Genomic DNA, 144,179 nt, shown 5'->3' with positions numbered 1-144,179 from the left:
ACATTTTGTGCTACATTTTTTGCATTTGGCCTAAAATGCAGCTCTGGATTTTGACACTTTAAATTATCCTTTCTTGAAATCAAGGCCTTTGGATAATTAAAGTTACTTTTGCATAAAATGAAAATAAACTCTGCAGCTTTTCTAACTAATTTCTAGATGTAACTTTAATTTTTATGGTTTTATTTTATTATTTGGAAATAAATGGTAATAATATTTGTCAAACAATAACATTTAATCTTTATACCTATTTTTTCTCCATGCAAACTTTTGATTAAGTACCTTCAGATAGATTTAATTCTGTAAATTAAGATGCATATGTTTTATGTTTAAATACCTGGAGAAGGATATGAATAAAATATGATAGTAGCTATCCACTTGTCACTTGTGGCTGGGATCATATGGATTTGAAAATGGAGTTGAAACTTCTTGTCATTCAGGTTCTTGGAAAATTATGCCTGGATTGCACTGTAGGATTACTGCAGCTCTCCAGACTTTCCATTTAATATATATATTTTTGATAAAGGAAGATCTTCTGTACAAGAAAGAAGTAAATGTAACTGTATACAGAACATAGTCGTCTTGAGTTTTCAGGCACATCAACAGATAATTCAGACACACGAATAAGATTCCACTAGACTATCTTTTTGCAACTTGCTAAAAATTTCAGTTAATAAGGTTCAAGTACTGATGAACACAATTCCATGAACACCAAAGGAATTTCATTTAACACTGGAGGATGGCTTTTTTTCCCATGTGTAATCCCACCCACGACCAGACTGACAATCACTTGAAATCAATCTGCAACTCCTCCATACATTTCAAACACTTTTGTCAGGTCAGAAATCATGGGTGATCTACTTAAAATCACTTTCCATCCCCCAAAACATCTTCATGTGCTCCTATATGCCCCACTGACATCAAGGATCATTTGTGGAGCTTCCCTCAAGTCCCCCAGATGGCCTCCAAGACTCCAAGCCACAGCTTTGTGTGACCTGAATGAACCTGCAGTCAGTGCCTTGGGAATGCCATGAAAACCCAGACAGGCAATTTCCTGCCAAAATCTCTCTGATCCTTTCTGTCACGTTCCTAGCAGTCTAAACAAATTTGCATCATACCAAAGACAATAAAGAAAAGTAGAAAATTAGTAATTTCCATGTGTAGTAGAAGCAGCCTGAAACTGATGAAAAACAGTCACCATTTTAATTGCCAAATATGCAGATTTCCTGGAGGGAGTCCTGTACCTACTTAACATGAAGAACCAGGACAGGCAGGTGTCTCACTGCCTTTGCAGATCTGGTCCCCTATATGTTTCCTGATTACGTTCCTGACCACGTGAGCTCCAGATCTGATAGGCACTTGTAAGGAATTGAGGGATGGGTCACATTACAAGGTCAGGGTCTGCAACACAAACACTGCAGTGAGTGCTGATATATCCCTCCTGAGAACAACTGACTCCTTGACTTCCTCACTAATGGGCACTTACAGTGCTTTAAAGAGACATAAGAGTTAACATTTCCCCACATAAAGACAATTTTTTTTCTAATGTATTTCCTCTGGCTGCTTGGTCAGCTCTGAGCAGAGGCAGCTGTGTGGAAACACCAGACACCTTTTCTGAAGCTGGAGGCAGAGGGGAATGTGGTACAAACACTACAAACACATTAGTTATGCAAGCTCCTTCCTGTCATCATTTTGACCTAGATTCAGCAGAGGACGGTGGCTTAACTTTAAGCCCGTAAGAAGTCCTACAACATTCAAAATAGGACAAATTTCACAGTTAAAATAGTGATACTTTAGATGCTTTACTGCAGCAGGCAACTGTGAGCATCCTTCCCTGCTGTGTTTTCATTATGGTCAACACTACTCACCATCAGTCCCAGTAGACAAGAACGAGATTTCCTACTTATCATAGACACATTTGTTTACCTGCAGCTTGTAATCTTTCTAAAACTAAATCACCAGACAATTAATTGATTTATCATTGTTATCCAGGAAGAAACTTAATTGCTGGAAAGTGGAGAAGATGTCAATAACATCACCTTGGGTCAGACAGTGGCTTGGCATAGGATGTGAGTGGACACATAAACTAATTCATGCATATACAGGTAAAAAAAATATCTCACAGCGAAACTATAAGGCTAACTAGTAAATTTCTGCAAGGATGGTATACTGCAGGGCATGGAGAAGTCCTGAGTTTATTTCACCACCACTTTCTTCTCACCCCATTTTCCTCTTAAGCAGTTTATTATTTCTTTCAGGCAAATAATCCTTCAGAGAAAATGAAACAGTAAGTTTATTATTAATCATTCTGTCTGTAAAGTGTTTTCTTTTGTTGTCCATCCCTCCACATTAGAAAACTCTTGCAGAGCTCTGGCTACAGCACGACATGACTGGTGACCAGCAGGACCTAGGCGCCCCACTGTACAGCCTGCAGCTCCCTCTTTTAACCTGGAAACCTCAGACTTTTCTTAACTCAACAGTTCCCCCTTCAGCCTTTTCTCCCTTTCTCCCTTCATCTTCGTATTTAAATGCTGTAGTTTTTCCATAATCCCTTGTATTGAGTGCAGGTGCACTGGTGGGGTGGAGCTGCAGGGGTGACTTTTGCGAGGAGAGGCTGCGGCTGCGGCTGCGGCTGCCCCATGCCTGACAGGCAGCTCTAACCAACCCCCCCCAGGGTATAGTTGAGCCCTTCAGCCATGGGGGGGCCTCTGAGAACACTTATGTGTTACTCTCTGATAAAGGGTAAATTATGCTGCGCAGCAGTTGAGAGAGAGGAGTGAGAAAAATGTGTGAGAAACAACCCCTCAGACACCACAGTGAGAGAAGGAGGAGGGAGAGAGATTGCTCCAAGCACTAGAGACTCCTTTGCAACCCCTAGAGAGGAGCATGGTAAAGCAGATACATCCACACTGGGGAGGACCCCACACCAGAGCAGGTAAGGTGCCCCAAAGGAAGCTGCAGCCTCTGGGGAGGACCCACACTGGAGCAGGGGAACAGCATGAGGAGGAAGGACCAGCAGAGAGGAGCTGTTATGGACTGACCACAACCCCCGTTCCTCATCTTCCTGTGCTGCTCAGGGTGAGGAGGTGTGGTGGGGGAAAGGTTGAGGAGTCAGAAGTGAAGCTGGGACTGAGAAGAAGGGAGGGGTGGGAGGAAGGTGTTTTACTTTCTGTCTGCGTTTCCCATTGTCCTATTCTATTCTTAATTGGCAAGAAATTAAACTAGTCTTCCCCAAGGCAAGTCTGTTCTAACTGTGACAGTAATTGGTAAACAATCTCCCTGTCTTTATGTCAACCCATGGCTTATTTCGGGGCTCAGAGAAGCATTGAGGCTGTTTATAAAGGGAGCATTTGCAGAAGTGAGCAGCTGCAGTAGCACAGAGGAAAGGACGGGGAAGATCGTTATCAAATGCTTTGCTCTGTAACTAGGAAACCTCCTGTGCCATCACACTCTCTTAAATTTCACCCGTGCAGAGGGCAGCACATGCAAAGATGACCAAACTCTCTATGTGTATCACAGCTAAAATGCTACACTGGGAGTTCACTGCCTGCTCTGCAAGGAGACAAGCTAACTTATCCGTGTGTCCTCACACCTTGTTACTCACCCGTTTGCCTGCAGGTTTCTTGCCTGTGGAATATCATATGCTTTAAAATAGCTCTTGCAGGCAGTCATTCAAATCGTACACCTGATCCTGTCTCTGCAATTGGGCCCAGAGGCGTGCAATTTGCCACGCTGCCCTTGATTGCGGGGCTGTGCGCTACACACTTTGGCTCACATGGCTTTATGTTCATAAGAATTGTCACCCATAGGATTTTGGTGGTCTGTATAATGCCCAGCACAACCTTCTGAACATGCTCACATAGTAAATAACGTAGCATTTATCTGACAAGATTTCAGAGAACCTGCTTATGAAAGTAATTGGCACCCTCTGGTGGTGTGTGGCTCCTACTGCTTGAGAGCTCTCTCCCCAAATGACATATGCAGTGCCAAAAGTATGGTACCAGTTTCTGACATGATGACAAAATCACTTACAAGCCCTGGGAAAAATGCCAGAGACGCTCAGATCTGAAAGCAGGCTCTACTGCATTAAAATGCTTAGATTTCAACTCACCATGCTCTCCAGAGTCAAAAACAATTAGGAAAATTCCATTCCTCTTCTCAGTACCTAGACATTTGGTAAAAACAAAACAAAAACAAACAAAGAAATAAACAAACCCCCAGCCTAAATTTTTACCTTTTCTTTGTGGTTAAGATACTGAAAGTTTACAAAAGCATCACAGGCAATTAAAATGAAATCAAGCAGGAAGATAACAGAACTATGAAATTTGCAGTTGCTTTCTTACCCATATGTCTCTTTCTACAGAAAATGTTACAGTAGAATTAAGATCTGGTTTTAACTTGTTCGGGGTTTTTTTTTAGGTTTTACAATAGCAAAGTATAATTCCAGTGACAGAGCTAATCTAATTCAAATTTCGGATGGGTTTGATAGGCACGTAGGAACAAGGAAGCTGGCTTTACTGGTGTCTACCCAATCATGCAGAAGATTATGTAAGCTCCCCCAAAGGACCTGTTCATAGAAAGGGCAACACACAGAACCGTGCGCATCACGTGTCATGTTATGAAGGGCAAAAAGGCAAATATTATGAGACCTGGGGCTGTGTGTGCCCTCATTCTTTTCTTTTTGTCAACGGAGTGTTATTGCTGACAATATTGAGAATGTCATGGCCATTACTCTGACAGCACATGAACTAGTGGGGTAGAGATGACTGATTTTGCAAAATCATGTCATTTGCAGACAGCATTTCACATTTGTAAAGTACAGGTGGGAGCTTGCAGTCTATTTAATGCTGCCCCAACAGCTGCCTAGTAATAATTGTGATGATGTATTGAGCACTTTGCTAAAAAAAAAAAAAGAAGTAATTCCCCTATATAATAGGTAGCTTAGAGGCCATGTTCAATGGAAAGAACTGTCTTGATTTCCTTTTCCTCAGGAAAAAAACCATATTTCCCCTAGTACCAACCCAGTCTTGTCACTGTTTTCATGGAAATGCATTAGATCATGCTTTGCCTTTCCTCTTAAGGAAGGGAGAAATTGGGGAGATCCAGTGGCAGGGAGATTCACCATATTTTGGATCCAGTTTTCTTATTTCACAAGTAGACTGGTATTTATGCTCTCTTGAGTATTTCCATCACCACGCTGGATGATCACCAATATGAAGAGATGACTGCTATTTCCTTCTCACAAATAACAAAATTGAAATAAAGATTTACAAGGTGACTTTTGCAATGTCACATAGGCTGCCTGCATCAAGTTTCTACTGCTAGTTTACTGTCATACCAATCCAACCATCTTCCACTAAGTTCTAGAATCTATTTTGGTAACTATAGGACAGAAACACTAAAAGTAGTATTTTCCACTTGGTTTTCTAAAACCCTATATCACAGAAAGTGATATAGGTCAGAAAGTGTCTTTGAAAGTCACATAGTCCGATTTCCTATTTAAGGCAGAGATAACCTTAAAGGTGTTAGGGGCCTCTGGTTGATCAAGGTTCATCCAATGCCGCAATACATTGCAATGTATTTGTAAAAGAAATTTAATGATTCAAAGAAAAACAATTTCCTTCCTCGTCATTAAAACTCTTCCCTTTGGAGAGTATTTTGTGAGACTCATATCTGAAAATAAGCTATATTTAAGCATCATTTACCACTTTTTGGGGCAGGGGGAATTCTTCACTTTCTTCTGCTTGCTCTCTTCCAATGGTGACACCCAATCAGACAAAAAATGGGCTGAAATTGGAAGTTCTAACAAGGGGGCAGCTACAATATTGCACAGAACCATGAGTCTCAGTGATGTCTGATGAGATGACAGCACTACTTCCATATGTATCAAATACATTTGATAAATGCTTCATAAATAATTTTTAAAAGCGGGGAAGAAAGGATATTCTCTTCTTTACTTGATTGTAGGGTGTGAAATCCTCATTTTCACTAAACCCTCTCTGTTACCACCTAAGCTCTCCAAATTTTGTTTACAAAGATTATGTCAGCCTCTTGGTGGTGAGAAGTACAGAATTTAAGGCTGAGAGGTTTAATCTTCAGGACAAGGAGGAACTGGAAAATAGCCTGTTTATTTAGCAAGGTAATAATTGAGCTATTGATTGCAACAGTTTAAGGAAGGTCATACTTTCACCACAATTCTAAGAAACCCTAGTTCTAATTAAAACTAATTCTAAAAATATGATCAGTCTTCATTTAAATATCTAGGATACAACTTCATCTCTGGCAGCATAAAATACTGTTGCAATTTTCATTTTATATTTACAGCAACGGTCTTTAGTCTGGGAAGCTTTCACATGTTCTGCGCTGGTGCTTACTATAGAAGTAGTCTGAAATTTTCTCAGAAAATTAGTTTTCAGGTCTCTTTATGCAGTATGTGGTCTTTAGAGTCAATTAAATTGAGGGGGAGAATTATGGAAATGTCAGTTAAGGCTTTCAATGTAGGTAGGTAATATTGTTTGCTAATGTCTGTCACTTGTCCCCAAGTATTTCTTTTTCCCCGTAATGATTATGCACATTTATTTTGCTTCAGTTGCTGAGGAAAAATTAATATACAGCTCATCATGTTCACTATTCTATTCTATTCCATTAAATTCTATTAAATTCTATTCTATTTCCTGTTTTCTTCATGGATGGATATGCTGTTTATGCTGAATGAAGATCTCAGCTGTAGTTATCATAGTTATTTAGAAATGAAACTCTGGTCCATCATGTCAGCTATTTCCTACTGAATTGAGTTTTGAGCATGCAAAAGTTCAGAACCAAAAATATAACAATCTACACATATGAGTGCAATATCTCTGTGAGAAAACATGAAATCTTCTTTAAATTCATGAAACTTGTAATTCCTTTTTGCAGTTCTATGAATAAAGTAACTTTTTACCTAGCTGACAGATCTAGGACAAAATATTTGCTAATGCAAATATTTGAACATAGGACATGTATGCCATGCATGACACTTGTTCAGTCTCTTTCCAGTGTGGGTGTCTGGACATGGGAATCATTTGCCATGTTTGAGGTTTTCTATGCATGTGCTTTTAAAGAATAGAGATAAAAAAGCCATTTCCTGGAAAATCATAGAATAGAATCATAGAATTATAGAATGGTTAGAGTTGGAAGGGACCTTGAAGATCATCTTGTTCCAACCCACCTGCCATGGGCAGGGACACCTCCCACTAGACCAGGTTGCTCAAAGCCTCATCCCGCCTGGTCTTGAACACTTCCAGGGACAGGGCATCCACAACCTCCCTAAGCAACCTGATCCACTGCCTCACCACCCTCACAGTAAAGCATTTCTTCTTAATATCCAATCTAAATCTGCCCTTTTTCAGTTTGAAACCATTACCCCTCGTCCTATCATTACACTCCCTGATAAAGAGTCTCTCCTCATCTTTCCTATAGGCCCCCTTTAGGTACTGGAAGGCTGCTATAAGGTCTCCTTGGAGCCTTCTCTTCTCCAGGCTGAACAACCCCAACTCTCTCAGCTTGTCTTCATAGGAGAGGTACTCCAGCCCTCTGATCATGTTTGTGGCCCTCCTCTGGACCTGTTTTAACAGGTCCATGTCCTTCTTGTGCTGAGGACTCCAGAGATGCATGCAGTACTCCAGGTGGGGTCTCACCAGAGCAGAGGGGCAGAATCATCTCCCTTGACCTGCTGGCCATGCTTCTTTTGATGCAGCCCAGGATGCGGTTGGCTTTCTGGGCTGCAAGCGTGCATTGCCAGCTCATGTTGAGCTTTTCATCCACCAGCACCCTCAAGTCCTTCTCCTCAGGGCTGCTTTCAATCCATTCTCTGCCTAACCTGTATTTATGCCTGGGATTGCCATGACCCAGGTGCAGGACCTTGCACTTGGCCTGGTTGAACTTCATAAGCTTCACGCAAGCCCACCTCTCAAGCCTGTCCAGGTCCATCTGAATGGCATCCCTTCCCTCCAGCATGTTGGCTGCACCACACAGCTTGGTGTCATTGGCAAACCTGCTGAGGGTGCACTCAATCCCACTGTCCGTGTCACTGACAAAGATATTAAATAGCACCGGTCCCAATACTGACCCCTGAGGAACGCCACTCATCACTGGTTTCCACTTGGACACTGAGACATTGTACCGCAACTCTTTGAGTGCAGCCATCTGGCCAGTTCCTTACCCACCGAGTGGCCCATCCATCAAATCCATGCCTTTCCAATTTAAAGACCAGGATGTCGTGCGGGACAGTGTCAAACGCTTTGCATAAGTCCGGGTAGAGGATGTTGGTTGCTCTCCCCTTATCTACCAATGCTGTGGCAACATCGTAGAAGGCCACCAGATTTGCCAGGCATGATTTGCCTTTGGTGAAGCCATGTTGGCTGTCACCAATTACCTCCTTATTTTCCATGTGCCTTCGCAGAGATTCCAGGAGGATCTGCTCCATTATCTTGCAAGGTACAGAGGTGAGACTGACCGGTCTGTAGTTCCCTGGGTCTTCCTTTTTCCGTTTTTGAAAATGGGGGTTATGTTTCCCCTTTTCTAGTCAGTGGGAACTTCACAAGACTGCCACGACTTTTGAAATATAATGGAAAGTGGCTTAGCAACTTCATCTGCCAGCTTCCTCAGGACCTGTGGATGGATTTCATCAGGTCCCATGGACTTATGCACCTTCAGGTTCCTCAGATCCTCCAAGATTCACAGTCAGTGCACCTATTTTACCTTCCCCTCAAAACCTCTTGTTTTAGCTCCATGACAAGACACAATAAGCCCAGTATGGATGAATTTTTCCCCAAATGTTACACATGGAAAAGAGGTTTTGGAGATTGTCAAGGCTAGATCTTAGACCTGTGTTAAATCTGGGTCTAGGGATAAACGTCAGGTTCAGATGAAACTAGGTTATGGCTAGGCCAGAAAGGGCTGTTTGGCTTTGTTCATTGTGAGACTGGTACTTACCGGGAAAAGCCTAAAATTAGGTCTGTGTTCAGCAGAGATTACAAGAGCAAATTTTGGTTCAGATTACCTAAGGGTATGTTTGCATGCTTTAAAGGTCACCATTATAGTACTAATGCATATATCAGCGGAGATCTGCTTGTTTATCTTGCTCAGAAACCGATAATGACTCCTAGGTGTAATTAATGCTAAGATTCAAGTTGGGGAGCATTGTTAAAGCTAGAAAAGAACTGTAAACTAAATTAAGGGCTGTGTCCAGAGAGATTGACTAATGCAGAATTAGCACTACAACCAACAAGGGTTGGAAAGCCTGGTCCAATAGTTGTAGCTCTTGGGGCTACCAAGGGTGGCCAGCTCTGAATAGACTCCGAGAGTTGTTGCCTTTCTCAATTTGTTCTGATTTTGCCAAGGATGGCTCAGTTGCTTGGACTGTCAGAGCCTGCTGAGCCACAGATTTGGCTGCAGTCTCCAAGAGAAATAAAACAGGCTATTGGGAAAACCTGTTTTTGTTTTGTTTTGTTTTCTGGAATTGGCACTGGGTACAGGAAGACTGTTCCAGAGATCTGATAATTTAGAGCTGTAGCTGTTTGTAGGGTGGGCACTAGTATAAATTTAATGCAAGCATCTGCAGGGCAAACCAGCTTTGTGTTGGTCTGGCAGGGGCTGCATGGCTGTGATTAAAGCTACAGGTGAGGTTAGGATTAAGTCAATAGATACCTCAGGGCTCAGATTACTGAGTCTGAAACCAAGAAATTTTCAGGATTTGTGCAGGCAAGGTTTCCTGTTCAAAATTTTTTTTGAAATATTTGTTGCCTCTTGGCACAAGCATTTCCACATGATGACACCATAGAACTTGATGCCGGTTTATATGAATTAGATTTAAAATTTATCTTGGCAAACTGGAAACTTGAAGCACATTGTAAGGAGAAGGCGCTGTAAGGGTGGGAAAAGCTCCTGGTTATACCAAGCATAGAGCTTTAGACTGGAATAGAATTGTCCATCAATATGTATTTTCTAAGGAGAGAGGTGTAAAAAGCAAAACAACCCACAAGTTTATTTATTGCGTCTCTGTGAATATATTTTTCACTAGTAAATTTTATGATAAAGAAAATTATCTTTAAAGGACTACAACATTTAAAAATGGAAACATATTCTCCATGTTAAGCCTCTCTATTTATAAATACATGTTGAGTGAAGAGCTCACTTTTCTCTATGTTAGACAAAACTCCTTTGTGAGGTTTGTATTTGCTAATACTGAAATTAAAAAGGAGGTAAAAAGGCACTTATATGACACTTATAGAGTGTTTATATGAAAACATAATCCAGGAATTAGTATGGATGAGAAAACCCATGAGAAGGTTAGAAATACCATTTTTGAACAGGAGTTCAATGAGGAAGAAAACCAGTTTTTAATTTCCACATATGTTTTTGATATATTGAGGGAGTGAGACCTTTTTGGTTTTCACTGCTGAGAGAAAGGAAAAGGGAAATGGGATCCTTTATTTTTCCTCAGACTTCCTCCTCTCTCTTTTTATGTGGCTAGGACAAAGTAGGAAAACAGCCAGATAACAGTGAATATTTTTTAAGTAGAAGATTGTCTGTAGACAGGTGATTAAAAAAAAAAAGATTCCAAAACCTTTTGGAATGAAAAATCTTTTAAACACTTCCTCAAATAAGTCACAAAACCTGCTCATTTTTCAAACCAGTCTAGGAGGCATGAAGTCAGTAGTGTACTACAGCAATTAATCTAAAAGCAAAGAAATCAGAAGAGAATTATAGCATAACTATGCAATTTCATGGATGTCTGAATATTTTGTAACTGAGGTTGGCACTTTAACTTCAGGCTGTATCATAACCCTACAGTCACAACCCATACAACCCAACCTTAGTAAAGGAACAGCCGGATATTCCCAGGGGCAAAGAAGTGACCAGAACAAGACTTCCATTTTTCTCTTGCTGCTGGCATGAGTACTTTGCCGTAATCTGTTTGGTAATTTCTGACTCTCTGCTCTTATTGATGCTTGAGCATGGCGGAGGAGACCTCATATATACCCTTGTTCCTTTGTTGATTAATAAGAGAAGCAGCAGCAGCCAACCATGTGGTTTTCTTCCCTTGTGCAACCTAATATCTTAAACACATTGAAGACTGTCCATGTACTTCTTTCCCTTATTATGTGAAAGTTCAGCATGTGTTATGCAAGCCTATAACTCCATGGGATTTTTATAAAGGTTGTAGACTGCTGGTCTTTGCCCATTTCCATTCTCTCTATTGTACACAGGAATCACATTATTTCAACATTTCACCTCCATGTATCACTGCGATTTGGGTGAGCTCTCTGTTGATACCAGCAGAGTAAGAGTAGCTTTCATTTAGCAAGGTGGCTATTCCAAATGCACTGAGTTTCAGGTACTGTCTGTATCTGGTTTATATGTTAATCTGATGTGTTTGTTTGAATTTGTTCTTTGCCTGCTAATGACCAGGTAGAACCTGATTTTCAGTTGACACCTGATTTCCACTTCCACCACAGTTTTAGGAAGAAGATGGAGGAGAGTGTTTGATCCTTTTCAACTGTTTGTTTTTCTTTTTAAGAAAATCCTCAGAACAAGTTCCTTCATACCTACCTAACTGGGTTTGTATCAGAAATCCTATTCAATGAAGCTGAAGTTTGGATAAAGCACTATATTTTGATTGAATGGACTTTTGAAATATGTTTCTCTCTCCACTAACCAAGCAATTATTTTGCAATTATATTTGTACTGAAGATAAGAAAGGAATTTAAAAATTAGAATTAATTATTTGGAGGTGGGAACTTTGACCCAAAGGGGACTGGAACACCTGTCTTACGAAGAAAGGCTGAGGGATTTGGGTCTCTTCAGTCTGTAAAAAAGATGTCTGAGGGGGGATCTTATCAATGCTTATAAATACTTAAAGGATGGGTGCCAGCAAGATGGGGCCAGGCTCTTTTCAGTGGTGCCCAGCAACAGGACAAGAGGTAATGGGCACAAACTTGAACGTAGGAAGTTCCACCTAAACATGAGGAGGAACTTCTTTCCTTTGAGGGTGGCAGAGCACTGGAACAGGCTGCCCAGAGAGGTGGTGGAGTCTCCGTCTCTGGAGACATTCCAAACCCTCCTGGACGTGTTCCTGTGCAGCCTGCTCTAGGTGACCCTGCTGTGGCAGGGGGGTTGGACTAGATGATCTCCAGAGGTCCCTTCCAACCCCTACTATTCTGTGATTCATTCTGTGTGATTCTGTGAAACGATCAGGTAACAACTATCACCAGCTATTGTCCAGATGCATAAATTCGTACCCTTTCTGCATCCATCTAAATTACAACCAAACTATAGTATCAAAAGGAAAATTTCCTTTGAAGCACATCCCATGTTACTTCGAATTTTCCTGAAAGGAATGTTTTCTTCAGGATTAACGTTAAACAAGTTCCTCCTCTTTGCCATTAGATGTCTCCATTACCCTTTGTAAAACACCAAATGCTGCATGTATTTTCAGTGTTTCCTGAACTGTGCTTAGAGGAGTCTCTTTATCCCTCTCTCCTATGCTTTTACTTGGAAGGGGAAACATGTATATTAGTTGATGATAGAATGTATCTCTCCCTATGTCTTTAAAGTTTACGCAGGACAACTAACTAGGAAAGATTTCAGTGTTGCATCCCAAGACAGAGAAAGGAGTTTCTTAATACTGGTTTGTCAGAGTACAAATAAAATCAAAAAGCATATGAAAAATGTTTTTCCAGCAATTTTATACGTCTTCTCTCAGCAAACCTCTTTCTCAAATGGAGCAAACCAGGGAGATAAGGTTTTACAACAATGATGCATCCATTGTCTCTTGAATGTCTATGCCCTCACTGCTTCTATACTGTCATTTAATTATCAACTGGTTTTCTAATCAAAATGCACCAACTTTTTATTTTCTCTATATTATAGCCTTCAAAAGTTTCCAAGTTTTTCCAGAATTCAAACCATTCAGGTAACTTTATGCCAGATGCCTCCATACCACCATGATAATAGAGAAAAAGTTAGGTGTCCTGGTTTGAGGTAAAACAGAACAAACTCTCTGTTCAGTAATTTTACTTCTTAGCTAGGCCTCTTCTAAAGCTCTGAAATTAACAGCATATTGTGCAGAAAGCAGTTCGTTCTCAGAGTGATAAGGCCTATGTTTATAGTTAAAGCCAAGGAATGGTATGCAGCGAGGCTCTTGCTTATACTTATTGCTATAACAACTAAGGTCAGCTAATTTCGTTGTTTGCCCCATTGGAGGGCTGGAAATGAAAAGCGTAGAATACCTGCAGGGAGGAGGGGACAGGACAAATGACCCAAAACTGACCAAGAGGGCTATTCCATCCCATCTACTTTATGCTCAGTATAAAAGATGAGGGATCAAAGGGTCAGCCTCTCTTTCTTCAACGGCCGACGTGCAAGGAGGACCCTGTCTGTTCATCTGCCTTTGAGACCAATCTGTGAGTTCCTGACTCCACATGCAGAATCCAGTTCCCACCCATCGCTGAGTCCAGTCTGGGGCTTCCCCAGTCCCTGCCAGTGATGTCATCCTGGGAGCTTGATATGGTTTTGTAAATATTATATCTATTTCATTACTTTCTTTTTATTTTATTATTAATATTTCATTAAAGGATTTTAGTTTCTTCTAAACTTGTAAATCTCTTTATCTCTCCTTCTCCTCTCCTTGGAGAGAGAGATGAGAGGTTCTGTCATCTCTGTCATTGGCCAATTTGGATGAAACCATGACATTAGGAAAATAAATTAAAAACAGAGAGAGAAAAAGTTAGGAAAATAAAGCAAAACCATGTCTCAGCAACTCCTGTTACTTTACAAGAAGAGACTAAGCAAAGCTGCACAATCAAAACTAAAATCTTAGAAAATAGCCCTGACACAGGTAGCAATGAGAGACCAGAGTTTTTAATAGTAATCTGTACTATCTGGGCTGCAAGGAAGCTACCAGATTAGCCAAAGACACATGATCTGCATGATCTAAAAGTATTAGATTAGATACCTCCTAAGCAAACACCAATAGCCCACGGTACTATCTGAGGGGTGACAGACAGTGTGACAGCAATTCCAGCTGTGGGCTGGTGAGGACTCCATTAAACTGACAGAAATACTTCAAGTGTTTAGCTGGCTGGTCTAAGAGAAGGGTTAGTCATATTCTGTTTTGCATATTTTTATTTTGGTCCTCCTTTTTTGGTAAGACTAGTACAGTTCTGGGGACTGAGCTGGAATATATGCCTGACTATATGACATGAACAAAATTAATACCTAAATCCTCATTGAAAAGCCTTTTTCCTTGGTGGATTCTGGCACCGTTAAAAACAGCTTTATTTTCACAAACCACCCAAGCTTGCAAGCAGTTGTAAGACCCATTTTATAACTTATAAAGAAGACATGATTTCATCCAGGAATCATTGAGAAACAATAAATGTGGAATCCACAAAGTATATTTTATGAAAACCACTTTTCAGAGCAGTAACACATTTTTATGTCAACTGAGTGCGTGCTTTATGTTGAAGAAAAAACAGCTTAGTGTACCATCTGTTACTTTTAATAGCAAATGAACAACATGAGTTGTAGTTAATACTGTTGATGTAAAATATAAGAGGGATGTTATAAAACTGCTCACTGACAGATATAAACATGTTTTGAAATATGAATGAGCTCAAGCAATTCAATATGCAAGTTTTACCAGCCAGCTGTTCTCAAAAGATAAGGCAACACCAGAGTTTTAACAAACCCTGTGCTAGGCAAATGCAAGCTCACTTCACTGGCCCACAAGATGATGGAAGAGGAATTTCCTATCTAAAGCACACATCCAGTGACAGATTAATTCCATTAAAAACCTCCAATCTTAGGGGAAATAATTATGTCTTGTACAGAATTGTCACACTTCTCACTACCTGACAGGTGGTATGAAAATGTCATTGTGAATGTATATATATATATAATATATATCTTTAGAAAAGACTCTTGTGACAAATTAAAGATTTTTTTACAGAATTGTCCAGAAAAATCCAAATAGCACTTCATTTTTTGCTTGATGTATGATGCTGCAATGAGGTTATAACATAGGTCTTGGCTCTGTAAATGCTCATGTACTGGGACATGGTGCATGGATAACAGCCCAGACAATCTATATTACAGCCCCCTTTGACAAGCTCAATATTGAATTATAAGGGAGTGGATCTGTATTACTTCTCCCTCATTTTAAAATTTAAAATTTTACACCCTCTGTATAATATTCATTTTCAAATCTTTGGATGATCAAGACTATGATTTAGGAAGTTTGCTTAGCCTATTGTCATTAATAATCGTCTTGTTTCCCTTCTGCTAGATGGCGTTTCATTGCTTTTATTTTCTTTGAAATGTTCTTTCTCATCAGGCCAGTTATTTTTCAAAGACTCTTCAGATTTCCTTGAAAACATGCAAGTTATGAATGATCACAGGCTTTAATGCAGCGTCCTGTTTTATTTCTTACCCATGATGAATTATATTCTAGTTGACCAGAGTTATACTGACTTCTGGCCCAGTTACTTCTCAGTACCTACACTGAACATTGGTCAATAATACATGTAAACTACGTGTTCCAGTAAATTTAGATCAAAATTACTATAAAACTTGCCAGAAACAAACAGTGAGATAATCTCACAGAATTTAAGTCATCCAGAATGTGTGAAGTCTAACCTGATCCCTTTGATTCCCTTTAAAATTATTTGCCTTAGTTTGCCTGTTGTTTTTTTTAAACTTGTTTGAAAGTGTGGGTGTAAATTAATAAACTAGGTCAATGGTGGTAGTAGTAGACTTACATGTTGCACTTGAATTTACTCATCTGTAAGTAGGGTGTTAGGAGGTTTATGAGAGTCTTAGTGCGCATAAAATTGTCTAATTTTATCTACCTTAGACATCCCCTGCAATTGTCCTGCTGAATCTAAACTGCAAATTTACACATATGAAGATCTATATTTCAAGAGAACTGTACTTGAAACTTCAGTTTTGTCTGTTTCATGTGATAAGTGCTTTGTCCTTCTTTGCCTTATTTTCATAGAGCTCTGAATTCCCTCAGTATTGATCAAATTGACATTTCCTTGAAAGAATTCCAGGGAGCCCTGTAATGTCCTTGGCAGTTCTGCCACTAATAGAATTGTTTCTTTTCAGATGGCAAGGGCTAATTTAAAATCCTCAGTGGAAGGCATAACAAGACAAATAATAAAATGGATTTTAATAACGTAGCTTAGTATTGCATGTTACAGTTTCATATCCATGGACAGGCAGTCATAGGGACAATAGCTTCAAACAATTAACAACGGGGAGGTATATTGATGTACAAATGTCACATCATAAATCCTGACATCTGTAATGACAGTGACCATGCTCTATTAACTCCTCGCAGGTTTTAATTACTGTGGCATGGTACACCATATCAAAAGGAAAACAAATAACTAACCTTACAGGAAACCAACCTGACCAGAATTCTATTAATATTACCTGGATTCTGTGTTTGTTTAAATTAAGGTATGTGGATTCCTTTCAGGAATTGCTGCTTTAGATAAAAAGTTTGTTTATGACGTTTTAGATCTAAGGCCATTTCTTTAGCTGACAACTGTGGATGATTTTTAAATTCCAGTTTTACACAGATAAAATTAATGGAGAGCAAGTGAATTAGGAATAGTAATTTTGGTGTGTTCATTGTTTTCAACAAGCTTTTAAAAATCACACTGAAAGGACTTTCCATAAATTCATAGTTACCACACATGCACAAGATTTTCTCAGTCTTCTTTCCAGGCCAGAGTGCTGTACCTAGATATGTATCTCACTGAAGCAGTAACTATGAAAAAGGCAACAGCAAAGTTCTGTAACTAGGCTAGCTTAAATATGTATGCACAGACATACGTAATAAATTCTGCTGGGAAGTAACTCCTTAAAGCAAGCAAAATCGTCTTTCAGCTTTGAAAGAGGCTTTAAATTTAGTGAACAATGCTATAAAGCAGAAAGATTTATTCTTTTAATTATATAAGACAGTAGCAATTGCTTTTGATGCAAAACAAGTCCAGAAGTAAATGGTACTTGAATGAATAAACGGATTAACCTGTGGTCTGCTTGTTGGTTAATTTACACACCAGCCATACCCTTTTATACTTCATATAAAGATGCAGTTCTTCCTTCATTATAGAAAAAATGTGCTATTGTTCCACTGGTAGCAGAAATTGCCAAAATTTATAAAGGATTGACTGGTGAATAGGAAAAAATGATAATGAAATTAAAAACAGGTTCAGGTAGGCTGACATAATAAAAATGAAATTAATAGATTCAGCTGATAACATGGCTCTACTAGCTTGATTTAAAATAGCAAATACTTCTAGTAAATACATTTTTCTTTTCTTTTTTTTTTTATATGCCAGACTGCTTGAGAGTCAAGGATTAAAGAATGACAGCCATTTTATTAGCAAAGAAATGTAGAAGAATGGCATACCAGGAAAATATCTTTTAAAAAAAATATGTAGTTACTAGAGAGAAGACATGGCAGAAAACTTGCTATTTAGTAAGCTTTTTGCAAATGCTTTGTGGTTCTAGATATTCCAAAGTTCATTGGTTGCTCTCACAATTTATCCCTGCATCTTCCTAGGAAATAAGGTGGCAATGAAGACTATAGAACCGGACCTGAATTTTTCTGCCCTAAATGTGAGAGGCTGAGCATGAAAGGGCCTGAAGAAAAGAGTAGTAAAGGTCCTGTAGATCAAAGCTTGCTGCTCAAAAGGGTATAGGCTAAGACCCAAGAGCTACTGCTGCTGTTTTCAACCCCAGCAGTAAACGCCTAATTCCTGATATTTCTCTCTTCAAAAAGCAGTTGCTTTACTGTTAAGTGTGGAGACCTAGGTGGCAGGATCACAGCCCCAGAAATCTGTTACTTCACTCATGGCTACAATCTTGTACCAAGGACATATTTTTCCCTCCTTGATTGCAATTTACATCATTTGTAGGTCTTCCCTATTTGGGAAACGGCTTTCTCTGTTTATCCTACTTTGCCCAGAGTATTACAAAATTTGTTACTTTTAATTCTTCAAGTGTGCTACTCTTACCCTGCTGGCAGCCAAACTCTCAATTCTTTGTTTTCAAGGTATTTACTGGTTCCTTCTGTGTACACTGACTAAAATGTGAGCCTAGAAAAAATTTTTTTCAAACACCTTAAATTTAGTCCACTTTGAGAATTTTCATAGTGATTGTGCCACTTCTACCATTGTCATATTCAGAGGTACCGAGTGTACTGCATTTCCTTGATTTTATTTAATAACAATGACAAGCAGTGCCAAGGATACATTTTTTTACCATTTTTAAAATGCAAGTCAAACAGCTCTCTACCCAGTTAGTTTATCAGGATTTTTAGATCCTTACATTTTCTGCTGTGGGCCAGAGGCAAAATACTACCAAAAACTGTCTTAGAGATCTATAAATCTGTGCCTGGTACTATCACATTATTTCAAAAACATTTGATATCTCAAAAATGTTTGGTATGTATTGGTTCTGTTTCATCACTAACTACATACATAGTCTGTAATAATTTTTCTATATGAGACAAAAATATATGTAAATGTATCAAAAGTAGACTTTTGTGGACCATAACGAGAAAGATATGAGCCCTAGCTTTCATTTTGTCTGTCATTAATAAAGGTTGTAATTAAAGCTGACATACCTACCATTCTCTTCTATTAATTTGTGATTCTTAACGTCAAAAGACAGAATTATTTTTTATACTCCTGAGCTTAAGCTAATTATTATTAAGCTAATAATTCCGTGGAACTTCTGTTAACATTTATTGCATTGCGGTTCCTGATCAGTTAACTCTCAAAATTCTCCAAAATTTATAAATATTAAACTAATGGCTCAGGTGGTGTGGAATGAACTAATCGTCTGGGGGAAAAAAAAAACACAACCACAAAAAACCCTAACAAAACCAAATAAGCAAACTAACCCGCCAGAAATTCTTGTCTATGCAACTCAGCCTTAAATAGTTCGACTTAGTTTTGGTAAAGATTTTTCAGAAATTTGTTTTGTTTTTTCCAGATATGCTTTACATCTTTGAAGTGTACATGCCTAATTGAAGTGTTGTCATAGCACTCTATTGAATTCAGATAACTTCTGTTTGGTCTGGTGTGGCCATTAAAAATAATGTAGAAGGAACTAATAGGTGTTATATCGTCAAAAAATATAGAGGCAAATGTTCCTCTACAAATTTTCAGTTAATATCTCCATTGGCCTCAGCAAGAAGTAAGTCTAATGTGTGGAAAGGATTCATTCATTCTGAGTCTTTTTCAGCAGAACAATCCCAGTGAACGTTCTACTTTTTGTAAGTTCCCAAGAGATGAGCTGCTCCACTCCTCTGAACGCCTCCTAAGAGCCCAGCCCTGCCAAGGGTGCCTGCAGGTGAAAGGCATGCAGTAATCTTGCATTGCTGGACAGAGATACTTTCCTGATGAGGGTTCTGGACCTGGCGTCTACAATTCCCTTCCTTTTCTCTATTTTCTCACAATAACGTATTTAGTACCTACCAGCGTATCTTCTCCTTTCCCTGGACAGGAGACTTTGCAATAGTGGTAGCACCAGAAACTATATGTAGCCTTTACAGATTCTGACATTATTTATCCATGTCAGGATCAATTTCAAATATTTTCTACCTCAGCATAGCTACAGAAATGTATCTTCCTAAAGACAGCCGTCACTAGGCTAATTTGAAAATTAGTTTTTTATTAGAACCAAGTGAGTCATACCAACACGTTGGGTAAACAATGTGTTTACGTAGATTCTTAGGTTTGCCTGCTTTCCAGACAGCAGGAATGGATCATGCCTGCCTTTATATTCCTTCCAGCAATATAGAGCATATGCCTGCCCAGTTTGGCTGGCAGACACCAATGGAGTTTTGCCCTTGATGGTTCCTGGTTATACAGATGGCTTTAAAAATGTTACTGGAAGAGAAAACAGCCTGAACTGTAGGAAGCATCTTACATAGGAGACAAAACTTAGCAAGGAAAAGTGTTTTCATCCTACTCTCCTGTGCTTGAGCACAATTTGACTGTGGGTCTTGAAATTAATTTTAAACTAATTTTTGTCTGTTATATTTATTCATGTCAAGATTTTCAACATGATATTTTGAAGATCCCATTTAGAAGATTAATTAGAGATCTGGATATTTGACTCGCCTATATTAGTCATGTTTTTCTTCCCCTCCAAGCGGATGGAAGGAAATAACTCAGGTGAATCACCCTCCACATACTTCACACTTGCCTTTGCATGGAATGAATCACTCTCTAGAGAGGGTTATGCCTTTCCACTGACTGCAAGGGGAAGCTTGCAAAACAAGATGTAGATAAACTACAGATAGGGTCAGCATTTCATTCCAGAGTCGTATTGAAGCCAGAGAAAAAAATTTCCATTGCTGTCAGCTGTTATCAGGCTTCCAACCTTTGCTGTGTGAATTGCCATCTGTAGGGCTACTGCCACCAGTTATACAATAACAACGTGCCTCAGCAAAGTATGTATTTCTTTTAAAGCTGTACGTGGTGGAAATTCTAGCAGTTGGTTTTCCTGATCCGTAGTATGATTCATGCTCATTCACTCATTAAAACGATCCCGTCCTGACTGTCTGCATTCATACTTGGCTGATTCCATCGCCCCCAAAACAAACAAATGGAGCAATACAGAAGAGCTATAACTAAGTTTTGCCTTGGTCTACAGTAAATGTACATACCAGAGATGAAATCTGGCCTGTTGAGCTCAGTGAGCCTTTTAACATTGACTTCATCAGCACTGAGGTTTTGTCTCAGAAAAAAAACTCTTTTTGAGGGCTAAAACCCCAAACTGCAAAAAGTACATAGAGTAATAATACATTAATACAAACGATTAACTGCCCATTTTACAATTATTTTAACATCAGTGCATGCTCACCTCATCTGACAGTTCACGAAAATTGGCCATAATATGTCTTTCTGTTAGGTTCAAGATGATGACAGTCCTTGACACTGCAGTTAGCTGACACTGCCGTTGCTTAACAGCAACAATATGTAAGCCTGCTGTAGCAATATAGATAGATGGGGCTATAACTGAAACAGAAATTAAAAGGAAAGAACTTGCAGAAATTAATAGATGCCATTAGCTGGGATAATGGAACTATCAGGAGTTAGTGTTTTTCTCATCTTTATGAATTCTAATCATAAAATTAAATACTTTAAAAAAATCTTATGATAAATTTGTAAACAAATGACACTGCTGTATATGGAAAAAAATTATAAGTGCCTTTGGATTATTATCATGGAGATGGAGTCACATAATCACTTTATAGACATTTTATCACCTTCTTTAAATTATAGACATCAGAAAACAATTCTCTCTGACCATTTGATCATAGAACAATCAAGTTCAGAAGCCTAATCTTTGAAACAATACCCAGTGAAAAGCTTCTCTATATCTGTGATCACCAGTGTACAAGTCTGGGGATAACACAATTGTTGCTTTAACTTTTAAATTTCCATATTTTTTACGTTAGATGAATTCTCCAAACAAAATTTTACCAACACAGGGTTCAGAAGCGACACAGCAAAGTTGTTGATTTTGAAGCGACATGCAGTTTTGTACAATTCGATGAAGTTAATCTGTACTGAACAGAATTCATTTTTGAAATGAAGCTCAGTCAATTTTAGATGAAATGCAATAATAACTTTGCATTGGCAGTGCTATGATGAAAGCTTTGCATAAACAAATGGAAACTGTTTTCTTCGTTCTAAGTAGAAGGAAGATTTTTATGCACAGTACTTGGAAGTAATTAGCTTCATTAGGGAAGACCAGATTAGCCCTGGGAAAATTATAATGAAAGAGATGTAAGAGGTTGTCAGAATGATGTTTTGTGTTAAAGACAGAGGTTTGTTTATCAAGGTTTATTGAGTGTTTTGAAGAATGCAGTAACAGGTAACTAGTCATCACTCTGGAGCCTCCGATATTTACTCCAAGCAGAAACGTTCATTTTCTAGACAGGCAGCAGGTTAGTGACTACTTCAGTGTAGCTGCTGTATAGAACTGGAGTGTACAAGTGTGTCCCTACTGACAGAGCATTGTGAAGATGTTAGGTACATCTGAGAGCCATTTAAATGCAAATAGGATGTGAGTTTGTCAGTGACTAAAAACAGTCTTCCAGGCAAGGGTCTTAGTAATTAGAAACCATCTGGTATCATGAAAGAATACAATATTTTCAATATATCCACAGGCTAAAAGGACGCGTTTTATCTGCTACAATAACAGAAACACCTAGGCTTATATATTAGAGCTCTGACAATTAGTATGCAAAATCAGATCCATCTTGCTATTTTTCCTCTGCATCACTCCTGGAAAAGAAATAAATGAGAAGCCTGGAAGAGAGAGTGCCATAAACTACAAAAAGGACATTTAAGAAGAACACACACATGAACAGTTGAGTACCTGACAAAATGAAGGACCCTCGTTGAAACTTTTACCTCCTTTTTACCTAGTAAGATTATGAAAGACATCAAGCAAAAGATAAGTTTGATAGCTCACCTTTCAGGTCTCCTTACAAAATTATGTTCTGTATTTTCAGTGTGTGGTATGTAGAAGTGGATTCAAATGTAATTAGTTCTTCTCTGGCTCTTAAAAGCTCAGGGTTTAAGATTCTAATGCTGCAGAGTCTGAAATAAAAGAAATCTAGTTTGTCAGTCTAAACCTAAACTACCCTTCATTGTCTTTGTTTCCAAGCTAATATACCCTATAGAATATATAGGCAGGTTATTTTCTATTAAAAAAAAACCCCAAACATCACACCTCCAGTGCTAGCCTGGGAGGTTAAGTGCTGGTTGAATACTGACAAAGGATAATTTGAAATTTAAATTAATAGCTGCAGTGTTTGTCTTCTTCAACATCACATTCATGTGACATTTATAGTCTTCAGTTTCATTTGGCAGTTTGTAACAGCTGACAAAAATACAGAACTTCAGCTCCAAAATTTATTTGTGATAACTATTTATTAAGGATATGGAAGAAAGTAATATTAAAATATTTCATTTTGAGAGTTTCAATAGTTAGAGGAGTAGTAGGAGAGGCCTCATGCAAAGGATGCAGTTTTTATGCACAGTGAAACTGTTGAAACACCCAGGTCTGTGTGTTTATCAAAATAAAGAGGTGGTGGTTGATCCACAGTAGTTCTGATCAGCTTGCATGGGAAAGATTTAACACAGCCAGCAATGCAGGTTGCCAGGCTGAATAAATGTCTTTTGCAGGTCATCTTAGAGCCTGTACCATGACACAGCTGTGTTTCTGGGACTACATACCACAGAAATTGAAGCTGTTCCTACACCTTATTCTTACACCTGCCAAAATCCTATCTCTTTTTGCTGTCATGCAAGATCTTCTTTCAAAAATAAAATACACCACAAATACTGAAACTGAGTCATCAAAACAGTGAATAGCAAATGTATCAATTGTGTATGAAGAGGGTGTCTGTGTGTCTGTTTGTGTGTGTAGCACATTTCCACAGCTCAGTTAATGAACAGTATTTTTTCTTGCATAGGTGAGCATGGCAACTGAGACTTTCTTTCAAGCTCTCAAGACTCAGGATTCCGTACGTACTAGTACTTTGGGATATACCACCTCTGAACAATAAAACTGTCCTGGTTTGATATAGAACAGAAACAATTTTCTTTTCAGTAATTTTACTTTTCAGTTAACTCTCTTCTAACTACTATACTCTCTGAAATTAACAGCATATTTTTCAGACAGTGTCCACTTCTAGCAGAGACAAGGCCTGATGTTTATAGTTAATACCAAGGAATGGTACGCAGAGAAGCTCTTGCTTTTAATTATTGCTATGACAACCAAGGTCAGTTACCTTTGATAACTGCCACTTCGGAGGGTGGGAGGGGGAAGAGTGTAAAAGTCACACCTGTGGGGAGGAGCAGACAGGACAGGTGACCCAAAACTGACCAAAAGCTGAGGGATCAAAAGGGTTATCTCTCTGCTCTTCAATGACCGGTGTCCAAAGAGGACTCTGTCTGTTCATCTGACTTTGACCCCAACCCGTGCATTCCTGAATCCAGTTCCTGAGTCCAGTTCCTGTCTGTCGCTGAGTCCAGTCTGGGACTTTCCTAGTGCCTGCCGATGACGTGACCACCATCCTGGAAGCTCAATACTGGTTTTGTATATATTTATATATATATTGTATATATTTCATTATTTTGTTGTTAATATTATTGTATTTTCTTTTTATTGTTAATAGTTTTCATTTCATAATATTTAATTAAACTAGTTTAGTTTCTTTTCAACCCATAAGTCTCTCTCGCTTATTCTCTCTCCCTTCTCTTTTGGGAAGGGAGAGAGGTTAAAGAGAGCATCTGTTGTTCATTTAGCGGCCAGCCCAGCCTAAACCACAACAGAAACTAATTTCCAAAGACATAAATCTATTTGAGACCATCAACTGTGAATCAAAAAAGTTGTTCTGCTTTCTGAGTGTAAACTCTGGGTTAAGAGGCCTTGATATAGTTTCTCTTCTAACATGCATCACTTCTGTACAAAATCAACATTATAACTCTCTAGTACTCATAAAAAATGTCTCTCCACATTAATGGATTGTTTTATAGCCTTATTTCAATCACTACATGCAGTATAAAGAAATCAATACTGTTGCAAATAACAATGCTTCTTTCAATATCCCTGTGTGTAATAGCTATTTAAGTAATTAATTTTCATATCAACAACCATTTGTTCTCTTTTTATATGTGAGAGGATGAATTATTTTTCTGTATACTTTTGAGTTATTGTCCTAAATAAACCTTAATCAATGAGAAAACAAACATATAGAGACATCCAATTCCCCATAATGTTTGGTTAATTTTCTTTGTCCACTTGCACACCACAATGGTTTTCTAATGTTCAGCCATTTCACTTCTATTGTCAGCTAATGCACACACATTATTTTGATATGAGAAACTAGCAATAAGATAGTCCTAATGTATTTGAAACAGTGATAGTTTCATAGATAGCTACATAGTTAACATCACTTAAAAGACTCTTAAAAATAAGACTGCAGCAACTTATGGCTGGTCTGTAGATAACATAAATTTCTAGACATAACATATCAAGTTTCTGCAGAACGCTCTGTCTGAGCTGGGGCAATAGGCAATTTACCACACCACAGTGGCATACTTGAATGAATTCTTGCATTTCATATTTCTGTGTTATCTCAAAGAAAAAGAAAAGAAAGAAAAGTTATTTTTTTTACATAGACACCAGAGAAGGAAGTTTATTAACGTCCCTGTAATTTGGTCAATTTGAATTATCACAGTTTGTAAAACATATGCGCATTGTTTTTCAAGCTGAAGATGTAAATCACCATCCATAATACTAAATACAGTCCTCTTTTTATAACATCACCCATTCACACAGCTGATCCTCCAATTCGCCATTCATACCTTCACATGTATTTTCCTTGCCAAAGCTGTTGAAAGGTTTGTAGTCTGTGCCCTTCATAGTTTGTTAGCTCAGCTTTACTGAATTAAAATTTAGTAACAGAGATGACAGAAATAATTTACATGATATAAAGGAAAACAATTCCAAAACTTTTCGTCAGTGTTATCATAGCATTTTTTCAAAAATATAAAGAGGCATACTACCAATATTCTCTTACAAGTTAGGAAAAGAGATTCATTACAACAGGCAATATATTAACAATTTTAATTAGTGTTCCTGCATGAAGTTTAAGAACTAGCAATAAGAAAATGATAAACTGAAGTGAAGAGACTATATAAAATAAAAAAAACAAGTGAGTGTAACATTTATTAGGAAACTATAAAATATAAAAGCAACCTTCAAAAACCAGCAGCCGAAAGTCAACCTCAAGACAGTATTTACAATTTACATATACAGATTTACAGTTTGGTTGCATTATTAACTACATTCATGCCAATTTGCCCCACAGAATATAAACTTAAGAGTGCACCTTTCTGGTGTTCAAAGAGAATTTTTGACATATATGACATCGTAAACTGCACAGATGGAGTCAAATAGGGTCACATCAATCAAGGGAGATAAGAACTGTCACAAGACACCTAGTAAGAAATGTAACTTTTTATAAGAAAACAAATTATCAGGTGAAATAATGATCCCAACTATGATACATACTTTGATTATAAAGTTTCCTGTAAAATTTGTGTTAACTGACAAGATTAATGCATTCAACTTGTAATGTGAAAAGACATTTGGATTAGCTATAAAAGCAAGCATTCTTGAGGAGTTCCACTATATTATTCTATTTCCAAAACATATTTTTCAAGCAGCTCCCTTTCTATTTAAGTCCTGTTGCAGTCAGCCAGCGAACTCTACCTTTATGGAATTATTGTAGAGGATGGAACCACCACAGAAGCATGAACAGTCTGCCCCATACTATTTGTTCAGTAGAAATGATTAGTTTTGTCAAAGATTATGCTAATTAAATGCTATAGATAACTCTTTTCAGAGGTGCCAAATAGAACAAAAATTTCAGAGGTATTTTATTTCTCTCTATGCCTAGGAAAGGAGGACAGAAGTCTCTATTTAAAAATGACAATTTTTGACTGAATTTTCTACAAAGTACCAGAAAGTAATTGCTTCAGGCTGTTGGCCGGAAATGGAAGACATGAGCACCCTCACATGGAAGGAGGAAAAGAAGAAGAGGGTATCAGGACTGTCTGGACTTGAGATGTCCCTCAACAACTGGCAGAAATCTTTCAGGCTCCTGATATGCAAAACACTTCTTTTAGAGATGTGGAAATTGAAATTGGCAGTGTCCAAGTCCTCTCACTGTTACCGTAAGGATTGCTGGAAGTCCAAAGGCTTTCTCAGCCACTTCACTCTTGAGTCTCCAGCCTTATTACAAGCTTTTTGTTGGTCCTGATCACAAGGTTTTAAGGTTCTCAGTTTGTATTAACTGAGGAGGGAGGCTGACGCAAATCATGTGCTTAAATGTATACATGTATTTTTTAGTTGTCGTGTTTTTTCCTTTCATAATCAGTGGTTGCAGCATAGTTCATCAGATCAACTTTAAACAATGGCATGAGCATGATAAGATTTCTGCTACAAAAGCATCCTCTGTAAAGAAAATATTGAGCAACTAGCTCAGACACAGAGACAGTCCTGCAGATGTCTGTCAAGACATCCCGTAACTAATTAAGACTATGAAGCCAAAAACCTTGAAGCTGTTGCTTAGCCTGTGCTTTCAGGCACTCAGGATTTCAGACATTTACGTGACTTGAAACAGAACTTTTTCCTGGCAAAGTAATTGGGTTCAAGAGGTAGGGGAGTATTTAAATTTTTTCTACTTGCTCTTCAATTTAGGAAAATTCTTTAAAACTATTCAGGAAAAACAACAAAACAGGAACTTTGTAACCCCCTACTGTTTGTTCTTTTTGAAGAAATTCTTTAGTTTCCTTCAATTTTGTAGCATATTTAGATCCCTTGTATAGAAATAGAAATTTTGAGGATGGTCACCCCTCATAGAAAAAAATCAATTATTTCCTTGGTAGTGTTAATTTCCGTTACAGTCATTGTGACAGAAGAAGAAGTCTCTAGTGATATCATTGCTTTTTATTCCTGAATGTCAAGGATCCACATACTAGAGCTCTGGGATTTTTAAATTTAAATTCTCCCCTTTCCCTTGGGAACTAAGAAATACTAAGAAATTTATCTGCATTGTTTCCCATAATTTAACAATTTATTATATGAACATAAACCTCTGCTTTCTAGATCAAGTGTTCTGAATGTGACCAGCAATGATTAGACTTCAAGGGTTTTCTTTACTTTTAAGATACACTGGGTGCTCCCCGTGAGTAGTTAGCCACACTCATGAGCGAAGAATGAGTATACTATTGTCTTCAGCATCTTCTAAGGTCTCAGGAAAGGATGCCATTCGCTTACAGCAGACTTTCGCTGGGAGTCTACTCATTTTAGGAAGTAAAGGCCTGATCCAAACCCCACTGAAGTCAATGGAAAAAGACTCCCATTGACTACAATGGGCTCTGGATCATGCCCTAAATCCAATCTCTTCATTAATGCAGGATTAATAATAAGATGTCCTTCCAGTAGCCTGGAGTAACTTAGGTCCCAGAAATTTCAGCTGAACAAATTCACTTTAGATTGCCATCCACTGGAATTTGAAAGGTGAAGCCAAGATCATTTTCAGTGCCAAGAAAACCTTAACTAGTTATATTCAATCCCACCAGTTCAATCAAAATCCTTAGGCATCCTAATGAGAAAATAGCAAGACCAAGTGAAGCCAAAGAAATATATTCATTTGTTCAGTGCACACTTCAGTGCACTGAGCAGTGCACACTACAAATTGTTCAGTGCACACTTCAGAAACACAGTGTAGGCTCTGATATGATCAATGGACAGATGTGCTGATGCTTTTGGAGATATCAGTGTAGAGCCTGACTACACAGGACAAATTAAAAGACTATAGCACAGTTAACTATATAAGGTGTTTGGTTGCATTTCTTTTTAAACTAACAGAGAAGGTGAGATACAAAGTTTCTCAAACTGTTTTCTCAGTTTGCACAACAGATCTTAATCAATTCATAAATAATGAAAAGAGGCAGAAAGATATTAACATTATAAATCGTAATAACACCCTTAAGTTCTCAGAACATGCTGATGTGAATTGTGAATGTTATATTAGTACAAACTTTGACAGACAGATAATAAATGGATAGAATTACTATAGTGTCATTAAATGAGATATAAATATATATCTGTAATACAATCAGTTTTATATAAAATAAAAATTTGAAACAAACATAGTTTGTGCTTTTACAGCTTAGAATTTGTATTTCTGATAAACCACTAGAGAGATCAGCCATTCCAAAAGATCTCTAGCATTATCCATTGCTCACATTTCATTAAATTGCCATTAAAAGTAATTACTGTGTTCCCTTGGTTATTCATACTGACAAGAATGGCTCCAAAGTTGAAGTATTTTCATTTTGTAATTGATAACTAATTGTTCCACTAAAAAATAACATGCAGGCTGCCATGCACTTTATAATAAAGATCTTTCTAAAGTTATATTCTAACATTTAAAAAAAAAAAAAATCAATGTAATTTTACCATAATTTCAATAGGATTTTCCATTAAGAGATCAGCACATTCACTGATCTGTAAATGCTTGCAGGCATGTCACCATCCTCCCACTAAATGAAATAGATCAATTTAAGCTAAGTTTTGAGCTCAAGAACTGTTTTTGCCTTCACTTTTATTTCAGATTTTTTACCAGGGTCATTTCTGTAATACTATTAGACCACTCAGATTTAGTTTTAAGCAACTCAAAGCCTGCTGATAACATTTATACTAATTAATTTTAGATATAAAGGAACAGATCTTAAATATCTAAATCAAAATATGCCAGTTTTCTAGAGTACTAGATTTATTTTGCATATGCATAAGTACAAACTTGCTCCTCCAAGGACTCTACCAAAATATGGAAAAAACACAGGTTTGAATCTGTGGTATGAATCACCTCAGACTCATGTATTTCTGTGCAAAACACCTGAATACTATAATAAAATGCTGTGGTTTGGATCTCTTGCTTTTCCTTGTTGAATTAATAAAAAAAAAGATCACGTGATTATTGTGCTGCTAAATAAATTTATGTCATTTTACAAAGCTTGACAGTTTCTGGCAAAGGAAAATTTGCCTTGCTGTACAGCATAACTTTAATCACATTTAAAAGTCACATAGTCATGAGTGACATCAAGGAACACCTGATTTGAGATAAATGTCTGTGACATTTATTTTTATTTCTTTTTCTTCTTCATCTAACAAGTTCTGGCCAGATACATAGAATCTAGTATTTAGTAACACAAAAGCTAACCCAGTTGCAAGCCTGTTGAACAAATGAAGTACAAGACCTGTTTTCAGTTTGACTCAATATCTTTTTCCATCCCTTCATTCTTGTTTAAACTGACATCTAGTCAGTACAGTTTCATTCAAACTGTAGTCTCTTAAACTTGATGGAGAAAATGAAAGCATCCTACTACCTGGATCAGGTGAAAAAAGAAGAAAATTCATGCAGTTTATATGATGTGGACTGAAGCCAACATATAGACAAAATGAGGTTTCACATCTATTTGTTTAAATAAAAGGCATTAACTTGCTTTGATGTGGTTTTCAATTTATCCAAGGATCTCCATTTATCACTTTCCAGATGAAAGGTATGGCTATAATCAGCAAGATCAATAGAAATCAAAGCTCTTTAAGCAAGGTTTAGCAACCGCTTGCTTGAGGCATATATAGCTTGGCTACTAAAATTAGCCTGGATCATTGCATTATAAATAACATCTTGATCAATGGCTCCCATGTCATTTAACTAAACAAATATTAAATTTCTGCCCTTAGAGTCTCACAGTGACACTGGCCAAAATTCAAACCCTGGCAGTTGTCCAGGATGTACAATGCATAGAAAACATTCCCCATTGATTTTCAGACAGAAGAAAAAAGTATTAGTCAAGATAAAATGCTTTTCTGGGGAGGATATCACAGCATAATGCTGTATTGAGAAAAATTATTTCTTGCACTTACTGCGTCTACAGCAAGAAACGCAAAGCACGCAGGACAATGCTCAAACACCCTCATCAGAGGGAAAAGTTAATGCTATGGTGACATCCAATACATTGTTTAAGCTAGTTTTAAAGTCAACAATTAGACAAAAGTATTTGTATGTTAAATAGATTGTTTTCAGCGGTTCTAAGTCTTTCATTACACATCTGAGACATAAATTTCAGATCAGTCTGTAATCTCCCTAGAGATCTAGGGAAATCGATGAACAAGGCTATAATGAATTCACAAGGTAGTTTTGTTGTTAGAAAACCTTGTAAGCAGCCAACAGTTTAATTTGTACAAGGAGTGGGAATCACTATCATGCATCTAACACTTTAGACTGTGTAATTTAGGTTTTTAGAATAAAAAGAGTCAGCAGACTTAATTACATTGCACACCATTAGAAATAACTTCTTACTGACTGGGCAAGTCAGTGGATTTGATGGGATTTTACTTTCTCCTTTTCTATCCCCTTACAGTTATTAAATCCAAATCAAAATTTAATTTTTCATTAATGTCACATGCCCTACAAATGCCCTGAATTATCATCTTTCATATACCAATATGCTGTGTGTACCTGCACAGAAGAGAGATAATTAATAACTTTTTGGCCTTGCACATAAGGCCTAAGTCAGTAGCTATAGTGCAAAGTCTTCGCTTAGACCAAAGTTATGATTTCAGATATGTGCCTGAAAGGAGGGCAATATACATTCATTCAAGTATTAGCCAGGCGGTATTACTGGTACATACACTGCAAACCAACAAGTACATGGTCACTAGAACAAATCTGTACGAAAATCCAGCCAAATTACTCCCTTTCTCTTTCCCTTCTTCTCTCCACTACTCAAGTAAATACCTTCCTTCCTCATGGAAGAACATACCAGCATTCAAGTATGTTTTTAGAGGTGTTACTTTGCCCACATCTCTTCTTTTATGCTCTTATCTGAATCTATAGTCTCTGGCATCACATTCTTTTCACCTCTATTGTCAGTTATATCAACCAATGCCACAAATTGGATCAAAAGGCATTACTTTTAGGTGTCACTAATGTAAAATAACAAGCACTGATCTGACAGGTTTAAAAAGAAGAATGAATGGATAAGAATGTAATGAGGCTTCAGAAATGAAACCAACTATCAGTAATACTAATCTTGTTTTTACAATGGACGTTCTATGAAATAGAAAGGAGGTTTATCTTCTCTGGAGAGCCTTGATTAGAACCAGGTTTCTTATTAATCAAATGTATTCTTTTTTTAATTAAAAGAGGAGAGGATATGCGTGCTTGCTCTCATATCCCTTATTCGTCATCTCATTTCCCAATTCATCCTCAGGCAAGCACATTTGATAGATAAGGCCTCCACTAGAAAAAAATCATGTTCATATTTTTTCTCTCTTTAGAAACCATCAAAACCGAAGCGTATCCTGAAAAGTTTTAAAATAAAACAGCCTCCCCGTACTTACATACAATGAAACTCTTAATTAAAACTTAATGAAGGACAGAAGAAAAAGCAATAACACAATATCAAGGGGCAGGTAGATGAGAAGGAAGCATTCAATCTGAGATATTTAATATTTTAATTGGTTATCTGGAAGAAATAAGAAACTGAGTGTTATGAGTCTGATTCTAACCTTATTAAAGTCAGTGGCAAAAAGCCCAGTGAGTTCAATGGGGCCAAGATGAAGCTCTAATTGAATTAGGAACTGACTTCAGGTAAAATATGTTACATTCTTCCCTTCATCTTCTCATTCTAGCAGAAAGAAATAAGATTTAATGAAATTTGTCACAGAGGCAGGTAATTGAGTTTGTTTTGACCTGGATCAAAAGAAATAAGTACTCATGAGGAAAGTAACTTTGACTATGAATTCATTGAAACAACAATGCTGGACACTGAGTTTTCTGATACAAACTGTCTGCCATACTCAAGTGTCTAAAACCTGTCCTGCACTGAAACCTGAGGTGTCTTATCACCTTGCTGATAAGGTAGTTCTATTTAAACAGAACAAATTTTGAACCTTTCTCTGAGAAAAAAAAAATAATGCAGAATTAGTTGAGAGAAAAAGGCACATTGTACTTACAGTCCCCTCTGTCAGTCAGCATTTGCTGTAAGTTCACACAAGGTGTGAGTTCACACATGGGATGTATGTACTAGTTGCCCAAAGAATCCTTCACTCTCTTTTAGTGGATGCAAGACAACTTATCAGTAGTTACTGGTGAAAGAGCAGTAATAATAGACCAGGAAAAGACCTCAGTTTCCCTTTGCCAACCACAACACCTCAGGGTCTCATTTCTCCAGCTGCTACTGGTTGCTGCTACCTTGCTGACCTTGGTCATCTGTGAGAGTGACTGAGCTGGGAGGAAGGGAAATTTGGCTGAGGCATCTGTTGGGCAGCAGCCCCTCTTTTGTAAGGATTTTCTTCCAAACCTCAGAAGCAGGAGCGTCCAAATTCTACTGGAATAGCAGAACTGAAACATGGAAAGACAGATGCAATATCAGAGGCTCTCTTCAACAGGAAGGTTTCAGACAGTGTTACCTAAAGCTGTGAATTCAAATAACTTAATGGAAATTAATTATTCTAAAACTTATCACCTGCAAGTGCAACAGTCTAACAGTTCTTGCATGGTTCTCTGTTGTATTACTCTCATGAGAGCTATTCCTTTTCTATTTAAAGAAAACCATTCACGACAACAAGAGAGAAAGTGAAGGGAAAGGAGTGAGGAAGAGTCCAACTCCTTGACCCAGTCTTTCTTTCACATGGGAGACTAAATTTCAGACCTCCAGGATCAGGTTCAGAAGGAGACAGTAATTCTATTGCATGAAAATTAATGCAGATGAACAATCACCTAGTAATAAATTAGAAGAATGTCAAACAGCTTGAATCTGCCTCATATTCTTTTTGATGGTGGCAAAAGAGGTACTTTTACAGAAGAGGGACTTTATTTATGGTGCTTTGGTCTCGGAGCTACAAAAGGGTTAAGGAGTCCAACCAACCTCTAGAAGTTTTTCAGACAAGGCTGTTTCCTTCCCTACTCTCCCTGAAGTGGCACAAGCTTGGGGAAATGCCAAGTACCCATTGTTCCCTTTGGCTCCTGCTGTAATTATCCCAGTAAGGGTCCAACCCGTCCAAGATCTTCTTGAAGTAAGACTCAGTTTTGAGACATTACGTACCTTGGACTAACAGCTTTTAAGGTTCAGTGATTGAAAGACATAAAAAACAATACCAAAACACAAATAAAGAAAGTGTGGAGTTTTTTTAGTCATAATCTTGTAGAACAGATGTTTTCTAAGTATTATGACATTTTAGCTACATCTTTTTTTTTGTCCCAGAATAAAACACTACCTGCATCTTCAGAAAGAGAACTGATAAATCTTATTTAATTTATGTTCATCATCATAGCAATTGAAATACATTTTGTAATGCCAAGCATGAAATGTTCTGGAAATGGATTAAAACCTTCCTTTGTATTTCTCCATCCAACTCCGTTGTGCAATACAATATTTGCAGCATTACCTTGGGCACATTTGCAGTTTTCGGAAATCTGATGACTGCTTATTGCCGTCTGGGGACATATAAGCTCTTGTGCTCATAATGGAGTATCCACGTACCTGGGACATATACATACTAAGTGATGGAAAGCATGCCATATTAGAATATTGATTGCACATGTCAGCATATGCACCATATTTTTACAAAGTAGTCTGTGTTAAACGCACTGTCTGCATGACTGGGGGGAAGGGAGGAATTCATGACTTCTGTTCAAACTTGAGCTTCCTGCTAATTTTTAATCTAGAATGTATTTCCTGCTGAAAACAGCAAAGGCAAAATGTAATATTCTCATATCATGTTTTTTGGATTTATGAATTTTATGAAACTTCAATAACAAGCTTTGGGGAGGCTCGCATAGGCATCAACATTACATGTTATGATCAAAAGGCTGTATCAGTGCAGAATTCTCCCCAAACAATACATCACTCAAGCAGCAGATCTAGAGATAAGCATTACTATTATCATGAAAGTAAAAAAATATCTGGATTATACTTTTGTTCTCCCTTTCTCCTTCACAAAGCTTGTTATCATTTTAGACATCAGCATATGAAAAAAGAAAATTTCAAGCTCCTCAGAAATAACTCTGCACTGCCTTTTCTCTAAAAGGTCCTTTTCCAGGACTGGGTCCTTGAATGTGACCTTATATTACATCACTACATTTTTCCCCTTCAAACAATGCACTACGATTACAGTACTGGCTAGATGCCATAGCTATGCAATGTTTTACTAGGCTCAACAGGAGTTCCATAGTGTAGTTCCTGTTTCTAAATGATCTATAAAATACGTAGAGTAGAGGAAGGTGTTGGCAGTGTCTGGCTAACAGCTTTCAAAAGTATTTAGGAATGTATAGAGGTCGTAATTCTTAAAACTCGATGAAGCAAACATAACCAAAATGTTAGCAGACAATGCTTGATCCATGTCTAAAAACAAATGCCATAAACTCATTAGAAAATCTGCAAACTGTCCAAAAGGAACAGAAGTGGCTCCACCCCATGGTATGCTGTACATTAATTTTATGCACAACTATACAAAGATTTATTTACTTACCACTGCTGCGGTTTGGGATGTTTGTTTGTTTGTTTTCTTAGCAGCCTTCTTTGCTTTCCACTTTCTCTTGTATGTACTTTGAAATTGAGGATAATAAGGACTGTTTTCACATGGTGAAAATACAGCTATGGCATAAACCTAGCTAGTTGGACCTTTAGGTTTTTTTCTCCCCTAACAGTAGAAGCATCCATGTGGCTATAGTACTCAAGTTGTTCTTCACACTGAGAAAACATATTAGCAATCTTCAAATGCAAAGATTTTCTTCTTTCTTCTGCCCCAGCTGGTACTCATCGCTGACAAAAGTCAGCTCCAAACGGGATAACAGTTCCTGAGAAGCTTGGAGAGCTTTGAAATGTTAATAAATGTTGGGGGAGGTGAGGGGTGGGTTATACAATAATTTAAATTTTCAGACCTTCATGCTCAAGCTCAGCGTCACTTGAGCGATGACGTTCAACAAGAAATGTTTCAGATAGGTGTTTATCAATGAACATGCCTGTGAAAATCCAGAGTGATAGAATATATTTTAAATTAAATTAACTATCCTGTTATTTCTACTTTGACTGCTAAAATATAGATAGATACAGACAATATACATATATAGTTAAGGCTTAACTAGATGAAGTTGTCCATCACCCACTAACTTCTGTTATTACCATCATAGCTGGAGGTGGTGTTAGCTGCAGTGCTAACAAAAATAACAGGTCTGTCATGAAGAGCATCACCTATGAATAATCAGCGCATTTAGTGTCATCAGCAACAGATGACCTCACAGACTGAATGACAAGACCCTGACTCAGGAACTAGACAGGAGCCTCAGTAAGAAATGAAGTTTCCTTGTGTCTTCATTTGATGTTACCCCCTTGGTATGTAGCATCTTGAAATCATATGCCTTATAGTAAGGAAATCAAAAAGTGATGAAATCAAAAGTTTTGCAGTATTTATTTACCCTTGCAGGGTAGTATTTACTAGGTTCAGAATTGCAGACCATACTTCTAAACACTCACTACCATGATGTACTTTTCTTGCCTCTTAAAGATTGCATTTTATACCTCCTATTAAAATGTTTTAATGCACAGGTGCTACAGAAAGGAGCCTGTGCAAAGTCAGTCTGACTAATTCCGAAATAGAAAAACAACTCATTTTCTCAAACCATTAAAAAAGTGTTCCCTTTCATTTCTCCATATACTCCAAACAGATGTGTGTTTAAAACTTTGTGCTATATAAAGTTTATGTCCCCGTTGAGATTTCCATAAAAGTTTATGCCTGTTGAGATTTCTACCTTTTGATCAAAGCCAGTTGAATAATAAAATCGTAGACAACTAAAATCATGCAGAGATTCCAGAGTACTTTCCTATTTTTAATTTTATGCATCTTTGATCTAATCAATTTCCAACAGCCCATTAAGTGATTCAGCTTAACTCTAATGACATCTGATAACCTTTTTTAAAAAAGCTGTATATTGTATATTATCATAGCATATATTTTTTCTTTATGAGTCCCCACTAAGATACTGAATTGCCAGAGATTTTCATCCAATAAACATATACAGAGTACAAATTTTCCATTACAAAAGGGGGAGCAGGAGTAAAACTAAGAATTCTATCTGAATTTAAGGAGAAGAATCACAGATCTGAAAACCCTAGCATATATAATAATAATGTTGCATCATCTTTGCTCCCTTCTGCTATGAACTGAAAGTTTTCCATGTTAATATCGCTCTCTTTTTCAGTCACCAACGTGATGCTGATATTAACAAATGGAGATGACATATTCGTATTATTTCTAGTAATTTAAGGTTTTAGTTATTGTTAGCTAACTAACTCTCAATATTTGCCTGGACTGGTGAAGACTTTCCACCAACACAGTGAAAGTTAACAGGATCTTTTATGTCACTGAAGTTACTCTCAAATGACAGCAAAAGTCTCTGGGCCTGGATCTTTGCCATGCAACTTAGGTAACAGTTGAAGAAATTCCTCCTGCAGGCAAAGCTGTAATGTACTGTTTCATTACTAAAGAGGTGCCAGATACACTCAGAATATCAAACAAAACCACCCCATGGGTGTTTTCTACACCAAAACAGTCAGCAGAATGTGGGAGCTAAAAAGTTGTAAAGGCATTAAAAATTTCTTCCATTTGGCAAGGAAAAATCAAAATGCAGGGACTTGGCTCTGAAAAATAGACAACAATAATTCCTTCTGTCCCACAAAATCAGTTGTATTTAAAATGTCTGTGCCAAAATAAAGAATATCAGCTCCTTGTTCAAATGTTAAATTTATAATTTTAAACGGGTATACATACATAAAATCATTCATATTCCTCAGCTGAACTCCATTTTGTGATACGAAATTTGTCACAAAAATGAGGGTTAGGATTGGGTTTGTATAGTAACCATGTATTCAGCTGTTAGTCTTCTAACTGTTAAAAATATTGCATTCATCAGCGGGGAAATATGCTTACTTTAGATATCTGGCATTCTCTTTCATTGTTTTACTTCCTTTTTTAACTTACATGTTAAAATCTAAGTATAGAGCATTAAGTTTGCTTTGAATCACTGATTTGTCAAAGGGAAATAGCAGTTCACCTATATTTTCATTGATGTTGAAAACTCCTCTAGTGCTAAGCAAGAAATGTGGAATGAAGTTCTCCTTCCCCAATGTAAATTGTATTCTGTGCTTCACTAAAGACAGTGAAAGCCATTTTCTTTCAGCACACTGATTTTTCCTAATTAAAATTTTGGCTAAACTCAGAAAAAAGCATGATCTAGAGGGATGTTGCGACTACAGCATGAATCAGGCTGAATGAATGCAGTTTTATTAGCAAAACTTCAGATTTGCTCATGCAGTTGATCATAGAATCATAGAATCATAGAATAGTTAGAATTGGAAGGGACCTAAAAGGTCAATTAGTCCAACCTCCCTGCCATGGGCAGGGACACCTTCCACTCGACCAGGTTGCACAAAGCCCCATCCAGCCTGGCCTTGAACACTTCCAGGGATGGGGCATCCACAGCTTCTCTGGGCAACCTGTTCCACTGCCTCCCCACCCTCACAGGAAAGAATTTCTTCCTAATATCTAACCTAAATCTACACACTGTCAGTTTAAAACTCTTACCCCTCATCCTATTGCTCCCTTCCCATCTTTCCCGTCTCTGGAGATATTCAAAATCTGCCTGGATGCGTTCCTGTGCAACCTGCTGTAGGTGACCCTGCTCTGGCAGGGGGGCTGCTCTAGATGATCTCCAGAGGTCCCTTCCAACCCCTACCATTCTCTGATTCTGTAGGCCCCCTTTAGGTACTGTTAGGCTGCCATAAGGTCTCCCTGGAGCCTTCCCTTCTCCAGGCTGAACAACCCCAACTCTCTCAGCCTGTCTTCATAGGAGAGGTGCTCCAGACCTCTGATCATCTTCATGGCCCTCCTCTGGACTCACTCTAACAGGTCCGTGTTCATTTAACCAGATATATCTAGGATCTGTGAAAAGCCCCCAGTTATTTATTTTTTTACAATAGATGCCTTTCAGATCCCACTAAATTAAATGCCAAGTAACCACTTTGCAACAAACCCACCATTTTAGAAATAGTTGAGTGGATTTACTATGTCTCTCACTGGAGCTGAGGAGGACAGACTGAAGAATGGCAAACTTAAAAGTTCTAAGTAACTAGATATTGCAGAGCTGTTCACCGCATGTAGCAGCACAAGACTGCCCCTATAGGCCCAGTAAGTCCTTGTCTGCCTACATTTATGCAAGGAGCTGGTAAGTTCTTCCAGAGCCCTAAACAGAATTGGTACTCACATTTGTGGTATCCTGCTCCCTGGGATAACGAAGATGTGCACTTCAGTCTTCCTTTTTTGAGAAAGAAGAGATGCAATGCTGCTGCAGGGTGTTGGTCAGGCCTGTTACTTCAGTAATGAAATCTGAGCAATCTTGTTCTTTCTGAGTTTTATCATGGGCTGCTTAGATTGTCTCTCTACTTCTAGTTATGGTTTGTTGCTTGAAGGGGATAGCAGCTTCCCTTTTTTCCCATAGACCTTGTTGGGAGATTGAGGATCAGCACAACTCCTTTTCCTGGGAAAGAAAACGGAGGGGAGCAGCAACTTCTGCTTCTCCTGGTAGGTGATGTTCTTACCTTGCTGATGATAGCTCTGTCACGCCACTGGCAGGTGTTTGCCAGGCTATGCAGCTCAAATGTGTTTTAATAGGCATGTGAGGGAGGCTAGCACAGGGATTTATGTTGTGTGGAGTGACATACTAATACAAATACAGTATAGAAAAACACATAGAAGTGCTTGAAACAAAACTTGGTTTGACAATGCTGCAGGCTTCACTGGGAATAGAAAAGGGGTGGAGGTAAGTTGTAATGTGTAAGTGGCACATTGAGGTATGACTATAGCAGGAGCAGGCATGCCAACCCACAGGTAGACGGCCCAGACAACATAGATGCACAGTCATTAAAATACAACTCCAGTATCCCCAATAAGCCCACACTCCAGTCAATGCATCTTCATAGCATTTGTTGTGCTGCATAAGTTAAAGATAATTAAGACATGCTGTGATGACATGTTTTTGTTTTGCTGTTTATAGCCAAGGTAAGGTTAAGATGGCTCTGAAGTGATAGATGGGGAAGAGCCAGGTGTATGCAAGGGTAACACAAGGTCCATAAGCTGATAGGATTTCAGCATTTACAGTGAATTTGGAGGAGACAAGGGAACAGAGCTGAACTCGCTGTAGACAGAAATGAAAGGCAGCAATGATTAATATGTAAAATGATCATCAAAGAGTAAAGAGAGATGATGTTAAGGTAATGATGAGGAAGAACAGTGGAGCCATGAGTCCAGGACTTCCCATCAAATATTGAGTCTGGAGTAAAGAGATAAGAAACTTCCAGATCAGATACGGACTTCTGTGTTAAAAAGAGTTTTGAATGGTACAGTTTTCATCCTTTGTATCACATAGCTCTTCAGCTGTGCTTCCTCAGCTGGAATATATTTGTGGTAGCAGGGAGATTGCACATAAAGTAGAAGACAAGAAAACACAAAAGGCCAACTTCTTTTTTGTAGGACAGTGTTCTATAAAGCACAAATATTACAGCTGTCTTTTCAAGTTGCGTATGTACAGTACATTTTTATTTGGTGTCTAAGGAATTTATCTGTCCTAAATATGTCTGTAAATTTGTGAATGGCTGTGAGCAACAATCCTTCATACTCTTCTTCTAATTAGCATACATTTCTCCGTTTGTTTTCTTTGTCTGCCTTTTTTTTTTTTGGGTGCTAGCAATTTCTTTTGAGCAGGAAACCTTGCTACTTTCCCATATTCACTTTCATTGGTTACATCATTGCTAGGTTCAAGAGAATATCTCCAGCATAAAAATGGACAAAAATAGAAGGATAAGGTAGTAACATTTCTCAGAGCCTTTTTTTTTTTTTTTCTTGAAGCTGTTTTTAGAATCAGGAAGATAGAAAGGGTTTACGCTGTAATGGTTTACAAAATGGACTTCCTAGAGATTTTTAAAAGATACTGCAGAGAAGGCTTCATAATCTGAAAAGGCCGTACTTCCTGGAGCAGAGAAAAATGTTTGGGAGTGGTTGTTCCCACTGTCATCTAAAAAGAAAAGCATATACATAACACTACATCCATGGGAGATAAAAAAAAAAAAAGTGAAACTATGAACAATGTGGCAATGCACTGTGATAACAAAAACTCATCTTTAAAAGAAATAAGCATACTGTCAACATGGCTATACATCACACACATTGCACCAATCAAACCAAAATCGTCTAGTAACTACCAATCTTAATTTAGCTTAAGGCAAACATGATACAAAATGCATGAAGCTAACACTATCAGATCAGCTGGTAATTTAGCAAGCCAAACTTTCTTTCTGTAAAATGGAAAAGATGTAACAGAATAGGTTAAATTTCACTTATTGTATGTGGTGAAATACCAGTTTTGAGCATTCGCTTCATAGCTAATTGAACTTGCATGAACTCGAAGTTGCTCGAACTAGCTTGTCTGTTTGAACTAGCTTGCTTGAACTGTCTTCTGATTTTAAAAAGGTGGCTTCATAATAATAAAAAATACTCATAGGAAAGGCAAACTGTTTATTTTCAGCAACAACCCCTTTTATTTTATTATTTTGAGTTTTATAGATTACATTAATATATCCTACTATTGTGTGATACCAAACAAAAGTTATCTTTACTGTTTGCAGTATAGAGGACTAGGGTATTATTTACACTGACTATATACAGAATATAATTACTTAAAATTAAATATTTAAATTATAATGTTTACTTTGGGCTTGAATTTATTGTTGTTTAGGCTTTTTTAATAGATAATTTTATAATGTGACCTTGTTCCCTCAATATACACATATTTTGTCACTTACAATGGTATTTTTGTTTAAGGGTATACCTAGTTATTAGACAACATGTTTCTAAAGAAGTTTCCAAGATCAAGTAAGCATTACCATTTTCACTTTGCTTGACCTGCTCTATTTACACAGGTTTTTATGTTTCTTACTCATTTTCCCTGATGCAAACAAGTTGGTTTTTTTTTTCAGAAAGCAAGGATATGCATGCAACATAACTATTAATGCCCATGTCTTCTCCAATTCAGTTGCCTCAGTCAACACTTGCTTCACTGGAAAAATCATAAAATTGATTTCATTGTGTGCATGTCTAGGAGGGATTAGACCAACTCTATGTTTCAGTGGGATTTAGGCACTTAAATATATAGTAACTTCGAAATTCAAGGCTTCAGCATTTTTCTAGGTGACCAATATAATTAATTCAAGGCTAAATTCTCATATTTAGATTTCTCCTTATATATTTGTTTATATACTATCTCCATCAGCAAATGTTTATAAATATAGATAGATGTGTGTGCATGTATATGCATTCTTTCAGCAAGTATTTCATTCTTCCTTGATTTTATAATGGATGCATGTATATGCATCAATTTTGAGCACAGATGAGGCAAATATCTTAACAAAATATACTTAAGAAAGGATTATGAGATAGGACTTACTTAGAAAGATTAAGGAAAAAAAGAGTGATAAGGTATATGAACTTGGAAAGAGATACTGAGCTGGAAATGAACTATCAGTGCATGCTAAAAATCCATGTTACTGAGAGATGACTCAATGACTCTCAATGACTGTAGAGGAGGAAAGACGACTTTTCGCAGCTAATATATGATAACAAACAAATTAATCAAGGTAAAATCAAACTATGTGAAATACATTGCAAATATAGCGTACAAAAAGGGAGGCAAAATATCTGAAACCCTCCTTCTTCTCATGTGATTCCTGAATCATATTTGTAGAAATTGCTTTGTAGAAAACAGATTTCCTGTATTTTTAATTATGTAAATTATGTATTATATATTTAAATAGCTTATACAGATCAGTTTATTTTTTATGTCAGTCTTTCAGGTTTTCTCTTTTGACATCTATACTTTGGGAATATCCATGGAATTCTTCCAGCTTTTTCAATAAAACTAGCAAATTTTTTTTATACAGAAAAACCTAATGACCACGAATGACACGATATGTTTAAGAAGGAACTGGGATTTGTTTTGAAACAGAATTTGGAACATAATACTTTAAATAGATAACAAAACTATAATTTTACACATGGTTACTGAGTTCTTAAATGAGGGCGGTTTCAACTTTCCATAATTGTGGCTTTCCAATCTACAGTAATTCCTTAATAACTTAACCTACCAGGTCTGATTTTGGTGTTGGTTACTAATGCTTATATCTTGAATTATGAATATCATTTTATCTTGCATAAGGAAGTGGTTTATACCTGTATCTCTAAAATTGGATCCCAACCATAACATTTGTATAACTGATAAAAACCTGCTACACTGAAGCAAACTTCCTAATACTTATCATGGAAATAAATTAGGTAAGAGTTCAGGATTGAACATAAAGGTTATCACAAACCTTTTAACTGAAATTAGGTGATCAACTTTATGTATTATGAATACATTTAAATCTTGAGATATTAATGTGTTTTGCTTTTCAATAAGTGAGGGACGAGAGACAGCTGATTCTCTGATGTATCTGGGTTTCAAGTTCCTAGAAGCTACATTTTGAGTTTAATCTCCCGAATTACACAAGATTTGAAAATTTGGTAAAAGAAAACATTGCCATTAAACTCAAGGTAAGAAATTATTATACATTGTTTTATGTATCTTTATATAAAAAGTTACAAGTAGCAAGCATATGACACAGAAATGGAACAGTAACAGCAATAATTGTGAATGCATGCTTTTTACAATGTATCTAATAAAGGGATTTTTTCCAACTCAAATATTCAGTAACATACATGCAGATTATTTTCTCAATGTCAAATTCAGTCATATTGCTAGATGCTTATCCAACAGACATTTCTATTGAAGTGATTATGAATGGCTAAATACCTGATTTCAATAAACTGTTCCTGAAATTGGGAATTTAACTTGCAACAAAAAGAGGAGAGAAAAAGAAAAAGAGAAATGACCAATAAGCATAATAACCAAAGTCTTATTGCCTTCTAGTAATTTTACTCAACACTGTTTGCTGAATTTTGTCATGATATGAGAATAGCTGGTCAGAGAGTCCATAAAACCTCTAGCTGGTGTTTCCAAGGACGATAGTTTCACATTTCATTGTAGCATGTTCAAAATCACCCAGGAGCGCACTATTCTCAAGCAGTCTATATAATGAAAACAACGTACATATAACAAAAGTTCAATGTAAATCTTCTTCCACATATCACACAACATACAAGTAAATAACAGACATAAAACATATCAACTGAAATAAAACTAAGATTAAAAAAAAAAAAAAGACTGTCTCAGTTAGGAGCTAATTTCTTCTTCAAGTTTGCAGCAAATCTCCAAATGTATTTAAAAACTAAGGAGCACTTGGTGGCTAGCAAATTACAAAAGAAACATTATTGTGCAATGGGAATATCTTGTTAAGGAAGTAAGATGTGCCTGTACTTCTTAGGTTTGGATAAAGGCAATGAAATGAAATTAGAAACATGTCCACTTTCTCTTTCAGCTGAAATGATTCACTATAGGTTTTTCTGTTCAGCGTTTGCATGACTGCATGAATAGTTGTCTGAAAGCAAACCAAAGTTAAAATATATTCTCTCTATGAGGAAAAATACAGACAAATATTTACCTAAACTACCTAGAAGCAAAAAAGCATTAATGGATTCTTGCCCAGTAAAATTGCTGTATACATATATATACATATAAACATGTATATACATGTCTATGTTTATATATATACACATAGACATACATAAATTGTCAGACTAACAGCTATCTATAATTTCATTATAAACATCTGAGATTATGTTTATTGAGAATGATGGTAACAAATTATACAAAATTAAAAGCCTAGGAAAAGACTCAAAAAAGGAAGTTTAATTTGCAAACATTAACATTAGTGCTACAGAATCTCCAAATTTATCAGTACTACCACATACCCTTCCCTCAACACTTCACAAGGCTGAAAGAATAAAACGAACAGAAAACAGATAGTTCCACATCTTCCTGACTTGGGTTAGATTGCCAAATTTTACATATTATTTCACATGCTGGGACTCTAAATTTTATTTTCATAAATAAAAAAATAAGTGAAACAGCAGAGCCATGCAAAGCATCTGTCTTTTTGATGTGTTTGGAATGAAAATTATATTTAGCTAGGGGATGATTATAGTGGTGTCAATAATAAGGAATTATTAGATTTTGCGGAGTTTACAAAGATAAAGTGGTCATCTGTATTTAATTTTTCTCAGTATTCAAACCTGTCTCTCTCCATACAAGGTGACATATAACTTGAGAACTAACATGCATTTTAGCAATGTAACAAATAAAATGGAAAGCAATAGATGGTTCAATTGTTGTATAGGTATATTTACTTACCTCCAGTCTGTCTCTTAGACCCTAGTTGTGTTGTACTCAGACTCATGTTTGCTTAGAGACCCAATGAGGCAGAACCTGGAATGTTATGGCTATTTCATTCAAAATAATAATGTTTGCATAGAAAAAAAGAAATATATGCATATAGATACTTAATAAACAGTACGCCATGATAATCTGATCAATATTCATGAAGTAATTTACATTGGCATGCAATTAGATTAAAATAATCAAATAACTTATTTTTTTTAAGAGACAGAAATGCCTTAACGTGCAAAGAAAATATGGAGGGCATGTAAACAGTCACAAGAGGTGTATAAATAATGCATGCAAGAGAAAACACAAATATATATAAAAAGTTTCTGTGGGTATTTTTTCAAATAAATGGTTCATAAATGTTTCTGATTTTCTTTTTCTTTTACTTGTAAACTTTTAATCATTCATATTTACAGTCATTCAAAGTGCAATATACAGTAGAAATAGCTCTTTTATTAAAATTATCATGCTTGACTTTACTTTTTTATTAATTAGAAAGATTCCTCTTAACTACATTCTTGTATGTAAATATGCAAGTATTCTCTATTCACTATGCTGTCTCATATTCTAATAAAAATATATATATATGTTAATATGACAATCCAAGATACTGTGGTTAATAATGGAACAGATACAGTAAAGTTCTGCAAATACTGTCATTCATTATATAAAAGATAATGTTTCATGAGGAAACGGGTTTTCTTACCCCAGGATTATGTTTCTCATTATTGTGCCATGCATCAAAGTGGACACATGTATTTTTTATTTATTGATGTATTGATTTAGAGATGCTAGTCCAACAGTGGATAATACTCAAGGCCACCTCAGTTACAAGGAAACCACATGCATGTGGCTCTTTCAAAAACTAGATTCATACAAAATCTTCTTTGGTTTTTAAAAATTGTACCTGTTCTCTGTTGACCTCTGTGTGTATGCATGTGGGTATGTGTAAAATAGTAAAAGAAAAAGAAAGATATAAAGTAGAAAGGTAAAACTGAGATACAGAATCCTTCAGGAAACAGAAGCAGAGATGAGAAAAAAGAGAGACAGGAAGAGAGAGATAATATAATGGTATGTGCTATCAGGAAACAGAAATTTAAACAATAAATAAAGAAGAAAGAAAATATGTCTTTACTGAATAAAGAGTGAATATGGTTGGGCAATCAAGTCCTTACACAATAGTCTTCATCAAAAATCTATTGATACTGACCGCTGAACAGCTTTATCATGTCTGGACAGCCTGTGACTTGTGGTTGGTACCTCTTCAATTTCGTCTATCTCACACGCATCTGCAGCATCTTGTGAGTAGCTATGCTTCATGACAAGGATATTTCTCCTGTTCATGGGCTGAATGAGTGGTTTTACAGGCTGGGGTTGTATTTCTGTCAAGACAGAAGCATCTCTTGTGCTGAGGTTACTACGGCTGCCCTTAATGCTAGACACTTGTGATCCACAGTGATGGTCATGAATGCATTTTGAAGATGATCTCCGCAGTTTATGATAATTTTCAAAGTCATCTGCAACATCAGCAAGGTCAGCTGTAGTCCCTGTCCCTCTGAGGGTGCATAACTCATAATGAGGAGGCTCAAACACCTCCTGGAACACTGTTTGATCAAAGTCTGTTTTCCTTTGGACAAATTTTTTACGAGGCTGCTTGATCTGTACTATAACAGAGATAACAATGAGGATGATCACAATGCAAGAAGTCACCCCAATTATAGTCCCACTGGTATTGGTAAGTTGGTCCAATAGGTTAGCTTTTCTTTTTTCTGTGTGACAGGAGAAAAAAAAAAAAGCACAGCATTAATTGCAGTTCAAGAACAAATGATGATGGGTTCACAGATTACTGCAAAGCTGAACCTAGTCTGCGTCTGAGTTCACTTAATCAATCTCACTGACAAAAAATAAAAACGAAGAAATCAGGTATTCGTGAAAGCCAAATAAACAACACACAAGTCCTCTGTGTGCCTATTCGTTTGGAAAGTGATTTATTCAGCATATATTACAAGCTTAATAAGATGAAAGGATTATTTACATTTTTTATAAAAAGCAACCACCGTAACAAGCAGATGGCTTTAGTGTCACCTCTGAACTCCATTTGCCTGCTAAAGCCCCCAAGACTGTTACAGATGTTCTCTTCATTATTTTCTGTCTCTTCCAGTAAATATATGCAACTAGGACATTAGGACCAATGAAAGGGCAAGACTTTCAGGTTTTAAAAAGAAATTCTTTGCATTGGGTACTTTAGTGAAGTCCTAATATTTGTGAGCTGACTGGGACTGTTGACAGTACCAATGAAAATTACAAACAGGAGAAAATAGAAAAGTTATTCAAATTGAGGTTTCAGAAAGGGAAAAAAAAAAAGTGCAAGTTATTTCTTTTTTCCCTGACCTATTAATTACCACAACTTTCCTAAACACCCATAAAAGTCCAAAACCTGATCCTACCTACTATCCTTTAATCAGGGGCCTCTAGGAAGTCAGCCAGCAAATTCAGCATTGTGAATGGAGAAAAACAGAAAATATGCAGTAAAATAGTAAAAAGGAAAAATAGTTTCACCCTACTGTTGTGTATGTTTCTCTGTGATTTGCTTTCAGATGGCTGCAGACACATGAGACGGTGACTGAGCCTTGTAGAAATCCAAGCTGAAAGCATTCGCATCAGTCTGTCACAGGCATAGCAAGACTCGACAACTGTGATTAAGTTTCAACACCCAGTTTAGTGTAACTTCTCCTGGCAACCTAAAACATATCAAACAACTTAATAAAAAGCCTTTGGAATGAAAGTTATTGGCACCAAAACAACAATGTCCATCTCTTCATAATCTCCTCGATACCAAAAATGAACTTTTCAGTACTCCCCATTGCCTACTCTTGTAGATTCACCTGGGGGTTCTCTAACTGACTGACACAGGCTCCGGGGAAGCAGCAGAGTTAGAAAAAGCAACACAACAGCAAACAACTTTTTTGCTGGAATCAGCAAACCTCCTTTTTCTAGTCAGGAAAACAAGAGAGGATAAATAAACCCATAAAAAGATACTTGGCAAATGAAAGATGGAAATCATTCTGGAAATTAAAGAGTGGAGAAGGTTTTCTGTTTTCCTCTGTGCTGAACAAGTAGAGAACAGATAATTATTTCCCAATTGTATGTTTAGTTTCTTTGAAGAATATTATTCCATGCCACAGTTTTGCTGTGTTCTTTTGAAGTATGTTTTCATTTGTGTTTTACCCTATTGCACTGCTTGTCAGGATTTTACAGGCTTCAGCAGACTTATGAGCTGACTGCTAATCCATCTCATTCTGATTTTTTTACTTGATTGGTTCCTAAATTTGGCATATCCCATGTTTCCAGGAACAAATCTGCAGTTGCGGGAGGGGGGAGGGAAGAAAACTGTCTCCCTAGCCTGCAGTGTAAGTTAGTTAAACTCTTTTCTCTGAAGACAACACAGACGCTATTTTATTTTTTTTCCCAGAAACACAGAGCAATATTTAGAAACGATTGTCACCACCTGGTTGGGAACATCAGTCCCTACCTATGAAATAGACATTATGCCTGATTTCCTGTGCTTGTTCCTTGCTCTTCAATTTCACTTGATTATTGGTAGATTTGGTTGCTTTCTCACAGTGTTAATTCCACTTCACCTTGTCTTTTTAGCCCACCTAGGCTATTATGAGCATGGCATGCAGCTAAAAGACACCTGCTACCCATATGTTACTCAACTACAAAGGTAACTATGACAAAGGAACCAAAATATTACTTTTAATTACATTTTAGATTGTATGGGAAACAGAGACCAAGTGCTCAGAAAGCCTGCCAGAAGGCCATAACCAGCCAGAAGGAATAACCAACACCAATCAACACCAAGCAAAACAAATGCAAACACTGAAAGTAAAATCCATTGGTATTTTTACAGCTTTTCTTTTGTCTATTGCTTGATGTGTACTCTCCCTGAATTATTCTTCCTGAGCTTTGACCCATCTGGCATGTACTTAATAAGAAACTAAGGGTAATATGCTGTATTCCGTGCAGTCTAAATGACTTGACATTTCCAATTCTGCACCTTACCTTTGCAGTGATTTTCATCCCAAGGATACACACAGTTCTGGAGTCCATTGCAGACCAATGTATTATTAATACACATATTACTGTGGCAAAAGAATGTGTTGGCTTCACAAGGGGCTAAAAACAAGAGAGAAAAAGCTGATATTAAGTAGCAAATCACTCAGGTCTCCACAGCAAACACATCTAGGAGTGATCATGTAGTCTGTAATAGGAGAAAGCTATACAACACAGGTTCCTCGAACATATTTAATATTTGACATGCAGCATTGAGATCACTCAAGTCACACCTGTTTATTATTCTATGGCAACAGATTTTCAGTTCTCTCTAAGATGGATGGACTTTCCCATAGTCTGACTCTTACGTGAGTTGGCCCCCCCAAACGTTGGTGGGGGGTCATTGATATGTTATCAACAGTTTTAGCCACAGATTCAAAACACAGCACCCTATAGGCTGCTCTGAAAAAGGTTAACTGTATTCCAGGTATGGGAAATAATTTGTTTCAAAGATTGTTGCTGAAACTCCAGTTTTATAAGAAAACTTCTGTGACTGAAAGAAGATATGTACTTTAGTGCCCGTATCAATGGTGCCTGAACATTTATACACAGAGAAAACAAAATTATTTTAAAACCCTATTGTTCATAAGAAAGGCTACAGTAAAAAAGTACGCCTTTGATCACAAGTGTGAAGATTAAAAAAAGCAACAGTCTTCAGTGTCCCTGATGACCATGGTCTAGGAGAATCATGCAGATTAATGCTGCAGGATGAAGCATTACTGAAAGAAAAGAAGCAGCTTGGAAGCCACCAGAAGGAAGTGTACACACTGCTAAACTGTGCTACTTAAGTCCTGGGAGATCCTTGGGGTTGGGAATGTAGAGAAACTACTCCAAAATTATATAAAATAGTAAATATAAATTACTCCTTATATTTCTTTCATTAAAGCCAAACCAGAAGACCTTCCTTGATTTAGAAAAAGAGCTACAAACTTTATCAGTGTTAAGTCACTAAAAATTAACTGTTTATGGATTTTTTTTTGTTTCAAAAAACCCAAAAGCATTATTATAATTATTTTAAGGGAAAATTAAAAAATAACCTAAGACCCATATCTAATCAGAAAGGAGCTGATGCTCATATTATTGATGCTTAGAATTTGTTGCTTCATGGTAATTTTTCTCCTCTGCAACTTTAAAAGCAGTTCCTATGACAACTTATATGCATAGCACAGAGACTAGCTGAGAGCAGATGACTGCTTCAGTGGTTTGTTAACTAAGGACAGTACAAAGGATTTGTATTGTAGAACTCAGTGACTCCATATACCATATCAAGAAAAGCACTTTTCAATAAATGCTTAAGTTCAGATACACATAACTGACTGTAATGGCTTCTTCAGAGCAGTTATGGCCTGTTAAATAAATAGTATATGCCATCAAAACTTGTACACACCCCCAAATACACAAACATCCACTCAGATATAACAGTATATGTATATTGTATCTCTTAGCCAGTGCAGCAGACTGGTTCTGCCCACTGTTCAATTTTTGGAAAAATCTGGTATACTACCTCCTAAGCTGCATTGACCCTGTTCAGGTGCTAAGTTTGTTACAGGAAGGATTTTTCTTTAAACTGGACAGAAAGAACAGCACATGTGCATATTATCAAGGGAGGCTGTTTTGGGACAGTCCTTATCTGCTGCTGTCATTTGGGGACAGTGAGGGCTGAGCCTGGAGGATACTGTGACAGATCATACAGAGCACCCACCAGAGGTACCATCAACCTTCCACACTCTAGCTGCAATCCCTGTTTCTCGGAAAGGCAAGGATCTTTGGGGACTGGTTCTTTCCAAGACACAGAAAGATTTTCACTGCCTGCTTTAAGCACAAAAAGAAACAGAGAAGGGGAAAATTCATGAAAGGGAAACCTAAGAAGTCCTAAGTAGCCACCCATTCAAAATGCATGGCAGTGAGTAGGAAGTGCCCAAGAAAAGATGACCCAAATGACAAATAGAGAAAGGTGTAATACGGAAACCAGGAAGAAAAAATAAATAATGCAGAATTAGGAAAATTTATACTAATAAAGCAATAAAGGAGAAAAAAAAAACAACCACAGAGACACCAAAAGACATGCAGAGTAACATGAAAAGCCTTAGAAGTGAAGTGGTGAGGACAGAGTGCTGTGTCTGAGCAGGGGGAACCTCTTAGATGTCTATGGCTTGCTCTTGTCATGTTAAAATCAGTTTGATTTAATCCTGAATGCAACCACCAAGTAAGGATTAATAGTGGAAAAACAACCCCCAGAAGAATAGACAACAACTTAAGGGAAGGAAGGAGAGTTGTGTGAGGAAGAAATAAAGGAATTTAGAAATACAGTGGTGGTAAGTAAAAAAGGAGGAACTAGAGGAAGGTAGTAACGGAAGTGAAAGGAAGAGAAAGAGAGAACTGCACAACAGAAATAGATGACACAAGGCATTCTGCATGTAAAGGAATGACAAGAGATTTTATTTCAAATGAAAAATACTAGGAAATGTTTCGGAAATATGAGAGAAAAAAATAAGAGCAGTACAAAAGATATTTTTTTCAGATTTAAGAAGAAGGGATAATTATGCAAAGTGATGGCCAGGAGATCTGGAAATGAAAGGCAAGGGAAAGGAAGAAAAATGAAATAAAGTTTCAGTTTCTCTAAATTGTGCTGTTGAACTATGAGGAAAAAGACGGTATGTGAATGAATGTCAAAACTAGATGAATAGCGAGGCAGAGCAATTTCAGAGTAAGTACAGCAAACTTAGCATGAGAGAAAAACAAAAGTAAGATTCCTAAACTTCATGACAAACAGCATCCTCTTGTTCATGTTTATAAAATTGGTATAGTCAAGTTCTCTCTGTGGTTCCTTGAACCTGGAGTGATTAAGCTGGACAAGAAATCAATATATTTTCCCCACTCTAATGAAGGCTTTTTGTTGGAATGAATGAAAGCATCAGGGGAAGCTGAAAACTTGTCAGTCCCATTGCATATTGGAGGAATTAGGTTTTTTACCCTTGAAGATGCACAGCAAAGAGGTCTTGGGATGCTGCATCAAGGACATTCTAGTAACAGCAAAAAGATAAATGAACTGGTAGTAAACAGGATTCTTTAACAGCAAGATGGATCTGGTCCTGATTCTTTCCTGAAGCTGTTACAGAACCCAAGATGTGAACAGAATCAAGCAGAAAAAGTATGTGGCAGCAGCACTTGATAGCTTCAACATCATCTATGACAATGTCTCAATATGTAACCATTTAAGCCTGAGAAAAGATTGTGGGTATTTTCACAAAAGGAAGCTGCTGCTATAGAATCATAGAACCATAAAATTGTTAGGGTTGGAAGGGACCTTAAAGGCCACCTAGTTCCAACCCCCCTGCCATGGGCAGGGACACCTCCCACTAGATCAGGTTGCTCAGAGCCCCATCCAGCCTGGCCTTAAAAACTTCCAGGGATGGGGCTTCCACCACCTCTCTGGGCAACATGTTCCAGTGTCTCACCACCCTCATGGTGAAGAACTTCTTCCTAACGTCCAGTCTGAATCGACCCATCCCTAGTTTTAATCCATTCCCTCTAGTCCTACCATTACCCGACATCCTAAAAAGTCCCTCACCAGCTTTCTTGTAGGCCCCCTTAAAATACTGGTAGGCCACTATAAGGTCTCCTTGGAGCCTTCTTTTCTCCAGACTGAACAACCCCAACTCTCTCAGTTTGTCCTCATAGGAGAGGTGCTCCAGCCCTCTGATCATCCTCGTGGCCCTTCTCTGGACACGTTCCAGCATGTCCATATCTCTCTTGTAGTAGGGGCTCCATAATTGGACGCAGTACTCCAGGTGGGGTCTCACAAGAGTGGAGTAGAGGGGGAGAATCCCCTGCCTCGACCTCCTGGCCACGCTCCTCCTGATGCAGTCCAGGATATGATTGGCTTTCTGGGCTGCTAGTGCACACTGATGGCTCATGTTGAGCCTCTCATCCACCAGCACCCCCAAGTCCTTTTCTTCAGGGCTGCTCTCCAGCCAGTCACTGCCCAGCCTATATCAGTGCTTGGGATTGCCCCGACCCAGATGGAGGACCTTGTACTTGGTCTTGTTGAACTTCATGAGGTTGGCATGGGCCCCCCTCTCCATCCAGTCAAGGTCCCTCTGGATGGCATCCCTTCCCTCCAGCATGTCAGCCGCCCCACACAGCTTTGTGTCATTGGCAAACTTGCTGAGGGTGCACTCTATGCCACTGTCCATGTTGCTGACGAAGACGTTAAACAAGACCGGTCCCAGTACTGATCCTTGAGGGACTCCACTTGGACATGGGCCCATTGACAGCCGCTCTTTGGGTGTGGCCATCAAGCCAGTTCTTTATCCACTGAATTGTCAGTCCATCAATCCGATATTTTTTCAGCTTGGAGACCCGGATGTCATGCGGGACAGTGTCAAAGGCTTTGCTCAGGTCCAGGTAAATTACGTCAGTTGTCCCCTTGTCTATTGATGACCTTCTCATAGAAGGCCACCAGGTTTGTCAGGCATGATTTTCCCTTGGTGAAGCCATGTTGATTGTACCCAATCACCTCTTCGTTATTCTTCTGCCTCAGCAGTGCCTCCAGGAGGATCTGCTCCATAATCTTACCAGGCACAGAGGTGAGACTGACTGGCTTATAGTTCCCTGGTTCCTCCTTCTTTCTCTTTTTGAAAATGGGGACTATGTTTCCCGTTTTCCAGTCAGCGGGGACTTCACCAGATTGCCATGACTTTTGGAATATAATAGAGAGCGGTTTAGCAACATCATCCACCAGTTCCTTCAGTACCTGTGGGTGTATCCCATCGGGTCCCATGGACTTATTCACTTTCATGTTCATCAGATGGTCACGAACCTGATCTTCACTTACAATGGGCAGTTCTTTCCAACCCCTGCCATTGTCTTCTGTGACTCCATGAGTGTGGCTGTAGCTCTTGCCAGTAAAGACTGAGGAAAAGAAGTTGTTGAGAACCTCGGCCTTCTCCATATCACTCTTCACCAGCTCCCCCGTTTCCTTTCTGAGGGGGCCCACACCCTCCCTATTCTTCTTCTTACCATTAATGTACCTATAGAAATTTTTGCTGTTTCCCTTGATCTCCTTGGCTAGATTTAATTCTAACTGAGCTTTAGCTTTTCTCACCAGGTCTCTTGCTGTTCGGACAGCTTCCTTATATGCCGCCTTTCTAGCTGTCCTTTCTTCCACTCCTAATAAAGTTTCTTTATATCTTCTATCTTCTATCATTACCTTCAACTAGATGAAGAGCACAAACCTCTCCCATCAGCCTATGGTCTTTCCCATGACTGTATAAATGCCCTTTAAATGAGAGAGCAGCGGAAATGCACAGAGCTCTCCCTTGGGTTGTATGAGGAGCCAAGTGAGAGTTTTTGGGTCAAGATTAGTGGTCAGCCCAATGTCGGCCCACAGCTATCAATATTGTAGTTGATGTCTGTCTGCTATGGACCACCTGATCAGGGACAAGAAGTACATGAAACCTTCTTCAGATAATTGGAAGAAGGCTCATGTTTGCAGGCCCTGGTCCTCATGGGGGATTTTAACAACCTGATATCTGTGGAGGACAACACAGCAGAGCACAAGTAATCCAGGAGGTTTCCGGAGTGCATTGATGATAACTTCCTGATACAGGTAATCAAGGAGTTGATGAGGGGAGCTCTGCTGGGCCTCATACCTTTATAAACAAGGAAAAACTGGTTAGGGGTGTGAATGTCAGGTACAGCCCTGGCTGCAGTGATCATGAGAGAGCAGAGTTCAGGATGTTGCAAAGAGGGAATAAGGCAAAAAACACAATCACAACTCTGGGCCTCAGGAAAGTGAATTTTACTGTTGAGGGTTCTGCTTGGAAGAATGCAATGAGAGATGGTCCTGGAAAGATAGGTGTTCCAGAAGAGTTGGTTGATTATGTAAGATCACCTCCTCCAAGCTCAGTAGTTGTCTATCTGGACAAGCAGAAAATCAAGTGAAGGTGGCAGCTAGCCTGCATAGAAGAACAATGAGTTCCTGACTTAAACATAAAAAGGACACCTACAAGAGGTGGCAGCAGGGTCAGATGACCCCAGCAGAAATACAGGGGCACTGACCAAAGATGTAGTGATACAGTTAGGAAAGCTGAAGTCTGCTTGGGTTTGAAACTGGTAATGGTCTGTCTGTGAAGGGCAACAAAAAGCAGTATGTCAGCTGCCAAAGCAAGATGGGGGGAAATTGCGAATGTGATGCTAAATGAGGCAGGAGACTGGGTGACAAAGGACATGGAAATGTCTGAGGTAGTGAAGGACAGACACAATCCCATGGTCCCTGATGTGATGCCCCCAGTAGTTGGCTAATGTCATTGTGAGGCCACTCTTGATTATGTCTGAAAGGTCATGGTGATTGGGGGAGCTTTCCAAGGACTGGAATAAAGCAAATGTCCCCCCGTCTTTGAGAAAGCAAGAAGAAGAATCCTGAGAGCTACAGGTCAGTCAGCCTTCTCTTGATCCCTGGGAAGGTGACAGAGCAAATAATCCTGAAAACCATTTCCAAACACATGAAGGACAAGAAGATTGTGGCCTACATTTACTTACGAAAGGGAAGTCATGCTTGAGCAACATGACAGCCTTCTACAATTGGATGACTGGCTTGGTGAGTGAGGGGAGAGCAGTGGATGTTGTGTTTCTCCAATTAAGAAAATCTTTCACCCTTATTTTCCATAGCATCCTCATAGACAAACTGATGAGTATGGTCTAGATAAATAGAAAATGAGTTGGACTGAAACTGGCTGAGCTGCCAAGCTCAAAAAATTGTGATCAGTAGCATGAAGTCCAGCTGAATGCCAGTCACTAATGGTGTACCCCAGGGGTGAGTACCAATACTCTTTAAGGTCTTAATTGATATCCTGGATGATGGGACAGGGTGTATTGTCAGAAATTTCAAAGGCAGTGCAAAACTGGGAGAACTGGCTGTGTGGCTGTGCAGATGTGCCTTAATAGGCTGGAGAAACAGGAACTTCAAGCAGATCAACAAAAGGAAATGCAAAGTCCTGTGCCTGGGGAGGAATAACTTCATGCACCAGTAGATGCTGGGGACTAACCATCTGGAAAGCAAGTTTGCGGAAAGGGAACTGGTGTGCAACAAGCTGACCATGAGCCAGCAATGTGCCCTTGTAGCAAAGGTGGCCACCAGTATCTTGGGCTGCATTAGAAAGAGCACTGTCAGCAGGTTGAGGGATGTGATCCTTCCCCTCTACTCAGCACTGATGAGGCCTCATCTGCAGTGCAGCAAAAGAGAGACATAGACGTACTGGAGTGAGTCCAGCAAAGGTCAACAAAGACCATTAAAGGCTTGGATCATCTAACATATGAGTAGAGGCTGAAAGAGATGGTACTGTTCAGCCTGGAGAAAAGAAGGCTTGGGGGAAGGAGCGGTGGGAGATCTCTCATCAATATCTACAAATACCTGATGGGAGGGAGTAAAGAAGACAGAGCCAGCCTCTTCTCAGCAGTTCCCAGTGACATGGCAAGAAGCTATGAGCACTGAATGAAATACAGGAAATTCCTCTTAAATGCAAGAACAAACTTTTACTTTGAGGCTGGTCAAACACTGTGCGAGACCTGGTTTCCCAGAGAGGTTGTGGTCTCTGCATCACTGTAGATATTCAAAACCCATCTGCACACAGCCCTGAGCAACCTGCTCTAGCTGACGCTGCTTTGAGCAGGAGGATTGGATTAGACCATATCCCGGCGTCCCTTCCAACCTCAATCCTGTGACTCTCTGAAAAGATGGCTTCATAATTAGACTAAAAGTAACAGCTGGGAACACACAGTTATGTTACTTCTCCTGTGTCCCAAAGCTGCCTTGAGTCAAGCTCTGCCAAGGTACTGGCCTAGAAATAAGTGAGATAGCATATGTAGCATAATGAACAATCCATAACGAACCGTAATCCAAGCAAGCAAATTAGAACTATCCATATAACTCACCCTGATGTATTTTAGTAACTTTAGGTCTTTGTTACATTGTTGGATTTTTACAGCATGAAAACACTATAATCTAAATTAAAGCACCAATTAAAGAAAAAAAAATATTATTAGGGGCTCTTATTTTAGTTTGGATTTGAAACAATAATTATTTTTATGTAAAATTATAGTTTATATAAAATAATATATACAAAACAAATAATTAATACAATAATACAAAATAATATATACAAACAAATAATTAAAATAATTTCATTCTACATTATTTTTAATGATAATATTTTCTTTTAAAAATTTCTGTGGTATCTGTAGGGATACCTTGTATCTTAATATAAAAACAGATTTTATAGTTATTGAATTAATTATAATGTAACATCTTTTGCTCCGCAACAAGTATTTACACTGAACACAAGATGGTGCACTTATCCTAGAAGATATATAAGCAAGTGAGCTAACAGGAACAGACATGATATCTAAGAGATATTTCTGTTATCTGGCATGTAAATATATTTTTTTCTAGTACAAGTTAGGAGATTGTTATAATGATCATATTTCCAGAAGGTTACCATCACAGCATTTAAAAAAGCCTGAGTTTAGTATTTGAAGGTTACTGCTTTCAAAATTTATAAAAATTGAGCCAAAAGAGTTGTCTATATTTTCTTTCTATTGGAAGGTTTTGGGAATGCACATGCAGCCAATAATCTATACTTTTTAATCTATGAATGCAAAATGATCATAAATTCTTTTAATGCTGAATAGCCCTAAGGCAGAGAAACATAAAGAACATTAATAGTTCTTCCATATGGCACGTTTACGAAGTAACAGAAATAAAAGCATTCATATTTTATATTTTTTTTAAAATTACTACTTTCACTGAGGTAATAAAATAAATAATCACAAGTAATATATGCTCATTTATACTATAAAATAACAGTATTTCTAAAGCACTATAGCAATTAAATATTCTGTGTGTTATTAATAATTATTACATTATTGTGATGTTATGAAATAATAAAATACATTATCTGCGTGTTGAGCATCATTTTGTTGGGCGCCACAGGATACTTTGGGGATAAAATGCAAACACGGCCAGGTCAAAATATTTTTGCAAGATGAAGTAAAAAGCTGACTTGTTACGGGCCAGGTGTGAAGCCTGGCCGTTCCACTTCAGCGCGGTGCTTCCTCCAGTGTATTTACACTGTTTCTCAGCACCACGCAGAGTTAGTGCAACTCCTTTGCTTCTGGGGTGTGAATTAGCTCCGAGCAAGATGGCTTGGGTGTCGACACCGTACTTCATTGAACTGTGTGGATTTACCCTTTGAGCCTGTTTCAAGACAGGGATTTCAGTCCAGGGATCCCAAATCTTAGATGAATACCCTACCCTACTTGCTATTTTTAGACTTCTCTCTCTTCCGCCCTTCCCTTCTTGTCATAATATTTTTGAGAATTCTTGCCTTCTCTTGAGGGTGAATTCAGAAATCTTAATAATGGTTAGATGCGATAAACATTTTACGCTGAACTCGTCAGACATTTCACACCTACTCACGTCCTCAAGATAGTTCATTGCATCATGCTCTGCACATGAATTCTTTAAGTATAGAACATTTGGCTTTTCCCACTGTTCCTTACTGAAAAATAGAGCTTTCTTTCCTTCACAAGAGAAAGAAAAATTAAATTCTTCAAGTGTTCCTTGAATCATCCTTGAAACAGAGGAATTTTTCTCTCAGCCTCTCCAAGGAACAGTTTATCAGTCATGCTGAGAGAGTTTCACTTACTTTATTAAAATTATAAAATTATTAGGATAGTTTTAGTACAGTACACTACAAGTATATTACCCAAAGTAAAATTACTTATCATTTGCCACTAATGGACAAAAAATTATTAAAATACAGCTATTAGAAACTTGAAAATAAAATGTGCTTAATACTGAATTTTCTTTCTCAGTCACCTTCAGACAGCTTTGTTCAAGATAAATGTAACTTTTATGGATAGTTAACGCCACGAGATACATATCGACAATTTAGTCTTTAAAAAACACTTATATGTGGTTCCATGGGTTTTTTTGGAATATGAACTCACCAGAGAATGGCAGTTCAGGAGCATCTTCTCAGAGCTCCAGTCTATGTTCAGTTTATACTCTCTAGGCACCACAAACACATATTTTGTTCAGGGGCAGAGAGACACTGGGATGCTTAGCCAGTGAGGGTTTTTCACCAGAGATAACCGCAAATAGCACAGAGAGGCAGAAAATGTGATGAGTGCTCACCAATAAGGAGGCAATCCCAATGTTTTCTTTTTTTATATATGATAGAGTGGAAGCAGGAAGCAAAACCAGCAAAGCTGCAATCTACTTACACTCACAAGTCCTTGCAAAGGGAAACCATCTCTTCACTTATCGCTTTGTTGTTCCCTTTCTCAATAGTTCCCTTTGCATCACCACAATAAACACAGGCATTAATACTGCATACCCACGGTGCCGTTTCCCCATTAGAAAATTGCCCTTGCTGGGGTGATACTCTTCATGGATTCTGGCTGTAAACAAGGACTTCCATGCTGTTATTTGATAAAGCTATGCGCTACTCTTCTAAACATGGCCCTAGATTTCTACCCAAATACAGTTTTTCTTAATAAAAAGAAAATAGGAATGATAGAACTTATGCTTCCTTAGGAAAGCCATGTGTGACAGGGCTTTAAAAACAGACTTAGAGCTCAAAGGGGCAACAAAATAAAAGTGGTATTTTTCTGGTCTGGGGTTTGTGATGCAGGGTTATGGATGGAGAAGGAAACAGTGCTACCAAGTAGCAGTCAGAGGTGAGAGAAAGAACATCCTGCCTGCTGTGCATACAGAGGCATTTTCTCTTATCCCGTATGCCCTGGTTCTATGAATCTGCTTTTAGGTTAAAGCGTAGGTGTGTCTGCTCAGGAGCAGCTCTTTGAAGAAGCTCTAGGTGTAATACAGCTGTCATTAATCAGGCTGGAGATCACTCTCACAGTCATGGAAAATGAAATGAACAGTTAGTCAGCGGGTGAAGAAACCAAGACTAATCTTTCAAGTCATCTTACCAGACGAACAGACACCTTTTGATGATACCAGCTTTCTTGTTTTCCTTTTTCCAATCCTTAAATTAATTTATCAAGTATTTGAAATCTATGGTAGACAATGACTCCCATACACAAAAATACTATTAGATACGATTAGATACATATTAGAAGATATTTTGCATGGAAGATATTTTAGATATTAGAAAGATAATGACATAAGCAGACAAAACCCATAATGATAGTTGGAATAGGTAATAATGCTGATCACGAAATATCAAATCATCACTCTAAATTATCAGCTATCAAGAATTAATTCGTTATTAAGTGTTACTTAGAGCTCTACTACTATTTTGATGGTGTGCGAATCATTACTGATTTTCTGGCATAGGAAATTTAAAACTTCTTGCATCGTATGCCTTTCCTTCAGACATATTTACAGCACAGCTGCTCTGCAGAGCATCACTGGTAGAGGTTTGGAAACTTGTAAGACCACTTTTTAGACACCAACAAAAAGACACATATATTTCAAATGTAATTGGAACACACTTATCAAACCCTATGAAAATAATCATATAAGAAATGTCTTTAAGATTTCTCTGTTCAAGTCAGTCAGAGAAATGTCAAGTCCCCAGGACACAGCTCTATAACAAGAATTAACATTGAGCAGACTTACACAGAAAGAAAACATTCCTGAGGCTAAGTAAGTAGTCTGTTTCCACAAAAAAAAATACTTTCAGTTCACAGACCCTTCTGTTAGGGAAGACTGTAATATCAGCAACTTAACTCCACACTAAGGAGAGGAACTTGGGGAGCTACAGATCACAACACCTCCTGGCCATTCCCACAGCAACAGTAAATACAGGGATTTTACTTTGTCACTCTTTCCCATGGACATAACCACAACATAATGTCATCTTCTATTTTGTTTCTTTCACAGATGTAGGTGAACAAAATTACTTTTTTCCTCTTTGTCCCCGAGTAGAGACACAGGTGTCTGTTCCCTGATGCTCATCTCCCTGAATGAGGACTGACATTCCTTCTCCTCCATGCAGATGATCTAATTATTCCCACACACTGCTGAAAGACATTGCAGTTTACATGCTATGAGCTGTGTCTCGCAGTGTGCACCACCGGACATCTGCTCTAGCTGACTCCTGACAGCTAGCATCAGTCTGCGGCATAGGGCAGCACTTAGGGACAGCTGACTTGGCACAGGGTGTACAATCAACATCACCTTCAAGTCTTTAAAGTCAACTTCCAGCATTAAAAACATGAATGGATTTTCTTCTAATATTTATGAGCAGGCTGTCTATACATATCTCAAACACAACTGAGCCCTTAATAGATTTTCAGCTTTTAGCGAGCAATGATTCTTCAGAATAAATTTACAGAAAACACAGCATGTTAATATTTTCAAATTCACAATCAGAATACCATACAGTATAAACTATCATCTGTTTACAAGAACAAAGTAGCTCATAAGATGTAGCATGTCAGGTAAACATATTAGGAATACTATAAGAGAAAAAAACACATTTTTCCTTATTTTCCTTTAAAATAGCAAAGCCTTGCAAACACACACTTATTCAAACCTTCATTTCAAGTTAGTCATCACAGTGCTTCACTCTCCAGTTCTTTATGTGCTGTGAACCTCCAGTGTCTATGCAGTTGTTTCTAAGGTAACAGATCAGGATGCCTTGTGAAAAAAATGAATCAGATCTTGAATATTCAAGACGTCTCCAGTTGCAGAAATGAGAAAAGGGCCGCACCATCTCAACTGAAGGTTCTTAGTATCTTTTAGACCCTGGCCTGATTTACAGACAAGAAAAATGTAAGCCACCCTAAGGCTGCAGTGTGAGAGTACAGTGGTGCATGCAGTTTCAGGCATGTAGACTGTCAGAAATTTTTAATCAGAGCCATAATTAAGGAATTAGAGAGGCTGTTCTCAACAGAGTCTCATTGCCTCATTGCAGGGTACACACACACAGAATACAGATGAAGAATATGTTTGGTAGGATTGTGCCTTCATTCCGACCACTGACAGCCGCACAGAAATCTTTCTGTCAGACATGTGATGCTTGAACCAAAAAATACATTAAAAATTAACATGAATCAGCATATGAAAATAAATGCATATACTCCTTCCTCAAGGGACCAAATGTGCATTATTTCCATCAAAGAAAACAAATCGATACCTTTCACGGGTGATTACCTGAGTCAATAATTTCCAGTGAATGGGATTATTGGGTCTCATTGAGGGTTTTTTTGTGGTTGGTTTGTTTATTTCATTGTTTTGTTTTTGTTTTCTTTTTAACTGGCTAGAACTAGCTTTTGTTTCTTTCAAAAGCTATTTTGCTTATTATCTGAGTCCAGAAATTTTGTGAACATACGAATGCAAGCAAGGTGTATAGAAAGAATATTAACCGAAACATCTAGTAAGGCTTTTAGAAAACCTCTGCTACTAGAAAAAATTAACTAAATTTTTGCTTAACAATATCTGACATATAGGTTTATTGATATGTGCATTCTAGAATATGCACAAACACACCCACTATCTGTGATAAAATAATCACAAGGTATTTTTCAAATGCCCATCATAATGAGATCTAAATAATCAAATTCATAGAAAAAGGATCAGGCTTGATAAAAACCCTCAGAGCTGTATTATTGTCCATGTTGTGTAACGGAAAACTGAGACATCAATAGCTTGGGGATCAGATAAAAGTCATGGTTATACGACAGGACAGGTCATGACTACTCATACTTGTCTTCCTGTCTCTGAATCCTGTGCTCTATCTACTGCATTACAAATTATTGCACTCTGTAAATGCTTGGAATAAAAGCTGTTCTGAATATTTACATAGTTGGTTTGGGAACATTCTTCAGTGACTTCTCTGCATGAAGAAAATATTAAGAGTTTTGGGGATTTGCATCACTTAACAAACTGAAAGGCAGACACATTGATTAGGGTCTTACGTTCTTGGAAGGATGTGAAGAGCATCTGGAATCGGCTGCTTCGACTGCCTTCATCTGCCCACATGCGGATTACACCAAGGCCTGTCCGCAGCATTACATCATTAGCAACAGTGCTGCAAAACTTCGCTTTCAAATCCTCCACGGAGCTGCTTCCGTCATAGACAGCTACAAAATTCCTTTTACATTCGTTGGAATTCTGCATCTCATAGTCCAAGAATCGCAAATAGATCTATGAAACAAACAAACAAACAACAAAGGTAACATGTACAGACTTTTGAGAATGACTAAACAAACATTAAACAGCTTTGCTCTACGTTGTGGGAGAAAGACTACGCAACGCCACCACCAAAATGATTTTTCTGGAGCTGATGATCCATAGGCCACTTCCCTGGAAGAGCATTAATATGGAAACTGAGAACTGTTTATACTGCCTGGTATTTTGTCTCGCTTGAAAGTAGAATCCAGCAGAAGATCTAGATATTTTTGTTTTCCTTCGCGGTAAGGTCCTTATTTCCAAATATATACCCGTCTTTGAGAAGCATGTACAACAGTCCTTCAAGCTGAAGGACGGACAAGCTAGAAATTTCTTCTTTCGCTGGCTGGCACAATATTGCTCTATTACGTGCCTGACATGGAAAATAATAAGGCAAATAATTGCTGCTCCCTCCCCAGAGTCAATATGTGTCATCTTTGTGATATGACTCAGCTCCACTGATTCAGGAAGTGAGAATCTGGGAGCCAGGCAGAACTCAATCATTAATCTTTTTACGTTTCCTCAAGCAATTTGGCCACCATCTCAGCTTTTCTAAACAAAACCTTATGGTATATATCTTCATAATTTAACAGGGTTGAAATCAAGAGTATTTCGTGGAAACTGCTAGAAACCTAGAAAGTTTTTTAGGAAATGTCTCTTGCATACAAGCTAAGTTCTCTAGTAAATGTAATAGATGTCTTGCCCTTTGCAAAGAACTCTTTAAATCTACTCAAAAAGAAGCAGAGGTGATTACAAAATGCTATTATTTGATATTCAATTCTATATATGACTTTAATAGGGAAAATCACTCATTTTAAAAGCAATTGCTAATGAAAGCAACATCAAGTATTCCAGTAACAGAGAAGCTAAGTAATATTTTAAATAAACACGTGATACATAATCAAACCGCCAAGTGTACCCAGGAGACTTCAGGAGAATGATACAGAAAGCTGAAGTAGGGCAGAAATAGCATAAAAAGCCAGTAAACACACTCAGCATCCAGCTATATGCATCTTCACTTTAAAAACTAAACAAAAAGAAACTCCACTGTAGTAGATATCAGGTATACTTCTTCACAAACAAGCTTGTTAACTTCGTGTAGTTTTTTACATGCACAGAACAATTGCTTAAAAAGCTTCTCTGGATTTGCCTAAATTACACAAACACAGGTATCCTAGCAGCAACAGGACTCACCACTTCACCTCATTGATATATTAAAGCTCTTATGGTTTAAGAATTATGTGCTATTATCAGTCTGTCACTGTTTAATAATAACTCAGATTTTTAAATGAGCCTTTTCAGATAATGTATTATAGTACATTTTCATTCCTTATTATGCTTTGCTGTTGTTCTCTCTGAAAAGAATATTTGTACAACAATTTTTACTATCATATGAAATTTGGTATACTAGGTTTCATTTGCTGGCCTAACCTTCTAGTATTTTATTTCTTATGGTAATCCTTACTTCTCTTCCAACATTCACATCCTCCAGAAGAACTCAGGAATATATCTCAATTAAATTGCACTTAAATGACTTCTATTTTCGCCATGTATCATGTTTTTTAAATACTATAAATTAAGGAAGCTGCTTATATTGATCTCAAAAATGGAACAGTGAACAGCAATACACAAAGTAATATTCAGCTAGCAATATCTTATATCAAGGAATACTTTTTATACTGTTTTTAATTTCATTTGCTGGTTGTTCCACCCCTGCAGTGGAATGAAAAATTACTAGATTTCAGTCATCCAGCATTGCTGAAATTTTCTCACAGTATCCCCAACTTTTTATAAATGTGTTGTCTTGAGACGTCTCACCATTTCTTCTCCTACTGGGGGACATGCAGTTTTCATTCCTGTTAAAACAGGTCACCTACTTTCTTGGCGAAGTCATACTTAAAGGCTTGTTTTGAATTCTGAAGATTTGTTGAGTGCAGAAAATGCATTTCTGAAGTTCCTCCGCACTGGCCACTCCCTCTACAAGTCTCTCTTTCATTCTCTACACTCTTCCTCCCTTCTCCACGTGCTCAGGCACCTGACCCTTTACTCCTTCTTGTGCTCCAAATGCATGTTGGCGTTCTCCAGCTATTTGGATCATTTTTGTCTTGCTGATGCCTGACTACTTTAGCCTCTCAGGTAAACGTCGTCTTCAGCATGGTTTGCTCCTACTCTTCTCTGTTTATACAGCATCAGCCGCTTCCATGGCCATCAGGCACATGGTTGACCTTCACTCTCAGCTACTTCCTAGAAATTGTTACACCTGTGTAATCAAAGTGTATGAAAACATGCAGAAATTAACTGGAACAAAGCAAAAATTAGCAGCAAAAGGCCAGTGAGAAAGCTGCAGACAGGAATTTTGGACCAGCTAGTGACTCAAATGCAGCCATGTAGAACTGGGGTGGGCAACCTGAGACGAGCTCTTAGTCCTCACTCCTCACTTCTCGTATTAGTGGCTTTAGGGGTCCAGCTGGCACAGGCACACTGTTGTCCTGCGAGTGCAAGATTATGAGGGAGGGATGTATGGGAAGAGGCAGACCCATGATACCCACAGCCAGCAACTGGCCATAGTTGGACATGCTGGAGAGCTGCTTCCTGTGTACTACAGACCAGTTGCTCCTGCTCAAATAAGAGCACAACAAGCACTGTGAAACGCTGGCACCCAGCCTCTCCTGTGAAGCTGCTGAGATAGTCCATATTCCATCTCTGCATAACATTTCACTTAGAATGGAGAGTTAAACGTGCGCCTTGCTTTTCTTTCCTCCGCTAACAGAAGCTGCCAGCTTCAGATGGGTGCTCCAGTGCTTGCCAGCTTTGTCTCAGGCAAAAAGTAAGTAATGCGATAAAATCCTTCCGCAACTGATTCTATGCAATACTGTATACACATGACTGTTTTCCAGGAAGCAAAGCATGTCAGATAAATGTCTCATAGGTATGCACAGAAGGCATATTATTGTCATGAATAATTATTTTAATGCCATATATGCCTATCACATATATACTGTATATATATTCTAATATACCATGTATAGATATAATAGACCATACAGATATAATGCAAGGTACGTATATCATATTTTTGTCTTACTACATTCTTCAGGAAAGCTCTTACTTACTCCAGAAAAAAATACCTTGGTCTGACTGCAGAACAATAGTAAAACTATACTTCACCTAATAGGGGAAAGACCTATTACGTTTGCTCAGTTGTTCATTATTTTTATCCTGCTGTCTTATATATAATATACATTTATATGTACATATATATGTGTGTATACATGTATATATAAGCACATATGTCTTGTATCGGGTATCCCATTTCAATACTGAGATGTAATTTATATCGGTTTTCATTCTTACAAAACATGTGTGCTAATCCTCACTGTGGTTATAAAATACCAGCTTTCACAGCAATTTCCAGCATTCATCAATTATTCCTGATCTGTTCAAACAGATTGTTCATATAACAGTACAGCCAAAGTCTTATTTCTATGAGCTTATCATTTGACATTCTCTAGTTTCTGAGGGCACACCAGCCTTATGAAATAGTAAAATGTTTCTTAGAGTAGCAGTCGTAAATGCTGAGAAGGGATCAAGAGAACAATAACTAATTATTTCACTTTGAGTCTTTCAGTGAAGAAGTGAACATTTCCAGTTTTTCTCAAGCCTGAATTCTGCTATTGGTCATACCAGTTCATTTCTTTCTGTGATAAATTCAGCTAAGATCATAACATATATAGACTTGATAGGTCCTGGAAGCACTGGAAAGAAATATTTGGCTTTAAAATCTATGTCCATCCTTCAGAAGAAAGATGGCACCTTCATAAATTAGAGAAAATAAATTCCTGATATTCTGAGATAAGCTGGAGTTTCATTCTCATAGTCTCCTTTGGAGATGACTATTCCCAGAACTTTATATAAAGTAATGAGGACTTGATCCAAAGCTCACTGAAATCAGTGGGTATTTTTCCATTTACGTAAGTTCATTTGGATCAGACCTATGGATTAAGACTGCAGTGCTTTTTTAAAAACTGGAAACTTGATTGCACAAACTGACATCCTGATATTGGATCGGATTTTATTTTAAAGAGCTGGAATAATTTAATTGCATCTGCACACCTCTGCCAATTTTTGTGGTTTTATTACTATATATTTGCAATTGTTCCTGTCACTGGCTGTAAGACCCACACTGGCAGAAGAAAATGACTAATAAATTGACTTCCCCAGGGAAAGAATAAAACTGATTATATGACAAACTGTTATCTAATGCAAAATGTTCCTGATACATAGTTTTCTGAAATCAGTGGCAATATTCTCATTACTTCCACCAGTATGTGGGTCTCACGAAGAGAAATTACGGAGAAAGTGGTAGAAAAATTTTCAATATTTCTGGTTATTTCATTTACTGGGATCTTAGTCATCACTTCTACCAGCAGTGGATAAGAAACTTTGCTCCCCTAAAAGAAAACAAATGAACAAAAAAGAGGTCACAAACTCAAAAGCCAGCATCTGCCTTCATTAAGCCTTTTTTCATTGATGCCAATGGGAGCTTTTAGAATGATAACATTTCCTTAGGTACTGACACATTATATTAGCATAATCAGGACATTCTTGTTGAAGAGAACATCTTATTTGAAAGAAGCAGCATAACTGCCGTATCGCCTTCTTTCACATTTTTGTTGTAAAGTTTTAATAAGATGCTTTACTCAAATCATCAGTTTCACATTACTCAGAAGAACAGGCTCCTAGTGCACAAGTATTACCTTTTACTGAGCCTCAAGATGTTACTGCAAATGCCAATGCCATTAGCAACAAAACTGATAAAGCCTCACTGCAACTGTGGCATATATAATTTACACTCGGTCACAGTATATTTTAAATAATTGTCTTGTCAACTTTAAGGTTTGTATTGTCATCATAATAATGAAAAAGGAAATGCTGGATAAGTTTTACTATTTTTTTATTTTAATTTGAAAACAACAGAAACCTCTGACTGCATATATTAGAAAAGAAAAAAAAAATGGTTGTAAACTATGAATAATATATCACCTCAGTCAAATGGTCAGATAATAATCTCCTCATAGTGAATCACTTTTGATGAGTTCTGTTTTTTAATCAATCACTGAAGGTTAGGGCTGACAACATGATTGATCAGGCCAGTCAGGAAAGGCTTCAAACCATATCCCAGAATATCAGACTTAATATATGTGCACAGACATCCAGTCCTTTATAATGCATCAACACAAAACAAACTAAACCAAGCAAAAAAAAAGCCATTGTTCAACAACAAGTGAAGCTCTTCAGATTTCTTTGCTTTGCCCTATTTGTTTCTTCAGACTTCTGCAAGTCCCCAATAACTGACATTTATTCTGTCAAGTCACCCTCGTTTTTCTCTTATACAGTGGCAAAATGCTTGCAAGTGGCAACCTTTACAGCTCCTTGGTACTGTCCTGCTTTTTAACACTGAAAACTGTAGATCACATGCTGATTCTTCTGTTCTCTTTGGTAGATGCTTTATTACTTTCATCAGTAGTTTTTTAATTGCATTTCCTAAAAATAATTTGGTTTGGGGATGCTGGGGTTGGCTATATTTCTATACCTGAATGGAATAGATTCATGGTAACTTAAAAATGTTTTGGGTTTTTTGCCACTACTACTCTGGCGTGTGTATTACCATGCCTGCTAGAAGAAATTCTACATACGCAATTCTACACAGGTGATTGTCTTGCATCTTCATCTAACAAAACTGTTTCAAATAAGTTGTTTTAATAGTTTAACATAGGTACACAATATTTTGTATTTGTTTAAACATAATTTGTTCACCTTGTTCCAGGGATGCCACATAAATGTGTTGTGGGTTTTTTTTTGTTTTTTTTTAATTCATAATATTATTTGCATTATCTGTATGGTAGCAAGCTTCACAGCTTCTTCAAATGTGGAGCTCATCTGAAGCCTTTAGAAGTGTCTCTGGCTATTAGGTTTTTCATTTTTCTGTAACATTTCAGGAATCACCATTCAAAGGCTTCCTATTAAATTTTAGTATACTGCTTAAGGCTTCTCTTCTACATCTGATTAAGAAGCCTCTAAAAATTAAGGATATGCTAGTCTGCTAGTGCTGACTGCTTAAACGTGTTTTCCTTGCAGGTCTCATCCGAGAGCGTAAATTTTCACTTCACATGTGAGAAGAGAAAATATTTCTGTTTAGTCAGATTGGTTTATACAGACTTGTAGCTCTACAATTTGCTTCACCACGTGTTTCCTCCTAACTGCCTAGGAAATGTGTGCGCAACAGCCCGTTCCCCTCACCAGACTACATTCAATCTGAAAATCAAGCACCTGGAACTGAAAGTGTCTACCAGGTAGCAGCACCTATGCTTTGTAAATACGCAAGTGTCTTGGTCCCACGTGGGCTTTTGGCCCACGCCTGGCCTCGAGCCTCACTGCCCCAGCCTCACCTCGCCAAGCTGCCACCCCAGCGCAAGCTTTGGCTGTCCCCATTGCCACAGGTGTATTCCCACCACCACCACGTCCCGGCCACCACGGCTAGGCCTGCCCGGCTCTCCTCGTCAGCCATGTCCTGGCTCTGTGGCCACTCTTGCCCTGCTCCCACCCTGCACGCTGAGCATCCCCTTCCCTCTGCTCCCCAACAGCTCTGCTTGAAACAAATGTCACTGCTCATTGATAGCTCAGGTTTAAGGATACTACATTAATATCTCAAAACTAGATACTTGTTAATTAATAACAATATTAATAATAACAATAATAAATATGCTTTCTGTTTTCCTGTGGGGCCTTGTCAAACTCTGCTGACACATCCAAAATAGAAAAATGCTTGTCTCTGATATTATCCTTTAATATTTCACCCTTAACAGAAACTGAGAAAATGCCATCATTCTCTTAATTTTCTTATTTTCTACCTGTAAATAGAGAATTATTTGCTTATCCACTGCTGTAGCCTACGATATCTCTGAAATTTTTCAAATCCCAGTGCAATAAGCTTATCCACTTCCTCCTTTGGCTTTGTTCTACAGTGAGTAATTTTGGGATGGGGAGGTTTCTCCATCTCTTTTCTGTTTTGGGTCTGTTGGCACATTTGGTCAGCAGCTGCCTCCTCATTTTCCATTCTTGCTCTCTACTAATTGAAATCTGCTTCTACATGAAGTGCAGAACCCCCAGCATTTCCAAACTCCAGATTCTCAGATATCTTGCTCAGCAGGAACTGACTTCAAATGATTACAAGAAACACACACTTTGCAGCCAGTCACTGACAATATAAGGCTCCAGGTCTGCGTATAGATTGAAGTCCTGTTCAAATTGCCTTCTGCTGCCTTCTGCACTTCCAGAAAGTTTCAGTTCCTCATGCATTTTCAGCATTTTGCTTTCGATTCTATAAGGAAATTAGTGATGGCTCTACGTGTGTGCAAGAAATTTGCTGCTCTCTGACCCATTCCAGCTTGCTGACGATAGCAGCAATATTACACCCAGACTGTCAGTTTGAAGCTCAGGCTTAGAGATCTCAAGTTCGTACTCCCTGACTGATCTCATTGCTCATGTGTTGAGCTCAGACTTGGCTTGAACCTGGAACTGCAAACCAAGGAAAGGACTTGCATCTTGCTTCTGCAGACAGTTTAGATTGGATGAGTTTAAGCCAAATGAAATTGCAAGCAGCCTACATTCTGGCACAGTTTAATTAAGAAACTAAAGATGTAAAGATCCAACCCAAACTCTGTCTGAGAAACTCTGGCCTTTTAGGCATAGTTCCCAGTAACAAACTGTGCAGCCCAGAGTACAGGAACATGTGGATTTAAAGACGTCTGCTGAGTTCTTACTGTTCTTAGCAGGAAAGCCTGTTTTCATAGGTGCAAGCTGCCATAAATTAGAATGATCTCACTGAATTATTGCACTGAATATGTCATTAGTTCAAGGTTAAATATGCACAAATGAAGCTGACTGTAAAATATGGACAATAGAATCCAGTTCAATTGAATCAGGCCAATAAACAACATAAATCTTACTTCATACAAGGTTTTTTAAAATTTTAACCACTAAATCCTTACATACTATATGAAAATTCTGTAAGATGGGAGTAGCAAGATTCATCAAGAGATGACCCAGCACACTCCTCTGCCTAAAGGTAGGATTAGTAATGTTTCTCTCATTTTTTCATAGTTTGTTACCTAACCTGCACTTTAAGACTGCTAGCAATGCTGGCTGAACAAACTTTCTTAACCAATCATTGATAATCGCCTCCCCGCTGTTTGAAATCTTTTTTCCTAGTGTCTAACCCGAATCTTTCTTTTGAAGTGCAGGACCATGACTTATCCTATAGAAATGGACATCAGAGCATTCCTTCCTCATTGTAAAAGCCTTTTATTATCTGGTATCATGCTCCTTCACAAAATATTCTAGATGACATTAAATAGCTTCCAGTCTCTCCTCAGGTTTTCTAGAACTCCCTCATCGTTCTCCATTCCAGATGCTCTTCAGCTGTTACACACTTTTTGAAATCCAGCACAACCAAATGCAGGTACAAAAGTTCAAGAAGAACTAAACAGTTTTTAATCCTCTATTAACAGCAGCAGTGTGACATTCTGTTAGACACTGTGTTTACAGTTATGTGGCTACACAATTTGTGTTTTTACATCAGTGTGGATGAAGTACATGAAGTGTGGATAAATTCTACAGGTAAATAAATGTGGGATTTCTAGCAGGACTTCGAGTCATATAGAACTTTTGTGGCGGTGTGCCACAAAAGAGTTAGAGTTAGATCAAGTGAGAATATCACAGTGACGTTATTTACCAACCTGAAATTAAGGTTTTATTTACCTTTTACTTTATTTAAAATAAGGTTTTATTTACCTGAAATTAAGACTAGAGGACAATACTACTATCTTATTTAGTATGCTGATTCTAATAAGCACAATTCTAATTTTGTGTTTACCTGTTTTCTTTCTATTAATACCTAAGCATATAACATATGCAATAATCATTCATCAGTCCAGTCATTTCACATCTATAGCTACTTACTGCAGCAAAATGGGAAGCCCATCTACTTAATTGAAAACCTCTATGAATATTGAATTTATCCAAAAGTAAAAAAAAAAAAAAAGGAATTAAAAGTATATTCTGGAAATAATTTATCTGTAGTCTTTATGAGCCAACTATTCAACTCCTTCCCTAAACTTTCATCATAGAAAAATGCTTATACTAATGACTTTTTCTCTTCTTCTGCTTATTCAATACCAATACCCTTCCCCCTGCTTATTCAATACCAAATGCTGGAACAATTAGATATACTCAGTAGAGTCTGCTTTAAGATTATACAAAAAAGCCTTATCTGTATAAAGATGTCAGAGATTAGTGGATATATAAATTCTACTTTGTAAAACCTTTTCTGTCCAATAAAAGAGAGCTAGAAAAAATATACTGTGGAATTGTCTTTAACAGAGTGAATGGAAGTAGGTGGGAGGCACGAAGCTGTTCCAGTTGCAAAGAGAGGAGGAATGGTAGTGCAGCCAGCAACAATTAATCCATAAAATAACTAATAAACTACGGATAAGAGAGGAACTCAAACAGAATCCAAGAAAAGAATTGTTAAATTCACTGCAGTCCTCTCCTTTTTGTTACAAAGGCATGGCTTGCTGACTGTGGTGGGAGAGAAAACACTCTCTTTTTTTGTCTGTGTCTCTAAACGAAAGGAACTAAAGCTCTCATATAAAGGAACATGAATTTACCTTGGCTCCATTTTCAAAGCTCCCAGATGAGGAACAATGATGAACCTAGGGAGTCAGCAGTATTCCCTTAGTATTCTCTGTATTAGGTATTTGAAATATATTGAAAATTAAAGTGATAAAATTACCCCCTGCTTAAGAAAACACATTGATTCTTTAAAAAATATGAGCAAAATCAAAGATGAATTTAAGAAAATTACTTATGGCACAAAAAGCACATTAACACTGCCCACATCATTATTTATAGAGAAAGAAGGTTATTTTGACTCAGGTGACAAATTACCCTTCCACGGCAGAAGAAAAAAAGTAGTTTACAAGTTCAAGCTGTAAAGTTATTAAACAAGATCTGACTGTGCTAAGAAATGCACAACATATTAGAAAAGTCAATTTCTTAAATTAAATGGCAAATCAGCAACTGGATGAAGGACTGACCTTGGATCGGGGTGGTGCTCGGATGTACCATTTACAGTCTACTGCTTCAGTTTCAGAAGCTTTTCCTTCTTTGACAATTTGTACAGATTCCACAATTCCTTCAGGTCCTCCCATCTCAAACTCACAAACTGAATAACAAAATACCAGAAAAAATGAAACCTGAACAGCAAACAAAAATATTTTCTACAGCAGAGTGCAAAGGCCTCGAAGACTAAAAAATAACACCAACATACCAACCTGGCAATGGTTTCAAAACGCCAAGGTCCTTAAAATCCGGATCTTAAAAATTGAGAAAGATAAAATTAGTTTTGTTCAATATCTTGGCTATAATGTCAATGTGTAATGTCAATGTATTAAAATTTGACAATGCACTTCAGTGGTATGATTGTACATATATTTCTTGGAAATGAGAAATGTGTCAAAACTATAGTAACAAAGTTATTATTAATGTATAATTTATCAACACTACCATAACAAGTTCTTTTTTTTTCTGTTATGAAATCCTGCTTTTCTCTGCATCTTTTTTTCAGAAGAGTTCAAAAATATTTCTGCATACACTAGCAAGCAAGAACATCACACAGCTAACCACATGATATTTTAATACATCAGTCTAATGAAAGAGGATATATTTACAGATCCATTCAGAATCCTGTTGCCTATTTTGCATTTTGCACTATGATTATAACACTCATGTTAACTAGAGAAATCTAAACTACATTCTGTTTATGAATACTCTGCCATCCCTACTGACAAAGAGGAGACACTTTCTTTAGCAGAAACATCCATTTGGGCTTCCTGAAATAAATACCATAAGAATTTACAATGGAATTCATTGTGCTAACAAGGTAATAAGTCTAATACATGTGCTATTTTCAAACAGATAAACATGATTATATTTACCCACTGAGATGCTTTGTATCATGTTTTTATAGCCAGATATAAGACATAGATGAAATGAGTTTGGTCTTAGACCTATGCTTCAATAGACAGCTATCCACAGACAAATCATAATTTCACAAAATTTGTCCAAAACCAGAAATGTGAATGAGGCTAAAGTATTGCAAGAGAAGATGATCTCTTCAGGATAGACTGGTCTTGTCTGGGAGATTTGCACTGCTTTTTTTAACTAAAACGAATGTTCCACACTGTTTTTTCTCATTTTCAGGAGAAAAAAAAAAAAAAGACAAGAAAAAAAAAAAGAAAAATCCACTGGCCTTTGTATTTCTCTGAAAAGTTGATAGTATCTGTTTTTCTGAAAACAATGATATACACTCTTCATTAAGCTTCTCCTGAGCCACATACAGAGTGCCAAGGCCTCAAAAGGATTGCACAAGAGGAAAACCACGGTAGAGTTTGAGCCATGTACTCTACTCATGGAACTGATCTTATTGTTTCAGAATTGGGTCAGTGTAGAAAAGGCTATAAATAAAGCAATGAAAAGAAAGTTTGGAAGTAGAAAACATATTAAAAAAAAAAACCAAAACAAATAAAAAACAATCCACCACCAAAACTGCTGTTCCACTCTAGCCTTAGACAAGTCATGATGGTAAGAATCATAACTAAATAATATCCGGAAAAAGTCTAGTGTTCTGTAAGAAAGATCATCCATTTTAACTTGAACAGTGAGAATGTGTTGACTTCAAAAATCGGAGTTGTAAAATACTTTTTTGAACTGTCCCTCTATAACCAGGTTGCTGTTCTTCCCAGTTATCTTTTACAGTTTCACAATGCAAATCGTGAGTAAATACCATGAACTTAAGGGACTGCAAATATAATTGAGTAGGCAATTAGCATTAATTGTTAAGCAATTTTATAGATCAATAGATAAATATGATAGCCAACAACACTAAATGTAATTAAATATTTCAGTTAATGTACTCAGATGTTGATATCTAGTGCTGAAAGCAAGATACTTAAGGAAGCCTACTTTGACTACTGGTTCAAATTAACATACAAACCGTGTCTAGTGTAACCATTACATTTCTTCCTTTTGCTGAGTTTGCAAGGATCACTTTGGTCTACTGAAAAAACTCCACGACATTACCAAAGTAGAGAGGAGGAAAGAAGGAGAAAAAGATCCAGACAGGATTTCTCCCATATGAAGGAGTTTTCATATAAAGGAGTGTTAATAGCAAGAATCCAGGCTGAAGTATGATCTAGACCATGCAACTTGACCTTCCAAAAAATTCCGGAAGTATGTTCTCATTTGCTAACAATACAGTTAGAACAAAACCACATAGAACTGCACAATCTGTTAAAATTGTAGAAATACGGTAGATCTTGTTCAGTTTTGAAAAATGTTCTTTTTGCAACCTTTCAACATCTCAAGAGTGATAGTGAAATAACATCTACAACACTTGAGGTGATACACTTCATTAAACATTAAAAGTATACCAATATTATTGTAACAAAAACAACAATCTGTAAATAAGGTATTACCAGAGATGCTGGAAATTCAACCATGTTTAAGCATATTTACCCGGCAAATGTTTGTGTTTTATATAGTCTACCATTAAACAGATTATACTTTAGCAGCTCTTCTGTATGTAATTCAATCAAATTGTTATTATCAGTCTGGCTGAGTCAGAACCCTTTTAATGATATCTAAACACTGACTGGCTAGATCTTCCGATAGACAGAGTCCTGATTAAAATCATGTTCCCATTAGGGAAACCTCCCACAACAGGAAAATTTTGCTGTGAAAAATAAGATCGATCAACTACAATGAGAGAGAAAAACAGGAGGCAATAGGCCTTGAGGGGAATGCAATATGTGTAAATTTTTTCTTGGGGATCTCCTTAATGGGGAAATGAAGTACGTACAGAGGAAACCATGAATTTTCATAAGAAATGTGAAAATGTGTGAAGGTTATGTAAATGGAAGACCTTGTATCCAAAATAAGTTCTGTGGCTCTTTCCTGAAGCACTGAATGTCTCTTTTAAAACCAACTAAAACCAACAAAATAAAGGTTATCCAGAAATTTCCTTTGGTGATATATTCCACAAATAATAGATTCCTGTGATTTTTATTACTGTAAACTTTTCTGTAAACTCTCCATGAAGCACAGTAGAAACTTCTTATGAGATGCAAAAATCTGTGCTAGCTTATTCACAGTTACTGTCCAACAAGCAGAATGAGAAACTTTAGAGTGGTCCAAGGAGAAAATGGTGATAATCTGTAGATTTCCTTAACAAGTAAAAAAAACTGGGTGGATGAGAAGACAGTGAAGTAGACTTGAAAGTGGTAGAACAACCAGGCCCATGATGGTGGTGATCAGTTGCACAGTCTAGTTGGAGGCCAGGAATGAGTGGTATACTCAAGGGGTCAATACTAGGTCAGATGCGGTTTAACTTCATTCATGATCTTGATGATGAGGCAGAGTGTACCCTCAGCAAGTTTGCTGCTGACACAGAACTTGGAGGAGTGGCTGATACACCAGACGGTCATGCTGCCATTCAGAGGGGCGTCAAAAGCAGCCCTGGAGAAATGGGCTGACAGACACCTTATGAAGTTCAATAAGGGGAATTGCAAATACCTTCCCATGGGGAGGGACAACCCCATGCACAATATAAGTTCAGTCCACCCATCTGGAAAGCAACTTTGGAGAAAAGGACCTGGGGTGCCTGGTGGACACCAAGTTGAACGTGAGCCAATAATGTATCCTTACGGCCACCAGTAAGGATACATAAGGATACTCTTTCTCATAAGGCCACCAGTATCCTGGGCTGCATAAGGAGAATTCCTGCCAACAGGTTGAGGGAGGTGATCCTTCCTCTCTAGTTGGCACTGGTAAGGCCGTATCTGAAGTGCTGTGTCCAGTTTTGGGCTCCCCAGTGCAAAATTTATATGGAGCTACTGGAGACTAGGGGTCATAAAACTGATTAAGGGACTGAAGTATCTCTCATACAAGAAAAGGCTGAGAGAGTTGGGGCTGTTCAGCCTGGAGAAGAAAAGGGTCAGAGCAGATCCTACCCATGTGTATAAACACCTGAACTGAGGGTGCAAACAGGATGGAGCCAGGCTCTTTTCAGCAGTAACCAGTGAGAGAACAAGAGGCAATGGGCACAAACTGAAACACAAAACACTGGAGGTTCCCAGTGAACATCAGAAAACACTTTTCCTCTGTGAGGGAGACTGAGCACTGGCACAGGTTGCCCAGACAGGTTGTGGAGTCTCCATCCTTGGAGATGTTCAAAAGCTGTCTAGACGTGGTCCTGGGCAATGGATTTGAGGTGACCCTCCTTGAGCAGGGGTTTGGACAAGATGACCTCCAAAGTTCCATTCTAACTCCAACCATTTTGTGATCCTTTAATTCCTTAATAATTAAACACCGGAATTGGTTAATATTGAAATAACTAGCTGAAAGACAAATCTAAGGTAATAGCAGAGGTTAGACAAATCTCTATCACAATACAGTCTTGTTTTGGTGGAATTTGCTTTGAGACATAAGAACTTTTATATCTATCCTGGAGAAATCTGTAATATTTAGGACTGGTTCTAAATGGATCCACCAGCTCTTCATGGGAGCCTCTAAAGTTTTCAGATGCTGGCTCTGGGATCTTTTCTATACCTGGCCCATGGAAACCATGCTACATTTATTTATTTTTAGTTTCATTGTTAAGATGCAACACGTCTGGATTTTCTAAGCAGCTGTGAAGCGTGGAATTTAAATGCAAAAAAAAAAAAAAAAGAGTTAGGAAAATACAGTATTTTCTTTCTTACAAACACATAAATTTGTGAGTAAACCTTTCATATTTTGTTAATCAGTGTCTTTAACTTTTCACATAAAGTTCATTTGGACACTTTCTTATGCTATCAATGTCAAACCTGTTGCTTGTACTGACAGAAATAATAGATATCTCAGTCTTGGAAGTCAAATGATTTAAGTCAACAGATGTTTCAATATCTCTTAAAAAATGGAAGATTGAGTTTGTATGTTTCTTAGCATATCTGGGTTAAAATAGACTTAATTAGACAGATTTTATTTTTTTTTTATCTGAAGTACAGTATATACAATGAAGAATATGAGCAATTACTGCATGGTCAGAAGTCAAGATGAAGGAAATGTGTACCACAAAATCCTGATGAGATATGAGGCCTGATTGTGATTAACTTTTGAGGTGTTTTGCTTTGTTTCTTCTATAAATGAGAAAGAAAGGAATTATTTGATCAACCTATACACTACAAAGGGTTGGCGTTTGAAACATAAAGGAGTTTTTACTGTTTGTGAATATAACCCCCTCCATTTTTAATGGATATATACACAAGGTAGTCACAATAAGTAGAAACCATATTTCCTAATGATTTATAGGAAAACTGTCCATTTTTACTATTTGAACAGGCAGCTGTAGATACATGTTTTCATTTTCCTGTCTTTTGAATGACTAGAAATAGGCAACTTTTATCTATCAATATTTAAGAAATTTTAACGCACGCATGTGGTTCTCTGTCACAGAACTGATAAGAGCTCTGATTTTACATGCAAATGCTCAGGAAAAGTGAAGAAATTTGCACTATTCAGCAAGCCACCGGTTATTTATTTTCAAGTTTATGAAGTCAGGTTCTTTTACAATGATTTCTGGGAGCCTAAACCAGCCCTGCCCTCTTGAGGGTTGAAATATAATTCTCTGTAAAAGCAGAGCTTGCAGAACTCAGTACAAAACAGCAGGATTGTTCTAAGGTATTTTATGTGGTTTCCTCCTAGTATTTGATGATAGAGTAAAAATACTAGAAAATGATGATCAAAAGATTTTAAAAGCATAAAAGTCTGCTCAAAGAACCACTAAAGCATTTCTAAAATATGAGAAGTTTTTATAAGCAAACATTTTTTGTGAAGTGTACAACAAGGGGACCTAGCTATTCTACTGGGAAAAGTAAAGCAAAAGTACAAACAAAAAAAAAAAAATAAACAAAGCCAAAACCAAAAAAACAACTGAGATAGATGTGCAAAAATACACAAATTATTGTCTTGTTAGCCAAAAGTTAAATTTGTTCTGATGAACATTTTCAGCTCTGTGTTCTTGTTGAAACTTCAATATATATGTCTATATCTGTATTAAAGATATCAAAGGATCTTCAAAGAAGGCCTATAGTTTGATAGACAACCTGAAAAACAGTACTATAATAATTATAGCTGGCAATAGTATGTTCTGTATTTGCTCTTCGTTTTCTACGTTCTTTCTTTTAAGAACAGTATTGTGAGCAAGGGTGGCTATTTTGGAGGCTATGTATTTGTAATCTAAAACAATGCTTCTCAAATTTTTCACTCCTTAGCAAAGTAATGAAAGAATTTAAAGGTGGAAAGTGCAAATGTAAAATTGAATATGACTCTTGGTACTTCACCTTGAAGTTCTACCTGCTATTAGATCAGGAGGAAGTCATATGCAGACAAATAAGCCAAAAAAGATTTGTATTCTCGAGAAGTTTAAGAAACTCTTTTTTTTTGAGGATACAGCTCCATAAGGAGGCACTGTTTTGTCTTGCTTTTGTTGATCTTTTCATGCACACAATGGCAGGCTCTGAGATCTTAGCCTGCTTGCTCCCTTGTCTACTCTGAACAGTTCAGAGTAGGTTCTTTCTGTAGTGTAAATTTTGTATGGGTGGAAACCATCTCAGAAGGTAAGAGGATTCATGACAGCTTGGCCGTCATCTTCAAATGGTGTTTGGACTATTTAGTATGCGTACCCAAATACCACAAGTGAGAAGTCCTTCTTGGAACTGACATAGTAAGAAAGGAGAGCAAGAATGGGCAACAACGTCAGACTGCTGAGTGGAAAGAGGAAGTTTGGGAGTCTTGATGATATGTGTGGGATAATTTGGCAGATCATTTTTATTATGTTAAATACTTACACTAGCAGCTGAGTGCTCCATTTAGGCATCGTATTCCCCTTATGCAGCACACTGTGTGTGGAAACACAGAGAAAAATGATCCCAAGACGAACATTTCAGGGGATGCATATACCTTTATCTGCCAGTTGCTCGGAAATGTGTGAAACAAGACTGAACGAGCTCAGGAGCCCACTTTATCTGAGTAATGCAGCCTTGCTGTGACAGTGCAGCTAACTTGATCGCCAGGACAGACTGTCAGTCAAGGGCGATATCTCGTATGTGTCTCCCCGAGATAAGATCCTGGTGGCTTCCTGTGATTGACTAATGGTCTCCGAACTTGACTAGGAAGAAAGATGTACAACATAAAAGTGCTACAGAGCTTTTCCTGACAGATGTTGAATACTAAGTATGGCCTAGTCATGCAATTTCAGCATAAAACTACTAAGGCTTGGGATTTGTCTTGTTGGTTTGTTAGAGACAACTCCTGACCTAGCCCAAGTAAATGACACTTTAAGTTCACAGCAGAAGTATACGGAAAAATGATCCAGAGAGTTTAGCCACAGCTGTTGCTAGGCATTACTTCTTCAGATTGAACCAATTTATACATGGTTATTGCTTGCTACTATTGAGTGCTAAACTTGCATATCCTTTTCAGAGAGGGTGTTCATGCTCTATCAGTCCATGGAGTGGATTTCCCAGGACAGAAGGAACTTACAGGAATAACTTGGTGATATAAAGTAACCTTACTTTGTCATTGGAGAAATTCTTTCTCCTAGTTTTACCTCAGAACATTCAACAGAATGAATTCACTACAGTGTTCCAAATTTTGAAGAGCTACATCTTTTTCAGTTATTCTATTCAACAGAATATATCATTTGTGCTACTTCAAATAGTACTGAATAAACTGTAGTTGACCACATATTAAGACACATTTCCAATACAAACAGAAATGTCAGGATAGTGTTTACCCCTACTGACATTCCCTTGCTGTCACCGGCCGCACCAACCATGCCATGTAGGCTACTGGCATCTTTTTGAAGACAACTGCATCTCACATGAGAAGTTCAAATATATCCTCTAGTTTCCATGTGCAAACAGTTCACCTTCCACTTTAATAAGAGATTTCTTGTGCTGTCTCCAAACATTTTTCTCTTACAGCTTAGCAAAACATCAGGTGGACTTTTGCTAAAGTGATTAACCATGTCAGAGAGCACTGAAAGATGAGTTGCATTTTTAAAAACAACTGATTGCTTAATCATCTGACTATATGAGATACCAGAAAGAGATGAAGCAGACACAATACTTCAGAAAACATGATCCTTAGAGTGGAAAGAAATGAAATAGCCATAGACAAAAAGCCATTCATTGGTTTACTGTGCAACTGCTAGATTTTTCAAAGTTATTCAATTAATTATATTGTAGTGCTCTCCTATAACAAAGTCTTTGTATGATTCCAAAAGACAATGTGACAGGGTGTTTTAAAAATGTATATCCGGACTCTATATCCAGAGTAGAAATCTGTTGGTGTTTAGCATCAAAGGAAGAATTCTAGGTTTTCATTCCCACAGGACCCTGAATGCTCTCTTCCTAAAGGAAAACAAACAAACAAACAAACAAACAAACAAAAGCCCAACGAAATCAAAAGAGGAGGGAAATTCATTCATTAAACCAAATTGTCAACTCTAATTGTGATTATATGTGCCCACCACAGACAATGCAATAGAGCTTAAACCTAAACTTTCAGTGAGCAAGAAGAAGAACTCTAAAAGCCACACAGCTCAATGAATTGCTGAGGAAGGCATATTAACACCAAGTCCAAGAAACAAGTGAGGGAAAAATAAGTCTTCTGTCCTCTCCTTTCAGCATCCATAGTAGTATAGCTTTCAGTGACTGTAGTTTTCCTTCTCTTTCTGCTACTTTTAGGAGGTTTCCTGCCTAGAAATTGTCCTTTCAGGGACCACTGAGCTGTTGACCCCAGCAGTCTTGCCAAATGTACTAAGCCCTCTCTACAGGACGAGAAGATGCGTTTTCATCAGCTTTAGCTACTGAGTATACAGTGGAGCTGCCCTGGAGATATTCTGGCACTTTCTTTTTCTTCTTCATCCTTTTAGTAGCACAGGGTAGCAGTTTTCTCTGAGGAAGAGTTTCAGTATAGTGCAGTTGCCAGAAAGGAGATAACTCTGTGTGTTAAACTGTGAATTCCTACTTAAATTACCCACAAACTTACGAATTTTACATTTTATTATACAAGATAAAATTCAGATATTTAAGGGATATAAATAATATATGGGAAGGGAGCAATAACCCTTCCGGTCTTTCTACTATTATGAAATTCAACTTCTCCTGAGATTACAGAAGGAAAACATTCTGATAAATTTTTGGTAAGTAAGGTTTTACAGCTAGGTTTTTTGGCCTCACAGTTCATCTGCTTCCTGTTGGTTACAACTGCATGAGTCTGACATTCCCTTTTGTTCAAATAGTAGTTTTTTCTCCCATTTCATGCAAATAAAGGTGCCAAAGAACAGTCCAAACCAGGCTTAATTGCTAATACTGACCTAACAAACATATAATCTGTTAGAAACAAGATACTAGGTCAGTTAGGACTTTTATTATTTTGACGAGAAAAGCCTTACTGTATGTTTTATTATGTATTTGACTAAAACAAAAAATTCATACAAACCCTAGCTCTAAATTGTTTCCACTTAAATTAATGAATAAAGATGGTTGCTCGTCAGTAAGACATTTTTTGTTATATGCCCCCATGAAAAAATAAACAGGATGATAAATTCTAAATCAAAGGGTCTTGTCTTCATCCTTTTTAACTTTTTCTTTAAAAAATCTTTAAAAAAAAATTTTCTTTAAAAAATCTTTAAAAAAAGATCCTTCTAATGGATCCTCAGTCCTCTTTGAGTATCATTTATGCCACTTGTTCTGTGTTCACTGACCGATTCTCAAACTGGTTTGTCATGAACATCAGTAACCAAATGGGTCTGTGGATAGCTGGAGATCTGTAATCTAGAGTTTGAATAGTTTTACATTTTTGTCTATAAAACCTCAGTTACCACTGACTCTTTCACACCCCAGAAACTCCGGATCCAGCTATCCCTAAAGAGTTCTTATATTCACTATAAATTAGCAAATTTTTAATTCTATTGTCATAACTTGGGAATTTAGATTTAAAAAATCATTTCCATGGAATTCAACATATTTGCAGATTTCCTCCTCTATTCAAAAGCTATCAGTCTGAAGCAACAATTTGATTTCCACTAGATTTACTCACAGTTTTAATATTGACTCTGCAGTTTTAGGCCCACAATCTGACCTGAATTTAGCAATTGATTTATTGAGTGCTACACTGATTGAATGCCTCAGCCTCACGCAGAGAATTAAAACTGGTCTTTTGCATCACTTTCACCATGAAAAAAACATGATTCATTAAATCATACTTTGGAAAGGCAGCGTTCATAATAAGTCCTTATGTCTACTTTATACGATATGCAATATTGCCATTAACTGGCTGAAGAGACTGGGAAAAGAAGAGCTAAGTGGCTACTGATCAGATATTCTCCAGTTCTTCTGTTGGTGTGCTAATATTTAGAAGAAATTAAGTATCAGGCTAGTTTTCACTTTCAGCAGCAGAAGCAGGTCAAACATGACTGTCAGTCACAGTACCTGGGATTTTTAAGTATGGGTCAGACCCTTATCCAACAAGCAGGCCATAATTAAATTTCATTTGACCACATCAAGTTTTTGTCTGCCAAACAGCAGGATTTTTCCTAGCTTGATTTGAAAGAGTTATTTAAAGCTCTAGTGATCAAGAAAAAAATCAAATATAAATAAAAATTTCATATAAAAGCACTTGGTAAATCATTGATCCATATGTATATTGGACTATCACTGATAGGCAACATTCTGGTATGCAAACAACTATATTAATGATATAAATTATTCTTGTGGGGAGAGCACATACAATTACAGAGATTCAAATTACCTGAATCTGGTTTTTAAACTACTAAGTACAAGGGAAGGGGAAGGGGAAGGGGAAGGCGAAGGGGAAGGGGAAGGGGAAGGGAAGGGAAGGGAAGGGAAGGGTCCAGAGAAAACAAGAAGTGGTGTCATACAATCTTTTATTAACCCACATACTGCAACCAGCAGATTTGATAACATTGTCTCTTGAGCTTCAACTATCAGATAACATCTGGCAAATTATGTTTGTAAGTCCTGTTACACAACATCTTCTGGCTTCTCAGTGTCATCTAGGGGACTGATATGTGACTAGAATAACACATTTCACACTACCTGCTTCTGTCATGCTAGTACAAATTTTTAATAATGGATGTGCCACAGACATCAGTTTATTTGAATCTGAATTCTCAGAAAATATTTCACAATTCTGTTCTCATCATCTTACTCATGACTCAAGCAATCTTTCTTAATGCAAATTACTGGATATTAGATGTTGTCTTTTGACATCAAAGTATTCAAACAACTTCTCTGTATCTCTAATGTGTAATGGTATCTGAAGCAATATTTTTAAAATGTTGATCAAAAGTATTTCCTTACTTATTTTCACAATTTTGCAAAGAAATTATTCCTTTTGATGGCATTCTCAATTGTCTGGTAGATTTCATCACCCTAAACATTTAAAAAAAATTTAATCAAAAGTCAATTTTAGACCGTGTGACACAGACCAAAATATTTTGTCTCACTGAAGTTAAATTCTCCTCTACAAATCTATTTGAGGAAACACTAATGTCAGACACTCATTTACCTAGTGAATTGCAGGCTATGCTGTGATCATGTAAACATGTAAACATGTAATCGAGAGGAGTCTTCAGAGCAAGAATAATTTGAGAGCACTGGATCTCTCAATTTCAAAAGAGATTTGTGTAGTTGAATATGTGTTGTATTTATTATATAATGCATTTTCAATAAGAAACAGAAAAAGTCTGTCTTGAGAATTTCTCTCTAAGGGCAGAAGTAATTTTGCTAACAGTAACGTTACCTGATTTGATTATGAATGACTAGCATATATTTAATGAAAGGTTCTCAATTAGTCTGTATGTCTATACGATTGCAAAGCGCTCTTAATTCATATTGGAAATATGTAATGTATGGAATAAAGTAGTTTTAAAGATTTCTTTATACTAATAAAATAAAAATACCACATTTTTATCAATATAATGTAATTTAGAATCATACAATCATACAATCATAGAATGGTTCAGGTTAGAAGACACCTTAAAGATCATCTAGTTCCAATTCCCCTGCCATGGGCAGGGACACCTCCCACTAGACCAGGTTGCTCAAAGCTCCAGCAAACAATCAAGTATTGGTTTGGTTTGGGTTTGGTTTTTTTGTTGTTTGTTTGTTTTTTTTATTTTAGCTGAAGGGGAAATAAAAGGCAGAAAATACAAATAGAATTACAAAATGTAATTGAAAGATAAAAAAGTGCCAGGTTGACAAAGAACATAAACTTCTTAAATTTGAATCTTTCTAAATTCAGTTCTATTGCTTAAATGATTGCTTATGCCAACAGACGTCTCACCACCTAAATGTCTTTACAATTGGTCCTAAATGAATAAAGAAAATAAATGAACAGAGAATGTAGACGTTTTTAAATGTCTTCAGGCTGAATAAATGAATGAGTAAAGAGTAAATAAATGAGTGATAAATAGTCATAGCTGCCAACAGCATACAGCATGGAAGACAGACACCATTCTTTGGAAGATCAGCACCTGAGCTAGCTCAGGCTCAAGAAATCTGAGTTTATTCATTATTGGAGAGCCGTGTGATAAAGACAACTCCTCCTCACTCCTAATGAGTTTCAAAATCAGCTAGAGTGGGGAGATGAGATTTTGCAGAAAGAGCAAGATACTAAAGACCATTTGGCTTTCCCTAGGTATCTCTTGTTTGTGGAGATTTCTCTGTGAGCTTAACTTCCAATTTTAAAGAAAAGAACACATGATAACACAAAAAATCACTGGCCTCTTTTCCTATCAATAAATAATTGTTCCTTTCAAAAAATTATCCTGAAGTTCTGCTCCATTTTTATTTTTAAAAGCCCATTTGGCAATGGATGCACTACCACAAGTTTAAGTAATGGGAATGTAGTAATAATCTACTGGAAAGTGTAATTTATATTTGAAATTTAAAATCCAAGGAGTGGAACCAGTACTCATTGCAAATGGTTGCTGAAGTAGTATTACTTAATTTTACAAGTATTAAACATGATTGACAAACTGAGTTGACCAAAAAGCTTATCTGAATGAACTCAGTTTTAAGCATGGTTGAAGAAAATGATACTTTTTTATATACAGAAAATAATTTAACTTCAGACAATTCTGAGGTGATTTTTTAAGGACAAGGATATCTAGAGGAAGAATAGCACAGGAAGACAGACAAATCACTAATCACCATGTTATTACTCCAACAAAAACTCAAGTGACTGTAACAGAATATGAAAACAAGTGGAAACTGGGAGTTAGTGAATAAATTGAGCCTACTTAAGGCTATATTAGCGTGACACTGATCAAATACGCAAATGCTGAATCAATATATACTACCACATAATTTGTGTAAAGGTAGAAAACTAGTTTTTAATTCACAAAAAGAGTTGAAGAAATAGTAGTTCAGTTCTCCAAAATAAACAAATATGTCATTCTGACTTAGTTCAATAGATGAAAAGGTAGAGGACAGTAAACATAGTTACCTCTAAGTACCCAAGCCTAGAGATTGACCATATTTAGGTACATGCTTAAATGTAGACTTCCTGAAGTTGTTTGCTAAATTGGGGCTAGATTTAGTGGCCTGCCAGTGCAGCACTTGAGTATAGTAAGCTTAAGCAACTGTTCTTTGGAATTAACCTTGGGCATATCAGAAAGTAATTTCAGAGATTTTTGACAGATTGTAGTGTTAAATTATAGTAGCTATTATTCATATTTGGCTTGAGGGCCTTAGTGAAATGAACAAGTTTTTCAGAGGGAAAAAAAAAAAGACACTTAGCAATTTGGACTTACCACAATAAAAAATGTGTGCAAATTAAAAATAAACACATTGAACATAAATTGAACAAAAATTACTTATTGGCTTTCCCAAACAAAAGAAAAACATTAGCTGTGCTAGTGGCATTCTGCATGTAAAGGTGATTTCAAAGATTTGCAGGAATGAAAATTATGTGACAATTTTTTATTTATTTCAAAGCTAACTAATAAAACACCTACAAGATACAGTGGAAATTACATTATTTGACATTATAGAAACAGAGCATAGGAGGCTAAAAAATTCTAGAACTTTAAATAGGGATGTCAGACATCTGTGGCATCCTGTGTTCAGTAGCTGAACATTTTGTCAGACTTACCCTGTTGACCATAAGAATACGCTACTTAAAAAATTTTGAAGGAATATGTCTGCAAAATGTGAATTAATATTATAAGAAAAAAAGACACTAATCTACTCAGCATTCACAAGCATTAAACAACGTTCGCAATAAGCAGGTGACTCTTGCCTGAACCTATTATTACCAATATATACCTCTTCATTATAGATTTTTATATTTTGAAGTTTGGATTCTTTTAAGATTGAACTTAAAGAATTCAACTTCTCACTTCCTCAATTTATCACGATTGTTTTTAGGATAGCATACCTGTGTTTATTATATACATAACATCAGTTAACATTACTGAGATGAGGTTTGCTCATAACTCCTTAGTGTATGTATAAGGTAAATGTATATAAGGTAAAAAGAGCTTGTCAGTAGCTTGAGGGAGGTTATAATTGTACAGAGAAAAAGAGAAAGAGAGAAAGGGAAAAACCAGATAGGAGTAAGTCCAGTTATTCAGAGGCTTGAGTCAAGCTCTTGATTTTCCACCACGTTCACAACTAGCAATACATATATTGTCTAGAACTAGCCATAGAGATGATATCTACTTCTCACAAAAATCTTTGTATTTCTGTTCCTCACATGGAAAAGACTATGCATGATAGTATTTTTCTACCCTATAAGAGCAGTATGGTATTAAAGATCGCCAGGTCTTTGATATCATATAATAAGAGAGAAGACAGATCAAAGGCATAGATAATCTAATAGGCCAGCTAAAAGTCTATTTACAGAAACATTAGGACAAAATTTCTATCAAAGTTGAATTAAGCATGATCTTACTTCTGGACCTGAGCACCAAAGAATCTCAAATGTTACATCTGACATGAAAGAATTACATAGTCTGCATTTCTCAACAGACAATAAACAAGTCAACATTGGTCACAGCCATCAATATCACAAAAGATATATTAAGGTGTCAACATACACTTACTAGAACTACAAATATACAAAACAATATTAAGTAACATTAACCTCAGTTCTGGTCAGAAAATGAGACTCTCTGGGTTGACCTCTTTACAAAAAAATATAAATACTACCCTAAGAAAATGAACCAACGCTAAATAGTTGCTGAGTATACACTAAAATGCTGAGAGAGGATATATTTTGAATTTGATACATTTACTCATTAGCTAATCATGGCATACTGCAAAAGTATTCAGTTCTAGAAACAGAAACATGACTGACTTTTCCAAAGACTAAATAATCAGAGCTTCTAATTATTGATCAAGAACTTTATTTATTAGTTACAGAGGACTGGGAGCTTTCTAATAAGGGTTTGTGTGCATTTCTTTAAGGAGAATTAGCTGGAAGCATTATTCAAAGAGTTATTTATTCAAAATCTGTTAAGGAAAGCTAAATATGTCAAAAAAGATCTTTACTTATTGCTGTTAGAATTGAGAAACACTTCATCAAAGGAACAGATGATAACAACAAAATCAACAATCACAGTTACTTGAACCTATGCAAATATCAAATTAACAAATATGGATGACACAACACAAGTGATATAAACATGTTTTTTTATCTAACGTAAAAGCATCGCTTTCTATATGACAGCTAAAGAATCAAACTACTTGCCACTCTGTGGCTAGAATAAAAAATAGCTTATCTGCCTAACAGAAGGGCCACGGTCATGCTGATTAGACAAAAGCACTGCGGTGACTGTCAAGATTTATTGTCTATACCCATGACACCTCAGAAACCTGTAGATACAATACATAAAGATGAAAAGTTAACAACTTAAGGAATGGATAAGTAAAGAAAAAAATGCTTCAATGTCAGCAGAAACTCCACAGACATCCACATTGCCAAGGTCACTAAAAGAAACTATTACAGACGACAGTGTTGCCAGGATGAGGCTGCAACACAATCAGCCAGAAGTGCATCCCAGTAAGAGCTACTAGAAAATCTGCCAGATAAGGAAGTCAGAGGAACTGGAACAACTTTGAAGAGTATTCAAAAATTCCTTACTCATTACACATGAGACACAAAGTTTCTCACATTTTTCCCTGAAGAAATAGGTGTTAAAACATTTGAATGAGAACTACCAAGTAAGATACTTAACAACAGGTTTTGGAGGTGCTATGCTGTTCAGTACAAATTCCATATTATCTTCTCTGTTCTGCCATTTACCAGTGCTTCACAAACATTACAGAGAAATCAAGAATTAATAGGGAAAACAAATGCCCAGGGCTCACTGATTATTTCCACATTTTGCAAGTGTTTAAAGCAAAGGGTAATCGCTCTATAACAGACCTAAGGTTAAGATAATTCAGTATAGTATTTGCATAAAGCCAAAAGTGTATCCTTAGGGGAAAGAGCATAAGAGAAGGACCATATTTAAGGAAAAACCTCTCCTGCCTCTAAGATTTAGTTTTAATTGTTCTGTAACAAGTAATAACATAAACTATTTTGAGAATTACGACAATGGTGTTGTAAAAATGCAGCTTAATCTAAAAATGTTCATCTTTTAGTATTATTTTTGGATGTAAATCTAAGCTTGTTAAAGGTTCCTCCCAGGTGCTTCTGAAATGACAGACATTCTGTCAGAGAAATGTGGTTCCTCTGTAAATAATATTTAACAGCGCAACATCATAATCACCTTTATTGGTGAGATCACCAACATATCAAGGGAGGTATTTCCTCTAGAGGTAGAAAAGAATTATTTGTATCTGTACTGCTGTACAATATGCTAGTAAACCTCCTCTAGAAGTCTGTGTTCAACTTGTTGCAGAACAGAAACAAAGAAGATATTCTGGAAGGAAGAGGGGTGGTACTGATGGAAAGGGGAACAAAGAGCCTACAGCATTAAAAGAGAATACGAGAATTTGCCTTGTGGAGATAAGCAAACTGACATCTTAAAAAAGAGATGACTGCCATCACTAAGCTCAGGACACAGTGGCATATAGTCTTGGTGAAAAAAAAGGTTTCAAAGCTCACAAGTAATGTTGGTATAAGAAGGCAAAGGCATAAGCTGGCTGTGAATAATTTTGGGTAAGAAATCAGAAGAATATTCCTAACAATTTGGATCCTGGAACAGTCTTTCATAACAATGGCTGAAGTAGAAAATACCCAAATAAAATAAACGCTGAAAGTCTTTTCAGATCCATCAATAGAGGGATATGAATTTAAACACTTATGACATCAGCTGGAAACTTGCTCCTTGCAGTCCTAGTGTGTGAGATAACACTACAGGACTTGGAAAGACCCTTCCCTCCAATGTTCGTACATAGTCAATACAAATGCAACTCTAATGTCCCTAGTTAATGCAGCTCTTACCATACCATGTGATAGGGTACTTTCTTTTTTCCAATGTTAGAATACTTAAAACTATATCTTGGTTTTATGTTGCTCTTATTTTTATAGCAAAGATCAACGAGTAGGAACATAAGTGTTTAGCTTCTTTTTGTTGGTAATACGATACTCCCAGCATGCAGGGATTTCTAAAATAGGAAGTTCTGTAGTTGCCTTTTGGGTATTGTAGAAAGAAAAATACAAGTATGTGATAAAAAAAGGTAATATGGGACCTGAGAATCCTGTGAGATTTTTTAGATACTCATTTGCTCCACACACAGAATTTCACTTGAAATTTAAAATAAGCATATTATCCCATTATAACCTCATATTTATGGTACTGAAATATTCTGGGCCTAATCCTACAGTTCGTGTAAGTTAATGGAATTTTGCAAATCTAATTCCCTTGAAAGGACAATATATATGTAGCTGATGATGATTCTCAATGTAAGATACAAATGCAACATCCAGAGGTTACAGTGAAATTCATTGTCATTCACAAGACCAGAAGCCCTAATACATTGTAAACAGCAATGAAGTGCCTGACTGTTGTGTGTTTGTATGAATACACTAAACTTTCATAACTCAAGGAATCTGCTTATAACAATTTGAAAAACTGAGAGCTAGAAATCTCAGTAAATAAAAAGAAAAAATCACACTTTTGTTTTTTTTAAACATCAGAGTGTTCGGGCTCATCAGTTTAAAAGAGGAGTTACGATGAGTAATTTCTTATAATTTCAAACCAACTCTGATCCCAAAGGAAAAAGATTCAAAGTTGCATGGCTCTGAGGTTGTTTATTGTTTCTCAGAAAACTTAACTGGGTTACAAGTTGGTTGCCTGACCAACCTTGTGGCCTTTTATGATGGAGCGACTACAGCAGTGGACCAGGGAAGAGCTATGGATGTTGTCTATCTGGAGTTCTGTAAGGTCTTTGACATGGTCCCCCCCAACATCCTTCTTTCTAAATTGGAGAGATACATCTGGACTGTTCAGTGAATGAGGAATTGGTTTGATGGTAGCAGTCAATGGTACCAGATGGTACCAGACGGTAGCGGTCCATGTCTCACTGTCCAGATGGAGATCAGTGAAAAGTGGTGTCCCTCAGGTGTCCGTATTAAGACCAGTACTCTTTAATATCTTCATCAATGGCATAGACAGTAGGATCGAGTGCACCTTCAGCAAGTTTGCAGATGACATCAAGCTGAATGTTGCGTTTGACACACCTGAGGGACAGGATGCCATCCAGAGGGACGTGGGCGAGCACAAGAAGTGGGCCTGTGTGAACCTCAGGAGGTTCAACAAGGCCAAGTGCAAAGTCCTGCACCTGGGTTGGAACAACCCCTGGTATCAATACAGGCTGGGGGATGAAGGGATTGGGAGCAGCCCTGAGAACGCCTTGCGGGTACTAGTGGGTGAAAAGCTGGACATGAATTGACAATGTGCGCTTGCAGCCCACAAAGCCAACTGTATCCTGGGCTGCATCAAAAGAAGCGCTGCCAGCAGGTCGAGGGAGCTGATTCTCCCCCTCTACTCTGCTCTCGTGAGACCCCACCTGGAGTACTGTGTCCAGCTCTGTAGCTCTCAGCACAGGAAAGACACGGACCTGTTGGAGCAAGTCCAGAGAAGGGCCACAAAAACGATTAGAGGGATGGAACACCTCTTCTTTGAGGAAAGGCTGAGAGAGTTGGGGTTATTCAACCTGGAGAAGAGAAGGCTTTTGGGAGACCTAATTGTGGCATTTCAGTACTTAAAGGGGGCTTATAATAAGGATGGGGACAAACCCTTTAGAAGGGCTTGTAGTGATAGGGCTAGGGGTAATGGTTTTAAACTAAGATAGATTTAGACTATATAGAAAGAAGACATTTTTTACAATGACAGTGGTGAAACACTGGAAGAAGTTGCCCAGAAATGTGGTAGATGCCTCATCCCCAGCAACATTCAAGGTCAGGTTGGATGGGGCTCTGAGGAACCTGATGTAGTTGAAGATGTCCCTGATCATTGCAGAGGGGTTGGATCCCTTCCAACCCAAACTGTTCTATGATTCTATGATTCAAGTTGTTGCCACTGCTGACATTAACTTAGAAGCGGTCGGACCAAGTTCAGAAGAGAACAGGAAAAGAAATAAACAAATAAATAAAAACAAGTGAGCAAGCTCCCACAAGTATTCAGCTGTCCCAGGTGACTGGGGAATAGTCCTGCCCAAAACATACACAAGGGAGGGCATGGACATTACACGGCCAAATGATCTGACAGTATCTTATCTAAGTTCTTTAAAACTGTAATTGAATTTAATAAATTCACAATAAATATTTCATCAGTCCTAAAATATAGAAATTCCCCAATCAGGAAGAATTTTTGTGGTTGTTTTTTTTCCTCAAGATAGATGATGTCATTATTCTATTACTCTGAGATTCTACAGCTACTTGTACCGCTGCAACGGAGATGTAAAAGTACCATTATTCTGATTAGGCAGTGTTTTACACTCCACTTTTCAGGACATAAGAGTATAATTTTTTTTTCTTTTTCCATTATCAGGCAGTTGAACAGAAAACATTACTGACTGACCTTTATATTAATGAGGCTAAATAATAACACAGATGGCTTCTACTAAGTGAAGGAACTGAAAGTAATGATGTACTATCTTAAGCCAGTGTCCTGCAAAATCAGGGACCAGGATAAAGAGAAATCTGATTATTCTAGCTGAGTAAGAAAGCTCAAATAAACATATCCTCTCTCTGTCTGAATCTTTGGCTACACTAAAAAACTGACTCATTTAAAAGAATGTTTTTTCAAGAGTATATCCCCTTGAAGTAATACCTGAATTTTTCTACACAAAACTGTGATTCAACATCATGAGACAGCTTTTTAGCAAAAATGAGGGTAACAGACTGAGTCCAAGAACTCAGAGATGTATAATGAAATTTCAGCTGTAGGCCTTTCAGTGGCCCAAAGAATGACAAAACAAGAGCAAGAAAGAAATATTATGTGACTTATCTCATGTATCTTTCCCTAGCCAATCATATTTGCATTCAAAACAAACCAGAGCAACCTGAAAATATTCTAGTATGATGTTATTTCTTTTATACATGGCATTTGCAGAGAAAACAACAGAATGTTTCTATACATTTATGAAGGTTTCATAGGTTCACATAGTTCCATTTCTAAATTATCACAGTTAATTTGCATTTAACAATAAAAAAATAAAGTAGTACATAAAGAGTAAATATGTTTTGTTTTGCTTATAAACTCTCATGTATACAAAATCATTGAAAATTTACTTTACATCCAAACTGCATCTCCTTATTACTGGTAGTTAGCTATAATAATATAAAAGAAAAAGACAACTTCTCCTAAACCAGAGTTTTGATATTTAAAATAGTTCATCCTTATACCATATATGCAGCTTCATTCAGCCACATCTGCTTAACTGTACAATCTATAAAACCACAAAAATGAAAGCCTAAATTATCCCTTCAATAAGGATTTTTTTCTGCAAAATTTTCAGTAGTTTTATCACTTACTGGGAGTGGTTTGTGTTGGTTTCATGTGTAGTTCTGGATTTGTCATTAAAGTTGTTTCTACTGCTAGATCTCACCTTTTAGAGCGCTGAAAAGTGCTCTGAAAACAAATCTATTGAAACGAAACAGAATTCACAGCAAGAGAATTATGTTTGTTTCAAGATGCCTGAAACCCCAGCCTGTTGAGAAACTACTGAAACTCCACTGGACATTTGCATTGTTGGATGGAGTTCCAAAAATTTCAATACCAAGGACTCAAAGAAATTATTAAACAGAAAAGTTCCAGTAATTGCAAAATATTAGTCTATTCCTCAGGACTGTTCGATAAAATTTCTTTTTTTAAGACTTAGTCCAAACTAGTTTTAAAATGCCTCAGGTGACAGGGCTCCTTCCTTTTGCACAGACTAATAGATCTTCATTGGAACATTTTTCCTGATACCCTAATTGATCTTTTTTTTCAACTTAATCCAGTTACCTGTTTTTGTACACCCTGGAGATATAGTAAATCATTTCTTTCCCTGCTTCTCCAGGTACCATTCAAATAATAATAAATGGTTGCAGTTTCAATTTAGTCACATTTACTTAATTATTTTTTTTTTTAAATCTTACCACACACCCACACATTCAGCATCACATTTCTTGTATTTATCAACAAACCAGAGCCTCCATCAAGACATCAAATACAAAACTGGCAGCTGAGGAACATTTCAGGGGTGGGTGAGGACCACAGAGGTGGGGAACATCAAAGACTGCTGGTACTAAAGAAATAGTTCTGTTGCGGTTATCACTGGGATCGAGAAAGCCTGCTATGCAGTTCAGCAGAGTGTGGTGCTTGTGCCCCATCAGATGCAACAGATTGCATCTCCCCTGAGTGTTCAGCTGCTCTAGATACCAATAGTTTCAAATGAGTCTTTGCTTTGGTTCATTTTCTTGACGTTCTTTAAAGAAAGTATAGCTGAAAATTTTCTTCTGATCTCTCCTTTGTTCATAGCTTAATTTCATAAGTTGTCACTACTCAAGACAGACCTAGATGGTTTAGGTGATAATTTCTGGAGGCAATCCCCCTCTACTCTGTTCTTTCATATATTCTTGAAAGACACCACTCTCTTTGATGAGTTGACAGTGGCCCCTCCACATATTTGGACAACAGATCTCAAAAAAGCATATCCATGCCTATATAAAAAAGGACTGGTCAAGCAATCATCCAATATGAGAACTGCATTTTGTTACTGGTGATCGAGGAGGCAGCAGTGCTGTTTTGCACTTGTGAGATTAATCATATTCTCATTTTGGCCAATATTCCTGAAAACCCTCTATCATTTGCAGAACTTTCTATTGAAATCTATGAAGGAAAAGAAAAAAAAAAAAAGACATAGCTATTCCGTCTGAAGTCTGGAATAATTTATGCCACTATAGCAATTTACCAGCATTGATCTCTGTGTAGAAATCCACCTTACATCAGTAGAAAAGGAACAAGGATAAAACATGGCTCATGAAATTGTTTTTCACTTGAGAGTTTTTTAGACAGAATAAGCTGCAGATTGCGCTATGAACATCTTTTCAACCGTAATACATAACCCTTTGAAACAAGAAGGACATGAAACCTAAAGCAAAGAAATTTCAACGGAGGTGGGGAGGAACATGGCAAAAGCCCACAGAGCCACGGAAAATAAGAGATACAAATTTAACTCATTTTTCAGAGACAAGTAAGTGTGGCTATATTAACGTTTAATCCATTGTCTTTGCATTTACAATATAAAGATATACCTCACTATCAGATTATTTGCTACAGAATTCTGTGTTCCATTGCTGTTTGAAACTTCTAAGTATGTTTACCCTCTGGAAGACAGTATCTTTGACTTAAAAGAAAATTGAAGTATTCTGGTTAATTCTGTAACTATTTTCCTTGCATTAGGGAAAGAAAACCACATAGAGGAACACTCAAGTTGTCCTGTTTTTTTCTATGATGCTACTGGAATAAGAGCAAGCAGAATGTGGGGCATGTTAATTTTAGCAGATATTCTGAAGAATATTGTTCCACCTAATACAACAGTTTAGCTGAAACAATAGTGACATAATTGACAAAATTACATAATAATTACAGTGCTTTAGAGTGATCTATATTAAGGTATGACTCATCACTCAATACATAAGAAGGTACAGAACTACGTCAAATCCAGCAGTGCAGTGAAGCATAGGGTAGCTGCAGCCAAAAATGAAATTTAAAATCAGCAATCTTTCATTAACAAGCGGGGGGAGGAGAGGAATTAATGGAAAGTATGAGTATGATTTTTGTTTTACTTTAATTAATTAAATTTAAAAAGTGACAAGAAATAATTGTACAATTACAATTAAGATTTACAACTTTTTTAGAAAAATATTTAATTCATTTTACTATTTGAACCTCACGCTTCCTTTGGCAATACTTGTAATAGTTTGCTTTATTGAAAAGGGAGAACTATTCCACACCTCAGTTGGGGAAATGACTGGTGAAGTGGAAAAGCAATGATGGAATTTCCTGAGATAATTACATTTTTTTATTATAATACTTTATCAATGATCATTTTGAAAGAAAAGCTGCACAGTGTAACAATCAAGCATAAAATGCATAACTTCCCATGAAACATTTTGAATGATTTTCTCTAATAGAATTCAATTGAAAATAATTCTTTTAAAAAACTACAGAGGCTGAATAGATGCATGTTGGACAAATCTACATTGAAAATTTCTTCCTTGAATAAGCCTTACTTGTTATGTAAAATTTATATATACCTTCTATCATTTTACTGTCTGTTAATACTTTCCTTGATAATAAACGTAGTCCCAGTTAAAGATATTATTCAACACCACAATTATACTTCATTAGCAAAGTTACTAGGATAAGCTTTTTCTATCAAAAAGTGTGTTGGTTTGTACTCACCAGGTGTAAAATTATACCGAGCAGAAAACCCGATAGATTCCAGCTCACCATCAGCAAAAAATTTAATCCATAGGAATCTGCCACTGGATTTTATCATAGGCGGATTTTGCTGTCCACAGAAACGTCCAATGATTGGGGAAAAGCCAAAAGGTCCATCTCGTACTTCAATATGGTCAAATTTACACTCCCACGAAGGCTCTATGGAATATTTTTCATCAAAGTGTAGTTCAATGCATTGTCTAGGGGCAGCTAGAGATGAAAATAAAATTATTTTATTATTTTCTAAACCAAGACCCTTCAAACCTAAAACAAAATTAAAGTAAATTAAATATATCAATTTTGAATGCATCTTAATGTTTTGCTTAAAAATTTGTTTGAAAATTAGTACATCTATGTTTTTATAGATTTTATCACCATCACTTCACTGATCTATTCTTTTCCTTTCAAAAAGTGCTCATGACAGTAGTTCTTAGCAAAACTAAGAGAGATACCTATGATGTAAACAAAATACAATTTGGGAACAATAGGTTCAAACACAAAATCTTTCGAAGAAACTTATGCATCTGGAAAAACAGTGTTTTATTAGATTGGGGAGGGCAGGGGAGAATGTTAATCAGAATACTCTTTTACCTAATGTTCACAAAGATGAAGGAAAAACTGATCAGAACTGTGCTATAGTTAGAAGGACAAATTCTGTTTCTATATGTATTGCAGTTAATGACAGGCTTGACTGTAATTGCTTTTACTCAGAATTACTTACCATCTCTTTCGAAACACAAGGACAAGTGTAGTGAATTCTCATTTAAGAAACAAGATAAGGATGAAGCAAAATTAATGTCTACCTAAAGAGCAAACAATATTCTACTGAAAACTTTGAAGAAACTTTATAGCGGCCACTTAATTAGACATAAAACCCATCTTTATTGAAAGATACTAAGGCTAGTGGCAGTGAGGATGATCTCTAACAGAAATATTCCCCGGCATCTCCTGCATAAAGCAAAATAATTACTGGTTGAATTATAGTATTTCCTTAAAAGGTGAAAAAAATAAATCATGTTTTTGTCTACAAATTTTAAGAGCTGAGGCACCCCTGGCATGTGCTGTTCCTCTGCTTAATCCTGTCCATAGCAAAAAATGCGTGCCTTCAGTGTACAGATCACGGTGCGACATAGCCTTTTGCTGACAAAGCCTTCTGCTAAGGCAACGGTTTGTTGTGTCATTGCATGCTGTGACTCACATGGGATCGAGTCCTACACTTTGCACATATTAGAAGAGGTTGAAATTGTTATGAGCTTTGCCTGAGTTACCATTTTTTTCACATTAAAACACGCGAAATCAAACTCCAAGCTGAGTGCCTAAGCTTAACATGGAAACTGCTGTCACTCCAGCAGTCAGCATCCTTCCATTTCTCTCCTCAGAAATAATAGCAGCACTATCAGTGTGACCAGAACCTAGATCTTGTATGTATTTTGAAATGTTTTAAGTTGGAGCTTTTGGGATGACTGCATTACTTACTTAAGAAGAGAGACTATTTAAAATTAACTAAATAAGAAGACATTAGGTAAATCTTACAATTGTTACACAAGATCACACGGTCAGATCCCGTTTACACCTATTTCGTGCAAATAAATACAACCTTGTTTTATGAGAAGGATTGAAGAAGTAACTTAATAATACAGGTTATTCAAGAAGAAAGAATATTTTTATAGCTTTACATTCAATCTTAATATAATCAAGTGATCCATGTTTATTGAAATACTTATTTTAGAGTAGGAAAGAAACCTTGCCTACTGTTCTCAATTTGAAGAAATTCACACACAGAAAAGTACTTACTATTGGCTCATTGTTATTTATACCAGTGCATAGGAAATTTGTGATCTTTGTGCCCATATAAATTCACTAGCAAAATCAAAACCTAAAACATTACATATAATTGCACCAAATTCACAGCCCGTGGAAATGAAACTACTTTGAAAGTGTGAAAAAACTCACAAAATTAAAATCTGATAATAAAGCTTGTAAAAAAGATCTTACTAATGCTACTCTTGGTAGCATTTTAGATTATAGTGAAAGACTGAATCACTGGAAGACATCATCGATTAGTTTTTTTCAGATGTTTCTACCCTTGACTTCACCTATTTATAACAAATATTGATTTAAACTTAACTAAGCAATACTAAAGCAGAAGAAAGCAATCAACACCTTTCAATCTATGATTGTACTTTGTATGCTCTTATTCCATTTAAGGAGATTTGTTGAGAACTACTCATCATTCACCTAGGGATTGCAGAGTCAGGTATCAGAAACTCCATCCTGGCAATGCTTTACATCATCTTAAGAATCCTTATTAAGGCTTGAAAGTCTCATATACTCTGCATTAAAATATTATACTATTAACCTACATAAACTCTGTTGTAATTTTTTAGTGTTGGAAACTAGATATGAAGATGAATTCCACTAGTATTACTAGTGTCAGACAGCATCATACCACAGTGTGTGGCTGCTCTGCTTTCCACGGCAACAAAGAGATACCTGCTTCAAAAATGGTCTATGCCATTGTTCTTGTGTATACGCCATTATACATTTGTAATAAATTTGTCCTTTATCAGCTTCCTGTGTTAGGACTTCACTACTCCATTTCATACCAATAGGAGTCTTAGAAGCGCTGGCCCATAATTAAACCCTTAACAGGTCTTCTCTGGATGCAAGACTCGTGTAACACATGATAAAAATGGGTATGAGGCCCTTGAGCTTGGTCATTTTATATGATTTTGAAAAGAAGCTTTAAAGCTATTTATAGCTTCAGTATAATATAAAAGGAGTCTTTGTGGGTAAAAAAGAATCAGACCTACACTTACACATGAGACCTATTGACTTGGTGAAAGCTAAGCCTGAGAAAAGACTGCTCAGGTTCCACAACCTCTATATAGCACTCTGAATCTCGCATTGCAAACTAGTTTTAGGATCAGAATATTGCTATAGTTTACTCTCCTCTGCTTTTATTTATTTTTCAACAAAGTCAAGATGAGGCTTTTCCTATGAAGCTCAGTTCTTGCCAAGAAGGTCAGAGAGAATCACATCAGCTCTCAAGAAGGGTTCAAGGAAGAGTTTCTACTTTCCCTCAAAGCTCCCATGTGTAGAGGCTGCTCCACTTTAAGAATGGAGCATTGACTATTCATTAGCACCGTTTCCCCGCTGATAAATAAAACAAGGCTAGGGAATGAGATTAGGGGCTGAACCACTGACCATTCACACTCCTTAAATGTTAAAATCGCCTCCTGGCATCATTTTGGCCATGCCAGTCAGAACTGCCAAAACCCATTCTCGGGCATGATGTGGTGGTTCGCATCAGTCAAGGACCATTCACGGCAAGCAGCTTGCATCTGTACTCTTGACTGGGAAGGGGAAGGGAGTTAATCTGTACATGCATGATTGTGTCTATCAATTTTAAGGCTAGTGAACATTTCCTGACCTGTTTTAGGTATTAGCATAGGTACTGCCTGCGTCCCAGCCTGCTCTGCAAGCTAGTCCAAACAGGACGAGGTCCTTTCTCCTAACTCTTACACGGAATACATCACTTCATGTTTCTGTAACTGTGAGAACTGTGGTGATCACAAAAGATTGGGCAAAGGAAGGAAGGGGTCCTATACAAACATCCATGCACCTTTTCATCATGTGCTTTTAAAGACACCTCCATGCTTCATCTTATAAGATATTTAGAGTTAAGAGTTAAATGGTTTTTTTGCAATAATTTACCTAAGAAACAAAATTATTGAAATCTTCCTGGAAATTACCATAAGGGATGAAAACACACAATTCAAACTCCCAATTTTAACTCCCTTTTAGAGAAAAATGTATTGTTTTGGACTTATACTCTGTCTTTAGTAAAGAGTTTCTTTGCCGAATGCAAGCTAAAACAAGCAGGTATTGTATAAATACACATCTTGTGCCACAGCTTTTGCAACAAAGTCTGTGCAACTGTGGTCACAGTAAAACTTACAGAAATAGAGTGAGAACAAGTCCAGAATAATAACTAATAATAATGTATGTACAGCTACAGACGAACAGAACAAAACAAACAAACAAAAAGCCCCAAACATGAGGTTCTTCCAGACTGGATTGGAATCTGGCAATCTAATCAGAAAAGGAGTGATGGAGTGGTCATTTCTGGTATCCTGATTCACAGGTAAAGCCCATACACGTTGTCAGAACTTTTTATGTGGCTGCAATGTCAGGAAAAGTTTTTGTTAAGTCCAAATAAAATATATTGAGGCTGTCTCATAGAATTATTTTACTTCACATCTTAAAAATCTTCCATATTTAGCTTCCAATTATCTTTCTTCAAAAATGTTTAATAGCATGGAAAGACTACTTAATGCTTGCATGTCTTGTCATATTTTTCATCTAATTATCTTACACGAGTGCTGTCTTGAGATTTTACATTCAGTGAAAAAAAAGGCATTGGGTTCCAACTTGCGGTAGAAGAACAGTTGCAGCAAAAACACACAATTAAGGTTTTAATTCTGATCAGCCTCTAAGTCTGTGTAACTGACAGCTGAAGTTAAGCAAAAAATCTGTTTCAATTTACCAGACTGCATGGAAATGAGACACTGAATTCAACACCTAGCCCCATCTATCTGAGCTGCTACACTACTAATAGTTTTCAATAATCCTTGGGTTTTTGGGTTCTCCAGCTATTATTGGTAAGAAAGCCACCTATAGCCTCCTTTCAAAAGAGGATTCTTTCCTTGTTTTGATGAAAAACTTTTTGAACACAAAAATCACTGTGAAATACAAAAGGACTTTGAGCAAAGATTTTTCATACAGTGATATGTGACCATTTTCTAACACCTGTGAAATATCTAGGATTAAAGAGTTCAATGGTCTTTAGTGGAAGACCTTTGAGAGAGCCAACTCTAAATGTAACACAAACATGAAGCGGAAGATTTATTTCATATCTCTGTTAAACAGTTCTAGTCCATGACTATATTTATAAATAAGCATTTAATTATTAAAAACTGAAGAATGGATAAAGTCTTACAAGTATTTCACTTACAGGACTTTCAAACAAATTCTTAAGATATATTGTGTAAAGTATGACTATCCCACTTCCCAAATATTTTTAACACAAACAAAACTTTGCTCCTACAAAACTTCCTGTGCAAATTTGCCTTTGGAGCACCCATGCCAAATTTTCTGCAGCCTGGCAAAGGCTAATGCTACCATTGCTGCAGTTGTGCTGGGCAGCTGTGAATTCTGCTGGGTTAGAGTCATGACTATGAGAAACAAGGGTCAAATTGGGCCCAACAGGGAATTTAATGTGTACACTCAGCTATTTCCTATGTTTTATATATGCCCAATAAGACTGAAATTAAAAAAAAAAAAAAAAGATCAAATTCTAAATGCATTTTGAAAGGCAGATGGGATTCACCAGAAGTTCCTCTATAGCATAATAATTTTTGTACTGAGTCCATGACTTCTGGATGACCTAAAGGATTTTTTTTAGAAAGGCATCCAATCTGGACTTTAAAATTCCAAGTTGTTCCAATAGTTAATTATCATTACTACTAAAATAGAAGAAAAGAAAAAAAATACGAAAAGAAAAAGAAACTTCTAGCTCTTTGATCTACTTACGCCTTCAACTGCTAGGATAGAAGCTTCTGCAGTCAGAAATCCTCTTCTTTTTTAGAAACTCACAGTCTATGATCATGGCAATTTTTGCCAGGTCCTTTACTTCACCAAAGTAATTTTGAAATGATAAAAGGCTTGCATATATTTCACATGAGCTACAATGTGGGGGGAAAAACTGTATCATGAGATGAAATTCAATGTTTTTACAACACTACATCCTGGAGTCCTCACTCAGGTCCGCTGAAGTCCGTAGGAATTGTGTTTGAGGGAAGTCATCAGAATTTGCCCTAGATTGTCTTTGCAAAAGTGAAGGAAAGGCAGCAAACAGGCAGGAAGGAACCTGGTGATTCACATAATTATCTAAACTCCCACCACAGAGCTGCCAGTATGGTATATAGAGCCCTGGTACACGTAACTTTCTAAGACATAAAAAGGGGAGAAAGCAATGTGGGAATGCTATTATGGATGACACTGACAGTCCCTCTAGTTTGGTACTTGGTATTCAACAGCAACCAGAAGCTATTTGAAGCGTGTTGGATTCTTAATAATAAATACAGGAATAAGATGCATATAGAGATGTTTCTGGCTTACTCTAAAACTGAATGGATGTTTACGTCCTGGATTAGCAAGGATTATCCACTCCATAGATTGTTATCCTACCTCAGAGATGTTATTATTAGTAAAATAATTAATCCTTTTTTTGAAATCCTTTAACTTCAATACCTTATGCCAATGAGTTCCACAGAATACAAAAGAGGAAAAGTTTTCACTTGCTAGCCGTCTTTATCATTTTCTGTTGTCTTCGTGTTTTGTAAGAAGAATAAATATGAACAAATATTTGCCTCTAATTACAAAGTAATTTTTGTTGCCCTTGAGTGTTTTGCATTTTGCCTCTTTTGAAAACTGTCACTTTTTAAAATATCATTGCCCAGATGTCTTACTATATCTCTGTTTATATTTGTGACATTTTTCACATGACTATTCCCAATCTTTTTAGAAGACAGAAATGGGCAGGGGGATATCAGAGCTGAAAATGTTGTGCAGTATACTGACAGAGCTGCTGTCAGAAGAGGTTTTAAAATACCCTGGTACAATCCAAACTGTTGATTATGGCTGGACAGGATGCAGAAAATATTGATGTCGTAAGAAATTACGTGCAACTGGTTTTTGACAGATTGATTTTTCCCGTAAAATATAGCAAGATGTCTGTTGAATTTGGATTATTCCTTCTGCTATACATTGCTCCATATTTGTGAACATGGAGCATCTTCATCATTGAAGCTGTTTGATTAAATCTTTCCTTCCTAAATTGTTCTTAGACATTTCCAATTTGAGCTATTTCAATAGCATATCTTGACACCTTTCAACTAACTAACTATCTTTTTATAAGTACTTCACTAATATAATAAAGACAAAGGTCTTTACAATAAATGTCTTTCAGGCACCTTCTTACTAAGATGAGGAACACCTTATGGCCTGATATACTGGACTAGTTTTAGAAAAATGGCTATATTTTATTTCTTTTTCCACACCCTTTCTCTTTAATGATAAAACACATGTCTGTTTCAGATCCTTAAAGATAAAATCGGCTTACTGCTTCCCAGTCTCACAGGAACATTAAAAAGATCATTTGATTAATATATGCAAAAAGATCTGGATCTAGCAATGTAAGTGTAACAAAAATCTAACACTAACTAGTGCATATTAAATCTATAAATTTATCTGGTTTGTTTTCCATTTCATTTTTATTTTGAATCAATTACTAAACCATGAAAGAACTTAAATGTTTACTATATGTCTGCTTAAATTCTGGACTCAAAAGGGAAGACTAGACAGCCATAAATTTTCTTTAAAGGGCTTGTTTGACTCCATGATTTATAATCAAGTCTTTACTTCTGACTTCAGTCAGGTTACCTAGTGCTAATGTGGAATTCAGAGAACTCAGTTATTTTGCTCTGATTTTTTTTTCCTAACCAATACATACAACATTTTCTGTCCATCACTTCTCTGGAAGATTTTTATGAAATATATTTCTTTAGTAACTAAGCATGAGATTTGGAAAGGCAGACTGGTTTCTAAAAGTGCCTAGTCGGGGGTTCTAAAGCGGCTAATACAATTTGAATTAGTTACACACCTTTGAAGATCCGTCTCGGAACTACCTGCATCTTTAGTTAAATAAGTATTTCTATAATTCCTGGTTCCATCATTTGTTGTTAATAATCTGTCCAACTAAGCATCGACAGAACAAGCACCAGTGTTGTACTCTGCATGTAGTCACAACCCATGAACGAATCTTCTTCGTTCCAATGACTTACCATTCTGTACCTGATTCATCTTTTCTGCTACTAAGCTCTGACAGTATCTAATCTCTATTACTTTCCACAAATTCATTTTTACAACAATCCTTTCAACATCCATTGTTCTAGGACTGATGAAAAGAAACCATGTAACTTGCTTGTAATATACGTCTAACCTTTCTTAGAGAATGTCCATGCCTGCAACTGCCTACTTTTTAAAAACTGTGTCTTATAGCTGTGTGGTGTTTATTCTTTTCTGGTTTTCTTTTGATTTTTTTTTCATTTATTTTCATCTCTCATGAACACTTGGATGGAAAATAATTTTTACGCTCACTATATGGATATTTTCTGTATGGTTTTCTTTACTGTTCTTTGCCTAGCTATGCTTGTCATCCCTGATTCAGTTATGATAAGCTTAAAATACCTATATGGAAGTCAAAAGCATTTTTGTTTCCAGTGTTCACTTTTTAAACTAATTTTAAAATATTATTTCTTCGATCATATTACAATATTTTAGGTTCTATTCATTTTCTGAATATCCTGAAATAAATTACACTGTTTATTATGAAGTGACTCATGCATACTTACCACCTGAACTAATTTATGAGTGATGTCAGGAAATAAATCAAATATTTTCCAGTATTTCTTAGTATGCTCTACAAAATTTTTAATTTTTTTTTACCAAAAAAAAAAAAAAGTGCAGACATAGAGCTTCTCTAAATCTTGTGTTTTGAAAAGATTTATCATGATCATATGGGCTTTACCTACTCTTCACATATAATAAAATAAAACACTTTTTTTTAATACATTTGATGATAGAATATAAAGATTCTTCAGCTGGTCACCTTCTATAATGTAGACACACTCTCTGTCAGGAGGATACTTGTTGGGGTAATTGGGAGAAGTGAAGATGCCTCCTTCTGCATATTTTGTCCAAGTTCCACACTGCACTGGTTTCTGTCCTTCGGAAGTAGTTTGCTTTTCTGTGAAACAATCACATTAAGCATTATATCATTATGTCACAAATTATTATGTCCCTACAACAATTAGAACTCTCTACAGAATAAAACAGTCCCTTCTGTCTGTGGTGCCAGATTTTTTCTACTGAGACTAAAAGTATAAACCATTGACCTGCGGGAAAACAAGGCTATTCTTTAGGGGTACGAACGTATAATTCTTACTCAAAACATTTTTTCAAAGCAGAGAAGAGGCTTGGATGTCTAGGGGAAGACATATTGATACTGCTTTTTAAATAATAACCTTGTAGAGAAAGCACGTGCTCAAGAAGTGGGAGACGAGTTTCCCACTCATGTATCTCAAAAGGCTCAAGCATGTGCTCTGTCAGCAAGCTACATATTGTAAAACAGGAATACATCAGAGTTGTAAAATCAAGAAAAAAAAACAGAATTACGACAGAATATATGAATTGTTTTAAATTCACAGCAGTTTGACTTTATATATTCACCAGGCAGAGATAGACGGGGGAATTCCTGGATTCTGGTTCGTAGATTATTTTTATCTCGCTGTTTGCTGTAAAATTAATAAATAACTCTGAGGCTACGAGTCACAGCCCAGAACTTTCCTCCTCTTAGGTGAATCATCAGAGAGTAGAGTCAGACCTTCTTGTTTGCTTTCTTCTGAGCCCTGAAACTCTTGCACTCGTTTCTGCTCATTGGCAGAAAGCCTGGAGACAAAGGTTTGAGTCTTTTCTGGCTGAAGAAGATGAAGGATCACTTGCTGGGCATCATGCTTTAACAAGCAGGCTAAAATAAGATGGATTGTTCAGGGGGAAAAATACCTAAGTTTGCATTAAAAGTAAGGATAGTAGATTCTAGATCTCACACAGGTGTCTGAAGAGGACTCCTGTGGTTTGCTCCAAATGTGGTATCTATATCCAAGCAGTATCCCATCTAACTTAAGCCTCTAATGTGTAGAGCCAAGTCATTTGAGGGTCCCTCCTATGATCAATGGAGGGATACAAGCACCTTCCAAGGATGATCTTAACCACCCGAGATCTGACTTATGCTCTGCAAGCATTTCTCTTTCTTCCTGGTCTGTATCCAAGCTGAGTGAAACACGGATCCCAATTTCCTGAAATGAATTCAAGCCTGCAGGGACCGAGCATTCAGACACAAATTCAGACACACACCATGCTTAGCAACTCTCCCTGCTTGTCTGTCACCACACTTAGCATCCAGGGCCTTTAAGAACCTCTTTCTAACACCACCAACTTCAGATTTGGAATTCTACTTCAACAAGCAAAAAGATCTTAAGAGTAGATAGCCCAATGCCCAAACTGGACATCCCAGTTTGAAAGTGGGGGCACTTTAGAGTCTTTAGTTAGAGTCAGGCAGAGTCTTTAGTTAGAGTCAGGCTGAGTCTTTAGTTAGATCTAGCTGTGCATCAGGTCACTAACTTGTTAAAAAAAGTACCACTGGATTTTTGTGTGTGTACAGGCACACTAGTACTCAAAGCAAATGAACAAAGGACAAACACTGGAAGTAGGCAACTACTAAAAATTTCAAGAACTAAACTAAAAACTCAAATCCATACTTTGGACTCTAATATATAATATCTGAAAAAAATGTCTGAAGTTTACATACCTGTTCCTTTTTTGGTTGCCCCAGACAAATGTAGAATGATTAGACTTGCTACAACTGAAAGAGAAATATGCATTAGATACCACAGTGTGATAGTGCCTGCAATTAAATCAATTGTAACCATCTATCTTAGAAGAATACAAGTTAAATAGAATTACTGTAAAAAAAAAGTTTCATGCTTACTTGCATCTTTAAATTGCACATTTTGTATAAACAAGTTTCTTTGTGATCTGTCCTTGGAAGTGTTTATCGTAGTAAATGTATCCAAATACAGAGGAGATCTTTTGGCTTGAAAACAAAATTCCCAGGCACTGATGTTTCCCTCCTATTTCATTTTTTTTTTAATATTAGAGAAAACCATTTCACCGATATTTATTTATATAATCACAGCTTGGGCCAGTAACAGAAAAGCGGCTGACCTTACAGAATGGTTCAGGCTGGAAGGGACCTTAAAGATCATCTAGTTCCTAGTTTAACGGAGGGAGACAAAGGCCTGCTAAGTTGCAGTGCCACTGGTCTCACATCTCTTGCTATAGCATAATAAAATTTGAAAATGAGTATTGGGACTGTGAAAGAAGTGAGGGGTTGAGTTCTTCACATCCATCACAGCATTTGCAAATCCCCAGTGAAGTAAATTATTGCGTGTGCTTAACAGTCTCATTAATCTAGTTTGTTTGACTTGTCGAGAGGATGTTGCTTTGTGCTGCAGTGAATCTGCATCCCATTTTACAAAGAGAAATCTCCTATCTCCAACCATGATAGGACAGCTGTGCCTCTGGGGAACAAATGTGGTTTTTCTCACATGGACTTTAACCTGGAGCTAATTCCTGAGTTTCTGGGAGTTTACGAATATGACATTTTAAGTAGAAAAAGCTAAAAGGCAAGTACTTAGGCCAGTGGTAATGAGGTTGCTTGGGAAGATCAAAGTGACTAGTTGGCTACCTGATGCAGAAATTATGCACTGATTTTCTTGCCATCACCCATATCTTCTTTAGCTATTGGAGAAAATGGGATAGCAATAGCAAAAGAGAACAGATCCATCAGTTCCTGGAGTGCTCGGGGTTTTGACCCCAGATAGTTTGGCATTAAGCCCAGACATAGTTCCCAGACTGCACTAAAGTTAAAGTGGAGATGAAGTTGTGTGTTTATTCTGAGTATTTTGGATTGATCAGCTGCCATTTGTATTGTTGCTTGTGATGAGGAATTGATGGACCTGTGGTCTTTAACAAATATAACTGAATGGCATACTTTCCTCTTCTTATCCCCAAGAGACACCAAAAGGCATCATGGGCTAGTGATTAGGTACCTAAATGATGCCTTCAGAAATGGTGCTTGCATCATTTTCAACTTCTAAACTGCAAATTGTGTACCATTTTTACCCCGAAGGAAGCCAGTGTCTCTATATTTCCAGTATTCTGCTGGCATTAGGATCTCTATTTCTATGCCTTTAACCCCTCCCATGTGACAGAGGGTTTGAGGCATGGATGATGGCTACCTTTTCAAACAGGGAAAGGCTGAAATGCTGGGAAAATGAAGGTTTGGCAGCATATTCACTATTTCTTGGTCAGGCTCACAGCCCCTGTGTCTTTTTGAATCCCCCAGCTAACAGAGACGGATGTTGGCAGGGCTGGCAGTTAAAAACTCCTCTGTGTCATGGGCATTCAATGAGAACATTACATCTTCTGCTCGGATCTGAATGCTACCCAACCATTCATGCCCTTAACTCTCCTCAGGGATGGATTCTGGAAATACATGCTAGCTGGGACTCTGCCTGCCGGCTGTGTCAGAATCTGAAGGGGATGAAGGATTCGCCCATTTACTAAGTTGCTCATTTACTTTCACTGTGTTTCACGCAGTGAACATAGTGCATCTACGTCTGTAATCCTCACCAATCAAAACCTAATTTCTCAATAGCGTAAGGTGTGCTGTTGTTAGAATACGGAGCCAGCTGCTGGTGTTCTTTCTGCCCATGAATTTATGGCAGCTAAATAGGAGGCACAGCAGCTAAGCAAACCCCGTGTGAGAAATGTTTTTCTCTTAGGCAATTAATAATAACTCATATCTGATTCTTACATGTTCATTTCAAGCACCTTTATCTATTAGTTCTCCCCTTCTTTTTTATATGGAAAAAATAGAAGTTCAGAGAGGTAAAGAGAGTTGGTCCAAGTCACTGAGATATTATTACCAAGATGACAGAAAAAACACAAGTCTCTTCAATTCCAGCTGTAACCGCTAGAAAGGATGCTTCCAAGTTGCAGAGCTATGTTTTTCCAAAGCAAGGAGCTATACTTGCATATCATCATGGCAGTATTGACTACTAATAAGGAGTCAAAATAATCTTGAAAATAAAATGAAATAGGCAAGAAGGCACTAAAAGACTAAGTAAGTTTTTTCTGGACACACCGTATCTAACATTTGGATAGATGGAGAGAAATACTTCTATATATCAAAAAAAAGAAAGCCTTTAGTGGCGCTAACACTAGCATCACCAAAATCTATATATTGCCAGAAAGTAACTAAAATTGTGAGCTTTATGGGAAAAGATAACACGATATTTTTTACTTCCAGAGTCAAAGTACTCCATTTTATTTTATGACCCCTTGCCTTTTTCTTTCTCAAGCCACAGGAAAAGAACAGTGCTTCCTAGAGAGAGGGGAAAAAAAAAAAAGACCCCTAAGAGATCAGTCACGCACTCTTCACTCACTCAAAGCTGTCACTCAGGAAAGCTTTGACAGTATGGCAACAATATTGTGATTATCTGGGTCTGGGAATATTTTAAAAGAAGTTTCACCAAATTTCTTGTTGCTTTCTCTCTGTTTTCCTCCTCCCCCTTTCCCTCCTAATCACGGGTGTAATTATAATCATGCTTTCTAGTGCCACTCTGATTACGCATCTTTGCATCTTTTTGGATCTGTGCGGTTTTCCATTACAAGCCGTACATTAAGAGATTTATCTCTTGGCCAGGCAGCTTTTTGGAGGCTGTGATTTGGCATGGATGCGGCTTAGCCTGGCAAAGAGTTGTTGGACAAACAATACCTGGCAATAGCGCTTCTATTTTACATGTGCGGGCGTAGAGAGAGGTGCTGGATGGAACTGTTGCCTGTCAAGCCTCCTCAGTAGAGCGAGCCCTCTGCGAAACTGAGGCGGGAGAGAGGGTCCCATCCGCGCAGCCTGAGCCCCCGGCGGGGGTCTTCGACGATTAATTGTTACGTTTCGGTGCCTGCCCGCTGCTCCTGGAGGTTTTTCTCCCGAGGGGGCCGCCCCCGCCCCGCAGCCCCCCGGGATCCGCGCCCGCCGTGGGCGCCCCCGCCGCGGTGCCGCCCCGCACCCTTTCTCCCCAAGTCCGTCGGTTCGAGCCCCGGCTGGGGCTGCCACCGCACCGCCGCGGACGGCGGGGGCCGTTCTGCCCCCCTCTCTCCTGTCACGCCGAAAGCCATCAGACGCGTCGCGCCCAGGTGAAAACCTCTAGCCCGCAGGAGCGTGCCCCCCCCCCCCGCCCCATAGCGCTGACAGACACCGGCTCCCCTCCGCTGCAGCGCAGAGTGGTGAGGAAGGGGGTGTTGTGTGTGGCTGGGGGGAGTTTACCCCCACGCCGCGGAGCTCTGGGTGTCCCGTTACGCGAGTTGTGGTGGCAGCGGAGGGCAGGAGCCCATGCCCGGCGGCGGAGCTCAGCCTGGGGCGGCGGGAAGGGGCAGATACTCACTGTGAAAGAAGCTGCGCCCATGGGTCATGTCTGTTCCTTACACAAGGGGCTTCGGTCTCCACTAATTCCATTTAGATACGGGAGGACTTCCAGTGGCGGGGAGAGGATGGAAGTAGGAAAAGAAAAAGAAGAAGAAGAAGAAAAAAAAAATAATAATCCCGAAGCCCACACACAGCAGAGCGGAGCAGCCCTTCCTCTCGCTCGCTCTCCCTCACCGCCTTCAAATAATCACCGCCGGCTCGATCCCATCACACCCGAGCTACCATCAGCACCGCCAGAAGCGTTGCATCGCGGCGGCGGGCAAGGCGGCGGCGGCGGCAGCGGTGGCCCGCGCATCCAGGTGCCGGCGGGCGGCGGCGGCGGGGCGAGCCGAACCCCTAGTCACCAGTTTCGTACAAAACCAAAAGCAGATCGAAGCATTTCCTGCAGGACTCCGAGCCCAGCGACTTCCAGCCCTTCGGCTTCTTTTGATGCATTGAAGAAGGGATTAATGGGTCCGTCATCAGCTCCCTGTGCTTGCTCCTCTGAAGGGGTGGGGGCGGGCAGGAGGGAACCCAAAGAGGAGGGGTGGGGGGAAGAAAGATTTACCAAATAGGGGATTTAGTCATATTTGTGTGCAATGCGATCCTTATTAGAGAAGAAATCCTTTAAAATCGAACAAATCCATTTTTGCAAAACCCTCTCCCTGCGCGTAGCATAGTATCAAGTGGTAGCAGCGGCAAGAGGCTGAAAACACATTGCACCGTTTGAAATCCTCTCGGGAATGGATGGAGCGAGATAGAGATGGATGAGGATAGAGAGATGTCCCCTCACTTCTCCACTCCAGGGCGAGAAGAAGAAGAAAACCCTGGAGACTCTTCCATTCATTCAGTGCAGGGGAAGGGGAAGGGGAGGGGAAGGGCGGGAGGGTGGCGGTGGTGGGGAAAGAATGATTTCAAAACTGGGAAAGGAAGAGTAAGAGGAGAAGGATCGTTTCCCCTCCCCTAATCAGTTCATGGATCAGACAAAACGCTCGTGAGTTCCTCCTTGAACTGCACCTGCCAAAAGGAAATTGAAAAGATTTTCCCCTTTGAGAGGCGACTTCTCCATTTACACACCCCCATACACGCACGCACACACACACACACACACACACACACGCACAAAAGGGAGCAATAAAAGTTTAGCTGCTAATCCTCCGGCCGCAGATAGAATGATTGCCTCTTCCAATCAGCCCAGAGACGACAGCAAAATCTGTCCCTTTCACTCCCCCCTCCCCTTCTCAGGCTGATCTTCCTCTCCAGCTACATCCCACCCCAAACACCCATCCGTTTGACGAGGTTGCAGAGGGCTAGCGGCCAGGGCGGGAAGGGAGGGGGGAGAGTAGAGTAGGGAAAACATATTAATAATAAGAGAAATGAGAGGAGCTGAAATGATCTCAGCGAAAAAAAAAAAAAAAAAAAAAAACAAGAGAAGAGGAGGAGTGCATGGAGAGAAAGAGCAGCGTCCCCCCTTGGCCCCGGGAGCCGGCCCTGCTGCAGGGCCGCGGCAGCCGGCCACTGCCTCCCGCAACGCCGCGGTCCCCGCACCCCCCGGCCCGGGCAAGGGGAGGGCGGCGGAGATAGAGATGGGGAGGCGAATAGCACTACGGGGGCGGCGGGGAGGGCCGAGGAGAGGGGAAGATCGGTGCCACAGGAGTGCGAGGGGAGCAGGATGGGATTCCCCCGGTCCCCCTACACCGCTGCTGCGGCGTCCTGGCTGGGGCACCACAGGCGCGGGAGAGCCGCCACCGCCCCCGCGGGGATGGGGAGGGGGGGGGCACAGCCGGGGGACCTGGGTCGCGGGGCACCCCACGGGGTCCCCACGCCACAGCCAGCACCTCGGAGTTCGGGGCGCGCCCGCTCCTCTTTGCCCGCACCTGATGCTCACGCCGGTTGCAACGAGAGAAGTGTGTCTGGAAGCGCGCAGCCGGAGCGGGGGGGGGAGGTCGGAAGGGTTTTGGGGAGGAGGCTGGAAATCAATTAAAAATCAAATACAGTCCAGGCTCCACCTTTGCGCGGGTGAGGAAAGGCAAAAGAAGGGGCGAGCGCAGGTCAGACAGAGGCGATCGCTGCTGGCAGAGGCGGCCCCCGCCGCCGGGCGCACGGGGGGGGTGCGCACCCGCGGAGCCGGGCTGCCCGCGGGGTCAGGGCCCCCAGACGGCCGGCTATCGGCTGCCGGTGGGCGCCGGTGGGCGCTAATTACGTAGCGGGGCGACCTGTTGTCTTTAGGGCACGTTTTTAATGAGGCGGGTCCCTCTGCTCCCTCTGGGACAGCACTGAACCGCGCAACTGCTATTCCAGAAGGTGAAGGATGAGGAAGCCTCCGTTGTTTTTTTTTTTTGGTATATCGTCGTGTTTTAACAAAGAATCTCAGGGTTTTTTTTTAGCCTGTGGATTGTCTGTTCTGTGCTCTGAAATCAAGAGTATATCTGCCATCGATGCTTACGAATGCAGACAGCAATAGCGGCATGCACATTAAGATAAATCTGAGGTGATCTGGGCTAGCAGAATTCATCCATTCAACTAGCCGGCCAGCCATCACCCCAGCCATCCTGACTTTGAGCATTCAAAAACGCTCAGAAAGGCACAGGATTCAGCTACAGGTCTCTGCAGTAAGCTCCTTACAGTAAAGAATATAGAGGATGCATGACTCCATGAAAGGATTCACCTATGTTTTCTGTAATCTGTCTTGCCATTAGCAACATTGTCTGCAGCTGTTAATCTTAATAAACTGTCCTACTCCGCTTTCTAACCCTCTCAGCACTTTCTCTGACCTTCCCTATTCTCTCCCACCTCAAGTTAAAGAACTTCATTTGTGCAGTAATTGCAAGTCATCTGGTTTATCCATAGGATAAACGTCTATAATACAGATGTGCAGTATGCTTTAGTCAAGCAACAGTAAACTAAAAAAAGATACTGTTGAAAACAGTCATAGGAGTGTTTATAGACAGTCAGATGTTTCTTCTGCAGGATGAGGCAGACATCCATATGGCTAAGTTTCAAGTTATAGTTACTTAAAAAAAAAAAAAGGTTATAGAATAAGTAGGCACAAAGCAGCTGATTTTGCTGTTCTGAGAAAATGTGCTGTGTCACATCATATAACAGCGAGCTTCAACATTTTTCCTTTTCTGAAATAGGATGTTTTCATCTTTAAAGATCTTAGATCTCTTTTGGTTGGCATTCTTAATGTTAAGGACATTGTTGCAATAGTATTGGCAAATAGCACGTGGTACATACCAGGTATGTTTAAAATATGCCAAAATGTAATCAGTCACTGTCGTTACGGAGTGAGACCTCCACAAAACAGCTGAGGAATGACCACAGTGACCATTGCCTGTTCTGCTAATGAGAGCTTAAGGGGATATCTCAGGATCTACGTAGCTGGGTGCTTAAAGCTTGTTTAAATGTGTGTATAAGCAAGCACACGGGGTTTGTAAGTTAGAGACTGGTCAAAATCACTTTCTACCTCAATAGATCTCCGTCCTGTAGAGAGTCTGAAATATTGAACTTCATACAAGTACTAAAGTCTTCACCGCCACCTTTTTTGCGTGATGTCTCATTTTGTGGCAAAATCTGTTTATATGAGTTTTGGTAAATACTCTTTCTGAAAAGGTAGTAGCTCACCAGCCAGCATGCACTTTTCACTACCATAGTTTTGTATGGGTAAATATTTATATACTTAGTGTGTATTTTATGCATCTTTATTTCACCAATATATCATATTTCTACCCTTATATTTCTACTAGGCAGTAAACTAAAAATGGGAGAAAGGGATTAACATTTAATAAAACATGAAATGTAAAAAAAAAAATTAATGGAAAAGAATAGTGACTATAAACAATTGTCTCAAATGACATCTTAGTATTGTTTGGAATCCTTTGGATTTTACTTGGTAAGAGTCCTATTGATTTTTAAATGGGTTTAAGTTTTTCTGAAGTTTTAAGTTTTGCATTTTCCTTAGAGTAAGAACATTGCCTTATTTTATTACATGGAATGACAGCTACACTTTTAGATTAGAAAGGTACTTTTATTAGTTCTTTATTGGATGTCAGCTGAAATCTTATTTTTAAAAATAAGCAACACAACCAAACACAATTATGTTCCTTGATTCAGTACATAAAAAGTTATCCTTTGTAGTTTTAAACCATCCATTACATGGTAATCTCTTCATATAGCACATTCTGTCAGGCTCTGTCTTCCACATTCACAGCTAAGTTTTTCTATTGGTTTTTATGGGAGTTTGTTTGAACCTAGAACATTTTATTCAGCAAGATATAAAGCACTTCCTTCCTGTGGTCAAACATCTTTAGGCTAACCTAAGACACTGATCAGCCTGAGGATGGTTAGCATAGCTGAAAGGAGATCAACTATTTGGAGGCCAATTTAAGCACTATGGAACATTTTCAAATTGAGATTACAAAATGAAAAAAAGACAAGTATGAAAATATTTCTAACAGTTTTGTCAGAAACAGTCATGTACAGTCTCCTATTGAGACCTAAGTGAAGGACTGGACACTTTCCTTTAATGGAAAGAAGGAAAGCTTTTGCCTCAGAACTGTGTTATGCTGGTGTTCCAATCACAAGAAAAAAAAATATCTGCCTTGCTTCTCCCCTTCTGTGGTTAATCGATGTGTTTATATGAAAAATAGAAGTAAATCCTGGAGAACTGCGTGAGCCAGGGGTATTGGACCAAATGACCTCCAGAGGTCCCTTCCCACCTCATCCATTACATGTTTCTGTGATTCTGTAAGTGAGCACTGAGGGACAATGGAGTACAAAGGAAGGAATAGTTTCATTTTTTATGGTTATTGAGAAAAAGAAATTCCGTAATATTCAGGATTGAATTAGCCTGCTTTCATTTGTAACATATAATAGAATTAGGCAATATATCTGGATTATTTTCTCCTTGAACTGGAGGAGATTATTCAGCCTCAGTTAAAAATTCCCCAATGTGGAAACAGGTAAATTGTCCCTGTACCTTTCTCTGTTAAAATTTTTCTTATGAAACCAGCATTTATACCTTTTCTTGGCCATTTCAGATAGCGTTGTCCTATCCCGGCTCTGCCGTTGACTACTGTTCTAACTACGCCCCCTAATAACTAAGTTAATTAATTCCCCTTTGTGTAGATAAAAGACTTAAAGGATTCAAAGTAGCCATGAGTTACTCCCACATTCCTACTGAAAGACTCCTCGAACCGCAAGAAACAGCGAAGTTCTGAAATGCAGGAGACATTGCCTTCCTGATTTATGGAGAGCAATCTACCCATCTGAGGGTGGAAAAGAAGAAATGAGAGCGCGATATTTCACTTCTCCACACTTTTTTAAAAACAGTGTGAATTCCATGCTGACGTATGTAATCACAGATGCATTTTTTGTCACGATCTCTTTGTGAATGGGTTTTGTAGCTAGAACGTAGCAGATCCAAACTACAGGCTCAGAATAATACAGCTATACACAGTGTGACATTTGGAAACACTAAAATGAGCCATCAAGATGATCAGCACATCTACGTTCGTGTTTTAGTTCAGATTAGGAATGTGATTTTGAAGTGAATCTTGCAATTGCCCCCACTTACCGTATTTTGGATTGCAAATTGGAGCAGTCTTGAGTGTGTGAGCTGTATTACTTATGGATGAAACTAGACTGAGAGATGTGTTGCAGGAGCAGAGTGTTTTCCAACTTCTAAAGGGCATGCAGTCCATGGGAACAGAGTAAAACTGATGCTAAATAAATACTCCTTAAAACAGATACAGAGAAGGCATGGACATCTCAGTATCAACCGTTTCACCTTTCAGATAAGCTTCTTTTGCACTGAGTCACTTATTAATGTGGACTTACCCAATATTTCTTTCAACTAAAATAGAAGCTGAAACAAGAAAAACTGAAATACGCTCCATTCTTTTTGTGCTGAAACACCTACCGAGAGGCATAATATATACAGACACTGGTCCCTGTTGGATATCAGGATAGTGGCACCTTTTGGTCCCTTAAAACAAAATCTATTCTCTCATTATCCATTTTCTGGGCATTTGCAGACCCGTCTCCTGTAAGTGCAGGAGGACTCTAGGTCTCTACCCTCCAACAAGACTTTCCTGAACACAACACAGTTAGAACACGTCTTCTCACAATCTTTTATTGGAAATTGATGTGTGTTTCCCTTCTACAGGCTAGTCTGGATGATAATACTTAAATATAAGAAGAAAGCATTTTAAAAAAGGAAAGAAGTAAAAACTGATACTTTTTATCTGCAGAATTACTCATAATTAGCCTAGGATTTACTAAGTGCAATTTGGATTTACACAATACCCCATGATTTCAATGAGATAATAGATTTCTCTTCTACAGGATGCTTACTTTTTGGTTTGGGTTTTGTTTTGGGGGTTTTTTTTTGTCTTTTCTTCCCATTTGATTTAGTATCGCTCTGAAATGGAATGAATTAAAAAGTATTGGTTGTGCAATACAGGAATTGGCAAGGTTGCCTACTGTACTCAGTTTTCTTTGGTTCATCTAGAGCAGTGGTCTGCAAAATGGGGGGAGATTGTGCACTCACAGGGTGCACAATAAAATCCATAGGTGTGCGAGAAGACAATATTTTTTTGCACAATTATTAAACATAATTAAGAATATTTTTAAAAATAGTGTTTATTTCATCTTTAGCTCATCCTTTTTAATTACTATTGTTGTATATGTTTTATAATGTACAAATACATTAGTGCAGTGGTACATGTATATAATTTATAAATGAATAAATATACATATACTGGGGGTGCATGCTCAAAAATCTTTTACTGATAGGGGTTCGCGATCAAAAAAGCTTGGAGACCACTGACCTAGAAAATCAGTGCCAACTATCCTCTCTGGAACAAACGATACTTGTAGAAGTGCTAGCCAGGATTCCAATTTTTAGTCTGAGATATGTTTGGCACTTAAATTAAGGATTTCAAGAACCTTTGATTTTACCATTTAAAGAATAAGGGTCACTCCTGACAGAATTTCTTAGTACAGAATATGGTGGGGTTTTTTGTAATTCACGTGTTGGTGAGTTGCTCTATGGATTAAACATAGACATATTGCTATCTGAAAGAGCTCTTGAAATCCCATGCTTTTTATTGGCAAAATCTGGAAGAAAGCTGTTAAACAGGAATATTTGAAAATATTTTCTCCTTTCCAACTCATCCAGTAGGAATTTTGCGATTACTATTCTGTGGCCAAAATAATTCATGCTAAGAAAAAAAAAAAAAAGAATGAACAAGAAAAAAATGATAAATAATCAGTTTTCAAACTACTGTAAGAGTACATGAATCTCATGGTAAATCTTTCCCAAGATTATATTCTGAATCATTGATCACAGACTAAGAATCTGAAGGCAACGGTGGAAGATAAACCATGGGAATATGCTTAATATACTGAAATGGCAGAAGTTAAATTAATTTTAAAATGGATAACTTACTCCTTACAAAACTTCTATAACTCACCACTCAATGAAAATTTATGCTACTGGCATTTTTTCTAAAGAATATCTTCCAGCTAGTTTCCACACAATGGTCATGTTGTATGAAAGTTAAAAGGTCTCATTTACATAGATCAGTCTAATCAAAATCAATAATATTACAGTAAGAAAGTTCTATTAAATTTTATTACCACAGAATATTGACTGGCTCACTTTTGAGATGGAAGACTCAGATATTTATATCACAGTTAAGGGTGACCCTTTAAACCTGTTGACCACCATATAATCAATAATTGGTATAATAAATTAATATCTATTGCAAAATCAAATGCAACACTGTTTTCAGCCAAATGTTGTTGAGCAAATGCATTAAAGAGTTAAAACTATCTGATATTCATTATGAAGTAATAAATTACAAATATATCATTATATATTAACGGTAAATATTTTAACAGTCCTTCTGTAATAACTTTACTATTAAACCTGCTATTTAATACTCAGAAAAACTATGTTAGATTCAAGAACAATATGATATTAAAGGATCTGAAGAATTATTAAGAATGATTCAAAATGTTTATATACCTACCTATTTTTAAATCCTGAAAGTAATCCCTTGGGTGGGAAAATATGCTCCTCTGTGATTCATATTTACACAAACAAAAGTTTGTGAATTTTTCAAACTGCAAAATATCTAGGCCTTCTTTCACTTTTATATCCTAAACTATGTTTCACATTTTTAAATCTTCCTAAAATCAATTGCTACATAAATGCATAAACATAGTCATATGCATATGCAGAATTTTGGAATTAGGTATTCATAATTTTCTTTATCTTCTGTAATGAAGACTAGAAATAAGTCAACTTTGAGGTTTCTCACTTCATTTTTTTTGAACTATGCCAATTCAAGTGTGAATACTCATACAAATCAGAGCATTCATTTCCATATTTACTAGAATTACAAGGAGGCCTTACAGAGATTTTGCTCAATCCCGAAAAAAGCGGGGGGGAATAAACCTCCCCGTATGATGCCAGCTGTAGAAAATGTTAATCCAAAGTGAAAGCATCTGATAAAACTACAAGGCTCCAAAGTGGAGGAGAGAAAAGTAAATTGTAGAATGTATTTCTCAATAAAATCAAGTGACTGCATACTCCATAGAAGGACTCCAGTGGCTGTAGATAGCCAACAGAAGCTGCTGATGAACTGCAGGAACTTTCTGCTCACACAAGTAAGACAGTTCTGGGCCTTGTTCCTGTTGCTCTTCTGAAGAACTTTCCCTATCATCTTTAATTAGTTATTTGCAGATACGGTAAGAGAACATTCATTTGCCTATTGGTCTGCCATGTGTGAATAGAAAACGTTTGGATAACTATTGTGGTAATAAATTATAGCTTAATGATGGATGCAATTGGGACCTCAGCACAATTTGCAGTTAAAGTAGTCTCTATAGCCATATTCTGGTGACATTAAATATTATCTGATCGATCTGCACTTACCTCTGGACCATCCTATTGCAGCTTTCCCTGCAGTCTTTTTCCTATAGCTGTATTTAGGGCAAATATATCCAAATACCAAATGGGAGTCCCACCTGAAAACTGCCTTTAAAAACAATGTGATGTATGTAGGGACTGTATGTACTTATTCTTCATTGCACCTTAAGGCAAAGTTTAATTTACTTATAAGTATACTTGCATGTTTCCCTGAAACTCATTTAATAATCACTTTGGCATTAACAAGAGAAATGACCTCCTTACTAAGACAAAACAGCACCTTTTCTCCTACCTAATATTATGGGATCTTAAAAGAATTAATTGGAAAGTTCAACTAATTTTTATTTCATTAGTGTTCTGGCGGAACACGTGATTAAATGCGTTTTTTCCAGAGGTTTGCTAAGAGGAATGAATTTACATTTTAAGACAAACACTTTTTTTTTTACACTAGGGAGATAGGGTATGTCATCTTTATTATTAGTTATTGTTAGGTACCATGAAAATATCCATTACTGTAGACCTGGTTAAAAAAGGCCACTTATTTATAACCTCTTAGAGAAAAGGAATTGGAATGCTGCATGCAGTTTGCTAACTGCAAGTCCAGAGAAGGGCCATAAAGATGATTAGAGGGCTGGAGCACCTCTCTCTGTGAGGACAAGCTGAGAGAGTTGGGGTCATTCAGCCTGGAGAAGAGAAGGCTCCGGGGAGAGCTTATAGCAGCCTAACAGTACCTAAAGGGGGCCTACAGGAAAGATGGGGACAAACTCTATCAGGGAGTGTAGTGATGGGACGAGGCATAACAATTTTAAACTGAAAGACGGCAGACATATTAAATATTAGGAAGAAATTCTTCACTGCGAGGGTGGTGAGGCACTGGAACAGGTTGCCCAGAGAAGCTGTGGATGCTCCATCCCTGGAAGTGTTCAAGGCCAGGCTGGATGGGGCTTGGAGCAGCCTGGTCTAGTGGAAGGTGTCCCTGCCAATGGCAGGGGGTTGGAACTAGATGATCTTTAAGGTCCTTCCAATTCTAACTGTTCTATGATTCTATAAAAGAGGAAGAGTTATACAGGAACACAGAATTAGAAGCAGAAACCTAGCTTTGTCAGCAGATGTAAATCAACAAAATTTCACTGAAGATGTTGGATACACATTTATCAGTCCAAATGAAGTCCTATTTTAATTACTAGCTTCTAGATTAACACATAGTTTAGACTTTAATTGTATTGTTCTGTTCTTAATCTTGAGGCGGGGAGAAAACAAGGGATGGAAAGAGTAAATATATGAAGGCGAGTGTGACGTACTTCTAATGGAGATACTTGGGTATGAATGGACAACATTGCAGTCTTAACTTTTCTCAGCTAAAAGTGATTCATTAAAAATAATCAAAAATCCAGGAAGCTCCACTATTAAGTATCGCATCAAGACCTGGCACTAGAAATCTAAATACTTCTGAGGACTTGAATTCATGTGAAAGAAGTACTCAGAGAAAACCTCCACCAGGATAGGATCCATTCAGGATGATATCACTCAGCTTACATCTTTCATGAGGTGCTTGAGTTTTAAACACGGTGACCGTAAGTGAAAAGCGAATCACGCTGAGGTTCTCAGCAACACAAGCAAATTCATAGTGGTAGCGTCCCCAAAATGGAGACAGTGACCTGAGTAGAACATGAAAATCACTCCAAAGAGTCACTGCCCCAGCAGCACCTACACAAGTGGAGCTGGCGACTGCTGCTTCAGGGAGCGTTCGTTAGCACCCCAAATGTCTAGAAGAGACTCTTTCCTGTGTATCTGTACTTGTTTTGTCTGGGATAGATTTAATTTTCTTCTTCATAGCTTGTATGGTGCTGTTTTAGATTTGTGACTAAAACAACATTGATAATACAGGGATGTTTTGGTCATTGCTGGGCAGGGTTTACACAGCCCCACGGCCTTTTCTGCTCCTCATACCACCACACCAGTGAGCGGGCTGGGGGTGCACAAGAAGTTGGAAGGGGACACAGCCGAGACAGCTGACCCCAACTGACCAGAGGGATATTCCATACCATATGACGTCATGCTCAGCAATAAAAACTGTGGGGAAGAAGAAAGAGGAAGGGGGTGTGTGTTCAGACTTAAGACGTTTGTCTTCCCAAGTAACCATTATGCCTGATGGAGCCCTGCTTTCCTTGGAGATGGCTGAACTTGCCTGCCCATGGGAAGTAGTGAATGAATTGCTTGGTTTGCTTTGCTTGTGTGAGCAGCTTTTGCTTTACCTGTTACATTGTCTTTATCTCAACCCACAAGTTTTCTCACTTTTACCTTTCCAATTCTCTTCCCCATCCCACTTGGGGAGGGTGAGCCAGCAGCTGTGTGGGGCTGAGCTGCTTGCTGGAGTCAAACCACAACAGTATCACGTGTGGTTCACACAGCCAGTCCCTGTCTATAATGGCACAGGACACACCGTTGCCACGTCTGTCCTTACTTGGGTCTTTTTACTGCTTCCAAAAGCCAGTTGCCTTATGTAGGAGCCTACTTTATTAATGCCTGAAGTTACCTAGGGTATTTTTCTTGTTCTGCATACATGGGAATTTCACTTTTAGGAGGTTGGCATCAAAATACTCTAAATGAGGCAAAATGATTGTATTACACTTTAGGACAAAACGTTAGTAGGTATTAAGATTGTAATTTCTCCAAGAAAATAGCTATTAATACAGAGTCCTTCCTTGACTATTATTTATATCAGTAATTTTTTACCAGGTGAAAACTTTTCTCAATTTCTGGTTTAAAATGCATGTCCTGTCATTTAAGTTCTATAATACTTCTTCATAGTTAAGAAAAATATGTTAAAACCCAGCATTTTTATTATACATTTCCTGTAAAATGCAAACTATTTCTTTCCAAGGGCTGGGCTCATGGAAAAATAGTCAGCTGTCTATAAAGTCACAGCTAGGGAAAAATTTAGTATCATTAGGTCAATAATGTTAAAATTAGCTTTGATTTCAATCTTTTGTATAGCCTTTCATTTACAGTGCACATAAGCAAATTTTCACTGAGGTCTTCATGGTTAAACGAATAGTATGCACTTGCACGTGACAGTTTTTTAAATTACAGTTCAGTTTACTCAGTGTATTTTGCATCAGCTTTCTAAAATGAATAGCCTCAAGTTTAGTTATTCTGTTTTAAAACTGCCAAACTTTATTAGTTAAGCAGAGAAGCAGTTCAAAAAGTAATTAATTCCAGGGCTTAGAGTAAACTGCTATTTTAATTAAAAGAGCACTAAATACTAATGTCCTGCTTCATTGTACTTAGAACATGAAATAAAAAGTCTAAATCAGTTACATTTAATACCCTTTAAATATAAGTTGGAATATATTAAAGGCACATGTCCTGGTCTTGCTTTTTAGAAACTGACTCAAGAGAAAAAAATCAAAAGTTAGAGAGACCATATAGCGTATTTCTTGTTTATGCTGTGCCATTTTTGTTATTGATTCTCTCCCAAATTGTGCTGAGCAGAAAAATCAGCTGGTACATAATAGGTCTTTTCAACATATTCATATTGTATAAGATGCCAGGCCTCAGTTGTATCATTATGACAATTGCCACCTATAGGTCCACAGAAGGTATAAGGTCCAGAACACTTCTCATCTGAAGCTGTGGAGTAGTGCTTTCTATGCTTTGTAAATTTACAGCTTCTCTGAGTTGTCCAAAATTTAGGTTATATGCAAGGAAGGCACTCTACCTGTGAAGAAACAAGAGTTTAGGCAGTTTGGTTTCTACTACAATTTGACAATCGCCCATTTGGTGATTCTGTTTCTGCATGGAGCGCTGAAAGGCATGGCTGCTCCCGAACTAGCACTGACTTCCAAACAGGAACCTCCAACAGGATAATCACCATGGCCTGAAGGAGCTTGAGCTCTGTGTGCCACATCACTGTCTGAGCACTGCTTGGGTCTAGCTCAGGCATCTATGTACGAAGCTCCTTTGCACAACATAATCTGCGTTATTACTTATGCCTGTCATGCTTATCTCACCTCATAGCTGAAGCGCAGCAGTGCAGTAAGCGTCACTACAAAACTTCACATGTGGAGAAAATTCCAGCTTGTGCAAGATTTAAAAGGCAAGTATTTTTGACAGGCTTGTCAGACAGACCAGGGTTGTCCTTCCATCTCCATGATACTTGACTTTCCCTATAATTTCTAATCTAATCGCTACTTTATGGCCGGAGCCCAGGGAAACTAAAAGGTCAATTCAAATTTTGGCGAGGAAGACACAGACAACAGGCTTACTCTTGCAGTAAAAAATAAATAATCAAAACTCTGTTGTAGACTGCAGGTCTAGCCAGATAAAGTTGAAGAAACTGACACAAGGTTTTATCATCACTATGAAGCAAGGACAGAAAAAACTCCTCTTTCTTCTCAGCTACGAGGTTCATCTCTTTGACCTTGTCTTCTCTAATTAAAGAGTTGGACAGGAAACCTTTATCTGGAATCTGAGAAATCTTGGTTCAAGTATTTTTTTTCCTGATTCAGACTGCATATTTAATCTAGAGGTACTGCATCCTTAGTAATTGTCAAGGTGTTTACCATGACCTGTTGTTTTACTTAGAATCGTAGAATCATAGAATCATTCAGGTTGGAAAAGACCCTCGGATCATCGAGTCCAACCATCAACCCCACTCTACAAAGTTCTCCCCTACACCATATCCCCCAACACCACATCTAAACGACTTGTTTACTTTTCCTGGAAAATCCAACGCTGGACAGAAGAAACTTTTCCCAAAAGATGTTTTCTTGAAACTAGCTCATTGCCCCAGTAAGTTTCACTTCAAGAAGTCATTATATTTTAATAAAAAAAAACCCCAACAAACGAACTACTTTCTTCTGTCAAACTGCTGCACTGAAAAAATGCTAGCACTTCCAAAATGTAAGATAATATGTTCACAAGCTAGAAAAACCAAAGCACAGCATTCCACTGCATACTCAAGACAATGAGATATCAAGTACTCAAATTATGTCAGTCACACTAATTTGTGCAACACAAAAACTGTGTTGGACAATCCATGAGGCTTCTTCAGCTCAGGTGTCTGGTAGGAGAGACTGAAACACTAAGTATAAAACATAAATATCCATACCAAGAGCATTATTGAATTTGGTCCTGAATTTATATTACCAGCAGAGATACCCAGAGAGGGATGTTCAATCATTCATTCTCTGCTCAGAGAATGAGTTTAACTATTCAATGAGTTGGCCATTTACTGATCCCAGGATCAGTGAAACTTGCTTTTGATGTACTGCATGTTTGAGTAACTGTTCTTTGCCTACAGATAAAATTTTTTGTCATCTTTTTTATGGGAGAAAATTTTATCAGGGTTATCATGGTGTTATATGAGACAATTTTTTGCAAGCTACACTATTGTCATGTGACATGTTAATATTGGCCCAGTGTTACTGATATGAGCACATATCCTGGATGGTGCATCAAGGCTTATCTTGAGTTTTTCCAGCATTTTCAATTTTAAGGTCCATTTCCAGTTTGTTATACTTTTCTAAGCTTTATCCATTTGTGTGGACTTTTTCTGTCAAGTATCTGATTCTATCTTCATACTTTGTAAAAATGTCAAAAATGGTTCAGCCATTTTTCAGTCTGATATAAAGGAAAAAAGAATATCTGCTAATTAATTCTTTATCTTTATGATAATGATTTTCTGAATAAAATTATAGAGACCTTATTTTAAATAGAAGGATATGAATTTAAGTTAAATTTCTAATGCCTTATACAAATAACAAAAGTAGTAAAAGTCTACCCAAGAGACTGAGAAGCACATTAGGGCTATCTTCCACCCAGTAGGAAGGAAAGAGGAAAAAAGATAGATGAGAAAAGACTAACACATAACTGAAAGTATACTTCTTCTAGATGGTGCTATTGCTTCGGTCTTGTGGAAAAAAAAATCTTTTAAGAAAAAAATAGATTGTGATAATTGAATTGGGGTCTATACTACTGTTACACAAACAAGGGATATTATTAGGTTATCAAATAATCTCACATATAGCATACCTAACTTCTGAATATATATAATATTTCTGTTTCCAGGTACTTTTAAGATAATTTTCAATTTTACACATATTGCCATAACTAAATTACATTGCAGTAATTAACAATATTAATTGGATATCATCTTTCAAATTTATACCAAAATGAGCCTTTTCCCACAGAAAACTTGCTTTTTTCCACTGACAATATTAAAAGGTTTGAAAGCCAGAAAAGACTCATAGAACCCTCTGAGATCTGTGTGTACGTGTTATTAATCATGTTACCTGCACAGCGATCAGAATTGAACGAGGTCTCCAAAGGTCAAAAAGGAAATGGACTAAATCAGAGAAGTGTTCTTTATAGAAGTATTTACATTTATTAGCATTTATAGCATACTAATCAGTTCCTAACAATCAGAATGTGTTCCCTTCTGTTCAAATGCCTAATTTATTTATATGGATTTAAGAATAAAGGCTTCACTGGTAATAAATTGAGGGATCCAGTAGTATAAGTGTTCAGAAAAGCTGTAGTTCAAAATCACTTACCTGGCAAAAGTCCCAGGAAGACAGCACTGGTGTCATCTATTCAAAACATTATATGGCTCCATTACTGCAGTCTGTGAGCATCTCAAAGCTTTTATTATATTTCTTTTCAAATCTTCATAGAATCATAGGAAAATAAAGCTGAGAGGGACTTTAAGAGGTCACTGAGTTCTCTGGCACAAGGCAAGATGAACTATATTTTTGTCATTCCTGAAGATGAGCTATATATTTGTCATTCCTGATACATGTTTGTGTAGCCAGTTCTTTAAAATCTCTAATAAAGGAGATAACAAAGTCTTGATGGGCAATTTCTTTCCATGCTGCAGTGACCCTATTACTGCAAACAGTTATGCTAATATCCAACCTGGGTCTTTCTGGATGCAAATCCACTGTATACTGACAAAATGCCGTGGGCCAGCTGAGCTTCTTTCGGCATCACGAGACTCTGGGCTTACGCTGCTCTGGGTGCAGAGGTGCTGCTCGGTTGAAGCTTCCCCTAGTAAGGGAACTAGATTTGTCACGTTTAAACATTATGATCGGTCTAGTCTTTGGCTCAAAGAGAGATCACAAAAAAAGAGTACAAAAAAAGAGGTATCCCAAAACATAAGCTGCAGGCTTGACGCTCATAGTCCCTCCCTCCAAACTACCTGCAGAGGAACCCTTTGCCAAACTACTGTTTATATGTGGGATACTTTGTTTTCTCGCTGGTTTATGGAAAGCATTGCAGTTTGACTTCAGTTACACCATTTATGCTGTTGGTGGTATAGGATATAATGTGACACCACACACCTGAGACATTTGGGGTGCCAAGTATTCCTTCCTCATTTCCCTCCTGGCTGCTCAGTGCAGCACATGACACAATGCCCCCCACTATGGCTCACCTTGCCTGTTTTGATTGCTGCTTCTAATCAGAGTTTGGTTCTTACAGCAGACTTCTGCATAAAGCTTTAATAAGCAAGAAAAAAGATAGATCACAAAGTAAGCACAAAGGTCTTTATGACTTAACCACAGCATATAATATTAAGGTACAGTCTAGCACAAGGGCCTGTGATCAGAACATACTTGCTGGAATCTAAATAATTCCCAGATAATCCCTAAATTTTCTAATAAATTTCAGGAACAGTCAGATGATGGCATTCCTGAAAATAATAAAGGAATAATCCTCGTAAATCATACCAGTTCACTTTCAAAATATTTAGAAACTCGCCTGTCATACAGAAAGGGAGAAATCACAGGTGATAACATTTCTGAGATCATTCAAAAGTTAATTCAAGAGTGCTCTGAGAGTTATAGTCTGCCTATCCTGTTGTATGACTACTGTGTTACAAAGTTTATACTGTCCTTAGCTTTTCTTTGAAATGTACATTTGAAAATGGACCCAAATTCATCACTAAGTTTTCTTTACCCTTGCAAAATAAATTATTTCAATTAGAAAAATCCTATTAATCAGGTTTAATTTTCACAGTATATCTGAACTGAATAAACATATCACTCATTTCATTTAATGAAATGCTGTATTTGCCAAAAAAGTCTACCAAAAGCCACATTCGCATTCTCAGTTATAAGATGAAAATTTTAATAGGATTAGCATTGGATTTCATACTACATTCAAAATCAGAAATACATAATGTAGTGGAAAAGGAAATGTGTTCCTTTAGTTTCCATTGCTTCATAGCTTAATAAAAACCCGACAGGCCAGATATATAAGACATATATATAAGGCAGATACAGATAATATATAGAGAATATGCAAGAACATGATTTTTTTTATCAGAAAAAGAAGTAGATAAATTCTATGTATTGGTTTTTATCACAGAGGAGGTGCGTATGTTCCCTCTCTGAAACTATTCTTTATGGATGAGTTTAAAGTACTGCTTAAACTGGAATTGGTACTAGAGGAATAAAAAGTGACATTAGCAATGCCAGCTTGTGAAAGAAACATGGATAATGATTTAGGTAACTATAGATCATCCTGAGCTCTACAGTGGGCAAAATGGTAGAAACAAGAGGAAAAGGTGACTTGAGGACAAATACAGCATGCTACAAAGAATCAACACAGCTTTTGTAAAAGAAAACCATGTCTGATGCATCCACCAGGATTCCCCAAGACATTAATAGACTTGTAAGAAAGTAAAAGGCAATTCAGTTAATAGATCATTCTTGGCTTTTCAGTATATTCTATACAGAAGTTCTTAAGTAAACTAAGACGTCAGAGACACCGGGTGAGATTTTCGCCTACTGAGAAACAAAATATGGAAATAAATGATCAGTTATCACAATTACAGGGACTTCTCAGAGGAACCTTTTGGGGTGTCTTTTTTTTAAATATGTTCACAAATAAATCTGAAAATTATAAGAGTAATGATGTGATATTGCTTGCTGAGAATACAAAATCACACAGAAGAGTCAAAGCTGAATGTGAAGCATTACAAAAGAACCTTATCATATTTGGAAGAAGCCTCAGGAAACTGGAAGATAAAGTAGCAGATTAACTCAAATGAGATAATACAAGGTAGTTAATTAAAAAAAAAATAATCACCCTGTGACACACAGTTACAGATTCTACTTTATTATGATGAATGAAAGAGCTCTTGAAGCTTTTGTAGGTAGCTCTGAAAATATCAGATAGAATTTTCAGAAGGCAAAAAGGCAAAATGAGTGTTAGCCATGATCAGGAACAGAAAAAAGAACAAAATAGGCAACTTGGTTAGAACGCACATTCTTACATGCTGGCTATGGTCCCGTTCATCCCATTTCAAAAAACTTAACATTAACATGAAAAAATATGCATCAAAAGATAGGAAGCTTGTTGAGAGAAATAGAGTAGCTTCTATAGGTTTGAAGGGAGAGTACTGACAACAGGTATGATGGGGGCCCCACAGAAATATTAGTGACATGAAGTGGGTGAATTGGGAAAGTTGGAGGGTAAATACCTGATTTCCTTTTTTCCTTTAAGAAATTGCACTTGTTGATTGTGAGAGACAGGATATTGAACAAGATTTTGGTTTGATGCAATGCATAATTTTTTAAAATATTCTTACTACGATGCTTTTCAGTCTCTGTTTAAAAAAAATGCATGTCAAAATATCATTTTCATGCAATCTGTATGATAAGTCTGAAAAGAAGGAAATTTTTACCTGGACTTGGTCACATCACATGAATTGCTGGCCAAGTACCAGTATGTGCTGGTACGGGCTTCCAAAGGGTGATGCTGATTCTTTCAAAGTTAGCTGCTTCACCTGCTTAAACCAGCTGCTGCAAATGACCCGAAAGATTCTTCCTTTTTTCCCTGTGTATTCTCAAGCAGGTCATAAGGACTTGAAGATGTTCAGATTCTCAAGTCCCACAGAAGTTCTGCCAAGCAATCTTCCTCTGCCTTGGTGACCACAGAGCTCTTGCAATGTTTGAGGCTTCCTGAGGTGCTTGAAAGTCCCAAGGGCTCTCTTGGCTAAGCATCCTTCCTGGGGTTTCTGGAATCCCTGATTTAACACTGAGCAGCTACAGGCTCTGGAAATCCTGACTTCCAAAATCACTGTCAGTACACCAGTAATGTCTCACAGCCTGTGCCTATTCTGCAATTTGGGTAAGAACCTGTAGCTGGTTACACAGCTTTAGTACTTAAAAGATACACTCAATTATTTGGTCTGATTCATTTACATTCCCAAAGGCAAAATCTTAGCTTATATTTAATCGATATAGGGATCGAACTATTAATTCTACAACTCAGGTCTGCTACAAACTGCTGTGAAGAGTGGAGAGAAACTGTACCCAACCCCCCAAAAAAACCCCAAATCCAACAGATCAATACTAATTTTACAGAACTTTACAGAAAAGTAAAAAGTCTGGCTATAATAAAATCTGCATTTTGAGCAAAATCTTTTCTGTTTCACAATCCTGAGTAAAAAAGATCGTGTTTAAGTTTTGTCTCTTATCATAATGCCACACTAAAAAGCCATATTTAAAAGAGAAAGAATGGAATTCACTTGTATTGTAGGACTCAAGGTGCAAAAGGAAAGAAATGCAATTCTTTCAGAAGTTTTACTGTTACTTAGTCCACAATGCACTCCGCATTTATGTGTGTTCCTATGCACTGAATGAATGATATTCCCAAAATCTTGCTATAACAACGATATATGATGTAATACTCTTAGCTATACATTAGAAAAAAAACCTATTTAAATTCTTGGTTTCAAAACCACTCTCTCATCCTTAATCACAGTCTGAATTTCCTTTCTTTTCTTGATTTATCATGGACCCATATCTGATATTCATGTTTTCCTCTCTGCTTAATTACAGAGTTACCGGATTTTTCTTTTAAACTACTTTAGGTTTGGACACTGCAGTTTGGATGGGAGAAAGTTTTCTATTTGTACGACTGAATAAATGAAGAGAGAACAGAATAAAAACAAAAATAAAAGCATGATGAAGACACCAGCTAGTATGTTTATTTTGTTATGTTCTTTACAGATGTCATAGATGAAAGGGAGCATTTGCTCCACGGTGAATCCGACATTTTTGAGAACTGCATTATTAATGTTTGGCCATATTCCTGAATAATCAGAACTCTTTCTGGAGTGTCTGTCACAACTTTGCTTTCATTGTTCTACAGCAGAAGAGGAAGCCCCTTCTCTCTTGAAAATCTAATATAGCCATCCCGTCTACTTAAGGTATAACATGGTGGTGGACCATCTGATTTGAATCGCATGGCCAAGCTTGAAGGGTTTTTGTAGTTTCACAGATAAAATAAACCCATTTAAGAAAGAATATGTGCCTCTGCACTGTAGTTGTGTGTCATCAATTACAGGAGTACAGTGAGATTTCTTTTAAAATTATTAAATTGTGAAATTTTTACTTGAGCAAAGCTGTGGCTAGATAAACATTGAAAGGTGTAAAATGTGACTGTTACAGGATGCTTTAAATAAGATAATTTTAACTGGGAAAAAGCAAAAAAAAATAATTCACTGGGTGAAATTTTAAACAGCTGTGAATGAGCAGACATCACACAGTGCAGTAGAAAGGATGCCGAACTTATTTTCAGCAGTAATGTAGCATAAAGCTATTTCAAAGACATTATAACAGGAGAGCTTGAATCAGGATGGACAATCATTTACCACACATGAACATTAAACACATAGAAGTACAAGATGGCTTTATCCTTCAAAGTTGCAGAATCCTGACATGCATCAAAAAGGTCCAAACCACATGTCAATGCATGAAGATAAACAGACTTCAGTAGCAGACTACCCACTTACCAAAATACAGCCAAGATGACTGTGTGATCAATTGACTCCACGAAGAAAACAAATTATTATATAAAGACCTGATGATGACCAAAGTACTTTGCAAAAATAGGAGGTTGGCATCGCAGACTTTTCCTCATGGCTGCCCATATTGATGGTACTGGGGGAAAAAATGGAGAGACATTCTGACCATAAGAGAGCATAGATGATCACTTTTTGCAAGCTACAAAAAACCTGTTCTCCTGACCTTGAGGTGGTGAAAGGTGACTAATTAGTCTGCTCTGCTCTGACACCACGGTTCACTGTTCTTGGGGCAAGCAACGTGTGGCAATTTATCTCTGCATTCTTTAGTAGCTTGAAAAATTAGATGATAAGACATATCTAGGTTTGCGACCAATGTTCATGTGGTCTCAAGAGTGTCTTACATTGTCAGATATATTAACATAACTTTAAGGTTTCAAAATCATCAGGGTACTCCATAATGTGAAAACACTCTGTGCAGAAAATGCCTTTCTGTCTGCCAAATACCCTTGAGCAGTATATTCTGATATTTCTACAGGATAGCCATTGCAAAAAGAGAATGTAGCTCCTCCAGGAGGTAATGAAAAGTCAGACTAGATTTCATTTAGCAGATTCTCATTTTGAAATCTTTCACATGGCGTCAAATGCTGGTGGTGTCAAGAATAATGAGATAGTTCTGAATATATTAAAAAATGTCATGCAGGAAAACAGACATTGCTAATGGTATATAGTCACATGTTTGGGGATATGAAAGTTTTGATAGTGATTTATTTTTGAGGGAGGTATATATTATACAAGCTGTTCAAGTACCAGTTCGTGGGCAAATACCATTTAGAATGTTGTTAAAGGCAGCCTAATAATGATGACATGAATGATAAAGTGATATTAATAGCAGGTCCTCGGGCCTTTTTTTGTTACAAGTCAAAAGTAAGCTACCACTTGAATTTCCAGTGTCTTATGAACTATGAAGTGACTGCTGTAATCCTGTGTAAAGCTGATATAGATCATTGCCTTAAGCTGCAAGATCTGTGAATAGAACACAGCAGAAGATAATAATTGCATTCTTCTTATGATTTATTTTCATATTTTTGATTCAAAATAAAATAGAGACCTTTGAACGCTTTAAGCGTGTGCCTTTTAAGTGTATAGGTTAGGGTATTCACTCAGATGGTAAGATTCAAACCAATTTTTGGTCTACACTGAAAAATCTCACTCAAAATATCTTATATCTGCAGGTCAAGACCTTGAGGGATCAGCCTGAGACAACATCTTCAGCAACACAGGGAAACAATGCAATACAACAAAAAATGTTCTGACATGAGATGAGGTCACAGTTACTTCTTTCTGAGCACATTTTTGTCTCAGAGTCTCCACTCTCATCTATTTTTATCAAAACACTTTCAGAAGACCTCTAAAAGTTACAGCCAGTATATGTTTCCTGGCAAGAACTTTTTTCTTTAAAATGCGGTAATGCAAGAGTTCTCTATCATATGGTTTAACACTCCAGAGAGAAACAAGTCTGATGATATTTACTGTCAGTACAGGGTTATACTGCCATTCATTTCAATTTCAGTTAATCAGGACACTGAATTGTAAAGTACATAAATGAAATTTGTTAGGGTCCAAGAAACAGAGGTACATAGTCTGCGACTCTTTATGTTCTCAAAATACTTTATGAAAGATTTACGATCATATGTGCCTATGACTAGGAAAGTGTCCTGCATGTGCAGATGGTGGCACAGAAAATTTGATCTCAAAAGTTCACCTCAGGATCTCAAGCTACCAAGCAATATCAACACACCCAGCTTGCATATGCTCCATGCACCGTAACTTGCATTCACTCTTATGTGACGTATTAGCCATGGATGCAGTTCTATTTTGAGACACATTGAGAAATGACAGGTGGAAGTATTAAGAGCTATCTTGTCCCTGACCTTCCAAAGTAATTTCACATTTCAGTAGCACGTTTGGATGAATCTCTGTAAATTTTAGCTGAGGAATAACTAAGGAGACCATTCCGTGTTTGCCAGATGGGTAATTGCAGTCTTAAGGGAAAATCAACATTAAATCAAGGCAGGTGAAGATGTTTATCCTATTATAGAAACACATCCATAGAAATGATTTAAAACTTCATGGCAGTTTTTCTAATTTCAGCAGGGTACAAGGTTGTGCAGGTCTTGTCTTAAGGTACTAATATAAATTATTGAGCCACCTTACTTTCTCTGTCCAATGACAGTCCGGAAAAATAAATGAGGATTATGGCCAAGACAATGCCCAGTAATTTTTCAGTGACAATTAAAGCAGGTTTCTGAAATTACCAACAGGTCAGCACAACTGAGAAGATACAAATGAATGAAGTGCTTACATGAACAAAAAATACACAAAAATGCACTAATGAAGTCTTTTCTTCATCTCATTATCCTAATTTTTACAACTTATGTATTGTAAGCATCCTAACCTTTTCTTCAAAATTACAAATATTTTGTGACCTTACTGTCTCCCAGTTAGGGATGACTAACTTATCCCTGAATGGTTTTAGAAAAGCAGTAGTAGTATCTTCCCATTAACAAATCCCTGTAGATTGGCCACCTGAAAAATGAGTCACAAACCATCAAACATTATAGAAAGAATAAACCATAAGTTAAGGTTTTCCAGACAGCATGCTTCAATAGACACAGCAGACAAGTCAATTCCTTAAATTGTAGGCAGACAGAAACTTGACTGGAAAGAGGAATGAGAAAACGTGACTCGGTGCTGTGTGACACAGATTTCTAATATCTAGAGAAATTATCTGCCATGAACATTCAAAGTTCAATTACCCAAATATACATTGAATTTATTGCTTAGTTTCACTGCATTTTCAATGTATTCGGTTTCAGCAGATTTTCAGTCTGTAAAAATTCAGTACCCTATTTCCAGCTGCATTGCAGTAATTTCAAAAATCATCTCATTATATTGTATAGGGTGAGGTGAAATACACCAGAACTCCTTTAACTTCTGCTGTTCATGAACTACGGTGTGGTAGTTTTGCCGTCTAAATGTCCTTCTCTTTCAATGTGTAACGTAGCCTGTCTCAAGGGTTCTATATTTTGGGGTTTAGATTATTAGGCTTATTTTGGTGCAAAATGGTAGCCTTTGCTGCAACGATCTCACCAGATATCACCATAACCTGATTTCAGGAAAATAATATGTCAAACCAAACAAATATAAATCTAACAGAGAGACATACTGGTAAACAAAGTCACAGCTGTTGTTGATCTTATTTCTCTTTAGGTCTTTGACAATGAGAATAGACTTACAGTGTCTTGATTATTACAGGCAAATCAAACTAAAATTTAAATATCTCTGGTTTGCATTTACTAAAAATATTTGCTTATATTTTTTTTTCCAATAGTATTTTGTTAATTATCTTGTCAGATAGTTGCACATGCCAAAGAAAGATTTTCTGGTAGTATAATCACATGATACTCAGTATAAGTTCTCCACAATATCAGGCAGTAAAGTGCTCTTTTTTCTAATACATACTTTTTCCACTTTCATATTTTTCTGCTCTTAGATGAACTGAAATAGCACTTTGCTAGAGCTACAGCAGACATATGGGATATGAGAGATTTGCCTTTTTTCAATCAGATACAAAAGTAACATGGAAGCTTTAGAAAAAGGAAAAAATAAATATAGAAAGGTGAGTGGAAATGTGTACTTTAAAATATAATGAGTTTATTGTTTAAGATTGCTAAGATATTGACAATTAATGGGTTCTTCTTGATTTATTCCCTCAAGTTGCTATTACTACTTACTGTATTTCTAGAACCTTAAAATTCTTCAACATTTTCAATCTTTCCTATCATCTTCATCGTTTGATCAAGAAATTTCTTAACCTCACACAATTAGTATTATGTTATACAGCAGATCCCTGGAAGCTCTTCTATCTGCAGTGAAGACTTCAGTAGACATATACTGTGACAAATTAAATTATAAACCTGCATGGCTTGATTGAAATCTTGATTATTCTGGAACAGTAGGGAGAACATGATTTTATTGTTTACCTTTCTTTCCAATCAGCTATTGTACAATATATTTTAAAGGTAAATTGTTTAACTTGTCACATAAATCATATTCATTTATGCTGATAAATTTGTAATTATTCTTCCAACCTAGGATTTACGTTTACTGTCCTTTTATATAAATATTTGTGTGTTTATATGTGTGTGTGTGTGTGTTCATAAATAGACAGAGTTTTTCATTGACATCAGAAAGTCTGGTTTCGTCTTGCACAGGGAGATTAATTTCAGACACAGGTAGACAGAGACTACTGCTAAGAAGAAAGATTACTTAACTGCAAGTGATTTTCTTTGTCTCTTACTGGCCAACTTCTGAATTGCTGTACTTGCAATTATAGGGTAGTAAGGAGAAAAAGCATGTGAAATAGAAAAAAGATGCTCTGACTCTTGGCTTAATTGGAGTTGAAAAGAAAATGGTAAGAGGGGTTTAAGGATACTCTTTGTTCCTGTTAACTAGACGTGTTTCAGATGAGACTGAAATTATAGAGAAAATGAAAAGAGATGTTAGTCTTCTACATCTTCAAGTGGCAAATGACGGCAAAATTGTCTGTTCTGACTGTTAGTGTCACAGACAAGGGTTGTGCATGATTTAATGTGCCTTTTGTGAAATATGTATAAAAACTGGTTCTTGCTTTCTTCTCAGGGGCACTCTGGTAGGACCTGAGGATTAGGCAGTGAAGAGAGGGAAGGAAAATAATCTCCTTATTTGTTGTGCAAAATATATATTGGCCTTGAGGCTTTAAAGAATGTAAGAGCTGGTATTCACACCATAAGTGGTATCACCTTTAATTCAAACATCTTGGCATACTAGTAAAAAAAATAAAAAAATATAATTCAGCAGGAGTAAGTAGGAAGATAGCGATCTGCAATAAATGTCCTTGGCTTACTATTCAAGAATAACAAGAGATCTCAGAGAAAATACTAAGATCCACATTTTTTTTCATTACATAAAGAGTTAGTTAAACATGAACAACTATCCCATTCCTTAAAATAGTTAATGGATATTCAGACACAATGAAAATAAGAGGATTTTGAAAAATTATTAGCTTTGTCACTCTTTCTGTAAGAATTAATATCCTAAATGCAACCTCTCATTAAATGTGTACTAGATTTCATCAAAGCTATAAGCTTTTCACCTCACTCTATGATCATCAGTTTGAACCTTCAAAGCCCTTAATGCGGTATAATAGATGTGGTTTCATAGTTGTGAAGTAGGGTAAGTGCAAGTCTGAAACAGAATTTAGATTTGTGTCATCTGCTAACACCACACAGAGAGGTAATTCAATGTTTAAAGGAATTACCTACTGCCCTAAATCAAACTCCAGCCTGTCTGTACTTGGCAATGATAAATATGATTTTTAGTGCGTCCTATGACAAGCTGATCCTATGGTACTTGCATATAAAGAAACCATGGTACTAGAACCAATTATTTCCTTTAATTCAATACTAAAATGTGTTCCAACTCTTTATTCACAGTCACTGTGTGGTGGAATTTTGGGACAGAAAGCTAGTTCCTGGTTTTAGTTTATACTCTGTAAACACGCATGCAAATATTAAAGACTGCAGCATAAAAATTCATGAGATGGTTGGAAGCACTAGTAAAAATTATGAGCAGTTCTTTAAAAATGGGACAAGAGCCTCAGAAGACTGCAGTTAATGTCTGTTTTCTCAAAGAAGCACAATATGAGAAGTCTTTTAAGGAACCAAAGCTAAAAGTTTCTATTGCAAATGTACCTCCTTCACAAAGAGGCCAATTTCTGTTGGAAACAAGATGAGCACATGGAGGTGTGCTCCACAATACCAATGACCTATTCCTTATGTCATATCTTGTTAGTTTTCCATAGTGGTATCAAACAACAGTTTCGTTGTAACCAGATTTCTCTCATCCCATGGGTCACAGACTGTTCCTGTTCTGAACTGCGAAAAGTGGCAATAGATGGCTGTGCTTAGACAGATCAGGGACCAAATGAAGTATGGATACTCAGATGAGCTACTGCTGAGCAAGACCATAGGGTTTTATTACCTTTCCATAGTAAAAGATTTATAGGCAAAAGGAAAAAAAATCCAACACTAATAGGGTAGATTCAGATGAGTGAGTGTTCTTAACAAGGCCAAGGTCTTGCTGTGCTCTAAAATGATGAAGTGCAAAACTTTAAGTCTATCATCACAAAAAAAATCTAGTTTTATGATTTTAGCCAGTCATAAATGGCCCACAAGTGATTTTAAAATCAGAATTTAGAAAACAGAAGGGCTTAGAAAATGGTGATGGGTGGGAAAGGTAGGGAAAAGAAGGCAAGTGTGGGAGCTGACAAGACAAGTCTTGGGTCTCATATGTTCTGGGTGAGCTCTCCAGGTAGATGGTAGATGGATTGTAGTTTGTAAGAAAAGCATGCATCCTTTCAAATTTTGGCTAGGGAGGTGGAGAGGTAGCGTTGGTCACATGTTTTGAACCAGGAAACACATCAAGCTGTGAATGTCACTGATGCTCAATGTAAAATCACTATCAAACAGTGGTCAGGTTTGCACCGAATCACAGAATGGTTTGGGTTGGAAGGGACCTTAAAGATCACCTAGTTCCAACCGCCCTGCCATGGGCAGGGACACCTCCCACGAGACCAGGCTGCTCCAAGCCCCATCCAGCCTGGCCTTGAACACTTCCAGGGATGGGGCATCCACAGCTTCCCTGGGCAACCTGTTCCAGTGCCTCGCTACCCTTACCGTAAAGAATTTCTTCCTGATATCTAAATCTACCCTCTTTCCATTTGAGGCTGTTGCCCTGTGTCATGTCATAATACTCCCTGATAAAGAATCCCTCCCCATCCTTCCTGTAGGACCCCTTTAGGTACTGGAAGGCTGCTATAAGGTCTCCCTGGAGCTTTCTCTTCTCCAGGCTGAACAACCCCAACTCTCTCAGCCTGTCCTCATAGCATAGGTGCTCCAGCCCTTTGATCATCTTTGTGACCCTCCACTGGACCCGTTCCAACAGGTCCATGTCAGATAGGAATATGCCCCATTTCAGAAATGTTTGCTTATAAGGATCCTTTTGGCATCAAAACTTGGCACTTTGGAAATTCTGGAACCTCTGCAGCTACAAAGAGATTTTAAGGATCTAAACTTTGGATTTAGATATCTAAAATGACAATTATGAGTGAAAATCTTTGTCTCAGTAGTCTTATCTCTGTCTTATTTTAAGACAACAAAAACTGTTCAAGATAAATAAATGCTAGCACTCTCCTTTAGGGTGCTGTGATCTTTGAAAATGTGTTTATATATTCATTTGAATTGATTTCACCATCTGTTCAGATATGAGTGTCTGCTAAATCATAGAATCATAGAATCACAGGGTTGGAAGGGACCTCTGGAGATCATCTAGTCCAACCCCCCTGCCACAGCAGGGTCACCTAGAGCAGGCTGCACAGGAACACGTCCAGGAGGGTTTGGAATGTCTCCAGAGTTGGAGACTCCACCACCTCTCTGGGCAGCCTGTTCCAGTGCTCTGCCACCCTCAAAGGAAAGAAGTTCCTCCTCATGTTTAGGTGGAACTTCCTATGCTCAAGCTTGTGCCCATTACCTCTTGTCCTGTTGCTGGGCACCACTGAAAAGAGCCTGTCCCCATCCTCCTGACACCCACCCTTTAAGTATTTATAAGTGTTGATAAGATCCCACCTTAGCCGTCTTTTTTCCAGACTGAAGAGACCCAAATCCCTCAGTCTTTCTTCATGAGAGAGGTGTTCGAGTCCCCTAATCATCTTGGTAGCTCTCTGCTGCACCCCCTCCAGCAGTTCCCTGTCCTTCTTGAACCGGGGAGCCCAGAACTGGACACAGTACTCCAGGTGCAGCCTCACCAAGGCAGAGGGGGAGGATGACCTCCCCCTCTAAAATGATATCTAAATGATAATCTGCATAACAATACTTAAAGTTTCCTTCACACATTGGAAGCTTTCGTTGCAAAACAACCTTTGGCTGACGCCTACAAACTAGTAGAGTCACTTGCTGAGAAGGGCAGGACAGCTTTTTAAAACTGGTTTTGTAAAGGTCTTTGAAAACTGTGGAAACCCTGAGTACATCATGTAGTCAGTTTAGCTCTTACTATATCAGATGCATTTACGTGACATGCACTGGAGTAAAAAACATACTTAAATTAAGAAATATATTCCTTAATTTGAAGTAAAATTTTAATGATTACACAGTTATACGAACTATTACAGAAAACATCTAAAAAATGTTTATGTCTAGGTTATATAGATGTAGAAAGAATATTGCAGCTCCTGGAATTGTATGACTTGCAAAAAATAGTGACCTAGGATCTCTTGCATGGTTTTCATCAACCAATAGCCACAGTAAGTTACTGACCTGTCATATTTTAGAAGGTTTGTCAAGTGGTGACATCCAAAGATTGAGGCATGTTACCCTGGCATTTCACTCAGATATTCTGTGACTGGTAGGTCAAAATTAATTTTATGATCCTTCACCTTTTAATATGAAAATGTTAATTTCATGTGATTTAACTTAAGGATGAGATTCAAAAGCTAATTCTGTACCCGAGCACCACTAGACAGTTGTAAGCGGTTCAGCTCTGGCTGCATAGTCCTAATCTTACATTCAGTCACACACATAACTGATTTCCACTTCTGAGGTTCTGAACTATGCTGAAACCCTCTGGGTTTTATTCTTTCTAATGCATCTTTTCTCTCCTTTTACTTTACCTATGACTTGCTCTAGATTCATGATCAGCTTTTGTTTGCAGAGCTATTGTTTCTGACTTCTTAACCCATGAGAAAATATTCTGATCTTTGGTGGTGGGTAGACAGGGCACCTATAATTTTCCTACTGAAAATGTTGAGCTAAATGGTTCCCTGCTGTAGTAAGTGGACTGCTTTGAAGAGCCTTAGAGCATTTGAAGTGATTGTTGGGAATGTAACCTCCCCTCCCGCCCTGCAAAAAAAAAAAAAAAAGGTGGCAGGGAGAATCAACAGCCCAAAATTTCATGAAAACATTAGACAGCATGGGGTATCGCTGTCTCCATAAAAAGAAGCCTTGCTTTTTCTTCAGACCAGAAGCTCATTTCTGCCTGTGTGTGACACTGAACCAGATATGGGACCTGGTCTGGCTTCACTTTTTCTTATTCTTCTTGATTGAGTTCACCAGTTAACTATTAAGTCACAGTGAAAGTCTGATGTGGGTAATGCCAATGCTCTCAGGAAATGTTTGTTGGATTTGCTCAGAGGGACTTCCAAGGTCTAAGTGAAACTCAAAAATGAAAAAAAAAGCCTGAATTGATTTCTCTATTGAAATTGATCAACATCTCTCTCTTAACAGATTGGGTTTTCCCAGTAGATACCATTTTTGCAAGCAAATGTCTCAAACATAGTGAGGTCTTTATTATTTGTTTATAAAGAGACATTTCTGTGTCACTTTAGAAACATCAGCATGCTAGCAGCCAAGAAAGTTTTGTCTGGATGAAGACTATAAAAAATGGTCAATGGGTTATTAAGCTGGTCACTGACAGAAGCAGAATAGCTTCAGGCATACAAGGGTGCAGAATAATAACAGGAATTCTGTTATTTACAGTGTACATCTTTTTGCTCTCTAACGGTCTTTCATAGGAAAAATCTTGACAAGTTTATCCTCTGAGTCTAAACACACAAGAAATTTAGGAGCCCTCTACTGTATTGGACACAACTGTCAGGGATTTGTTAGTGGAAGGGCCACAGGGGAAACCTGTGTAAGAGGGGCCAGGGACTGCCCTGTAGACATTTCCAGCCACCTCCACAAAAGAGAGCATAGTATGATGCCTCTGTGAAGACATTTAAGTAATAATGGTCAATCCCAAGAAAAGATCACCATAGGAAGGATGCTGGACAACAGAGGAGACACAAAAGACAATGCCAGGGCAGGGGCAAGAAAGAAGTGAGAAATATGCCAGGGCAGGAGCACGAAAAGCATCAAAGCAAAGCTAACTGTCCCAAGCAGGGCAGAAGAAAAAGAGACAGCCAAGAGCGGACAGAGAGGTGACCCAGCAGGAGGCATGACCACAAAGACACTGTGGCGAGTGGAGGAACCCACATTGGAGCAGCTGAGTAGGAACCACTATGCACTGACCCTCATCTCCTGCGCCACCTGTCACCTGCCCGAAAGGACTAAGTGTAACCTGTAACAAGGGGACTGGAGACCAAGAAGGGGGCAGGAGATGCGTCCAGGTGGAAGCTGAGATGTTGCCCTAAGTCTTTATTTGTTTGTTTTTATTTTTAAAGACAAGAATCAGTAATGAAAAGTTTGCTAATTGGCAATAAATTAAATTGATTTAATTTCCTTGACTCAAAACTGGTTTTGGGTAAGAGATAACTACTAAGACAGAAGATTCTGTCTTAGTTTATTATTATTTACTATTAAGAATTTTTTTTTTCCTTAAGTGTCAACCGTAGTGAGTGCTCCTTACCGAAGTAAGAAGTATATTTCTTTAGTTATTTTAAGATCAAGCACCTAAGACTGTAATTCTTAACTTGTGAAATATGTTCAATAACTCTTTGATCTGATTTAATCAAGCAATCAGAGGGAGAAAGTGTTTTCAGAAAAAAACCCAATTCTACGTGCTTTCTAGTTATTCTAAAATATTGGCCTGAAAAAAAGGTAAAAGAATGGGGGATAAATTTCCTTGTGCCTGTATACATGCTGAAATCGACTCAGGCTACGTGGGCATGGTCAAAAAGTTAATTAAGTTAGCTAAAGGTGTGAGTTTAAAGTAGATTACTTAACCCCATCTAGTACTCATATATGCGTGTTCATTCAAAACTTAAATGGAATAATTGATTAGGTGCAATTCACTTCGAAATACATTAAACTAAACTGAACTGAACTGAAATCCTGTAATTCTGATTAAGCATCACCACACAGAGGTTTAATGTAATTTAATTAATCCACTTGAAAGGCTAATCCACAGTAACTTTGGAATGTCTTTGGATACCCTTTGTGAAGAGACTGAATGGCTCATGAAGTAACAACTCTTTGTTATCTTTTTCAAGAACCTGGTTCAAAGTCTATCCAGGCTATAAATAGAAGTTGTTCAGTGAAAATATGCTCAGGAATGTGAGTGTATCATTGATCTACCTAGAGGGTAAATCAAGGCTGAAAAAATTATTACCATGGTTGATATTAAGTATCTTGTGAGCTCACTTAGCAAAGGAGAATAAATTGTTCTTTCATGTACTTCTAGGACAGAATTAAGGGAAACTGACAAGGCAGGACTCAGAAGTGGCGTATTGCTGACTCATTAAACAGAATACATTTGACCAAGAGATGTGACTCTTGCCCATTTGCTAGGACTAATTATTTACACATACTGAAGCAGAGCAGCCCCAAAACATAGAAATTAGAGCTCTTGTTGGAATTTGGGAGAACAGATTTGAAGTTCTGTGTGCAGCTCAAGAAGAACAGAAATTTGAGCCTTGGAACATCACAGTGAATCTCTTCTTTGTGGAATAAATGAACAAATAAATTCATTTTTTTAAAGAACTTCCTGAAATCTCTGAGGAAACCACTTCC

General features: G+C 37.6%; 1 protein-coding gene across 7 annotated transcripts; it reads right to left on the bottom strand.

Annotated features, from left to right (window-relative positions):
• Positions 1-35,217: 35,217 nt before the first annotated feature.
• NETO1 (neuropilin and tolloid like 1) lies at positions 35,218-112,752 on the bottom strand. Of its 7 annotated transcripts, none has more exons than XR_012585695.1 (13): positions 111,804-112,672; positions 108,104-108,157; positions 106,346-106,483; positions 97,573-97,821; positions 73,868-73,909; positions 73,631-73,758; positions 63,221-63,449; positions 49,220-49,333; positions 46,365-46,923; positions 45,122-45,196; positions 43,625-43,662; positions 40,713-40,795; positions 35,218-35,275 (listed from the first exon to the last, which is right to left on the bottom strand). XR_012585695.1 is itself a non-coding variant. In XM_074576538.1 (11 exons), the coding sequence occupies exons 1-10, from the start codon at positions 111,829-111,831 to the stop codon at positions 45,136-45,138; spliced, it is 1,602 nt and encodes a 533-aa protein (XP_074432639.1). In that variant the 5' UTR covers positions 111,832-112,752; the 3' UTR covers positions 43,367-43,899; positions 45,122-45,135. The 7 variants fall into 7 exon arrangements, 3 of the variants coding, with proteins under 3 accessions (XP_074432639.1, XP_074432640.1, XP_074432641.1); XR_012585698.1 differs by having other exon boundaries at positions 45,122-45,172; XR_012585697.1 differs by lacking the exon at positions 35,218-35,275 and having other exon boundaries at positions 40,638-40,795; positions 45,122-45,210.
• Positions 112,753-144,179: the final 31,427 nt, after the last annotated feature.

This window comes from Larus michahellis, chromosome 2 (genome assembly GCF_964199755.1).
Source record: "Larus michahellis chromosome 2, bLarMic1.1, whole genome shotgun sequence".
Classification (NCBI taxonomy): Eukaryota; Metazoa; Chordata; class Aves; order Charadriiformes; family Laridae; genus Larus; species Larus michahellis.
The sequence above is the reverse complement of the archived record's forward strand: the minus strand, read 5'-3'. Positions and strand labels throughout refer to the sequence as shown.

Bases quoted from the DNA above. Each gene is read 5' to 3' on its own strand.
- NETO1 (XM_074576538.1), bottom strand. From the start codon at position 111,831: ATGACCCATGGGCGCAGCTTCTTTCACA. The intron at 97,822-106,345 runs GTGACCAGCTGA...TTTCATCTCTAG, and splicing joins GTGTGTCTACATTATAGAAG to CTGCCCCTAGACAATGCATT. The intron at 73,910-97,572 runs GTGAGTACAAAC...TCAATTTTTAAG, and splicing joins TCGGTATAATTTTACACCTG to ATCCGGATTTTAAGGACCTT.